Source organism: Peromyscus maniculatus, chromosome 2 (assembly GCF_049852395.1).
Source record: "Peromyscus maniculatus bairdii isolate BWxNUB_F1_BW_parent chromosome 2, HU_Pman_BW_mat_3.1, whole genome shotgun sequence".
In the NCBI taxonomy this organism is placed as follows: Eukaryota; Metazoa; Chordata; class Mammalia; order Rodentia; family Cricetidae; genus Peromyscus; species Peromyscus maniculatus.
This window is the reverse complement of record NC_134853.1, coordinates 70,231,275-70,353,170: the sequence shown is the minus strand read 5'-3', so window position 1 is coordinate 70,353,170 and position 121,896 is coordinate 70,231,275. Positions and strand designations below refer to the sequence as shown.

The 121,896-nt window shown below is 46.6% G+C and overlaps 2 protein-coding genes across 4 annotated transcripts in view; both read right to left on the bottom strand.

Moving 5' to 3' along the window:
• Nucleotides 1-1,363: 1,363 nt before the first annotated feature.
• Nucleotides 1,364-70,521, bottom strand: Tdrd7 (tudor domain containing 7). 3 transcript variants are annotated; one of them, XM_076564152.1, is made up of 17 exons: nucleotides 70,398-70,521; nucleotides 51,867-52,079; nucleotides 48,706-48,847; nucleotides 47,514-47,694; nucleotides 45,352-45,425; nucleotides 42,980-43,197; nucleotides 30,964-31,547; nucleotides 28,417-28,603; nucleotides 25,625-25,736; nucleotides 23,458-23,660; nucleotides 21,130-21,264; nucleotides 19,086-19,172; nucleotides 16,516-16,650; nucleotides 13,903-14,013; nucleotides 11,433-11,935; nucleotides 8,168-8,328; nucleotides 1,364-1,824 (listed from the first exon to the last, which is right to left on the bottom strand). In XM_076564152.1, exons 1-17 carry the CDS (start codon nucleotides 70,488-70,490, stop codon nucleotides 1,604-1,606), a joined length of 3,360 nt encoding a protein of 1,119 aa, XP_076420267.1. In that variant the 5' UTR covers nucleotides 70,491-70,521; the 3' UTR covers nucleotides 1,364-1,603. The 3 variants fall into 3 exon arrangements, with proteins under 3 accessions (XP_076420267.1, XP_076420268.1, XP_006973758.1); XM_076564153.1 differs by lacking the exon at nucleotides 70,398-70,521 and adding an exon at nucleotides 62,478-62,616; XM_006973696.4 differs by lacking the exon at nucleotides 70,398-70,521 and adding an exon at nucleotides 61,979-62,325.
• A 17,439-nt stretch (nucleotides 70,522-87,960) lies between these two features.
• Ccdc180 (coiled-coil domain containing 180) overlaps nucleotides 87,961-121,896 on the bottom strand; it is a 59,767-nt gene continuing 25,831 nt past the window's right edge. Inside the window, 19 exon segments of the mRNA XM_076564151.1 lie at nucleotides 87,961-88,142; nucleotides 89,289-89,424; nucleotides 90,113-90,218; nucleotides 92,971-93,082; nucleotides 94,029-94,166; nucleotides 94,654-94,814; nucleotides 98,148-98,289; nucleotides 99,832-99,898; nucleotides 105,489-105,566; nucleotides 106,492-106,654; nucleotides 106,657-106,739; nucleotides 106,987-107,159; nucleotides 108,334-108,453; nucleotides 110,181-110,279; nucleotides 112,766-112,882; nucleotides 113,037-113,181; nucleotides 117,497-117,643; nucleotides 119,185-119,365; nucleotides 121,781-121,896. The exon segment at nucleotides 121,781-121,896 is cut by the window's right edge and continues 60 nt beyond it. Of these exon segments, the coding sequence (XP_076420266.1) occupies nucleotides 87,987-88,142; nucleotides 89,289-89,424; nucleotides 90,113-90,218; nucleotides 92,971-93,082; nucleotides 94,029-94,166; nucleotides 94,654-94,814; nucleotides 98,148-98,289; nucleotides 99,832-99,898; nucleotides 105,489-105,566; nucleotides 106,492-106,654; nucleotides 106,657-106,739; nucleotides 106,987-107,159; nucleotides 108,334-108,453; nucleotides 110,181-110,279; nucleotides 112,766-112,882; nucleotides 113,037-113,181; nucleotides 117,497-117,643; nucleotides 119,185-119,365; nucleotides 121,781-121,896 (2,440 nt within the window). The 3' untranslated portion in view covers nucleotides 87,961-87,986.

The following is a 121,896-nucleotide window of genomic DNA, read 5'->3' as shown; positions in this document are numbered from 1 at the left end:
CGTCCACGGTGCGCTGCCTGATGTGCTAAGAGATGGCTAGGATCTGTCCCAAGGGACAGTCATACTTGAGATGACTGGGGCGGACAACTGGCTAGCTGTCTACTGTCAGGTGCAGTGAGAGAGGGCATCGGGAGAGGCATGCTCAAACCACACTGGTGTAATCCCACTACCTTGGAAGCAGGAGGATCTCAAGTTTGAAGTTAGCCTGGACTATATAAGCAAGAACTTCCTTTGAGACAAAAACCAAAACCAAACACAAACCAAGAACAAGATATAGTGGAGTAGAGGGGCACCAGGGAAGGTGTCCTGGTCAGCCCGGAGGTGAGAAAGGGCCTAACAGGAAGACAGGAGGGCGGAACGGATCGCAGGCCGAGAGTGGAGCAGGCCGTTTAGAGGGAACCGAATCGTTTGGAATGTCAGCAGTCTTGGATGAAGTGGCCCAGGCTCCAGACAAAGGCCCACAAGGCTGGACACAGGTGTAGAAGGCAGGGCTGGGAGGGAGATTACAGAAAGCCTGAGTCCTGGCTCTGGACTCTGGACAATGAGAAGCCACACAAGACATGGGAGAGGGCTGGCAAGAAGGCCAATCAGGTAAAGGGACTTGTTGCCAAACTAATGACCTGATTTCAGTTCCTGAGCATGATGGAAGGATCACGGACAGCTCCCAGAAGCCTTCCTCTGATTCCATGTGTGCTGAAACACGCATGCAGGCACACACATATGTAAATGTATTTATTTTTTTTAAGATTGGGCAAGGAGCGCACTGCTGTGTTGGCCGCTCCTGTATCACTACTGAACACCAGACACTTGGGGTAGTCTCCTGCTTTAGGGTCACTTGCCTTAGGCCCATCACTACACCAGAGTGGACCAGAGTTAAGCGTTACATTCTCCACTTCCTGAAGAAGACCCAACACTGTAACGCAGACATCAGTGGCAACGGACGCTCCGCCTTAGCATCAGAATATCTAGCAATTGCAGGTAGTCGGCTACGCTGGTTAGTGTGCCACCGTGACACACTAATGTCATCTGAAAAGAAGGGGCCCCGACTGAGAAAATGTCTCCGTCAGCCCGGCCTGTCGGCAGGGCTACAGAGCATTTTCTTGATGACTGACGTGGGAGGGCCCAGCCCCCTGTGGTCAGGGACACCCCTGGGTCTGTGGTCCTGGGAAACTAAGCAAGCCACAGGGCACAAGTCAGGAAGCAGCATTTCTCCATGGCCTCTGCTTCAGTTCCTCTTGAGTTCCTTCCTTGGCCTCCCCTGATGACGGGCTGTAATCTGGGAGCCAAATCAACTCTTTCTCCCTAAATTTCTTTTGGTCATGGTATTTACCACAGCAACAGAAAAGCAAACTAAGACATCGGGTTTCACATTGCTAAACATTTATTCTAATATATTAATAATTCAAGTGCAATTTTCTTTGAAAAGTCAACTGTGTTAAACAAAACTTGTTAAATATCTTTCATCAAACAAAGCATATTCTTTTCGATCCTCCACAACAGTCAGAGCCATGTAGTAAAAATAAGGTGTTTTGAGAACCTACTACACATGTGTTGTTATTGCTGAGGGAACAATCTGCATGAGCTGTCGTGTCTCAAGCAGTGATTAATTCACTTTGGAAAGCTCCACCAGATACTGTGACATAAAGTCGTGAATCCAGGTGTCAGTGTCTGGCAGCGATGTATCTACTAGATAGACCACGACTTTCCGGTCCCAGGGGTTAGTGTGTTCAATAACTGTCTGTACCAATGCCACCAGGGGTTTCTTCTCCACGTGATTTCGGAACACCATCGAGGCCTCCTCCGACCACTGGCTGCACTTGACTCCTAGGAGAGACAGGGAGCGAGGGGGCAGTGAGTGGCCACTCTTGCCTTTCCCTGAGCCAACAGGAGGGAGAACTATTTCATCAGTTCCAAAGCAGTTTACGTATTCCAGGTTAGACCTGCTTATGCCAGAAGAGCTGATCAATGTTCCCTGGCTTACAGCTTTCCTCTCCTGAATGGAGTCACTTCCGTAAGCCTTTACCTGCAGACGGATCCTTTGAGATGCCCACGCTGTTTATCAAGGGACGTAGTGATGACCACTCCTATTTCCTACACCTAAACTGTAAACTGTTAAAACTGAGATAGCCAGAGGGAATGGTACCAGTCCAATACTGATGACATTTTTCTTAATGGTTTCCCCACCACAGTGGGTTAAAAGTAAGTTAACAGAAAAGATTGGCCGGTGACCTGTGTGTGCTTTTTAGCAACATAGAGTCATAAAAAGAGCACAGTGTTTCATCTGAGCCCAGGGATCTCAGAGCTGCTCAGCTCTTACACAGGCCCCCCGTGCCTACAGCCACCCTGCTCCCCTCAAGGGGGATTCAGGAGAGGCAGTAAAGTTTATAGTCCAGGGGCACAGGTTCACCCCAGACTCATGGTGGGACTTGGTTATGGGACTATAGACACCCCCAGTCCCAAACACCTCACACTACACCACTGAGGGCCTGTCCGAGTGCCTTTTACCCAGGTGCCATGTTCACTTCCACCAAAACAGGCGATATTAAAGGCCAAGGCTACGGGCTGAGGAGACTGAACAACCCTCAGAATCGGTCAGTATGGCAGGAATGCTAGAGAGCCCAGAGCAGGAATTTAAAGACGTGTGAGTGACAAGTGAGGGTTTCAGTGGAGGAGACAGGCTACATTTAACAACAGAGGGTGATGCTGAGGTGCCGGGAAGTGGGGAAGTGCTTGTTTAGCGTACCCGGGGCCCGCCCAGGTCTAGCCTCAGCACCAAAAGGGGACAATGCATGATTTAAGCAGAAATATGGAAATTTTAAAAAAGAAGAAAGAATAAAAAGAAAGAAAGAAAGACCAGAACTGCTTCGAACAAGAAAGAAAACAGTGAAAGAGAAAAGAACTCATTGCTGAGCTCAGTGGCAGGCTGGATGGGGCCAAGGAAAGCGGCTCCAATCTCAAGGGCGTGAGAGCAGCAGGAGACCCAGAACCAGAACGGACAGCTACGAACCAGACAACCAGGAAGGTGTGAAGGTGAGTGTGGTGGGAACCAGGGGAAGGGAGATGGGGACAGGAAGTGTGAAGGTGAGTGTGGTGGGAACCAGGGGGAGGGAGACGGGACAGGAGGTGTGAAGGTGAGTGTGGTGGGAACCAGGAGGGAGACAGGACAGGAGGTGTGAAGGTGAGTGTGGTGGGAACCAGGGGGAGGGGACAGGGACAGAAGCAGCTCCTGGGCAGTAGTGACTGACAACCTCCAATCAGGGTCACACCAAACACAACTGCACATCACACCGACTTCAGAAAAGCACAATCGGCAGGACAAAGAGCCGACTTCCACGACACCCGAACCACAGAGGCACCGAGAATGAAGGGCCACCGAGAAGCAGCACCTCTCCAGCCAGCCCTGCACACCCTGCTCAAGCAGCCCTCCAACGCGCATGAGCGGCTCAGAGACGGTGCTTCCCGGGCGCACACAAGGCTCCTGGTCAGTCCAAAGAGTGGGGCAGGGCGTGGAGGGAGAGAAAAGAAAAACAAGAGAGGAGAAGGCCAGGAGACTCTGACAAACAAAACTGGTGAAGTCTGCTGTCAGCAGGCTGCCTCAGAAGAGAGGGAAGAAAGTGAAACGGGTCTAAGCAAAGACAGGAAAGCCTCAGAGAGTGAGTGGACGTAAAACGCATTCTTTTGTCGTCTGCTTTTGAGACTACGTTTCACTATACAGCCCAGGTTGGCTTCAGACTCATCATCCTCCTGCCTCAGCCTCCCTAGTGCTGGAATGACCGGCCCATGTCTGGCTACTTTTCTTATCTGGAGCTGATCTAGTGGTAACAGTGCATCTGAGTTACTAGCACTGAAGTGTTTGATTGTGCCAACTAATATACATAAAACAAACGGCTGCAGTAACCATGGGGAAGAGGAAGAAACCATTCTGCTACAGGATTACTTTGTTTATAAAGTTTATAAGGTATCAGTATTGACTGAAGGAGAATAGCAGGACTTAAAATTAGCCTTGAAGGCTGGGAGACAGCTCAGTTGGTAAGGACCTACCACACAGGAACGAGAACCCGAGCTTGTACTCCCAGCACTGATTCGAACGCCAGGTGTGGTGGTGCGCTTGTATAATCCCAACACCGGGGAGATGGACAGGTGGACAGATCCTTGGAGCCTGCTGATTAGCCAGCCTAGCACCATCGCTCGGCTCCGGTTCTGTGAGAGCTCACGTTAACAAACAAGCTAGAGGGTGACTGAGGAAGACACCTGACACTGTCTTCAGGTTGACACATGCAATCTGCATGTGGGCATATACCTGTAATCCTTGCACTTGGGAGGTAAAGGAAAAAGAATTAAAGAAGTTCAAGGTTATCCTCAGCTACACAGTGAGCTTCTAGGGTAGCCTGAGCTACAAATGAGATCCTATCTCAACACACACACACACACACACACACACACACACACACACACACACACACACACACACCTGATTTAGCTATAAATATGCATGGCAAACCCTAGGGCAACCACTAACAGGGTCCCCCCTTCCATGTGTGCTCAGATGCACAAACATGCACGTGTATATAAACACAGAAGCCAAAGTTCACGTAAGTTGTCTTCCTCTGTCATTCTCCATCCTGTTTACCGAGGCAGAGTCTCTCACTGAACCTAGAGTCCACTGATTGCATTACTCTAGCTTCCCAGGGTTCTGTGTCTCTGTTTCTAAAGTGCTTGGGCCCCCAGGGGACCATCAAGCATACCAGGCTTCCATGTGAGTTCTGGGAACCGAACTCTGGTCCTCAGGCTTGCATGGGTGTGCTTTATCCACTGAGCTATCTTCCCTGACTAAAAGCAGTTTTAAGAAAAGGAAATACAATTGATGTATTAAGGCAAGAATGTGGACTCCTATAAAATGTTTAACTAAAACACAGAAATCAGCTAGGCATGGTGGTATGCACTTGCAATCCCAGCACTGGGTTTTTGAAGACAGAAATATCAGGAGTTCAAGGTCAGCCTGGCCTATGACTTTGAGACCAGCATGGGTTATGGGCAACCCTGTCTCAAAATACAGACAGACAGACAGACAGATGAGTGTGAAACACAAAAATAAGAATGATGAACAAGAACAACAAATAGAAAACTAATAAATGTGGTGGCCATTAATCTAGCTATATTAATAATGACATTGTATGTATGAGTACCCATGGACACGCAGGCGTATCTGCATGTGTGTGAGTGACTGTTATGTGGTCAGAGGATACAACATTGGGTACTGTTCCTCAGAAGCCACCTGGCTCTTGTTTTTGGGGACAAGGTTTCTCACTGGCTTGAAACTTGCTGAGTGTGCTGGGCTGTCTGGCCAGGACCCTCAGGAGCTGCCTGACTCAGCCTCCATGCTGGGTTACGAAGATGAAGCCACCAAGCCCAGAAATTTTGTACATGGGTTTTGGGGATCAAACTTGTGCTAGCATGGCAAATAATTTACCAACTGACCTACCTCCCCAGCCCTTAATAATCACTTTAAACATCACTGGCCTAAACACATGAATTAAAAGAGATTATCAGAGTGGATAAAAAAACAAGGCTTGTTTATATGCATGTAGCAGAAACTCACTTGAAAGACACACATATCACAGGTACTGGAGTGGAGACAGTTATGCCATAACGACAATAATCATGCAGGGACATTCATCTGAGAAAGAACAGGCTTCAATTTGAGAAAGTTACAGGGAGGGAGAACCAGGATACAATGGCAAAGGCTCCTTTTCAAAAAGACTCAATGGTCCTCAATGTGGACAAATCCAACTTTACACCACTGACACACTCCAGGCAAAACGGGCTGGAGCTGCAGGAAGAAACAGATGAGCCCACCATCGCTGCTGAGACTCTACACTCCCCACAGGAACAGATGCCCGGGCTGGGGAGGTGGCTCAGTGGGCAGCACACAAGCATGAGGATTTGAGTTCAGGAAAAATCCCTCGCATGATGATGCATGTCAGCGATTCCAGTGGTGGAGGGAGACAGGAGGACCCTGGGGCTCGCTGACCAGTCAATCTAGCCAGTCAGTGAAAAGACCTTGTCTCCAGACACCAAGTTCAGAGCAAAACAGGAGGAGCGGACATTGACCTCTGTTGTCTATATGAACACCAACAGGTATGGGCACCAGCACCTGTTCTACCTGTAAACACACGACACACATGCATGCATATGCACACATACACCACACACATGGACACAATCCTCCCCACATATGCATATCCACCATATAGTCCCCTCCCCTCATGTACACCACAGGCACAACACACACACACACACACACACACACACACACACACACACACACACACACACACACACCAGGCATATAGCTCCAGTATACACTGAACTCAACACTATAAATCTACTGGATTTAAGTGACATTTACAGACCATGTCATCCAGTAACAGTAGATTATAATTTTTCTCAAGCTTTCATGGAGTCATATTCTGGGACATCAAATACACCAGAACAATTCAAAACAACAGAAATCACAACAGAAACCACAACAGAGTCACACTGGAGATCAACAGAGAGCTAGCAGCAAAATCCCACAACACCAAGAAGAAATAACACAATTCTAATTAACATACAGGCCGAGAAGAAACTCTTAAAGGGATTTAAAAATATTTTGAGCTAAATGAAAATGCAAACTCAAAATAACAATATTTGGAGGTGAATGAAACCAAAGGTGTGGTGCACAGCAAGAGCTGAGCTTCTGGAGGCATCTACAGCACCATGGCTGACTCCGAAAGCCCTCCGAGGCCGCTGGAGGCCCTCCCTGGCGGCAGGGACACTAGGTGCTCATCCCTCAGAGAATCCTCCTGGCAGTGAGGTGACATATTTGACAAAATGTGCTGTCAGCTAAACTTGGGCATTCAAAGTGGAAATGAAGAAATAGCAACATTAAATCTAAAGAAACCAACTACGATGCCCAGTCCAAAGCAGACTGACTAGTGACCATGCCACATACAAAGTGCTGCTTTAGACTTAGAGTCAATCATCACGGGAAGCTGCTTTGAATCCTAGCAGAAAGGCAGAGAGAGAATGGCAAGTGGTCACAACAAGACACTGCCCAGCCCCCCACTAGGATTCATACACGCCCTGGTCTGCACCACTTTCTCTGACTGTCCCATGTGGTTTGGGGTAGGCCAGGCCAAGGCCTCAGGCAGCAGCTAAAGGGTCAAGCGGAACATGGTGGCTGCAGGGCCAAATATCCCAGCACAGAGAGCAGGGAAAGCAGGAGAGGGTGAGCCCAGGGGAGCCCAGGCGAGCCCAGGGGAGCCCAGATGTCTTGCTGGCCTCTACACCCTCTGCTCAAACCAAGGGGTCCCAGCAGCTGATTACGGGGAAGTCACACCTGAACTGCTTCTCAAAAGAGCAAAGGGAGACCTCATTTGATGACACTCCAAGGCAGTGTCACTGCAGAGCTACTAGCTAAGCATGTCAATGTCGACACATGGCGAAGTTACGTGTTCGTACGCTGTGCTGTGACGCACACAGCACACGCACTTGCCCTTACGTTCTGTGACTGTGTAATGTTCCACTGTGTGTACCTGTAGTTTATGTAGTAACTTTGGCATAAAAACAACTACGCTTTCTGCTTATTAGTTATTCAGGTTGAAAGTTTCCATGGCTTTTGCTTGTCTTTATTACTGTTCACAGGGAAATACTGTTTTACTGCTGTTTATAGGGAAATACTGACTCAGTGGAACACTTTACACCCATCAAAATAATTAGCAGAGGCTAGGGGTATAGTTCAGTTATAGACCTGTGCTTAGCATTCACACAAATGAGATCCTGGGTTCATTCTACAACTCTGGGGGGTTGGGGTGACAACTAGCCCATCTAGGACATTACACCCCCCAAATGGGAAAACTGTGAATGAGGAAACCCAGGATGCCACGCTCCATCTGCCCCAGGATTGCAGCTTTAGAAATATGTCAGGCATGCAACCAGAGTCAGAAAGCAGAGGCAAGAACAGACTGCTGATCATTAAGATGATCTCCATCACGGACAGGATGTTATTAGCATTAAGAAGCTGAAACAACGTGCAGTAGGCTACCTAGTGATCCTGCACTTGCTAAGAACCCAGAAGAAAGGAGAGTTAGACCCCACTGCAGCTGAGCCACACTGCAGAAGTTACCTGCAAGTTGAGCGGTGACCGCCTGGAATGGCAGCTTTCGGAACACGTCCACCAGGGGCTGCACTTTCCTTATGTTGACTAGCTCATGCTTGCCATAGTCCAGCTCATACACGGACACCAGCCCATTGGTCAGGATTCCTTTCAAAAGCACCCTGTACCACCTAGAAGCACAGTGGGTTAAAGAGAGAAAACAGCCCAAGTCAACAGCCATTCCAAAGAGAAGCAAGCATTATATGGCACACAGAAAAATCGGTCCTGGGCGTCTGGAAGCATCCGCGGCTGCTCTCTTCAGCGGCCCCCACGGCCTGCTGTGCCCGTGGCTCCTCTCACGCACTCTGCTCATTCTAGAGCTTTAGAGGCCTCAGGGGGAAGGCAGAAACTCTGGCACTGCCAACCATCCTTAGGCTGAAACAGAGCCAAGGGATGGTCAGGACAAGGCAAGGGATCCTTTCATCCTGGGGAGACACAAGATGGCCACGTCTGTACATGGTCCCCGTCTGCAAGATGGAAAGGAAGGTGCAGGTAGGATGTGTGGAAGCCAGAAAGTTGCTTGACTTAAGAACAGAGCAGAGCTGAGAGGACGTGGTGGCTTGGAGAGCAGACAGTCCAGTGGGGCCAGACTAAGGGATGGTGCAGGCACAGAGGACGTGGTGGCGGGTTGGGGAGGGACTGAAAGTTTTGAACAAAGAACATTTTAGGGTATTCCTCCTTGGATCCCTCCCATTCTCAGTTCTCACTTATCCTCAACAAATCTGTTTGCTCTGTTTAAAATGAAAACAATTTGGTGCACTGGGGCTCTCCCAAATGACCTGGGTCCAATTCCCAGCACCCACATGGCAGCTCATGTGTGTCTTTAAGTTCAGTTCCAGGGGACCCAATGTCCTCTCTGGTCTCTGCAGAAACAGATATACATGCAGGTAAAACATGCATACACTTACATTTTAAACATTTAAAAAAGAAATGGAAAGAAAAATAGATGATTTTAATTATTCCACGTGAAAAATGTTAAAAACCAAACAACCCCACAGAACCCAGCTTGTCCCTAAGATAAATAACCTGAGAAGGGTAAAAGGGCATGGGGAAGCACCCCAGTTTTGTCGGTCACCACGGGTGTGTTCTTCTTCAGTGGGTCTTGTCAGCAGTTAAAATGGTTAAAACAAAACAAAACGGACTTCAAGGTGAACCTACGAAGGACCAGTTTAGTCGATGGTCTCCACCGTAGGAGGAGAGCAGCTCACCACAGCTCAAGGTAAACTATCTACAGAAGTCTTAGCAACTGACTGGCCTGCTCGACTTGCCCTCTAGTGGCAGGGCCTGGCATTCTCTACAAGTTTACCAGCCAGAAGCCTACAGCAGCCCAAGGAGAAAACACAGCTGGAAGCCTGCAATGAGGCCACTCCCTCTATGTGAGTGTGGACTGCTCAGGGAAGACAGAAACCTTGAGGCTGACTCAAGGTGCAGAAGGCAAGGATGTGCAAGCCTCACAGACAACGGGAACACAGAAAGGATTCCTAGTAAGTACCTGGGGTTGGGAAACCAAGCGCACCTGAATGGGAATCCCCCTGGCCATTGCCTGTGGTGTCACTCTGGCCTCAGCCTCAGTTAGTCAAGTGTAATATTGTATTTTGTCGTTGTTGTTGTTGTTGTTGGAAGCTCAACTCTTGGCATTACAACAGGCACTTAGCGAGGGACAGCCACCCTCTGAAGATAAGCTAAATGAAAAATGCAGAGCAGACTGGAGGGGATATTTCCTGGGTGGAAATGCCAGGCTGCAGGCTGCCCATTTGTGTACGAGACAAAAAAGGGTGCAATAAACACATGTGGTTTCCACCACCAGCATCATCTTTAAGCTACAGGGGACACGTGATAGTGGGCCGTGTTTCCAGTCCATTGAGGACAGCAGTAAAGGAGCAGGGAGAAAGGGGTGTGTTTCTGCTGAGCTGAACTCGGAAGGCAGCTGCTTACACAAAAGCCTGGTTTGGACTAGACGTCAATTTTAGAGCAACATGACCACAGTGTAGAAACACAGATACTGGACCTTTCCCCGAGGGTTAGACTGGGTGAGAAAGGAGAAGCGGGGCTTTGAATGTGTTTCCAGGTGCTTCTCATGAAGAGATCTGGAGACCATGACAATTTAAAACCCGTGTCAATTCCTGTGTATTAGCGTATCATAGCTGGAATAAGGTTCAATAGCCCCAAGTCTTAAGTAAGATAGAAGCTTTGAACACTTAACACTGATTAACTCACGACACTTAAGGAAATCATTAATATACCCTTATTTATAGACTATCTCTGAACAATTAGCTGGTTAAAACCCCCAAGTCCCAGGGCAGAGCTGAGCCAGCAGGCACAGCTGGAGGGCAGGTGGGGAGGCAATTCCTTCCCTCAGGCAGGTCTTCCCAACTCTACCCATCACCACCCTCCACCTCCCACCCCTACCCGCCCATGACAGCTAACACGAGGGTGGATTTGACTATAAATACATTATCCTGTAACGAGTTCTTACTGAGACAGACTTATACAGTCAACCCCACTCAGGGTTAGCGTTGTAAATTAAAAAGTGACGCAGTAAAAACGGCTCTTACAGATGAAAAGCTTTATGACACAGACTCATGCTCTTCAAAATGAGCGCCATTACTCTTTCACATTTTAGAGTTAAAAAGTTTTTTCTTCCCATAAAAATGACATTTTGTATATGTCTATGTTTAATATCTTAAGAAAAAAGTATTTTGTGTAAAAAATTTAGCAGTTTGATCTTTTAAAGTATGAGAGAGGGGAGAGAGAGAGACAGACAGACAGACAGAGCTATCTGGGCGTTCAGCATTCAGAAGCCTGCCTCCCCGCATTGGCTCTTCACTTCCTAGGACACCGTGGCATGAGTGCCGTGGGGAGCCTGTGCTCCTGCCCGGGGCACACCCGGCAGACCCGATGGTTCAGGGGAAGGGGGTGTGGACCCAATCACGACCCATGAGGGCCCGGGGCGGTGAGACAAACTTCCCATCATCCCTTGAAAAGGTGCGACAACTAGCAGGAATAGGATAAACACTTAAGACTTCCCGTTATGTATAAAACTCTTAACAGGAAAATGGTTAGTAGAGTTTTATATAACGTTAGTATTTTAAACATGAAAAATTCTCACAAGTCCTCAAATCCACGTTTCTCTCAAAATTCGCATTTGTGCAGACCAAGTCTCCCGGACACTAAGGACCCTCATGACCATTCTACAGACTCTTAGCAGAAGAACAAGGGCTCGGCCAGGACCTACTTATTCTCCACTTTGGCAGCATACACTTGGTCTCTCTCCACCGCGATGTGGCGCTCCTCACACACACTGTAGTACAGGATCATCTCTTCCATCAGCACTTCCAGCTTGTGGATCTCCTGCCAAGGCTGGATGACAAAATGGCCTGGGTGACAGGCCACAGGCACATACACATCCATGTGTTCCCCTGACTTTGACAAGTGGACTGGAGGGGGCAGTTCCTCCAAGGAGAACGAGCTGGTGTGGTCCAGCAGGGACTTTCTGAGGACCTCTGGTTGGCTCTTTCTGAGACCCTCTCCAGGGCTGCCGGGTGCAGGTGTGCTGCTGTTCCTGTTGCCAGGTGAGCTGACCGGCCCAGACACGGCACTCAGGAACACATCTTTCTGGTGCTTCCACAGGTCTGCGTTTGTGATCTGCCGGTTAATGCTGCGGTGAGGATCAGGGAAGTTCTTGGGAGTAAATAAGTACACATATGCGACCCCCTTGGTTTCATCCACTTTTGTAACCTTTGGAAAACGTAAAAAAGCAATTCAGAAAATCACATTGACACTAGATTCTGAGAAGCGGTTATAATATTAACCTTAAATATCAAAGCAGAGAATTTTGTAAAACAATTATTTGTGGTAAGATGAATTACCCCTCACAGCCTAATAGGCACTGAGACAAAACATCTATAAAACACCAGCAATTCTTATGGAAATCGCAACTGAAAAATAATCCTGCAATGTAAGACATGGCTGCTGCCCTGAGGGGAAGGAGTGGTGAAGGCAGCATGATTCATCTTTAAATTAATGACATTCCAGAACCCACACAGCACTGGAAACAGTATGCTTCCCTGCACCTGCCCCCACCCTGGGCCAGGGTGACGACAAAGGAGCCAACAAGAGCCCTTTGGGCCAGAGGCCCCCAGGCTGGCAATCCCCTGGGGTCTCATGTCCTAATTCTGTGCTGGTCCCGGTCTCTATCTTCCCTTCCCAGTCACACAGAGCAGCCGGGGGAGAAGATGAGGAGGACAGCGCCACCAAATAAGAGACCTTCCCACTTCCCACCTGCTCCTTATGCCAGGGAGTGTCCATGTGGGAATACCATGCAGTGGTCATGTGACTGCCCCAATGGGTATCTGAAAGTCTGGGTGCTTAGTGATTCTCATCAGCTCCTCCAGTTGTCTTAAGAACAAAAATGGGACACTTCAGACTACGTCTATCATCCATCAAAGAGGACACAAAATGGAAGACGGGGACACAGATAGAAGAGGGTGGCAGCAGCCCACCTAGGACAGTTTCCTTTGAGAGTGTACTCCCTCAGTGAGATGCACCTCTTTAATCCATCCTTTAATGTCTACTGAAATACTGACTAGTTCATTTTGATATCTGTGATACAGGAGTACCATTAAAATTAACCCAAAGTACTTTTAAGCTAAGAGTGAAGACACGAGCTAATAACAGTAGCACTTCAGGGCCTAAGGCAAGAGGATTATTGCAAGTTCCAGTCCAGCCAGGGCTACAGAGCAAGCCACTCTCCCAAAAGGAAAAAGAAGAAGTATTTTTAGTATGTACCCAAAACTCTGTCTTTATGAGTAGGTGAGAAAACAATATTTACTATCTATCATGTAACAAATGAAGCCCATAAAACAGGCATAATTAAACTGTGTGGAGCATGCAATGTGCATGTTCCACAGCAGCAGCAGCAGCAGCCTGGACTCCACACGCACAGAGACAGGAGGGTCAGGGCTTGGGGAAATGATTCAGATCTCTGGGAAGCTATGGCTCAAGGATTTCAGCTTCAGGATTACATACAACAACACTGTCTGCATGGGTTCAGGAGCCGAGAGGGGCGCCTAAGGTTCTTCATCCTAGACATTCCAGCAACAAGCTAAAAAGCTTCAGAAAAAATGGGGAAACACTGAGATTAGCATTGAATTGTTCACAATCACCAGGGTTAGAGCGACTGGCCTGTTCACAATCACCAGGGTTAGCAGTAGATGGCCTGTTAACAATCACCAGGGTTAGCAGTGGATGGGCTGTTCACAATCACCAGGGTTAGCAGTGACTGGCCTGTTCACAATCACCAGGGTTAGCAGTGGATGGGCTGTTCACAATCCACTCTATTTTAGGAAAAGATAGTTATTGTCTTAAAAACATTTATTCAGAGATATGATCACATATCAATTGACTTGATCACAAGTCAATTTAATTATTTTTCCCTTAGCAAGACTGCAGTGGAGAACTAAGTACCTCTTCTACCTTATTAATAATAGGAAAAAGGGAGTTGTAATAATACAGGAGATGGGGGTAACTCTTTAAATAGAAATCAGCCAGGAAATATCTTACAGCTACATGTATAATTCATCTCTTGGAAGTAAAAACATGTCTGGTGTGAAGGTGTCCATTTATGACAGTGAGGTAAAATTCATCCATGTGAACCCCAAGCTCCAGCTCTTCCCAGACATCCCAGAACCAGGAAGGTAACTAACCTTAATGCTACAGTCAGAGCAATTCAAAACAGAATCTCTTAGCCAAAGGACAGCATCTGGTGTCCACATGCCAATGGACTGTGGAAGATCAGCCAAACAGCACTTTATAGCCTGAAAAAACAAACAAACAAACAAAAACCTAAAACACACCATCTTAAAATCGGCAGGACATGTAACGTCTACTTCCTTAAGCCAGACGCTGCAGCAGATGATGGCAGTCAGTCTGTGGTCTGCCTGTCTGCCATGCTGTCTATTTATGTCACTACTGGCTTTTCATTTGACTTTTTTAATCCTCCCAGGGGCCAGGGGGCTTATACCAGACACTGTGTCACCCCACAATCCTTCTGGTCTAACATATTCCGGGCTCCACTGTACGGATGGTAAAATAGTCAAGAGCAGCCTGTGGCAGGTCACAGAGCGGAACAGATGGGACACCTGCAACAACCTGGTTTCACTGCAAGAGTCTCCAAGGAAGCTTATCTACTTCACCCAGAAACTCCCGAGAGACCCATGGGTGCTGAGCACTTGTGCTCACCTCCTGAAGGAGGCAGAGAAAAGAATTAGAGACAAAATGCCTTAAATCTGCAGGTACCCAAATGCATCACTCTCTCAGTGCTCTCTTACTTCCCAAGCTACTTCAGAATGATACAGGAGGGAGACTGACTTCAGGGACTCCCTCAGTCACATGTGGGTCTCGAACTGAGGGAGGAAATCTTGTGACAGACATGAAAGCTACCCCACACTCCTCCTTAGATTCCTCTTGTGCTAAGCACCTGCCATGCCCTGGAAAAGCTACAGGTGATGACCAGGCCATTCAGAGTGGAGAGAGCACTCTGCAGGGCCGGTGGGCAGAGGCGACAGGGAGGAAGACTGCCTAACAGACTGGTGCACAGCTAAGTATAGGCTCGGCTGGCAGGAAAGACCACAGAATGCCCAGCAGCTCTGCCACCAAAAGAGGGCACGTAATATAATCACATTTCCTAAATGATTAAAATAGATGCTAGAAATAAGCTCTTTACTGAGAGAAAAATACTATTTTTTTAAATCCTGGCAATCTCTTCACATTTAAAATATCTTAAAATGAAGAGCTGAATACAACCTTTACGGGTTTGCTCCTGTGACTTAGACCTCTTGGGGAGACAGATGTTAACTAGGGGCTGGGCAAGCTGCCCTTAAAGGACCTGTAATGAGTAGTTATCACACTTATCAAAGAAGGAATCTGAGATAAGCAGGAAGAAAAAAGGTGTTTATTGTCTATTACACACAACATTGCAGCATAAAGAAGGGAGTGGTGTGTGACTTTCAGAGAAGCAGGAGGAAGCCTGAAGCCCTGTCTCCAGCCGGGGAGACCTTGTCAATATGATACAGGCCTTAGGTGGACATGGCCACGAGGAGACAAAAAGGGCAGAGCTGTGTCACAGCAACCGTAGCACCCCCAGGGCAGTGGACTTCCAGTATTAGGGCTGCACATCAACAGGGTAAAAGAGACTCTGAAAACAGGCTCGCACGAGAGCCAAATTCTTCTCTTTTAACTGTCAGGAAAGGCAATGGAGACTTGAGAGAAACACTACAGCCATGCTAGTCACAGCAAACCATGCTTTCCAGGCTGGTCCTGATGGTGAGGGAGACTTCTGGAGAAGTCAAAGGGCATCATGCAGTCCTTTTTTGTTTGTTGTTTCCTGAGACCAGGCCTCAAGGAGTCCAGGTGAACCTTAAACTCACTGTGTAGCCAAGGATGACCATGAACTCCCTTTTGCCTCTACCTCCCTAGGACTGGCATTTTAGAAGCATGCCCACCATGCCTGATGCAAATGAATATTTAATAGAATATAACACTGAATTAATCATATTAATTTACATAGTAAATATTTATATTTTCACATAGATTATGTATCTATAAATATTTAATAGAATATGCAATAGAATATAGTCAGTATATTAATATTTTAATAGAATATTAAATATTTAATTGACTATGACCATTAATATTTAAAAGAACACAGTAATTAATTATATATTATTTATGTGTTATATACTAATTACTTATATAAATATTTAATAGAATATAATATTTAATTAATAGACTATATATTATATTCCTATAAAAAATCCCCTATTTTCTCTCAAGGTAGTCAGTACTTCTTAACAAGACCGACAAGTTAATAATGACTCACAACTGTCAACTGAATGCTCTGTAAGAGGACAGGCTATGGTTAATGTTATCACTCCCATTTCTCACATGGGAGAAAGTCTTACAGGAAAATGAGTATATATAAACACATTTCCAAAAGAATGGCGAGCCAAATAAACAGCAGCCCTGGGGATAAACCCTTACATACACCACCCTAAAGGCTGGCTAGTTAGATGTCAGAACTGGTATGTGATTATTACACTGGTACCTCTACTTGGGTAACAACATAATGACTCAGTGTTCTTGAAAACAGCGTTTACTAAACAGTGGTCTGTAAATGTGACTGGTCAGATTCACGTCTCTAAACATCCACTCTGCTATCTGCTTACAAACTGAGACTGTGCTCATGAGCGTGATCAGGACTGGCACGGCTGATCAACAGGCAGGCAGCTCTCTGCAGACCTCCAGGCCGACAGTCGTACCTGAGGCGGGATGGCAAGCATCTCCTGCAGGAAGCGAGGGGGGATCTCTCTGAGCTCCGATACTTTCACGGATGTTGCATTGCCAGAGTCCAGGAAGTGAACATCAAGTGCCCGGCTGCTGTGAACGTTCGTGATCTGCAATGAGAGGAGCCCTGGCTCACTACTATCGCAGGGGAGGATGACACACTGCCACCCTCACCCCCATACAGCGCTGCAGGGTCAGGAAAACACCCCAACTATCAGTTAATATTCTTAGACTACAGCATGGAGCCTTTCTTCTAAGTCACTCGACAGTCAGCAACAGCACTGACCAGCCAATCACTGTAAGCCACCAGTGTCTACTATGTCTCCAATTCTCGAAATGCTGCTAATTAGATGACGTTATTTTAAAATATTAAAATGTGTTGGAAAATTCTTATATCCTAATAAAGAACATCAATAATTCAAGATGGAATTTTACTTATAGAGGGAGAATGCTTTGAAAATAACATATTTTACTATAAAACTTAGTGATTTTTTTTTTTTTTTTTTTTTTTTTTTTTTTTTTTTTGGTTTTTCGAGACAGGGTTTCTCTGAGTAGGCTGGCCTCAAAGTCACAGAGATCTGCCTGGCTCTGCCTCCCAAGTGCTGGGATTAAAGGCATGCGCCACCACTGCCCGGCCAAACTTAAGTGATTTTTAATCATTTCTGCCAACTGAAAAAAAAATCTGAAGCTCAAAAAGTCAAAGGGATAAAAGAAAGCCCAAATTACTGTACAGCAATGGGGAACTCCACAGAGCCCAGCAATTCTTGGAGAACTGTCAAGAACAAAGACATCATTTAAACAATTGCTATCAAAGTATTTGTACACCACACTAAGAAACACTTTTTTTCCCCAAAATACAAAGCAGAAACTTAGATACAAATCTCAATTTGAAAGAGAATTTACAAAATGGCACTACTCTTTCTTTAGAGTCATTAAAAACGAAGACCAAGCAGTAGCATGTCGGAGGGTTTAGAGGAAACATGAAGGTAAATTCAAGGGGGCATCCAGACTGGATCCCAGGGCAGAAAAGAACACCGTGGAACAATGTGAGAAACGAGGGAAAATCCTGCACATTAGGTACTTCTATTAATGTTGACTTCCTGATTTGGGAATCCAGACCGGTTACACAAGATGTTAACAGGCTAAGTGGGGCCTCTTTATATTACTCTTGTTAACTCTTCAGAGAGTCTTGAATTATTTTTTAAATTAAAAACAGATCTGTACATTTACACATTATCAACTAAACAACAGAGCTTTAAGAGCTCAATAATACCATGCTGAGCACGTGGCACGTAACCTGTGGTCACATACCCTACATCTCAGCCTTCTGGGAACTAAGTCACATCAAAGGCAGTAACCACTCTAGAATTGCTGCTTTCATTTGGCTAGGGATGGCTGAGCCTTACTGAAGGGAAGGTCAGGACAGTCAATCTGTTGAAGCATTAAAATGACGTTTCTTGTCTTCGAGGGCTAGTTTCCTGTGATTCTTAGAAATACTGCACACAGGAAGGTTCACAGTGGCAACAAAACCACCAACACCCATGGGGAGAGTGGTGGGGCTGTGGTGGACTCTTCCGCTTGCTGCATCACACAGCATGGAAACAGACTACTACAGCACCAGAACTGAGTCTCACGGTGAGTGAAAGGCATGCTTCAGAAGATTAATGCATTGATGCTTATTTACGTAAGAGTTAAAGAAGTTTAATTTATCATTCGTGTGTGTGTGTGTGTGTGTGTGTGTGTGTGTGTGTGTGTGTATACACATGTGTGAGAGCACAAATGTGCACATGCATGTAGAGGCCAAAGGTTGGTGAGAATATTCTTCTATTACTCTATACCTTATTTTTTAAATAGGATCTTCCAGTGAATCCACAGCTCACTAATTCAAGTGCATCAACTCAGCAAGGCTGCCCCAGGGTTCCTCTGCCTCCCCTGAGCTGGGATCACAGGTACTTGCTGCGGTGCCTGGCTCTTTATGTAGGGTCCTCATGCTTGTTTAGCAAGCACTTTACTGATGGAGGCATCTCCCTAGTCCTATTTTTTTTTCTCCGAAGACAGGATTTCTCTGTGTAACAGCCTGGCTGTGTCTGTCCTGAAACTCACTCTGGAGACGAGGCTGGCCTCAAACTCACAGAGATCTACCTGCCTCTGCCTCCAGAGTGCTGTGATTAAAGGTATGCATCACCACTACCCGGTCTGCATATTCTAAATACATATTTATCTCTATAGTTCTAATATACACACACACACACACACACACACACACACACACACACACACACACACACATTCTATTGTATATGTAATACACAGCAAAGCCATGTGTAGAGTTATAAATACATACACTAAAAACATTAAGAAATTCAGCTGTTGGCTTCCTTAGAGCAGAGGCAGGAGGATGAGAACAGGGCTCAAACCATATGGCCATCTTGGCTGTCAGAAACTGGTGATAAGTGCAAGCATGGTTACTGTACTATTGAGAAAATCTGTTTGTATATATGAAACACTTCACAATAATCTTTACAAGTCAAGGGGCTGATCTTACCTCTACTCGTAACCATTTTCCTTTGCAATGGAAAAGGCAGATCTTCCCACAGAAGGGTAGCGAGATGAAGTACTCAGAGGTCATGTGCTACGAAACAGAAAATCAAGGAACAGTTCTTAGTCTCGGCAAGTATGGCTGCAGCCCTGGAGCAGCGTGGAGGCATGGACTGTTTACCCACAGGCAGTCAGACGTCTCTCCTCCCAGGAACAGCTGCAGCAGGCACAGCGACCTTACCAGGTGCTGCAGACTCTGCCTTCTGCTGTCCCGCTTGCTAGTGCCAGTTTACTCACGCAGCGGGCACACGCACGGCTCCCAGGCTGACACCTACAGTGTCCACAGTGTTGGCCGGGTCAGTGGGGCTCATGTGGGCTCTGGCTCTACTAGTTACACAGGAAAAGGGCTGCTGGATCCGACCCGACCAGAGAGCAGATGAAGTCAGGAGACTGAGTCAGCCATGAAGGCCGGCAGCTTCGCTCCGCCTTTTAACATTTAACTTCATGTTACTGGTTCATTCTCTTTCATCCAAACTAAGAAGTATTATCACCACAGCCATCGGTGCCTGTGAGATGCTAATAAATGGCAGGGTTCCCCCTAGGCCCTCTTCTGCCCCAGCCTGCACTTAGGGCCTTCCCAGGGTTTGCTGTTCTGGTGACTGTTGAGAGTCTCCATGGACAAGGACTCCCCTTGGGTGGTGTAGCACTAGGAAATGTCAAGTACTCTAGAGCATCCTGGGTTATTAGGACAAATGAATCCTCACAAGTTAGTCTCTCCGGGGGTCTCCTATTTTCCCAAACTCAATCAGCAAATGAAACTTTACCTACATACACACTATACATGTATATATAAACATATATTACATATAATAATGTAATTTATAATATATTTTATGATTTATATTTATATAATTTATAGTTTATGAATTATTTTTAATTATTTCACTTTAAATGTAGATACATGTAATATATTTATAATTATAAAATTAATTAAATGTGTATGCATATAATATGATGTATATATAATAAACATATATGACATCTCTAACATAAAGGAGTAAAGTTATGTATCTGATGCCTCCACTCCAGACAGCGTGAGTAAGAGTTCAAGTTATTCAACACCTATTTCAGACTACACATTCTATGTACAAACTAAATAAGGAATGGAGAAGACTGACAACTGTCTCTACCCCAGCGGTTCTCAACTCATGGGTCATGACCCCCATGGAGACCACAAATCAGATATTTACATTACAATTCAAAACTAGCAAAGTTACAGATATCAAGTAGCAACAAATAATTTTATGGTTGGGGTCACCACAACATGAACTGTATTAAAGGGTCACAGCATCAGGAACATTGAGAGCCACTGCTCTACCATAAGGCAGGGTAGCCATGTAGCCAAAACATAGAGCTGAACAGAGTAGGTTGAGGTGCTAGCCATCCTTTGTGGTAAAAGAAAAGGGTTCCCTTCCAGGGGTGACAGGACAGGGCTGAAGCAAGAGTTTGTTATCTGGAAAGCACAACACATTCTGGAGGTAAGGAAATCCTATTAGTGACTTAAAACCTCTGCATGTCCTGATTCAGGATGAAAGGAAGGAGGGAAGGGAAGAGGGAGAGGAGGAGGAAGGGGCCCACACAACTGACACATAGAGCCACACTGATGGGCTGTCTCTCTTCAGCAGAGAGCTGGAGGGGGATGCATGACAAGCTGGCTCCTGAGGACAGTCACAGGCAGCTGTGCTTAGGACGCATCAGCTGCCTGCAGTAAGTAACTAAGTATTGCATTGCTGAATGCTTCCTACATGCCAGGCACCGTTCTAGGCAGTGTTGCAACTATCTCCGTGGTTTTTTCACTGGAACACACTGCTGCACCTGCATGTTCCAAAGCAGGAGCGGGAGTTTCCCCAAAGCTCTGCAACCTGGGTTTTCTACCCACCGTTTTGAAAGATCAGCCTCTACTTATTAAGCAGTTATTCACCCCAGCGCACCCTGAGCCCCTGCTTGCAGTCTGAGGCTGATCTTAGGAGGTGGTGCTCCACCCACCATACCTTGCAGTGGAAGTAGTCCTCGGTCTTATGCAGAAGGTCATTGAGTTTGTTCAGACCCTTGCAGGGCACCTGACAGTAGAGTGTGCCGTCAGAGCAAATGTTAGTCACTTTGACGTTGGTGTACATGGCATCCACCTGGAACAAGCAAACAGGGAGCCTGTCTGAGGACAAATGCTTCCCTTGACCTCCCCAAGCAGTACCCTGCACAGCCCATCACGTTACATACTTGTGGTGGCTAACAGACACTCTCAACTTGACAACCCTGAGAGCCACGATACCTCTGAAGTATGCATGAGGGTGTTTCTAGAAAGGTTACACTGAGTGAATACCTGGCATCAGTGTGGGTGGCATCATCCCACAGGCTGGACTCCTTCATGTCTGCTTCCTGGCTACAGAAGCAGGTGCCGGGTACCCCACCTGCCCACAGTCACAGCTCCCCGTCACGGTGGACCACATCCCCTACAGCACAGCCTGTAAACCCTTCTTCCTTCCAGCTCTGTCAGGTGTGGTCACAGTGACAAGAAAATGAACTAACGCAACACTTTTAAATTCTGTGAGTTCAAAGACATCTGGGCAGATGAAAATTCACAACTTAAACGATACAGGTGTTAACTGTGTCAGGTACAAAAGAGACATTTTCTACATGGCCCATCATCTGGAAGGCTGAGTGTGTTCTGAACTGGCTTATTGTCTCTCCAAGAATAAAAAGTGTTCCAAAACCATACTTTTACAAGATTAACAGAAGGGGTTTTGTAGGCGGGATTTTCTTTGGGCTGCCAGCTCACAAATAATGACACGGAAACTTACTGTTGTTTTTAAATCTCAAAAAGTCCATTCCATTACCAGTCTTCTGTGTCTGTTAGGTGTCTGTTGGTGTGATAAACACTGACCACAACAACTTGGGGAGAAGAGGGTTTACTTCACCTTGCAAGATTATAGTCTATCACTGAGAGAAGTCAGGGAAGGAACTAAAGATTAGAGTCTACCACTGAGAGAAGTCAGGGAAGGAACTAAAGGCAGGAACTGAAGCAGAGGCCGTGGAGGAGCGCTGCTTACAGGCTTGCTCTTCATGGCTTGCTGTTTTACACACCCCAGGAACACCTGCCTCGGGGTGGTGCCACCCACAGTGAGCAGGGCTCTGCCACAACATCATCAAGCAAGAAAATACCCCTATATGATAATCTGATGGGGGTGTTTTCTCAATTGAGATTCCCTCTTCCCAAAAGGCTCTAGCTTGTGCCATATTGACATAAAACTAGCCTGCACAATGGGCTACATGAATTTTAATGATTCTCAAAAACTATAATCAACATAAAGTTTTAATCTTAGCCATTTTTGGGGTCAAATCACAATATATAAAAAAATTTCATAGTTCTATTTGTTAAAAGCCCCTTTCCCTAAATGTTTTTTATCAAGTTTTTAAAATGGTAAGTCTGGCCGGGCAGCCGTGGAGCAAACCTTTATTCTCAGCACTCAGGAGGCAGAGCCAGGCAGATCTCTATGAGTTCAAGTCCAGCCTGGGCTACAGAGTGAGATCCAGGACAGGTACCAAAACTACATAGAAAAACCCTGCCTCGAAAAAGAAAAAAAAAAAAGGTAAGTCTGTTCTTTAGCACCCACCCTATTCTTTCAGTTGGATATTCTATAATTTATTAGTTCACTCATTTAGAGCACTTACGTCCTACAGATTTAAAATATTCAAGCTAACAAATATTCTCAAGGACAGAATTTTTCCTTGTGTTTTTTAATCTTTACAGGAAAATTTCATATAAAATCATTTCCACCTCAGAAACGGGAAAATAAGAAAGTGAATCCCTGTGAAATAATTACGAGGACTGGCTTGTCATCTCCATCTCCTCCTCCTCCTCCTCCCCGGTTTTCCCCAGTAAGGAGCTGTAGGAAGGAGCTGTCCCTTTCCTTCTACCCCACCCTTGTTTTCCTAGTTACGTGCTATCAGTGATTTCCCTAAAATCTTTAACTTTCTGTTCTGATGATTTTCTTCTCAGCTCCCCCCCTTCACTCTTTTTTTCCTTTTTTCTTTTAAGTGCATGTGTGTGTACACATGTGCCTGCATGTATGTTTTCATATGTAGACCACTTTCCATCTTACCTTTGGAGACAGGGGCTCTTGCTGGATGGATGACATCACCCCGCCTTTGTTCCCAGAGCTAGGGTTACAGACACATGCCCCTGCAGCAGGCTTTGTTACTGCTGTTCTACAGTTGTGCATGCTTGGATGGAACTCCTCAAAAGCTAAGATGGCCACAACGTTTGCAGAGGACCCCACCCCACCCCCACACTTCACTCTGAACAGTGACCACAGTGGTACCTGGAGATGAACTTCTAGAGATTTGTCACATATGGCCTTCAGGCAGGTGGCGTTGATGTTGATATCATCTTCTCCTGAGGTGTCATACAGAACCACCAAGGGGATATCTGACTTGTCCAGTATCTCCACAGCAAAGATCTTCCCACATGTTAATGATTCGACCACCTTCACAAGGTCAGGATCATCGTTCAGAATCTCCAACCCTGGAAAACAGCAACTGCTTTCATTTCTACGTAGACAGAAGCATCGTGGATGGACAACTTCATGTCTATTTGACCAGCCATTAATGGTGCACTTTTAAATGGAGGCTTCATTTCACAATCTTCTTTACCTTGTACAGCTGGAGATAAAGGGCATGAGGTGAACACCTCTTTAAGAGACGATCAGAGCAGGCATTCTTAACATAAGGAGACTGATGACCAGCCAGACCTTTTTGAAGGAGCAGCCTTCAAGACACGTGCAAATGTGTGTGTAAAACAAGAGACTAACATGATCAAGAACCTGTCAATCATGTCACTGTCTTATCTTTCCTACATCTGTTTTGTTCAATTAAACTTGTATAACTACTTTTCTTATAAAATTAATACCTATTATTGAAAATTGAAATCCTCCCTCCCTCCCCCTTTTCCTCCTGATTCATCACCGACTGAGGATACCACAGAACCTCTGAATTTATCTGATTTATCAAAAGAAACTGATGTTGCAGCCAACACAGGCATCAGGTGCAATGTTGCAAACTAATGACTCTTTCAGTTCTTTGACAACTGGAATTCAACATAACACGTAGATGGCAAATCTAAGTTCATCTACTGAACTAAACAAGCACGCCATTTCCTGCAGTCGGACTAGAGGCCTCTTTTTCTGTTTCTCTTTGAATGTGAGTTATAAGGCGGATTCCTCCTGCTCTACCCGTTCTCAAGACTCAGTGTTGGAACTATTCTCATACCTTCGACTCAGCATCGGGACTTTTGTTCTGCACTTGTGATGCATCCTTTCAAAACTAAAACCAATCTCACAACTTTTGATTGGCTCTTAAAAGCTCACTGGGCTTATCTCAGATTCAGGCCCTTCAAAGACATAAGGTCTCATCCTTGCTGATGGGGACATTGCCCAACCCCTTTATTCTGTTTTGAGACAGGGTCTCACTCTGTAAGTCCACACTGGCCTAGAACTGACTACGTAGCCTGGGCTGGCCTCCAATTCATGGTCTTAGACTCTGAAATGCTGGCATCACATGGGTGAGGTACATACTCAGCTTAAGGGGTATTTCTGTAGAGGGTTCCTTTTCATGTAAGAACTACGATCTGAGGGCTGGAGAGGTGGCTCAGTGGTTAGCCGAGCTCCCCACCCTTCCACCTATACTGGGGGGCCCACAACTGCTTGTAACTCCAAGGACACAGGAGCTGATGCCTCTGGCCTCCACAGGCACCTGTATACATGAAGAATGCATACATTGTGTGTGTGTGTGTGTGTGTGTGTGTGTGTGTGTACATACACAGAGAGAGAGAGAGAGAGAGAGACAGAAAATTTAGAAAAAGAATTCTGCCTTTAGAAGTGCAAGCCTCCTTGGTACAGTGCCTAATACCCTTAACCTCACTGTGCCTTCCTTCCATACCTCATTCCTCCTGTCACCCACATGTGCACATTCCTATGCTTCTGTAAAGAGGAAAGGTGCAAGAACCAGCACACCCCACAGTCCCACTCAGCTTGGGTGCACAAGGTTGCTAGCAGAGTGCATCTCCAAAGTCCATCTCCAGGGGAGGCCTGAGGGCCCCTCCTAATACTTGAAGCAACAGGAGTGAGTCCCATGATATAGGGTCGTATGGGCTTTTACTAAGACCAAACAAGACATAAACCCTTTCAAATGGCTAGATGAACTTTTTATACTAAAATACAATGAGCTACGTTCTATATAATAAATATAACAAAAACACTGTCACATTTTCATCATTACTACATCTTAGACAGAACACCTTACATATGAATTCTTCACTGAACCTTTCAAGAAAAACATTAAAGTCACGCGCTGGGTGTGGTAGGCCACCCCTGTAACACCAGCACTGAGGAGGTGAGGAAAGAGGAGTTCGAGGTCAGCCTGGGCTACACAGCGAGCATTCCCAGGTTGAACACTGAACTGGTGACAGGGTTTTCTAAGGAGCCCACTTACCTGCCAGCTTGCACTTGGTGGCCTGGAAGGACAGAGAGCAGAAGCGTGGGTTCAGTCTGTAAGCTTTGCTCTTCTCGACATTCTCACAAAAGCCGTAGTCCACATAGCACACCTAAGGACAAAGCAAAGCCAGTCATGTCTATGCATGGTCTCTATCCTTACCAAAACTGGGACACATTAAGTGGATTCACTTTATTCCATAAGCACCAAGTACCTCAGCTGTCTCCTCAAAGCCAAAGGAAAGGCTCCCTGATGCATCCAGAAGACGACAGCAGGCTGGGTCTCAGGGTCCCCATGTTCCAGGCCCTGGTCTGCTACCTCGCCCCTTAGTCACCAGGAAGAGCAAGGCCAGACTCGGAGGCCTCACCTAGGCCTCCAATGCTGCTGCGTCTCCCCATCTTCATCCAATGCTTGTCCTCCCTCCACCCATCCTCTCCATTCTGAGGGGCAGTAGATGTTTCCAGAGAAGCCATCAGTCCTGTGATACTGGCCACAGGCTGGAATCCCAAAGCAGCACTTGTGACAGCCTGCTCTCAGCCACTGTGCTACTAGGGGCTGACATGATTCTGTCGGGGGCAACAATGACGTCAGGCTGGACAATACAGAACTCTACTTTTAAAAAAAAGAAAGAAAAACCCAGTGTTTTCTTCTAGTGCACAAAGCTAGATTATGTCTTCATGCACCTTAGCAAAGGCCTGGCTCTGAGATAAAGCTGGCACTGGACATTCTTGTCACCTTTATATAACCTGGAATCACCTGGGAAGTGTCTCGGCGAGTCTACATCAGGGTAGCCTGTAGAATGTCTGTGGGGACTATCTCAACTGCCTCAAATGACACAGGAAGACCTAGGCTCCAAGTGGGCAGCACCATGCCCTGGACTGTATAAAAGCAGAGGACTCTGCTGAGCACCAAGCGTGCATGCATTCATTTTCCCTGCTCTTGCCTCAGAGGGACTAACGGCTCTGTTCCTGACTTGGCCCTCTTGCAGGGCAGGACTGCAGCCCAATTAACCCGTTCTCCTGAGTTGTCTCTTGTCAGGATACTTCATTACAGCTATGGAAGTGTGACTGGACACACACCATTAGCACAGAGATGACTTCTACAGCACACACCACTCTGCTGAAAAGTCCTAAAAACCACAAAGTCTCCCCCTCTATTTTCTAAGACAAGGTCTCACTATGTAGCCTGCCTTGCCTGGGACTCATTTAAATAGCCCAGGCTGGAGATCTGCCTGCCTCTGCCTCCCAAGCTATGAAAGCTTTTTTTTTTCCTTAGTAACTAGAAACTAAGTTTTACCATCATGGATTTAGAATAACTAAGCATCTGACACTGTTGAAAACCTACTACACTCCCTTAATGAAAGCACATGATAGTTATTAAACATAAAATTCAAAGCAAACAACAAAGGGCAGGCAGAGAGTCGGCTGGAAATACTCGTCAACAGAGGCATGTCCTCATGTCTTCAGCAGAAAATGAAGATAAATTCCTCCACAGCAGTGTGAGGAAGGAAAGGGGCAAAGAGCCCTCCAACTCCAGAGCACGTGGTGAATGTGCCTGGTTGCTGTGGCAAAGCCTCCCTCTTAGGAAATGATGCTGGACCCAGGTTGCTGGCAGAGTCCAAAGGGACAGCTGTTGGCCACTTCAGTGCACAAGTCCACTTTCCCATACTTCATTTCTTCCTCTCACAGGCCTCAAGATTCTCAGGCAGCTTTCATTTTCATTAACAGCAATCTACAGCTGCAACTTGGACTTGTTCTTCCTGAACCCATGGTATATACTCTGAAGACAGGATGCAGTTTGTGAGAGATCCAGACTCCAGAGAAAGTCAGGCCATATTGTTAGCCTACCAACAGACTACTCTGGAGGGCTCCAGAGTCTTCCAGGGTTTGTCTGCAGCTGCCTTCTTTACTGATCACCACACTGTATTTTTGCTGTGGTGGTAGTAGTGGTGAAATTTTGTTTGTTCTGTGGTACTGGAGACTGAACTCGAGGCCTAATGCATCCCTGGCAGGTACTTTATCACTGAGTTACATCCTGTAACTGAGACAGGTTCTCACAAAGTTGTTGCCCAGGCTGGCCTTGAAACTGTTCTCTCCTGCCTCTGCCTCCCAAGTAGCTGGATTACAGACCTGTACCACCAGGTCCAGCTGGTAACATATATTTATATGGCAACCACAATTCACAAAACACTTGTCCCTGGATAGGCCCATGACTCATCCACCTCACCCTGTGTTCTTTGCTCTAGGAGAGCAGAGCAAGCATTTCAGCTGGGGATTACCACCAGCCAGCAGGCACCCAGGGCTTCCATTTCTGGTTCTCTGGCACCATCAAGTGGCCACAGATCTCATTGTCACCCGAGTATTCTTCATGCCTGCACACACCTCCTAGCTTCCAGAAGTCCTGGAGCCTGGTGATGGGACAGGACAAGGACTCAAGAGGACTGAGGGTGACCCTGGGAGCAGCCCAGCTCAGGCTAAGACACTGAGAGAAGAACAGCAGCTCTCTGCGGGGACTGCTTCCTCGGGGAAAAGCCTGCTTGAAGCGGCTCCCAGAGCTCCTCAGTGCTGAGCGTAGGGAAATGCCCTTCTGATTAGATCTGAGTCCTGCGGCTCCCAGAGGACTTTAGGTTTGCGCTGTGACTTTAGAGATCTCATGACTACCACTGACATAACAGACACCATCTTTGAATTTCTGGTGAAGTCACACAGGATATGGAAGGACAATGAGAAGCCAACAGTCCTACCTGAAAACCGGTAACATATCTACCTCACGCTAGACAAAACTGAGCTTGCCTTTATCTTGTTCTCGTCCGTGGAGATGATCTGTGCGCGTAACCAGGCATCTTCCTCTGCGTTGACGGCCAGCAGCTGCCCCACGTGCACGCTCTGGATTGGTGTGACTTTGGGGTTCTTACTGTAATACTCCTTCATCTCATCCTCCATCAGTTCCTGAGCGGCTGAGTAGTCTTTGCCTACATACCTGGATTGACAGACCCATTAGGCGTCACTGGTGCTCCTACCTCCCCTGCAGCCATCCCTCCGTCCAGTTTCACCCCTGCTCACCAGCAGGGGGAGGGACTGTGCTTAGGGAAGATTAGTCTAAGTGCAGGAAGACAGGAGGCTGGAGATCACTGCCTAAGGTGGCAATGTTTGACAGTCTGAGAATGGGGGCGGGGTGAAAAGCAGGCACTGGAGGCCCCCGGGGAGGGAGGAGGGAAGGTACATGGAGACACCACAGGAGGCCAGATGAGCCCTCCAGGGATTGATTGAGGCTGCTGGGATCTGTATGGACTACTGAAAAAGAGAATCCGGCAGAGTTTGACCCTGGCCTCGGCTGCACCTCAGAATTCTCAAGCTTTGAAAAGCAGGGAAACTACCAAAAAAGAACAAAATGAGGCTGAGGGGTGTGTGTGGCAGAGCAATTCCCTAGCCTGTGCCAGGCCCTGGGCTACATCTCTAGCCCTGCAAGACAGGCAAACACAGCGATGCAATGCCCCCAAAAAACTTTAAAAATTTGAGCAAATCACAACAAAAAGTTGAGCTAATACCTCAGAGGTGACATGCTCTGGCTGGGTGCCTCTACAATGTCTATCCTGAGAAGTATTCTTTTCAAACACACCCCAGTCTTTCCTAAACATTTCTACTGCTGACATGCAGTCCTTTGATCCAGTGTGTTTTCAAAACACATTTCTATCTTGTCTGCCATGAACAGGCTGGTGTTTTGCCTTCCTTAAGGGCCTCATTCCAGGATGCTAGATCTGGAAAAGCAAGTCTGGCTCATAAAATTAGAACATCTCAGCCACACGAGCCCCCAGGCACCCAGTCAAGGAGGTGAGGGAGCCACAAGAACCCTGTTTCTTGTATTGCTCCAGTTTTTACCCAGAGCCTCAGGTGGTTTGAGGAAACTCTAAGGAACTGCTCCATGTGGTCCTCGTAGCTATCAGCAGGACAGAAGATGGCCCAGCCAACCTTCCTGTTACTAGAGACAAGGGGGAAAGCTAGAAAGCAGTTTTACACAAACTGCAAAGAATGCATCTTTGGAGACAATGGCTATTTGTAAGATGGAATTCTACATGTACTCTTTGTCTCTGAACTGTTAGATACTTTGTCAAACTCCGTCACTTACATTTACTGAGTGCAGCAAATGTTAAGGAGAGGCTGGATGTAGTCCTCCACCGGGCTCCAGTCTCCTGGGAGCCTGGGACCTGGTAAGAGTGCCTACTTGAGGGCCTAAACTGAGGTGGTGACGAGTCTGCTCAGTACAAACTCCTGGCAGGGCTCCTGGGAGGAAGAGCCAGTAGAGGAGGGTGGCTGCACTTCTGGGTGAGAACAAGGGAGGGTGCTACAGCTGGGTGAGAGTGGGGGAGCAAGCACAGGTTCGTGCACTGTCTCCAAATTACCTGAGGGAGGGAGGGAGGGAGCAGAGAACGGAGCACGATCAACCTCAGCATGCCACCAGTACAAAGCTGCCCCTGCATCCAGTACCCCATATAAACCACAGCCCTCCAAAGACCCTTCCTGGCGGCAGAGCCAGGAGACTAGCCAGGCGTGGTCGTCTCCCCGGCCTCGGCCTTCTCAAGTCCTGGAGCTTTAATGCTGTCAAGCTCTTCCTTCTGGAAGGACTTTGATTTGGGCGTTCTCTGGGCTTTCCTAACTCAGCTACGGTCCTGGGCAGTCCAAACCAAAGGGCCGTTTGGAGTGGGGAGACTGGGTTCTGTCTGGCTTCCATGTTCTCCCCCTCTACCCAGCCCCAGGTCAACACTGATGGTGACCCAGGGCTTCACTGATACAGGTTCCCACAGCAGGAAGCAGCAAATCGCAATCTTTCTACATTTTCTGTGTGCGTCATAGTTTTCCTAAAAATCTAATACAAGAATTCAGAGTTAAGCTGATGTTTCCAATTCTAGCTATATCATTAGACAGTTAGGTGACCACTACTCGTTCCACACAATGGCATCTAAAGACTCAAGTCAGCAGGGCACCTCTGGGTCAGGCGGCTCATCTGAGATACACGGTGAAGTTAGCTCCCCTGACTTTTTAGGACTGCTGCACAGTCCTAGACCGATGGCATAACCTGGTCTGAAGGGGGCTTGCTGCTTACAGGTTGGATAGAAACGTCATGTTTCTGATACAGTTGCCAATATGTTTAGGACATGATTTTCCTAAGTTCACATCATCATTCCAATTTTAAGAACTAGGAGTCCTACTTAACACATATTGGTCCATTACTGCACTTCACTACACCCCCTAAGGGCGGCATCCATGCAAACCGCATCCACGCAGAGAATGGTCAAGAGACAACACCGCACAGCACCTTAACGACCAGGAATGCCAACTTGCCTGATAACCACGTCATTGGTGTTGCTCAGCTCCACCACCAACACAGACGGGGAGGCCTCGGTGGGAATCACCAGAGGCGGCACGGTGACGTCCTCCACAACGTCATCAGCACTTTCGGCCATGTTTTTTTCTATCTGCAAATACTCTTGTTCAATCATGGACTTGATGTCAAAATCTCCCTGTGCCTGCCCTTCATCCTTTAAGATCTTGTCAGCGGGCAGGGGGAGTTTCGCATACAGAATTGCCTTCTGAGCGTTTCCAGAGATGTAGCTTATGGTGCACACATCAGAGAGTGAGCCAAGATTTTTTAAGGCATCCTCCGGGAACTTGACTTTGTACGTGTCCTCAAATGCTTTGGGGAGTGCACTTGCCCAAAGGCCACTCGAGTATTTCACCAGCAGCTCTGCCACCTTCTGCTTGACATCGGGCATCACTGCTGGGCTCCCTTTCGATGGCACCTCCTGCTTGGGAGCAGGCGGTGGGGTCGGGAGCTCCTTCTCAGGGTCCTGTTCACTTCTCAAGGGCTTCTCTCTCTTGGCAGGATAAAGAAGCAAATCTTGACCACCACCACCAGGTTTTTCCACCTGAAAATTTTAAAGAAAGCAAATGACGGATATTTCAGTGGCTAAGAGAAACCTGAAAACACAGTAATGTATTTCATATTTGAGAAAAGCACTGTTTCAATTTCAAGATGCAAACAAGTGTCCATGTTCTTCTGAATGCATCACCTAACAAATGACATGAGCCACAGTTCAGAAACAATCAGGGAAAGGAAAGGCATCATTTCACTCAGCACCCAGTTAAGACTTAAACCTCCCCAGGGGATCGTGTGGCTTCTGCCCTGGTTGTGTTCCTCTGCCAAACTCAGAGCCAAGCTTGCAAAAACCACTCGATCCAGGGGGAGATGACATTATGTCGGGAATACCCCAATGGGAGGAACGCAAGGACTAATCTCAGCGCAGCACGAGTGCTGCCTTTCTACCTCAGCTCTCCACTCGTGGGCTCTTAGTAAAGATGCCCCAGAGATAAGGTAGTCTGAGCACTCACCACAGCAGAAAGGGAACTGCAAGCACTGCCGTCCTGAGGAACTAGTAGGGAAAGACCATCAGGTGTCACCCAGCCTCTGACTTTACATGCCTGAAGAGACACGCCCCAGGAACTGATGACCTCCAATTCTTAAGCCCTTCCACTGACAGACCAGGGTTGGCAACTGCCAGCCTCCTGCCCAGTGAAGTTCCCAACTCGTGAGCTAAGACTGGCCTTTAAAGTTTAAATGGCTGACAAATCAGAAGAATCGTTTCACGTGTGAATGTCCTATGAGATTCAGTGTTCATGAAGCCTCCCCAGCTTATGTAACCTACGGCTGCTTCGCACTATAATGGCAAAGTCACAACAGGCCAGGTGCCAGTCACGCAGCGCTGCAGCATTTCTGAGCCTCCAAAGCCTAGACACACACTATTTAGCCTTTCATAAAACCAGATTCCTCACCTTACCCTGACTTCAGATTCACGGCCTTCTGGAATGATCCCTGTTATCAGTTGCATCTGGCTATCCCTCAACTACAATTTAGAATCTTTAGAGGAATCCACTACGATGTTAAGTTTATAGGGAACCACCGAAGACAACAGATTGCTTCCTGTGTTACTGTTGTGTTTCTTGCAGTTTGCTTTTAGACGGGGCTACCTGCAGCCCAGGCTGGCCTTGAACTCATTAGATAGCATAAACTGGCTCTAAACTCCTGATTTTTCCTCCCTTCCTCCCTCCATCCACCCCTCACCCCCTTCTCTTTTGAGACAGGGCCTCTCTACATAGATCCAGTTGTCCTAGAACTATGTAGACCAGGTTGGCCTCAAACTCACAGAGATCCACCTGCCTCTGCCTTCCTAGTGCTAGGATTACAGGCATGCATTACCACATATACCAGGCCATCTGATCCTCCATTTCTTAAGAGTTGGGATTACAGAATACTTCTGCTGACTGGCCAGCTTATTAATGAAGAACATGACTCCATTTACCTCACTTTTTACACACAGTTTAGGAAAACAGATCATAGATGTTCATGTATAAAGACACTGCCAGGGAAGGCCTTCAATAAATCAAAAGCCATGGTCAATATGACATTAAAAGATTCCTTTTGGAGCTAGGCATTGGGGCATTCATTTCTAACCTTAGCATTTTGGCAGTGGAGGTAGGAAGAGCTCAAAGTTATCTTCAGCCACATACTAAATTTATGAGGCCAGCCTGGGCTACAGGAGATTGTGTCTCAAAAAACAAAACAAGCAAAACCCCAAAGATTCCTTTTGTCTGATTACAGATTCTTCATGATGCAAAGGAAGTGGGGAACACTGACCTAAGTATAAAGCCTTGGGTTTTCTTCCCTATGCTTCTGCCAATGTGTGCTTAAGTTTCAAGGACTCAAGAAAACGCCCGACTCTGAAAAGCCCAGGAAGTGATGCACTGCACGTGTACCGCTGCAGGCATGTCCCGTGTGGCCACCACTATTCGTGTGCCTGCGGTTAAGTTGCTCCGTGGTCATCAACTTCTTACATCTGAATTCTTATCTTTTTTAATTGTCTTTCCAGTGTTGGGGAATGAATTAGTGCAAACCTTTTAGCATTAAGCAGCGTTCTCAGCCCTTTTCTATTCTGAGACAGGGTCTGCTATGCAGCCTGAGCTGGCCTTGAAATGTCATCTTCCTGCCTCAACCTCTGAAGCAGCAAGGATCACAAGCACCATCATGCCTGGCTTTAAATCTGCAGTTTTAAAATGTCAGTCTGTGCCGTGCCTTAGCATGCTGCATAGCATATCAGAATGTATGCTGAGCATCCAGGGGAGATTGGAAAATATACTTCCTGGACAAATGAAAAAAGAAAAAACAAGGCTGTGAGTGCTTCACGTGTATACGATTCCAGCTGGTGTAATTCGAGACATGGCAGTCTTCCATATCCAAAGCCAGAGGAGGCTGCTGGGCTGCCTGCAAACTCTCTTTAGCCTTCACCCACCAAGCTCTCCTCAATCCCTTCCCTCAAGTGCATGGTGGGCTAGCTAGGTCAGCAGAGAATAGGACAGAAGCCTCAGTCCACAACTGCATGTGTCCGCATATAACCCCTAAAAGGACACAGTTTTCAGTTTTATGATGCTTTTATTTCCAAGGAAGTTACCTGAAAATATAGGACACTTCAACATTTACTTGGTCCCTGTCCCCCACCTGCTCCCATGCCAAGCCTCTACTTCTTCCTGTGTGTTAAGTGTGATGAGAAGTGATGACCTACAGCAATGGTCTATGCACAGTCTTTGCACACAGCCAGTGGAGTGAGCTCTTCCAAGCAGGAACCCCTGTTTTTGACAAAAGTTATGGACAACTTATCCACTTAGTAGAAGTTGGTCTAAGGCAAAAGCACAATCCTATTTTCTCTAGTTTTTATTCAAAAATAATCTGTGGTTTTCAGATAGTTTCATGTAGCCCAGACTGGCATGAAATTTGTTATCCATCTGATGACCCTGAACTCCTGACCCTACCTCTACTTCTCAAGTGCTAAGACTAATTCCAGAATAATCTTAAAAGTCATCCAGAACAGTATACTTGTCTGTAGCATCAAACTTTGCCAGTCGGCATACAAAGTGACTAGTAAGAATGGACCCAAAGTCCAGGCAACAGTCAGGAAATGACCTGGACTAGCAGACGGCTCCTTCAGCCGTCTGTGCTTTTGTCTAAAGTAACCACTCCCCGTTCCATGACTTTCTTTAGTGTAAGCTCCAGCGAAATTGTAGCGGGTTCTTCCTTATTTCAGATAAGCCTGGGTGTGTTCAGGGAGCTATGGCTGTAGACTGCTTCCTTATTTCAAAAGAAGTTGAAGGCCTGAACTCATCTCTTCTTCAACTGTCTGGCCTGTTGACCTAACTTCAGGAACACCCTGACCTAGCTACAGTTAATTCATACAGCATTCAACATTTCAGGCAAATGTATCCCCTGCCAAGTTTGGTGACACGGAAAACATGCGTGGACCAATACTTCATTAACCAACCTTTGGAGAATGGCTTAAGGCAATGGTTCTCAACCTTCCTAATGCTGCGACCCTTTCATCCAGTTCCTCAGGTTGTGGTGACCCCAACCATAAAATCAGTTCATTGCTACTTCATAACTGTAATGTTGCTACTGTAATATATTGTAATGTAAATATCTGTGTTTTCAGATGGTTCTTAGGCGACCCCTGTGGATGGGTCTTTGACCCCCAAAGGGGTTGAGATCTACAGGCTGAGAACCAGTGGTTTAAGGGTTTCTCAGTTCAAAGGGGAACATACATGGAAGACATTATTTAGACTTAAAAAATAAAAACATATAATTTTTAGCTCATTTGTTTTCAAATGTCTTACAGATGAAAACTTGCTTTTCCCGTCACTCTCCTCTGACTGCTGTCTCCCACAAAGCATGGCATCTCTAATTCTCTGGCAATGGGCTTACAAAGGAGACCTAGTTCTCTCCTCCACCCTCCAAGTCTCCCCAAAGCTAAGGAACCATGGTTATAATGGGTGTGGGACGTCTGCTCTTTTCTGTACTCTGGCCCATGTCACAGGGCTTAGAATTTACACATGGGCTCCTATCTCAGCTCCCAACACAGAAACATGTCTTTTTACAATTTCCTGCATGTGACAGCCGGGAAGCCACTTCTAATAAATTTCCCAGGAGAGGACTTTTACAACTTCTGGTTCCTCTGGCCCACCCGATTCAGGCACATCCCTGGGAAGGAATCAAAGGTTCCCCTCCCCCCACTGTGGGCAATGACTCAGCATCTGAACAGTACTTTCGTCACCTTTTTGTCTTGTAGCTTTGACTTTGGATGTCCACCCTTCTTCAGGCTAGTGATGGGACCTGTCATGGCCTGTACCTCCACATAAGATGCCCCTCAACCTCCCTACAGGAGAGATCAGTGATGTAAAGACATTGACACTCTACACCACAGAGATAAGCCACCTTCTGTGGTGACCCGGAAGATTTGATGTCAAATACACCCTAAGTCTGCTGTGCTAACAATTTCATTCTACTCAGCTTCACTTCTGCCTCATTGGAATCACAGCTCGCCAGGTTTCTGTAAGCTTCCAGGGACACATCAGGTTTGGTGGGTGTAGGTCCAAAGGCAAACCATCAACTTCCTTGGACAGCTGTGTGTTCACACAGATGAGGACTCATCCTCTGCACCCTGACTGCTTCCTCCTGAAGCAGGAGAGTCTTCTTTCCTTCTCGTGTGACCTCGGGACTTAGTCTTTAGAAGCTCACCTGCCAAGAGCACAGTAGAGGCCTCTGAGCTTAAGTTTACTGTTTCTATGGAATTAGAATTTTCTTTAGGGTTCTAGAAGAACCTAGAAACAGCCAATTAAACTGAGACTTCCCACACCATCTATATGGGTGTAGCTCTGTTGCCATGGAGTAGCAGTTTCACGCTGATGCTTCATATACCGTTCCAACCTTTATCTTACATGGCTATCCTTCAGTTGAGATTCCAAATGGTGTAATAAATATCTTTATTCATCTATAGATCTACTTCCTAGCCCTCCAAACATTCAGCAATAGTTATGGGTTCAAAATGAAACAACACTAACAAAAAGAAACCAGTTTAAAAATTTAAGTCTGACCTTGGTAGCAAAGACCCTTAAGTGCCTTTCCTCGACAATGGCAATCTGTCACTGGTCACAAGCCTGCCCCCTATGCTCACTTCACAGGAAGCCTGGTCAACTGATTCCCTAACAGACAGCCTCTCTGGGCTAAAGGTGAAGCTGGTGGAAGTCTGAGCTGAGATGAGGAAAGAGCCAGTGGTGTCACTGAGCCGCAATGACGACAGACAGACAGACAATGTGAAGCAGGTGGTTCTGTGAGGGGAGGGAGGTACTGTGTTCAAGGAGAGCCAGAGAGCAGCTGATCCAGCACAGTGCGGCCCACACCGGACAGCCCATACATCTCTGGAGCAGCACCCCACACTAACCACCACAGCCAGGGTGCGGAAAGGAGCGGGTCTTCCCAGTGGGATCTGTTTAAGAAGCATGGCTGGCGGCATGTCCCACAGGAACTTAGCTGCTGAAACCTCTGGCCATCCACAATCCATCTATCCAGAGAACCTTTCTCCACGGCCCTGAAGGTGGCTGTAGAGACAGCCTCCGCCGCTGTCAACTCTCTCACCTGCTTGTCTACCCGATGCCTCTCACTGATGCTCTCTAGACACACACTAACACCATTTCAACAAGGATAAACTCTGTGGAGTCTTGGCCCAAACTCAAGCCACTTGCTCACACATTTAGAAGATAATGGAGTCTTCCAGATACATCTATAAAACTTTCTGGAATGCTTCTGACTAGGAGCTGGGACTCTCACTGTGCACTGGGCTTTCCTCTTGCTCTCATTACCTGTGGCAGGGGTGAGGAAAGGAGAGGAATCCTTTTCAAGGTGGCACCAATGTTCATATTAGAGTTGCGGTCCCTGCTTCCTCATCTGGAACCTTCTCCACTTAACTGAAGTAACTTCCTCTGTAGGACTTGCTTCAGCAATGGCTTTGTCTGCCGTAAGGCTGGACTGCGGCTTCTGATGCTCTGCTAACAGCTGCTCTCTGTAATTTATCTCATTTAATTCTCACAACAACCCTATGACATGCAGAATCAGTTACCTCACTGACCAGATTAGGGCTTTAGAGGGTGGTGTGTAGGCCAGAAGTTATACAGCTAAGAAACAACACCCCTAAGTGTGCAGCAGAGGCCTCAGAGATTGTTCACTGTCTCTATGGAATTAGAATTTTCTCTAAGATTCTGTAAGAATGTAGTATTCAATGAAGTCAAGATACTTTCCAACGCATCAGTATGGGCACAGTTCTGTTTCCATGGAGTAGCAATTTTGTGTTGAGGCTTTAAATCACATTCCAACTCCATTGTGATCTAACCTGTTCTGTATCCTTCAGGCCTGTGGGTAGCTCATGGATAGACACAGATGGCACACCATTGCTCATCTTCTCTGTTCATTCTGCCATGTGCCAGTTCATCTTTCATCTAGCCAAAGGTCCGCTGAGACTTGGAAGTTGTACCAATGTGTTCACCAGGACTTCCTTTAGTGATGAAAAACTGGAAACCAGATTGCATTTCCAAAGATTACGGTGGACACTGCCAAGCCGTCCACTTCCCTCTCACCACTGCCTCTGCTGGCACTGTATATGGGTTGTGCCTGACACCAGAAGGGGGGAGCAGCGACGGTGTTCACTCTGTTCATGGTCCACTTCCCGAGGGGTCCACATTTGTTTATGAACAGACTTTTTTTTTTAAAGGCAACTCATTTTTGCATGGGCTGAAGGGAATTTTAGTCTATCCAGCAATGAATTCTACAATTACGTTAACACAGATTTCTGCACACAGCACAAACCGTGCTGTGCCACATATGATGAGGAAACTGCTGCTGCCTCTACTTTCTCAGACACTGAACAGATTGTAGGAATGCTTCCAGGCCAGAGGTCTTGCAGTGCTAACTAATAGTCAGTGATTTCATGGGTTAGAAAATGATACCCAACAGAAATGCATGGGAACTGTTAATAATTAAAGTCATCAGGCATTTCCAACTACACATGGCATCTTACATTCAGTAATATTACGTTGCCAATCACACCATATCACCTTCTGTAACTAAGGCCGGGTGTGCCGCCGAACATGGCCTACTTCTCTTGGTGGTTCCAAAGCTGTCTTCCAGCAGGTCTGGAGGCTGTGGGTACATCTGCTCTGGCTCAAAGCCTACCCTCTCAGCTCGGCACCCAGGTCTCAGCAGGTTTCAGTCCAATCCTGACTGTTCAACAGTCCCTGCTGCAAGAACTGCAAGTGAGTCAGAGGCCAGGATCCTGGCGACCTCAGAGCAGGGGCACACCACTGCCACTGGTGATGATGACTCTATGAAGCTAGCTGGTTTCTGCTCAGTTCTTCAGCTTCCTCTTGAGCCACTGTCTTCTTAAATTTCCTGAAAACAGTGTTTCCTGGTCTCTGACTTGGTATGAGCTGTTCCTTTGGTCTCTATCACTCAATGTTAGGTTCTCACTTAACAGCAGCCTCCCTCCGAGTCCCTTTCTTCACCTGCCACCCCACACGGAGTCCTTCTATTTACTCCCTTCCTGGATGGCCATCATAACTAGTGCAGGCCTAGCATTGTCTGTCCAAACGAGGAGTTTCCTCATTGGACAGGAAGTTCCATGGGGGCAAAGACGTGTGTGTCCCGTTTTCTATTTTATCCTTAGCACCGAGGTCAGTGGCTGGCAGAGTGCTTGGTAAGTGCCAGTCAGGTCCAACATTTAGAGAGCATCCTGTCTAGAGCAGCCAGGGGACGTTACTGCCCTTCCCCAGGCCCTGATGGGGACTCCCCACAGCTAAGACAAGTACTTCCCCACCATTTCTATCCCCTCCCAACTGTCTAAAACCACAAACTTGTCACCACTGTGACTTTTCAGTCTCTCTAGCCCAGCACACCCTCTGCTACTCAGTCACCCGAAAGGATAATGTTATGCAACCCAGCATCGGAGTCTTACTAGAATCCTAGCACTCAAGGAGCTGAGGCAGGAGGACTGCTGTGAGCTCAAGGCTGGCCTGGGCTACAAAGTGATATCAATCCTGTCTACAAATAAAACATCCATAAGAATGTGTCTTTGGGTGGTAGAACTACAGGATATTTCTATTTTTTTAAATGCAGAGTTGGGGTTTATTAGGAGAAAGATAACACATGCTTAAAATGTGGGTAGACAAGACAAGAGACGCCTAAGTATCTTAGCACTAGCTAAATATGTGACTTAGTGACTTTTGAAGTTATAGTGTTGAAAGTATATAATACATAATCAATTCAAAGCTTAAGCAAAGTTTTAAAATTAAGTAGAATTTAGAAAGCAAAATATGGCCCAGGTACGGCAGCAAGGATATTTGTATTTTTGTAACTTGATTTTTAGTATTTTTCATATAGTGTTTTATACAGTTGGAGAATTTTTTAAAAAAAACTAGGAAATATAATGAACTTAGATTTGTTCTTCAGTCATGGTGAGCCACAGAGCAAGGGCCTGTGTCTAATCCCAGACTTCTTGCGCTGCCTTTGAGTCTGATGTTGGTTGTGCTTCTACAACCCCAGGCATGCTCAGTGTTTCTGCTCTTCATGGAGGTGAGAATAAAGGCGAGAAAGGGACTATAAGCATGGTGCAACTGTTTAAAGCCAGGGAGAAATGACCACGGAATAACTGAAACAGTTTAAAAGTACTCTGAAGTTAAACTAGGTATGAAAAGTATCAACAGACACCCAAAGGACTGGCAGTCTGTGGTATCCAGACCCACTGTCTTCCACCAGCACCTCACACTGGCAGTCCTACTCAGTCTAGACAGTCCAACTCAGTCTAGACAGTCCTACTCAGTCTAGACAGTCCTACTCAGTCTAGACAGTCCTACTCAGTCTAGACAGTCCTACTCAGTCTAGACAGTCCTACTCAGTCTAGACAGTCCTACTCAGTCTAGACAGTCCTACTCAGTCTAGACAGTCCTACTCAGTCTAGACAGACAGTCCTACTCAGTCTAGACAGTCCTACTCAGTCTAGACAGTCCTTCTCAGTCTAGACAGTCCTTCTCAGTCTAGACAGTCCAACTCAGTCTAGACAGTCCTACTCAGTCTAGACAGTCCTTCTCAGTCTAGACAGTCCAACTCAGTCTAGACAGTCCTACTCAGTCTAGACAGACAGTCCTACTCAGTCTAGACAGTCCTACTCAGTCTAGACAGACAGTCCTACTCAGTCTAGACAGTCCTACTCAAAGCCAAGGGAGGTACTGGTAGGGAGTGAATTCTATAGTTCTGCTTCATGCTGACCATTCCTGACAGGGCACGAAATGATCATGAGGTGCGAAATGATCATGAGGTGCAGATGGATCCAAGTGCTGAAAACATAACAAAACAGTTGGTTGCTTCGGTAACCTAAAATTTAAGAGGAAACCATTCATTTTAAGTAACACCCTAACATCAACAGGATAGATACTCTTGCCAGGCAGAATTTGGGTGGAGGGTCTCTGTGGACATGCAGAGCAGCAAAGATGAAAATTTCTCCAGAAGTAATAAACTGAGCTACACAAATGCTAATAATTATCATCAAGTATAAAGCAACCAAAAAGGCAAAACACTATTTATTCTTTCCTTAAACATATGCTGTAAAGAATTCTTTATCCGGCCAGACGGTGGTGGCGCACACCTTTAATCCCAGCACTTGGGAGGCAGAGCCAGGAGGATCTCTGTGAGTTCGAGGCCAGCCTGGGCTACCAAGTGAGTCCCAGGGAAGGAAAGGTGCAAAGCTATACAGAGAAACCCTGTCTCAAAAAACCTAAATAAATAAATAAATAAATAAATAAATAAATAAATAAATAAATAAAAATAAAATTTGCCGGGCGGTGGTGGCACACGCCTTTAATCCCAGCACTTGGGAGGCAGAGGCAGGAGGATCTCTGTGAGTTCGAGGCCAGCCTGGTCTCTAAAGCGAGTTCCAGGAAAGGCGCAAAGCTACACAGAGAAACCCTGTCTCGAAAAACCAAAAAAAAAAAAAAAGAATTCTTTATCCAAATCTAGCAGGCAAGTTGTTTATGTACCTTGACCATAAAAAGCTCTACAGCCATTAAAAATTTACTATAAAGTACGTGATTATCAATGGATTTTTTTTTTAAATCAAGGGATAGTATGCACCTGAGATGGACTGAAACTCAGGCCAACAAACTGCTAACAAGCTCCTCAGGAGTAAGGTGGCTGAGAGGACATCAATACCAACACACGGCATTCAGAAAGACTCTTCCCCAAATGAAGGGAAACAAAATTCCCATCTTAAGAACAAGCTCTGCATTTTAAACACCACAGGCAACGTTCTCCAGAACATTCGTTATTCCTGCACTTCCCAGGAAACGGAGCACAGTCTCCAGAGCTTGACATGTCTCGTTTCCCTACTTCACATGGAGTATTCTAACACTGGCCACTCTGCCCTAATCATGTTTTCCTGTAGCTATTTACCTCACCAGACTTAACCTCCATGCTTCCAGCCCTAGGGAAGTGACTGGCACGGCAGTGTGGTGTGAATGGAGAGGGAGCAAGCAGGATGGAGGGAGGGATGGATGACTTCTGCCTGCAACTGGGCATTAGACTCAGAGGCAACAACAGTCTACAGGGGAAAATAGTGACAAAAACACATGCTTTTCTGGGGTCAGATGCTTCAAGGATGAGGCAACCTGCAGTTTCCCCAATGGGCTTGGGGCCAAAATGTATGTTAAAGAAAGCCCTCTTTCAAAACAAACATACACCTCAAGAAATTGATTCTACAAACAGGGAATCAGGTGTTAATGCTGTTATGTAGGACAGCTGCATTTTGAACAGACTCTATCTTCATAACTAAGAAACATCTAGAAGTACTTGGGTGTTAAGAGTCTAGCTGTCTCTATCTCTGGCTGGACTAAGTTTTCTAACAAACTGTCCTATCCACCATCTTATTATAATCACTAACTCTGAGCAGAGGTGGCTAGAGAGAACTTTCAATCTAAAGCTTCTACCATGAGGGGAGTCTGAATATAGCTCAAATGTGAGTATAGTATCAGTTCCAAACAAAGTCCTATGTAAAAACAATAAGCACAAATAACACAAATTTGTTCCACCTGAAAGTCCTGAAAAATGCTCAAGAATAAGCATGTACAAACTGAGACTAATACAAATTGTTACCAATAAGTGCTAAAATGGCAGAACAGTCAATGTTTATTAGTGGAGGTTCAATCAACACACAGTAGTACACAGACTAGATGATCAACTACTAAAGGCATCTAAAATGATGATAAAGCACTTCCAACCTCGGCATCTTTCTCGAAGGATTAAGCCACGTGCACTAATCTTAGAGACAGACCAGTGCAGTGGCACCCATGAAGCACTCTGCTCCCGTGACTAGGGACTTGGGACCTGCAGGCTGGGCAGGGAGGGGCGGGCATAAGAAGGGAAGAAGAAGGAAACACGTACCGTGCAAATGTGAGGCCAGTGTTCAAACTGCTGTAAAACTCCTTGGTTAAGGTCTTCTTTATAAAACTCTTTGTAAAAATGTGGAAGCTTAGATATCCAAATGCCATTGTTATGCTTGTCTAATATTTCCTTTATGCGGTTTTGAACCTCATCCATCTTATTAGTGTAAGAGGCAGGAGGCGTGACATTTGGTTTCTCAACAGTCTGATTTAAATTATCTTTAAATTAAAAGAATGATAGCATTAATAGATTATTCCCATTACCTAGCATTTGTGTCTCTGACTTTGCTACACTATGGGCTTATGGGGCCATGGATTTTAGAAGACTGTGGGATTAAACTGAGCAGCACTGAGGACCACCTCACCCTATTACCCCTGAGTTTTATCAGCAGAGCCAAGACACCTCCAACAAGGGAACTTACCCCTTCACTTTGCAAGGGTGCTTTATACTTTACTTTGAACATTAGGGCAATCTTGCTGGGTAAATATGTTTTACTATTTAATGCTTTTCTAACTACAACTAAGGGATGCAACATTTTAGATAATATAAATGTGCAGTGCTCAACTGAAAGTTATAGTAAGTTATGATTTTGTTCCATAAGGCACAAAAATGCCTTAGTAGGAAGAGTGAAGGATATTTTATAAAAGATAAAAGGATGTCCAGTTTTTCTGATTATAATGAACTTTCTCTTTTACTAAGGAAAACAATTTAGTAATCCACAGAAGCCCTAAAACTATAAATACAATTCCAGTTAGTTTATGAACATCTACAACAGGTCTGGCACCCAGACACCACCAACACGGACTGGCTTTTACTTCTCCAATATTTATATTTCATGAAGTTTTAGCTAGATTCTTTCACTCCTGTTTATTTTTTATTTAAAACTCAGAGTGTCTGAGTTTACATAATAAGCGAGAGAAAGCTGTGTTTCTGTGACCATTCTGTATTTTAACTGAGGAAATATTGTCAAACCTATTTAGAATTCTACCAGGATATATATCAAAGTATTAAAAATCTAACACCTACATGAAGAATGTATTTACAATTTAATCAGATACCTTTTCAGCTAAGTATAGTGATTTCTATTTTGTTTTTAACTAATTAATAGAGATATAAGTATAGTCTGGGGACAGTGGTCTCTAAGGATGTCAAGTCCCAAAGGGAGTTTTCCTTGAGGATACTTGGAGCTGATGTCTCTCTTCTCACTAGAAGACAGGATGATGTGTCTCTGATACTCTCAGACTGACACAGAGAGCAGATGGGTCCAGGATACCCATATATGTCTCCTACTAAGGAAATAACTTATTCTATTTTAAACTCTTAAAAGGGGTATACAACTTTACTGAGTAGTCATGGTTTAGAAAATGAGTATGTGAAAATAATTCTTATATACAAAAGTCATACTATTCATTTTCATAAGCAATACTGGAAGAACATTCCTATGGAAAAGGAATTTGAACTCAGGAAAAGGCATAGTGCAAGCAGCCAATCCTGTCCAGTCACACTTACACTGAGCACATGGTGAGCAGTCCGCAAACCTGCTCTTGCTGAAAGTTCTCAGTGGACTTGTATACTGCCTGCACAGGACAAGGTCGTGAGTGGTGCATGCTAAGCATCGGCTTCCTTGACTTTATTAACTACCCTATTGTTTTCTTAATGGTCCTTTTGGATTTTATAATCAATAACTACCCATACTTAGCTGTCACCTCACAGTTTAAAAATAATGTTAATCTTTATTTTTATTTTATGTGTATGGCTGTTTTGAGTGCATGTATGTCTGTGCACCACCACATGTGTGTGATGCCTGCACAGTCAGAAGAGGGTGTCAGATACTCTGGGACTGAAATTACAGATGGTTGTAAGCTAACCATGTGGGTGCTGGGAATTGAACTCAGGACCTCTGGAAGAGCAGTCAGTGCTCTTACCTTCTGAGCCATCTCTCCAGCCCCACACCTCACAGTCTACAGTGCCAACTTTTACTAGTAGAGTATCTAAGTCTCTCTTAGGAGTTTAAGCCCCACATTATGACCTTGAAATAGAGCCTGTAGTTTCCTTAGAGTGAGGCTGCTGAGCACCAAGCCTTGAGGGTTTACCTCTAATTAGGGAGAGGATGAGGAAAACATGGGTAACTCTGCAAGGGCCACATGGACATGGAGCAGAATGGGTCTGGTATGATGAGGGCCTCACGTCATGCTGGCAACAGCACTGGAAGCATTATTTTTTTCTAAAGGTCACTTCAATGCATGAGATTAAAGTTAGAAACGGAGGGAGGGAGATAAACTTCATGCAGGAGAAGGTGAATGCAGAGGTCAAAAGGCACCATTAGGAATTTCTCTTGGGGCCCACGACTCCTGACACATCTGGAAACATACCATCCACTTCCTTGGCGCAGGTTCTTGAGAGGTGCGTCTGGAAAGGCGCTGGCAGGGCTGACTTTGGACTAAACCTAAGGTGTGAAAGAACGGCAAGTCTTAGACACTTGACTTTTCATTTAAAGTCCTCAGCAAACTGACTGGCAAACTAACCTATGAAAATATTCCAAACCATTAAAATAAGTCTGGCATCATATTTCATATTTACTCAGAGAAAGTATGTTAAAAGCTAAACTTAAACTTGAAAAGCCTCTTTCAAAACCTGCAAGTCAGAGTTTCAACTAATCATCTTTAAAGGATAAATAACTAACAGCCCACATAGAATGAACACTTGCAATAAAGACTATTACGGACTATAGCCCCCCAAATGAAAGGTTAGCAGTACCACAGGTTGGGTCGTATCCCTAAGTCACCATTTAAAACAGGAGGACAGATGAGTAGAAGAGTACAGATCTTAGAGACCTGACATTTACCCTCTAGTTTGGCTCTAAGCAAAGTCGTGTTTCTAAGTAGCAGAAAGGCTGCTCAAATAACAACATAAGAAAAAGAACGCAGGCACCTGCCTACCTTGTGTCCTTTCCAAAATAATTTACTGTCAACTATTGGAATCACATAGGGAGATGTTTCCAAATATGAGGATGAACAAACCACACCTACCCACCCATATATCTGCATGCATGTGTGCATGCATGCATACACACACACCTACATACATGCACACAAGTATGCACACTCCCACTCCCAAGCATGCACACACACCCACACACATCCACATGCACACACCCCAAGACACACAGACACACAGACACACACACACACACACACACACACACACACACACACACGTCCTTGTATTTTTCCTTTAGTGGTGTCCCAGTTCTTGAGTAATGCTTAGTACTAGCCAAAGAGTGAGTGTTTTAAGAATGGCTGAATGAACCATGATCAAAGGAATTGGTGGCTCCATTTCTTCATTAGGAGAGGCAATCACAATTTTGAGCAGCACAGAAGACTTAAAAACTAAACTGCTTCAACCAAAGCCTATTTCCTAGTGGTACTTTAATTCTAAAAGAAGCAGACTGTCAGGCTTTTAGCACATGCAACTGCCAGAGTTCCATGCCTCTACACTGATCCAAGTGAAGGCTTAACAGACAATTCTGAGGCATACCTTTCTGCCAAACTATTTTTTAAAATTATTTCTTCTTAAATACTCTAGTATCTGGAGGGAAAGCTTCTGAGGAAAAACTGACCTTTACTCCCAAACAGACACTGATTCAAATGGATATGATATCACAAATTTGCAAAAAGGCACAATTTTTCAACTTGGAAGGAAGATGGCATGCTGATTCATCTCTATTAGGGCCAGCATGTGTTTCCTTTCAGGAGGCCAATAGGACAGACCCAGGCTCTGCACAACCACTCAAACCTGCCCCTGCAGTACAGAACAGCACAGGCAACACACGAACAGGCTATGGCCATGTGCCTGTAACACAGTGTTTACAAAAGCAGGCAGGGGCTTTAGACTGTAGCCCATGGACTGTAGTTTGCTGACCTCTGGGTGACTTCATAAAACCTTAGCATTTAAAATAGAAATCTTTCCGAAACCAGCTACTTGTACGTTTTTACTGGACAAGCAAGGAAATCATCCCACAACATAAAATAATGAGCTCAGTGTTAGCTGGCTCAGGCAGGGCCACCCCAAGCTAGGGCTAGGAGCATCTCCTTACCAGTCCAGTTCCGTGGTACAAATGTGCCAGGTGCCACTGCACTATAATTCAACACTACTGCATAACTGTGGGTAATTACTGGAGCAAAGGAGAGTATACAGCTGGATGAGATTTTAGCTGACTCTTACTAATTGTAAGAACAATTTTGTTAAAAAAAAAAAAATCTGTTTAAAATGAAAAAAAAAAAAAAAAAAAATCTGAAAAGTATGTAACATGGCGACTTAGAATGACCTCGAGTGTGCACAGCCAATAGGACAAGGGGAGATCAGTCACAACAGCTGGAGGAACAGGATGGGAGCTCAGGTGATGTCCCTCTGCAGATGAGGACCTAGTGATAATGAAGGGGCCAATGTGCCCTTCTCAATATGAACATACATTTCCAACAGCTGTCACCCCATTTCACCAAGCTTCTGCTTAAGTCAGATAAAGCCCAGGTACCTGCTGTTGGGAGACATGCTCACATGCCTCTGCACTGGAATATCTGGGTAAGGTGGCATGTCCACATCAGCTTTAACTCCGAGGGTGCTTCCTTTGTCTCTTAAAAGTGCTGGATTAGGTTTCTTGCTGATCGAATAGTCTGAGGCAAATCCTGGTTGTCTGAGGGTTGCCTTTGGTTTCCCTGTAAATCAGGCAGACACAACAGAATCAGCTGGCCTCTTCAACTGTAGTCTCACTATGCTGCTCCCCTGACCAGGTATTTCCGTGGGTCACACTTGTCAGAACCAGTTGGAAGAAAACAAAGAGGGGACCCTGGCAGGGTGGTGAGCAGGGGATGAGGCCAGGGGTCAGTTGTGAATGAGGGTCCTGCCTGCCTCACTAGCCAGTGCTTCCCTCTGCTCGTCACTGAGCGCTTCCCAAGCGGTCACCAGTCGGTGTGAAGTCAGCACGGTCCTCTGCCTTCATCAGGAAGCCCACCCTCCTCACTCACAGTGATGGCTGCCTTTTCTAAAATGCTGCTCCTGCCATGTAGTCATCTAATATTTCACGTCACTGTTGAACTACTGCTTGAGAACTTGGTTTTAGAATTTACTATAACCTCCTAGAGATAAGCGTTCAGGAAATACGCCTGTCTACCATGTTTTCAGGCCATGTAATTCATATATCTTTGAAAAATAAATGTCTTAAAAGCCAAGGACATAATCACATCACAGGTTCTTGGTTCATCCAACAACCTATTGATGAGGACTTTAGCTGAATCTTACTAATTGTAAGAACAATTTTGTAAAACAAAACAAAAAAACCCCTGAAAAGTACGTAACATGGCGTCTTAGAACGACCTAGAGTGTGCACAGCCAACAGGACAAGGGGAGATCGGTCACAACAGCTGGAGGAACAGGACGGGTTGATCGGGATGAGGGTTCTTGTTAAATACCCCAGAAGAGTAATACTCTACTCAGCCACCACCACAGTCCCGTCTGCTGCACTCTTCTTCACGGGGACCATTGGATTTTGTGGGTCACATTCATCTGCACTTCATCGTTTCAAAAGAAATCCCAGCTGCAGGATTTTTCTTCTGACATGGGTATCAGCAAATTATTCAATTAGCAGTTATCAGGAACAAAGGTAGTATTTCCATAAGTCCTTATGACAATCAATTCAGGGACAGAAATTTGTATGTGAAAAGCCCTACCTTCTAGAAAGAATGGCATGGTTTTCTTCACTCTCATCTGACAATTAATTTGTCGCCCCATTTTCCTTTTAGAGGTCCTCTGACGAGCCACAAGCTGAGCAATCCTTGCGGTTTCTGTGCAAGCTACAGCATAGCAGATGATCTGTGAGCAGCAGAGCAACAACAAGACATCCTGAGAGCCAGTTTGCAGAGGCTGGGTGCAAGTGAGCCTATACACCCCAAAGCCAGGTGGGTGCAATTCTGAGGGGCTCTCTCCCAATTCTGCAGGACCAAAATTATATTTAACACAAAAGGAATCACAACTGATCTAGAACACTTTCTCCAACTTGAGATTTCCATTTATTCTTTAAATAGGTATTTATTAAGAATCAACAGTAAAGCAGGTATTGTGGGTTGGCAAATAAGCCAAAAGTATCCTCTGCTCTACATGTACCAGCTCAGAGACACAGAGTACATCTTTTCCCCACTCACACTAGGAAAAGCAGTGAGGGCACCGGAAGCTAAGCTCCCAATTCACACAGTGAGGTTATCTCTTTGAGGCCAAAGTATATGAATTTTTAAAATTACGTTTGTTTGTTCATGTGAGACTCTCAGTTGAAATCAAGAACAGGGCTCTATGCCACAGCCAGATCACACTCCTACTCTCTGGGCCAGTGTGTCTATACTTGAGAAACATCACAAGGTAAGTCAAAAGAAAACAAGTTACCTGCCTCAGTAGGTTCAGAAGGGGATATGAAATAGTCAAAACCCTGGAAACATTTTTAAATGCCAAAATAGAGGAGAAAAGAATTAAAAGTAAAACATATTTCAGAAACTGTATGAAGCACTATTAGTTTATTCATTCATTTGGATATTTAATCATTCAAGCATTCAACACGTATTTATGGAGTATTGATTATGAAGAGAGAAAAGGTAAATCTTTCATTTTCAGAAACTCTTTTTTTAAAGAGAGAAAAGAAGTTGAGAACTCTGTGATGAGTGCTTTAAAAACAGCAGATGAAGGCTTAAACCTGGGAGGTTGTGGGATGCCAGCACACACTCACTGTACTACTGATATCATCTGTAATTAACTTGTGTCTCCCCCTTACACAAGTTCCTACAGATGAGCTTCCCCTCTGACCGCTCTCTTCATCCTGGCTCCCTTTTCTTCTCTGCCTAGCCCCACCCCACCTCTACTACCCCCCCAAAACCCCCACAAAGAGAATCAAACATAGTAAGTTTGGTGGAAAACATCCCAGATGTTCAAGTAAGGAAAGGACACCCAGAAAGCTGCACATTTGGGGCAGGGAGCACAGGGGTTAGTCCTGTCTCTCTCTATCATACTGAAAACGGGCAGGTACCGCTAAGGGAGGCTGCTGACACACAGAGTGAGCACCATTGCCTACTGCACCCACACCACACTAATGCCCACCCAGAGAAGCTGGAGAGTTTAGAGTGATCACACTCCTGTGAAGGAGGAGCTGGAGCGTTTAGAGTGATCACACTCCTATGAAGGGGGAACTGGAGGGTTTAGAGTGATCACATTCCTGTGAAGGAGGAGCTGGAGGGTTTACAGTGATCACACTCCTGTGAAGGGGGAGCTGGAGGGTTTACAGTGATCACACTCCTATGAAGGAGGAGCTGGAGGTTAGAGTGATCACACTCCTGTGAAGGGGGAGCTGGAGGGTTTACAGTGATCACACTCCTATGAAGGAGGAGCTGGAGGTTAGAGTGATCACACTCCTGTGAAGGGGGAGCTGGAGGGTTTACAGTGATCACACTCCTATGAAGGAGGAGCTGGAGGTTAGAGTGATCACACTCCTGTGAAGGGGGAGCTGGAGGGTTTACAGTGATCACACTCCTGTGAAGGGGGAGCTGGAGGGTTTACAGTGATCACACTCCTGTGAAGGGGGAGCTGGAGGGTTTAGAGTGATCACACTCCTGTGAAGGAGGAGCTGGAGGTTAGAGTGATCACACTCCTGTGAAGGGGGAGCTGGAGGGTTAGAGTGATCACACTCCTGTGAAGGAGGAGCTGGAGGGTTTACAGTGATCACACTCCTGTGAAGGAGGAGCTGGAGGATTTAGAGTGATCACACTCCTGTGAAGGAGGAGCTGGAGGGTTTACAGTGATCACACTCCTGTGAAGGAGGAGCTGGAGGTTAGAGTGATCACACTCCTATGAAGGAGGAGCTGGAGGGTTTACAGTGTTCACACTCCTGTGAAGGGGGAGCTGGAGGGTTTACAGTGATCACACTCCTGTGAAGGGGGAGCTGGAGGGTTTACAGTTATCACACTCCTGTGAAGGGGGAGCTGGAGGTTAGTGATCACACTCCTTTGAAGGAGGAGCTGGAGGTTAGTGATCACACTCCTGTGAAGGAGGAGCTGGAGGGTTTACAGTGATCACACTCCTGTGAAGGGGGAGCTGGAGGGTTTACAGTGATCACACTCCTGTGAAGGAGGAGCTGGAGGTTAGAGTGATCACACTCCTGTGAAGGAGGAGCTGGAGGGTTTGCAGTGATCACACTCCTGTGAAGGGGGAGCCTGAGCGTTTAGAGTGATCACACTCCTGTGAAGGAGGAGCTGGAGGGTTTGCAGTGATCACACTCCTGTGAAGGGGGAGCCTGAGCATTTAGAGTGATCACACTCCTGTGAAGGAGGAGCTGGCTGCTGAAGGAAGGAAACTGCAGCACAGCTTTGGCAGAGAGGCTCCTGCCATGAGGGACCAACCAACTGACATGGCTCAACAGGTAAAGGCACTCGCTGCCATGTCTGATGACCTGAGTTCAATCCCCAGGGTCCCCAGGGTGGAAAGACAGAACAAACTTCTGACCTCCACATGTGTACTATGGCACATATGAGTGTGTACGTACACACACACACACAAAGTACATGTGTAATAAAAAACTGAAAAGTTGCACAGGTTTGCAGTGAGCGGATATGGCTATTTCAGGCTTCTTGTATAGTCACTCTGTGTAGACACTGGAACTGGCTAACTGTCACCAACACTCTGAGGCATGACATTACATGAGACATGACAGTGTGGGCTGCCCCTTCGGTGTGCTATCACTACGGCTCTAAGCTACTCAGTGCTTTCACTTCGACCCCAAGCATGAGGTCAGAAGCGCCAGGGAGAGGACTTCGACTCTCGTGTGAGAATTCCGACAGGCAAGATGCCCTCTTACCTCTCCAGATCTGCTCGTCTCTATCCTGACCACTGCTGGCACACTTCTCAGGTAGGCCTCTAGAGTGGGGTAACCCAGTTGCTTGAAGGGGATCCAGTCTCCAGTCAAAGATCGGTATTCTCCTTGGAGCCGGGGTAATGCTATCCCGTTCTTGTGAGACTGCAGGACAGCCCTTAGCATCTTGGAAACCAGATCTGCCTCCAGCATCTTTGCCTGTAAGAACACAGAAGAAGGTTACTATGTCATCAGTCTGTGAATGGGAAGAGATTTTGAGAGCTGAAGCTTTTCAGACTGTGCCACAAACGAATGCTGAATGTCTCCTATGGGGGAATAATATAGGGACATATACATAGTGATATGGACTACCATGGGAATGCGGGCTAAGTCAGAAAGGTACAGGAGGAGGGCTGATGGTCAGGACAGAAGGAAACCAAGGCTGCAGGGAGAATGCAGAGGCAGAGGTGTGGGGTGGGAGAGCAGGGCACAGGAGTGCTCTGAGAACTCCAGGGAGCCACGTGACTGACAGGACTGGAGGAGGAGCCAAGCTGGAGAGGGAGCCAAAGGATACTAATGACTACATTTGTTAAAGTAATGCATCACTGAAGGGAGATCGAAGCAATGAGGGAAATAAAGTGGTCAGTTCTGATGGTTGAAAGGTCACTACTCAGCCTTGGGAAAACTAATTGGAAGGATTTTCAGATGGGAGAATGCTTGGAAATGTGGAGAACTTGAAAATAAGGCCTGAGGAATTAAAAAACAAGCTAAAAGTAGTCAGGATGCAGAGCCACAAGTAAGGGTCCAAATATCTGGCTAAGGCATGCTGGGTAGTAACCACTCGCAGAGTCATGGGCTGGAAGCAGGTTTGCAAGAGAGGAAGAGGTGGAGGTTCACTCTGGATGGGTAGACGCTGGGTGTCCAAGGGCAGCCACATAGATATATTTACTAGGAACTCAAGTTAGAGGCCTGAGCTGGTAGATTCCCTGGTCTTCGGCATCCAGAAAACGACAAGGCTAAAAATGGATTTCTGTAGAAGGTGGTCATGTAAGTCCAGAAAAAAGAACTACAAAGACTGACAAAAATGAGGAAGAGGTAAGGAAAGGGGGATGGAAAGAAGAGGTAGAAGGGAGGGGGAGAAGAGGAGGAGACAAGAGCTGCATCCCAGTGTCTCGCAGACCAAAGGAGAATCAACCGAATCAAGTTCAAGTGTCATGACTGGCCCGGACAGTGAAGCAAAACTGAAGGCCCAACGTGAGCACACACAACTACATCCATCTAACATCCAACAAAGATGCCAGCAGCATGCACTGGAGAAAGACGCGCAGCATGCTTACCAAAAGTCCACGTCCGTATGTAGAAGAATGAAATCAGGCCCCTATCTATCATCACGCACAAAAAAGTAACTCCAGATGGATAAAGAACCTCAATGTAAAGCCCCAAACACTAAAACTGCTACAAGAACACACAGGCAGTACCCTACAAGATACAGGTGCAAGGAAGGACTTTGTGAACAGGACCCCAGTTTCCCAGGAATTGAGGCCAACAAGTGAGGAGTGTGACTTCCTAAAGCTGAAGAGCTTCTGCCTGGCTGAAAGCACAGTAGACTGGGTGAGGAGGAAGCCCACAGAAAGGGAGAGAATCTTCGCCAGCTACACACCTAACAGAGGACTCACATCCAGAATATAGAAAGAACTAAAAAAAAGACTAGGCATCTGGAAAACAAATGGGCTTGGGACCTGAACAGCAAGTTCTCAAAAGACAACATAAAAATGGTTAAAAAAAATCTCAAAAAAAAAAAATGTTCACTATCCCTAGCAGTTAGGGAAATGCAAATCAAAACAACTTTGAGATTTCATCTTACCCCCGTCAGAACTGCGGTGATCGACAACATGCTGGAGGGGATGTGGGAAAAGGAGCCCTCGCTTACTGTTGGCGGGACTACAAACTGGCCCAATCCCTCTATAAACCAGTGTGGAAAACTACAGAACTGAAAATAAACCTGTCAGGGCCTCGCTATACTATCCTTGGATATCCCCAGCATGCACATGGCTTAAATGAAGACCAGGCCTCCTTCATTCGCAGGCTCGTGAAAAGTGAGTTCTTTGGCTACCCCACCCAAGCCCGCTTCTCCTTCCTCCTTGGACAGTTTTCCACCCTTGTCCAGGAAAGGTGCTCTTCCTGTCTTCCTTTGTTCTGCTGTGAAAGAGTGGCCAGCAGCAGTTTCCCAGGCAGGGCCGCTGTTTTAGGAAGGTAAGGAGGTGGAGAAAACCACACACCCCACTCAGGGTCTTAACTGTCACTGGAAAGCGGGGTCCAAGGCTTCACTCTCTAATGCCATCCCTTCCAATGTGCTTCCTTCTTTCAGGCCATGGACTTCCCAGACCCAGCAGGTGACATATGACGGGGGCCCTAACTGCCCCACCCTCTACGACAATCCTTAGTCATCATTTGTGCGAACAGGCAGAGGCGTCAGTGACAGAGCTCATCTGTGTGCAACAGTGCACTCGCGTCCTCAGTTTTCACCTCCCACCCTTTCTACCTGCATGTCTGAATTCTGTTCTCTGGCGACTGCTTTAGCTAAGTGAAATCTTCTGAGCTGCTGCCCTGGTAAAGTCTCATGCTGCACATACACCTGCTACTGATGTTCTCTTTCAAACACACAGAGCATAAAATTTTAAAAGTCCATATTTTACTATTTATTTCCACAGCAAAGCTGCTAACAAATAGGTGGTATATTTTGATTTTATTTGGTGGGGAGGACCTGGAGCCTGCAGCACGTTGTGTCAGGGCCTGCTTTGGCTTGTGTGTCCAAATTCAATGCCAATAAGCAAAGAGCACACTTATTGTCCTGGTCCAAGCTCCTTGTCCCAGGCCCCAGCATGGGAAGGTCCCCTCCCAGCAGTCTTATTCCTTCTACCTCAACCCAGGCCACCCCTGAAGATGGACGGCTGACATCCACCACTCCCCACCACCTCCACGAGGTCGCCCTAGACCATGCCAGGAGCATCTTTGCCTCTTAGCTGGTCTCTGCTCCACTTTCTCTTCTAGAATCTCTTCTTCAGACCACATATATCAACCAGAGCAGTCCTTACATACTAAATCCCATCATGCCATTCTTCTGCTCAAAACCTACGTCCACCCTGTCGTATCCAGACAAGAAACCACAATCTGTCTATGCCTATCCCCCTTCTCTGACCTCAAGTCTTCTCTTTTCTCTCCCTCACTCTACTGCCCTCATCCTTACCTTTCCCCGACTGTGCGACTGTGCCGGGAACAGCCCCACCTCGGGACCTTTGTGCTTGCCTGTCCCACACCCGGAAACTCCTTGCCCCGGGGTCAATACTGCTCTCTTCAGGCAAATACCTCAAGTGTCCTGTTCTCAGCAATGCTCTCCCTGGCCACCTGACTCACAGTCAGAGCCATTGTGCCAGCTGCATGGTGGCCTCTATTCCACTACTCTGCATTCCTGTCACCTTAATGTGTCTCGTTACCCAATAGTCATGAGGCTGCTGTCTCCCTCACTGCAGGATTTGTGTCTGTTCCCTGCAGACTCTTTAGTGTCTAGTCCCAGAAGAGCTCAATAAATATTATATTGAATGAATGAGAAATTCTCCATCTAACTATCCATCCCTTCCTCCTTCTACTCACTAAAATACAACACATGTGTGAGCTAGTACATGAATAACCACGAAGCCATTTGTTATTAAAACTACCCTTAAGTTACACTGAGTGTTATAAACTAAAGAAGACTACTACTCTGTCACCAGATGAAAACCAACTGTTAAATTATTTCTGGGGCCGGGCAGTGGTGGCGCACGCCTTTAATCCCAGCACTTGGGAGGCAGAACCAGGCGGATCTCTGTGAGTTCGAGGCCAGCCTGGGCTACCAAGTGAGTTCCAGGAAAGGCTCAAAGCTACACAGAGAAACCCTGCCTCAAAAAACCAAAAAAAAAAATTTAAATTATTTCTGGGCTTCGAGTTCACAATGAGCAGGCAGTGGTCAGGACTATTAACTGTGTTGCTTTAGGTATTCATCAAAAACAGAGGCACAGCTTAAAATAGTATTTTACAATACATGGTGCTTTAGAATGCCACAATTTATGAAATCTTTGATTATCATGACATTTTTGTTTATTTGTTTATAATTTTTACAGATGGCAATTATACACTCCATATACATAGGAATACCTTCATCTAAAAAAAATCAAGTGCTTTAAAAAATTTTTTAAATAAATCTTAGAAATCATTCATTACAAGCACAACAGTAAAGGAATTCAAGGGAATTTCAACTTTTAGAGTCCAAAGGCAAAGTTTTACGTATTCTGCTCCAACCTTCTCCCCTTATTTCTAGTCTCTAAAAATGTTGTGGTAGATGTAAATTTGGTTTTCACTGAATTTAAGTTAAATTTAAGGCTTTTACCTTGTGAGTCTTGAACATCCTCTAAGACCAGGTGACTGCAAGTGAGTCTAGGCAGAGAGAAATACAGAGTGGGCCTTCCATTTCTGTGAGACTGCAGATCCTCAGGCCCACATTCTTGAGGGCTGCCCAGTCAGTGTACAGGTTGCCTGAGCTAAGTGAAACTCCCAAGCAGCAAACCAGAAATGGGCATTAGTCACAAAGCGAGCTTGCAAAGACCTGTCAATGAGGAAGAAATGCTGACAGACCATACTGTGTTTTCACTTCCTCTTGCTCTTCTTCTCCTTACTCATGCAGAACAGAAACATCAAACCAGCGTTGTACACACTTTAGCACGGTCTGTGCACTCGATAGCTACTCAAGAGATTTTTGCAGAAGAATGCTATGTATGGGAAATGACCATGGGTAAATACACAGGCTGGAAATAGAAAACAAGTTGAAAACTAGAAAAACTTCTAGTTTTGTGTTTAATTCAAAATATCGGAAGTTGTCTTGAGTCACTGACTTGCCTTCTAAACACTTGTATCAACTGACAAGTTTGCTGAGCAAGCCAGTGGGTCTCCATGATTTCTCTCCTAACAAGTAGGCAAATACACTTTGGCAAATGGTCTAAGACAGTGTAGGACATGGACCCTACCTCAGAAAGAGGACCTGGGAATAGCAAAGAATGATACAGGCTGTTGTGTAACAGTTTCTCTAGATTGAAGCATTCCACCTGTAGGGAAGCTCCTTAAACAGGAAGGTAAACAACTCAGAATAACTTCAGGAAATCCCTGAAACTGACCAATTTCACTAGGCCCCTCCCGGTCAGAATAAACACTAAAAGCCAAGCGCCCCTCTCAGCCAAGTCAAGATGAAAAGTAGACTCTCAGATAAGCCCAGCTGCCTGGAAGAGGTTTAAAACAACTGAGTCACTTGGAAGTGACACTCTCAACCTGTTAAGCTGCCTATAGGCTGTGCAGTGTGCTCCAGGTTTCCAGCTTCTGTGAGATGTCACCCATGCTGGGGTGGGCTCTGGTGATGCAGCAGTCTCTTGAGTCATTTTTGCTGCTATAAGTAACTCCTCAGCCATATTCCTGTAAGTAACCCCTATAAAAGCTGGACTTTGGTGGCATCTATACTTTGGTTTGCCATGGGCTTCTTTTCTGGCGTGAGCAGGTGTGTGCATAGCATCTCCACAAGAAAAGCTTTGCCACATAACCTAGGCACCTTAACACCACCTCCTTAAAACTAGCAAGCTTAAAAATGAGGAAGCTGGAGCTTGGGAGATGGCTTAGTGCGCCAAGTGTTTGCTGCACATGAATACCTGAGTTCAGAACTCCAGCATCAAGTCAAAAGCGGACACAGTGGCTTGTCTGTGTAATCCCAATGAAGGAGGAAGGTGGAGACACAAAGATCCCTGGGGCTCAGTGAAGTCTACCTAACTCAGGTCCAACTCAACCCATGCTCCAGGCCTAGTGGGAAACTGTCTCAAAAAAAAAAAAGACAGAGGAAGACACTCAATACTGACCTCTGGCCTCGACACCCATGTGCACACAAGTGCAGAAACACCAATGAACACTACATATTTACACACATAAAACATGAAGAAACTAGGGGTGGAGAGATGGCTTGACGTTAGAAGTACTTTCTGCTCTTGCACAGGACCTGGGTTCTGTCCTCAGCCACCACATGGCAGCTCACACCTGCCTGTAGCTCCAGTTTCGGGGGATCCAATGGTCTTCTGACTTCCACAGGCACCAGGAACACCAGGTACGCATACACACATGCAGGTAAAACGCTCATACACATAAAATAAATACATCTTTAAAAAACATAACTCTGAAAAATGAGGAAATGGAGGCCCATGGCTATGTCTTCTGGCTCCTACTTATTTCATGACCAGAATCAACCACCTCTTGTCTCCTGATTTCCAAATAAACCTTTCTTTCTGAGGACACCACCAACCTAGATGTGTGCTTAGTGACAACCCTTCGAAACTGGAAACAGGCCTGGCACAGGCTGATTTAACAGAGATGCATCCTAATCCAATAGAATGTCACAAGTTGCAGAAACTCTGTGAACCTGACTGCTCCTCATTTTCCATCATCCTTTCCCTCTCCTCCATGCTACCCACGCCACTGCAAATGCCCCGGTACTAACGCTGTATAAAAAGTACAGGACATCAAATTTAAATGTACATGGGGGGGTACTGGAGACAGAAATCCAGGGCCTTCTGCATGCTAGGCAAGGGCTCTACCTCTGAGCTACATTCCAACCCTGAATTTAAACAATTTACATGACTTCAAACAATGCTCACTCTATTTTAAAACTATGTTGTGTAAAACTGCCCTTTTTCTTTGATTAAACCTAAAATGATTCAAGGTCTTATTTTGAAGAACCTGTGGACATTTTTGTTGTTTGCCTGAGACAGGGTCTCACTCCCTATGATGCTCACGCTGGTCTCAAACTCCAGATCCTCCTGCCTTTGCCTGTAAGCGCTGGGATTCAGATGTGCACCACCACACACAACTGAGCTCTGACGCATTTCCAACAGAGGATTTCTGATGCTGTCTACCGCTGACTTGGGTACTGCGCAGGCAAGTACCATATGCTCCTGGTGTCCTACGGTTATGGGTGTCACCAACCAACCCCAGCGGCACCAGTCTGGCTCTCATCTGTTTTTTCTGCTGCTAAGTTTCTCTCTCTTTTTTTTTTTTCCCAACTATTTTTAACTGAATAGTTTGTCTTGTCTTTCTCACAACAATTTTCCCATCATAAATTCTAATCACCCAAACAAACCCAAAGAATTACTAGAGTAAACTCTTACCCTCTTAGCTACTTGATCTGTGCTGAAGAATCTGTACATCTCACTAGAGTAGTGGTTCTCAACCGGTGGCTCACAACTCCTGGTTGCATATTAGATATTAATATTACAATTCATAACAGTAGCAAATGAAATAATTTTATGAAGTAGCAATGAAATAATTTTATGGTTGGGGTCACCACAACCTAAGGAACTATATTAAAGGGTTGCAGCATTAGGAAGGTTGAGAACCACTGCTCTAAAGAATATCCTTAAGGTCTTACATGATCTTACCAAGTAGGAACCTAAAAGCCCCAATAAGTGTGTGCTGAAGACTTTAGACATCAATTAGGCTAACTCAAGCCTTTCATCTTAGAAAGCAGTAAACAGCCTCAGAGAGGGGAGGAATGTGTCTACGATACTTATCCAGCAATTTCTCATATTGCAAGGTGTGTGGGTTGTTTTTTCTTTTTAATTTAAAGACAGTCCCCCTATGTAGCTCTCCATCAGCCACTAGAGTGCTGGGATTATAGGTATGCACCACCACACCCAGTGTGCACAAGCTTAAGGGCTATTATTTTCTTTCCAACAAGTCTACTTGTTGAATCTAAGTAAGTCTACCTACAACTGGTTTTTAAAGGAAAGAGTAATTATCTTCCTTAAAGGTTTTTAGGAAGTAATTCTCCTTTTTATTCTTGTTATTTCAAATTATTTACTTTGGCCAGTATATAAATTTATCTAAGTAAGGGGTCTCTGTTAGGCTACACTAGAGAAAAAATCCTGCAACGACTGAGAAAGTGGTCAGGAGTCGTGGTCTCAACACTAGATCTAACTACCGTACCTGGGCCTTTTCGAGCAGTTCATTTCAGTCTCTTTTTTCATGTGGAGGATGATTGTGGGCAAGAGCTATTGGTTCTCTGCTTTCCTCAGGTTCCTTTGAGGAGGAAGTGGGTGTTGAAGAATATTATTTTAAGATCTATTACATTCGTTTATGCCGTGGAATATTTGTTTAATGATGCAAAGATGTGTTCCATTCTTTTGTGTTACATTTGTTTAACTCTGTGAAGCTGTGTTACTTTGCCTGTCTAAAATACCTGATTGGTCTAATAAAGAGAAGAATGGCCAATAGCTATGCAGGAGAAATGAAGGGGTTGGCAGGCAGAGAGAATAAACAGAAGTCTTGAGAGAGAAAAGAACAAGGAGCAAGAAGAGAGAGGACACCGGGGGCCAGTCACCCAGCTACACAGCACGCCACAGAGTAAGAAGTAAAGAAAAATATACAGAAACAGAGAAGGATAAAAGCCCAGAGGCAAAAGATAGACTAGCACATGAGCTAAGTTTAAAAAAAAAAAAGCTGGCTAATAACAAGCCAAGCTAAGGCCAGGCATTCATAAGAATAAGACTCTGTGTGTGATTTAATTGGGAGCTGGGTGGCAAGCCCCCCCAAAAAAGAGCAAAGAGTAAATAAATAAATATAGATAGATAAATAGATAGATAAATAAATAAATAAACAAACAAATAAATAAATAATAAGACAAACAAAAACCACAAATGGGCTCCAAAGTTCCGATGGAAATTACAGGGTTGCTTGCTCATGACAACGTTGCACAGGCTGACTATCAAGTCTGCTTGGAATCTCCTGGGTTGTCTTGCTTCAGAAGCTCTGCCTGGCACACACTTCAACTGAAAATTACAAAACTGACTACTTTTTGTTTGTCTGCAAAGACAGGCTCTGGGCCCTTGGGGAATGTATGAAAACAATGAAGGACAGTGATGGGAACCAAGGGAAGCAAAACCAAGTCTGGCACAAAGAAAGAAAAGCCAATTCATATAAAAATGAAAGTCGAATTCACTCCAAGCAACAACAAACTCCTGATCCATGGAAGCATCCAGACACTTTTTTCCTACATCAAAGCTCAGTTCTTGTTGTCTGTACTTCATCAAACACAAAACAAGCACGCAGAATTTAATTATAAAGTGTATTCTTTACATTTCTAGCAAACATCCAATTATATTAGAAAGAAAAGTTAAAAAAGAAAGCTCCTTCTAGAGTTCCAAACTCTTGATGTAAAAGCACACTAGTTCACTCAGCCATGTTCATGGGGCGCATTTAAAAGGGTATTAGCGGGGATTACGTTTCACTTCCAATCCACAGGGACTAAAATCTGAGGGCACTGCCAGGTGCTGCCTCACTGTCTTAGCAAAGAGGGAATCTACGCAAGAGACGGGAAGGGCTCCTCGAGGAGCTGTGGACTCCGCAACCAGCACAGTACTTTGCATGTAACCGAAGCTCAACTATGTCATCTCGGTGCAACTGCAAAAATCTCCACCATGTGCCAATTTATCCTATAAAAAGATCCGTGTGTTCCTGTCCTCAAAAACCTTGAAGATCCAACCTGTAAAATATGAGCAGTTCGGTGAAAGGCAGAGAGTTCGCCACTTCGGACGAATATTATTATGAGCCGAAGGATTTAGCTTATCTTGAAAACACTTCGAAGGTTAACTATTACCATTTGGCACAGGAAAAAGCAGGCTCAGAGAAAGGGTGCAATTTATTCCCGACCTCACAATTAAGCTTTGAAGCCCAGATGCCAATACATATCAGCAAGGGCCACACTGTAGAATGCCACACTTCATTCACGCCAGGGGGCTCGGGAAGAGACAGGGACTTAGTTCTAAATTTCACTTCTACCACTAAGGCGTTTCCATTCCCAACAACACTTCTCTGCATACGTCCACCTGCAGAGTCGAGTGGTTGGTTACCAACCCGAATAGAGATTTCCTTGGTTGGTCTGTAGTGGCAGTGGCAGAAACCTTTGGGGCTGGGTCTTTACTAACATCTATACACAGCTCCCTTCCTTGCGCCCCAAAATGACAGGGGAGTGGCAGCCCTGGATATTAACAGAAATGTACCCCTCAAGCGGATGGGAGTAGAAAAGCTGTCAGCTCCGACTTCCAAGACAACTTCTCCGTGGATGCTTGTTTCCTCCCCAGCGCTCACGGTTAACAGGAACGGCTACGTGTAGGTCCTGCCTGATGTGCGCGGCCTGCACGGGCCGGTCTCGAGGGCGGAGGCCGCCGCAGTGTGGCCCGCGGGCAGGCACAACTGCGACGAGCTCGGTACCGCTGCCCCGCACGGGCGGCCGCGGCCGGTTGCTCCTGCCCAGGAGGGAGCGCACTCAGATCTGAGCGCCGCCCACGCCCCCCTCTGCATCTCCGGCTGCACCGCGGCCTCCCCGGTGGACGCCGGCCCACGTCCCGGGGCGTCACGCACGACGCTCTGGAACCCCGCCGCGTCGGGGACCAGGCCCGGGCCTGAGTCGCCGCGCCCAGCCGCTGTCCCGCCCGAGCCCTGCCGTCCCGCAGCCTGCCCCGCGTCGCCCGCACCTGTCGCGCCCCGACCTGAGCTCACCTGGGTCCCGGGGGCCGGCGGCCCACGCCCTCACCTCTGGGCCCGGCTCCCTCCGCCGCCGCCGCCAGGGCCCCCGACGCGGCCGCCGCCCACTTTCGGTTTCCCCCGCACTGCTGGAGCCGCGGCTTGGGAATCACCTAAAGCCCCGCCCTCTAGGCCCCGCCCCGCCACACCACGCCCCGCCCCTCGGCCGCCGGGGCTCGGCTGGGCTCTACGCAGGCGCAGGCGCTCAGGTCACCGCCGCCCACTCCGGGGTCCGCGGGTGAGAAGGGAAACCGACGCCGCCTAGCGGTTCCTGCGCGTGCGCACGCCGGGCTGGTGCTCGGGGCAGTGGGCTTCACACTCCTTCCACAAAGTTCATTCTCTTCAGCATCTCAATGGTTTCTTTTCATTGTCGTCGACAGTCCGTCCCTCTTTGGAGGAGGGCGACCACACTAAAATGCCAGCCTCCTTGTTTCCTTCTTTTCTGCTCTGTCACATCTCCTTGCACCTACCTGGATAGCTGCACCGCTTTCATCCACTACCCTAAAACTAAAGCCGTCTGAGGACAGGGATCTTAGGATGCTGCCCAGTATGCAACAAGCATGAAATACATACTTGTCAAATTCGTTCGCTCATTCTAAAAGTGTGGAATATCTGCTGTTTACGCACCCCTTCACAGTAATTCCACTAACATTTAATGCCTGGTTTGCCTTGAACCCACAACAAACACTTCTCACCATTCTGTATGCTCTTGCTGAGCGCTTGCTGCTTACTCAACCAGCGCTTTTGACAGTTTGAAGTGTACTTGCCATACGATAAGCTGCACGATTCAAATGTACATTTGGTATATTTCGAATACATACTACAAAGACACCATCACAGAAATTAACATAACGAGCATAACCACACCTTCAAAAGTTCTCCCTTTCTATACTATTTACCTCATGTCCCATTTCTTAGTCCTGTAACTGCTCTATTACTTTTACTATAGATCTGCTTGCTTCTTCTGGGGTTGTATATAAATGTAATTATTTCATATATGTTGGGGAATATTATTTTAAGATGTGTTACATTTATTTATGCTGTGGAACGTTTGCTTTAATGATGCAGAGATGTGTTGCATTCCTTTATGTTGCATTTGTTTAACTCTGTGAAAACACCTGATGGTCTAATAAAGAACTGAATGTCCAATAGCAAGGCAGGAGAAAGGATAGGTGGGGTTGGCAGGCAGAAAGAATAAATAGGAGGAGAACATTAGAGGAAGGACGAGCAAGAAGAGAGATCAAGGAGCGAGAAAAGAAGGGGCCAGCCACACAGCCACACAGCCAGCCACGGAGTAAGAGTGAGAGTAAGATTACAGATGTAAGAAAAGAAAAAAGCCCAGAGGCAAAAGTTAGACGGATAGTTTAAGTTAAGAAAAGCTGGCAAGAAACAAGTCAAGCTAAGGTCGGGCACTTATAAGTAAGAATAAGCCTCCATGTGTGTATTTATCTTGGAGCTGGGTGGCGGGCCCCCAAAGAACAAAGAGCCAAAAGATTAAGAAAGCAACCAACTATATATATGTATTGTCTTTGGGGGGAAGGGTCTGGCTTTCTTCACTCAGCAGACTTCTATTGAGATTCATCTGTGTTGTTGCATATACTAGAAGTTTATATCCTTTTCTCACTGAGTTTCCATTGTGTGGATGGCATGTCCACCCCCAGGTATTGACCCAAGACAAAGGAAAGAGTTTATCTGTCACAGACCTGTACAAGGCTGTTTAAATCAGCTTTGCTTGCAATACCTAAAATTAGAGATAGCATAAATATTCTTCAGTGGGTGAGTGGATAATTAACTATTATGGACTCAATACCTGCTGTCAAATAGCAAAAGTGTGTGGAGGGCCTATAAGCCTTGTACTTAAGGAGCTTTCCATTCACCGAGAAGCTGCAATAGGCCGTGAATAGCCTGGAAGGAGATCGTGAAAAGCCGGATATCCTGTGCTCGGGAGGTTCTGTCCTAAGGCTTTGACCAGAGATATTCTTTGAACACGGTTCCCTTTCATAGTCTCACATTTGGTCCCTGCCTAACTCTGCCTGCCAAACTGTCTCTCCCTGAAACTGAATTCTCTACACATTGCCTTTGTTCTATTTCAGTCTGTTTCATGCAGCTTTCTCCCTGCCCTCTTCCCTGCTCCCAAGGCTGCCACTCTAGGGATTCAGAGACCTCATGTTTTCTCCCTGATCTATCCCTCAGTCTACTCCAAACATGGCAGTGGCTTTCACAGACCTAGAATATAGCCAGCTCCCTATTTGGACTCTGCAATACTTACGACATGCCCTGGCTCCACATTCAAATGGGGGTGGGGGATAAAAGCAGCATCTATGGACTGAGAGGATGCCGGTGGTGACAGGAAGTAGAGAACACCGAGTTTAATATATAAAATGATGTGCATGGACCCTAAGTCTGAGATCCTTTATGCTTGTAAAGGTGCTCACTGTTTGCAGAATCCTATGTACAAAGAAGTCATGTGATGCCGGGCGGTGGTGGCGCATGCCTTTAATCCCAGCACTCGGGAGGCAGAGGCAGGCAGATCTCTGTGAGTTTGAGGCCAGCCTGGTCTATAAAGCAAGTTCCAGGAAAGGCACAAAGCTACACAGAGAAACCCTATCTCGAATAAACCAAAAAAAAAAAGTCATGTGCTGTAGCTAGTTTTCTGTAACCAGCTTTATTTATAATAGTTGCCACAAGCAAATATTTTCAAGTGTGCAGTTTGATGAGTCTTAACAAATGTATCCAACTATGCAGGCAGCATCACCATCAAGATACAGAACTGGTTTTATCATTCCCCAAAGGTCCCCTGTGCCCTCTACTAACCTTTGTTCCCTCCCTCTACTCCCTGCTCCTGGCGGCTGCAGATGGCATTTGTCACCACAGATCTGCTTTCTCTAGAGTACCATACTCATGGGATCATATGATATGTAGCCTTTTGTGTCTGGTTTTTCACTTAGTGTAACTCTTTTGTGAATTATCCCCGTTGTACTTATCAATAGTCAACATGGTGGCTGTGTATTATGTCACTATATGGATATGTCACAACTAGTTTACTTAGTCACATTTAATGTAAATTTTTGTTGTTTCTAGTCTGGGGCTGTTCTGAATCAAGCTTCTATAAATAACCACTGGGTATTCAAATTTTTTTCACATACATACCTGGGAGTAGAATTAATGTCAGGATGTAGGATAAATGTATACTTAATAACATATATTTACATATATTAATATATATTTATATGCATACTTAATTATATAATGTATAATTATATCATATATATAATTATATATAAATGTCAAAGTGCATTCTTAAGTGGCCACATCCACTCATTTCCAATATTCAGCATCATCAGTTTTTTTTTTGTTGTTGTTGTTGTTTTTTTTTTTTTTTTTTTTTGGTTTTCCGAGACAGGGTTTCTCTTGTGTAGCTTTGCGCCTTTCCTGCATCTCACTTGGTAGCCCAGGCTGGCCTCGAACTCACAGAGATCCTCCTGGCTCTGCCTCCTGAGTGCTGGGATTAAAGGCGTGCGCCACTACCGCCCGGCTTTTTTTTTTTTTTTTTTAAGATTTATTTTGTACAGCGTTCTGCCTGCATGTATGCCTGCATGCCAGAAGAGGGCACCAGATCTCATTGTAGATGTTGTAAGCCACCATGTGGGTGCTGGGAATTGAACTCAGGACCTCTGGAAAAGCAGCCAATCCTCTTAACCTCTGAGCCATCTCTCCAACCCATCCATCATCAGTCTTTTTTATTGGAGCCCTACACTGGATGGATAGAACACTGAGACTATATACTGAGGGATGTAGCACGAGGCTTTAATGACATAGAACATCTTTTCATGTAGACACTGGCCTTTGTATATGTTCTCGGACAAAGTGTCTAGTCTGTAGATTTAACTGAGATGCATCAGAAAGAGTTTAAGTAGCCAAATTTTAGCAAGGAAGTTGTGCGATTTTGTTTTGTTGCTTCTTTTATAGCTGGAATTCAGGATAATTGAAACTATTTTTTGAGACAGGGGCTTGCCATGTGGCTGAGGCTGGCCTAAAGCTGTCTTCTTGCCTCAGACTCCCAAGTGCTGGAATCACAGACATGTGCTACCATGTCCAGCTTAGACTGGGTGCTCTTTAGATTCAGGGTTGTTATCTTTTTGTGGAACAGTATGTCAGAATGTGTGAAAGCAACATACAGACACAAGATTTTTCAGAGTCAAGTCCCACTGTGAATACACATTGAACACTACCTTAGGGGAAATCCAGAGCCAAAGAGTAGTGTTTCAATATAGACAGAATGCCGTTCAAAGGTATTCTCCCCCAGGAAAAAGCCAACCTCATCTTAGGTCACTGTGAGCAGAGGAGGGGAGCAGGTGGGTGGATCTGCCCTTCAGGAGAAGAACACACACATTTCTCGTCTCCGAGGCTGCAGAGAGGTCCTTAGAACCCTGCTCAAGTGGCTTTTGCAAGAGGCAGCCTCCTGGTAGATCATGTGTGCCTTCAGAGGCTTCACCAGAGAGACTTTATAGTGAAAAGGAAGTGCAAAGCAAGACCTAAGCACAAGAGAGGAAGATGACCCCACTGCCACCTTATCCTGAGCTGAGAAAAATGGAGATATAAAACCTCCACCAGGCTGGGCATGGTGGCACACACCTTTAAACCCAGCACTGAGGAGGCAGAGGCAGCCAGAGCTCCGTGAGTTCGTAGGCCAGCATAATCTATATAGTGAGTTCCAGGATAAGCCAGGGGCTACATAGAGATGTCCTGCCTTAAAATAAAATAAAATAGCCGGGCGGTGGTGGCGCACGCCTTTAATCCCAGCACTCGGGAGGCAGAGGCAGGCGGATCTTTGTGAGTTCGAGGCCAGCCTGGGCTACCAAGTGAATTCCAGGAAAGGCGCAAAGCTACACAGAGAAACCCTGTCTTGAAAAAACCAAAAAAAAAAAAAAATAAAATAAAATAAAATAAAATAAAATAAAACAAAACAAAACAAAATAAAATAAAAACACATCTCTCCACCAAAAGTCTTTCATGCATTTTGTTCATCAGGGCAGCCTGCTTTTGTGGATAGAGCCGTAGTGGAGGCACAGGACACCTGTCTGAGGCAGGAGGATCCAGGGCACTCCACGCCCTTCCCTTTATAATAGCTCAGCAAGCCCTGGTTTCCAGCACCCGCTCACCTGTACAACCCAAGAACCACATCCTCTTGATCCTCCCTGTCACAGCCACTGGGGAGCATTGCGAATCCCCCCTTCCAAATCTCAAGTGGCGTTTCGAGAGACCTCAAGTGCTGACATCTCGTCTTCTACCCAGATATATCTGTTGCTTCTTTATATTGTCTCCCAAAAAGAAACTGCAAAGGCAAAGTACTGTAGAACTCTGCTTTCTATCACTTTCTGATCCGTCAGTGAACGGCAGGGACTTGCTTGTGACATGACTGGGTGTCACGGGTGGTAGCCCTCAGAAAACCTCCCTCACAGCCCCCACCTAAAAACAACTGTTCTCTTAGCTGAGCTTCAAGCTGGTGCTTTGTTCCACAGGCACGGTCTCACAGAAAAGCGGCGGAGGACCCAGCATTTCATCTCCCTGCTGCGTGTGCAGCTTCAGCGAACCTTCCTTCTCCTAGCTGCACAGCCGCAAGTGACTTCAGCAACATTCCCTCCTGCCACATGCTGAGTTGTTTCTGCATCCAGGTGGACCCCAGCCTCTTGGCTGTTAGTTCCTTACACAAGGTCAGGAAAACCAGATCCACCACAAAAGGGCCCTCTGGATAGTTCTGCTTTTTGATTAATCATTAATGGCATCATCACTTCCTCTTCAGTTACATGAACAAACAGAAATTTCTAGACACTGTTTTAACTGAGTAAGGGGGAAAAAAAGGGCAAAAACAAAACACAACACAAAAGGGAGGGATTGCCAGAGCCCCGATGAAATTCAGGCCCTGGTGGAGCTCAGGGCATGCTGATCAAGCAAAACCCCCTAAGCTCCCCACAAAGGCTTCCAAGGTGAGTCAGCTGAAAGGCCCTAATCCCCAGCGGGGTGATCAGGGAAGCGTCCGAGGCCCCAGAGCCACCAACAGTGCGACAGGGGGGGGATAACGAAAGCTTTAACACCATATTGTGCGGGAACCGATAGGGCTGAGCCTGTGCTAAGGGACCATCTTCACCCGCTTCCCTGTGAGCAGCGGGTCATTCATACAGCTCAGCCTTAGACATGGCCCGCAATACGGATGGTGACTGGGTGGAGATACCAAGCACTACCAGGTAGCTGAGAGGCCCAGCTGTTTGGTAGGGCATGAAGATGTGGCAACTAGCACTTTAAACAAGGCAATCAGGCACCAAACTGAAATACCGGATAAAGCTATTGGTACAGAAAGTCTGCTGTAACAGTTGCTGGGCGAGAGGAAAGGGAAAGCAGTAATGAGAAACTGCATGGGAGCCCGGGAGGCACTCAGCACCCGCTGGCAGACTCTGAAACGGAAGAGCGGTTAGGATTCACGAAATGTGTCCCCCAGGCATCATCACAGTCCCTGACCCTATCCACCGGCAAAGTCCAAGGTTACGCTGAGCTGAATTCCAAAACCCTTTGGCTCCAGTTCCAGTTGGATCCCTTTCCATGACAGAGCTAATCCAGTAAGTAGCAGAAGAGCTTCTCTTGGGGCCATCCGGTCAATTCCTGTTAATCAATGGTCCACCAGGGGAGAAGTTCCCAACCCCAGGGCGTTCTAGACTCTCAGGAGGGTACTTTTAGTTGTCACAATGACTAGGCAGGTAGTCTGGGCCAGTACCTGGATGCCCCTTGTCTCACTAATCAGAGAACTTTCCCTTGTTCCAAAAGTGTGACTGTTTGGCCAGCTATTGGTGTAGACGACAAACCTCTTTTCTGTATAAACACGAATTACTTTCCCCATAATTTACAATGAATTTTCTAGTGATTTTTTGGGGGGTCAGGGGAGCTGTGAATTACAACATTTGTCATAAAATGGAGGTTGGGAATTGTTTTCTGGTCCCTGTAGATTTAAATCCTACTAGAAATTCTCTAACAATCGGCCCCACCCAGAGACAAGGAGGGAACAGACGTTCCCCCTTTTCAGCAATGGACACGGGATGCACGAACGTGTGGTTATTGGAATTCTCGTCACCCCACGACAGCACAGGATGCTTAATCGCCCTAGCGCTTAACCACTTGAGGACTTTTAAAGAAGTCCTTCCTTTTGAAGGACTCCCTAGAGTTGTTTTAGCCCGATATTTTATCTCTCAATTCTCCCTTCACTACCTCTTTCATTTAAAGTTTAAGCCCTTGCTCTCCGCAGCAGTTTCCTTAAAACAGGACGCTTTGTAATTATAACATTCTAACACCTGGAGCTGGGACAGGGCGTGGCCCAGAGTAATACTCAAGAGGATACTCCTGCCGGAAGCTGGCGGTTACTCAGCACTGACTTGACCGCTCCTCCTCCTACAGCGCATGCTCCAGAACATGGACTCTAAACCTGCTTGTAAACATTAAGCTTGCTCCTTATAGAGCAGTTTGTGTATTCGAGGTGGGTCCAGGATCTCAATGACTACATGCCCCAGCGCCTGGCGCACACGGGCTGACAGCAAATATTTGCAATGAAGGAATGAGCGAAGGGCTCAAGTCCAATACTCTCTGTGGAACTATGCCACCTGTCTGTACTCCCAAGGAGTGAAATAAAAGATTCCCCAGACAAAGGGCAGTACATTAAAAACATAAAAACAGCACACCTTTGTCTGTTATCCAAACCTCCATGAAGAGCTATACACCTGTAAATTAGCAAACTTCTACCAAATCTGAGTACCAGTTGCAGACTGGCGATACCTCAGTCATTTAGGCTGCTATAACAAAGCACCACAGACTGACTGAGTGGCTTACAAACAACAAACATTTATTTCTCACGGTTCTGGAGGCTGAAAGCCCAAGATCCCGGGGCCAGCTTGGTCCGGTTCTGCTGAGGACCCTCCTCTGGGTTGCAGACTGCTGGCTCCTCATTGTATCTTCTGTGGGGTTCCCCTCTCCTCCTCACATACTGACAAGTGTGCAGAGAGCTCACTGAGGTCTCTTTTATAGAGGCACTGGTCCCATCTGGGAAGACTCCACCCTCATGACCTGCATTATCTCCCAAAGGCCCCGCCTCCTACCACCATCACCCTGAGGGTTGGGATTCCAACGTATTGATTCTAGTGAAAGGACACACAGAGTCCATGAAAACGACAGTTGTTCAGACAGAGCCTTGATCTTGATTCTGTCACTAGATATCCACACAGTTTCTCCCTTTAGGTTTCTAAAAGTCTCCAGTGTGTCCTTCCTGCTTCTTCCCCACCTGCTTCCTTCCTGGGAAGCCACCAGGTACTCTGTCCCATCCACACTTAGAGATGGTTAGGTAGAGAACAGACAGTGTGACTTATCAGTGAGGAATGTGACTACTCCAGAAGCTTTTTGTTGTCAACAAGTTCAACCAGAGAGCTGATCTGGCCTGTAGCCAACACCCTGGCCAGTGCACAGGACGCCTCTATAAGCAGCAGCCCCCCCATCCAGACACTCCCCCCCACCACCACCACCGCCATGTGCCCATGCTTATGGGAAAGGCATCTCCAAATGTCATAGTTCCATTATCCAAAATCCCCCTCTCTAGAGTGTGTTCTTTTCATCCTAACTCAGAGGCTGGAGAGGAGGGCTATGACTCTCCCTTCGGGGAGGGAGCTCACCTGGTGTTTGGAGCGTGCTGCCAAGCCTTCCTAATGTTTTCTTTGGGCTCAAGGTCATGCTTTCTTCCTCCCAGCAAACTCAGATTAATCAGTTTGCTCGAGCATGGCACCCAGAGCACATCGTTTCCTTGTTAGGTAACTCTGTTAGGGATCTTTCCTTAGGGCCAAAGTAAAGCACAGGCCTCGTGGTACTCAGTCATCCTCTCTCAATCCTGACCCCTTGTTGAGTCTGAAAAGGCCAAACTGAATTTCTTTGAGACTTTGAGACTTGTGGGTAATGGCTTTGGCATGCCACATGGGCACTGTCACTACCAAGTGACTGATTTTATGATCTGTGTGCCATGTTCACACATCACTTGGCACCAGTCAGGGCTGCAGTCCTGACAATACGAAAGCCAGGCCTCTGGTAGTCAAAGTAATATCCTTGGACTTGGTCTTAGGAGTCCAAGAGTTCTCAGCAGGATGGTAAATGTTTGCATTTTCACTTAGATGAGCGTCTAAGTAAGTAAAAAACATTTTGCATTTTCTCTAAAACCACATAATAAGAAAGTATCAATATACTGCATTTGCTTTTGATGGCAAGACTACAACTATTGCCCTGAAATAATAGCACTGCAGTTTGAGTAGGCTGGGCAGCATGTCTGACTGGTTCCGTTGTATCCTAATGTTAGGATTACAACAGTCTCTCAGCATCAGTGTTTGTGATTATGAATAAAGAGAATATTTCCCCTTCACATTGATAATTACAGCTAAAGGCATATCCACAGAAAAATTCTAAAAAGAATTAACCTAGCCGGGCGGTGGTGGCGCACGCCTTTAATCCCAGCACTCGGGAGGCAGAGCCAGGTGGATCTCTGTGAGTTCGAGGCCAGCCTGGGCTACCAAGTGAGCTCCAGGAAAGGCGCAAAGCTACGCAGAGAAACCCTGTCTCGAAAAACCAAAAAAAAAAAAAAAAAAAAAAAAAAGAATTAACCTATTAAATACCATAGACACTGCAAATGAGCAAATGATACTCTATAAGGGGATGATGCGGTAATTCATTGTAACAAAGATAGAATTTACACACACATACAAGTCACACACACAGAGACACATACACTCATACACACAGACATACATGTATAGGCATATGTTTTGCAGTTTTTGAGACAAGGTCTCTCTACAAAGCCCTGTCTGTCCTGGAATTTCCTATGTAAGCCAGGCTGTCTTAGAACTCACAGAGATCCTCCTACCTCTGCCTCTCAAGTGCTGGGATTAAAGGTTTGAGAAAGCACCACACTGGCAGGATTGCTGTGAATATTGCTCTGTATACTGTGAATGTTTTGCTCTGATTGGTGAATAAATAAAGTGCTGATTGGCCAGTAGCCAGGCAGGAAGTATAGGCGGGACAAAGAGAGGAGAATTCTGGGAACAGGAAGGCTGAATCAGGAGTCGCCAGCCAGACACAGAGGAAGCAAGATGTGGAGGCAGAACTGGGAAAAGGTACCAAGCCATGGGGCTAAACATAAGTAAGAATTATGGGTTAATATAAGATGTAAGATCTAGCTAGCAAGAAGCCTGAGCCATTAGGCCATTCAGTTTTAATTAATATAAGCCTCTGTGTGTTTATTTGTGTTTGAGTGGCTGTGGGCCCAGGCAGGACTGGAGAAAACTCCAGCTACACAGGATTAATATTTTTTTTAATTTAAAAAATTTGATGAAGGGGCTGGAGAGATGGATCAGCAGTTAAGAGCACTGGCTACTCTTCCAAAAGACCTGGGTTCAATTCCCAGCACCCACTTGGCAGCTCACAACTATCTGTAACTTCAAGATCACACAGACATGCATGCGGACAAAACACCATTGCACACAAAATAAAAATAATTTTTTTTTTAATTTATGAAGTTAAGCAGGGTGGCATATGCTTTTAATCTCAGCACTCAGGAGGCAGAGACAGGTAGATCTCTGTGAATTTGAGGCAAGCTGGGTCCTCATAGCAAATTCCAGGATAGTGAGACCCTGTCTCAAAAATTTTTATTACATTTTATTGTGTGTGCATTTATTCTTTGTGTAAGCACACACATGTTTGCCATAACATGCATGTGGAGATCAGAAAACAGCCTGTGGAAGTTGGTCTCTTCTTCCACCACATAGGCCTGGGAATCCAACTTTGGTCTTCAGGCTTGGTGGCAAGTATCTTTTCCTGCTGGATCCTCCCACCAGCTCAAAGTCTGTATATGTTAATTTCCCTGGCTTTTTTTGTTTTGTTTATGTTATGGTTTTGGGTTTTTTTGTTGTCTTTGTTGTTGTTGTTTTTTTTTTTTGTGTGTGTGTGTGTGTGTGTGTGTGTGTGTGTGTGTGTGTGTGTGAGAGAGAGAGAGAGAGAGAGAGAGAGAGAGAGAGAGAGAGAGAGTTTATCTTTTTTTTTCCTCCAAGTGTTGGAAACCAAACCTCTAGGGCCTTGGTGTCACTAGGCAAGTGTTCTATCACTGAGCTAAATCCCAAACTCTGCTTTTTAAGAAGCATTAATTATATTAATGAGGCGATTTCACCAAATGAAGCTCAAATAATAGCCTGGCCTGTGATACAGATGAAAATGTATAGTCTCTGGAATGAAAAAAAAAAGGTGAGAAATTAAGCAATCACGTGGTCTTTTAACAGTGTGGTTCATCTGCCATTCTAGTTCAAATGGCTGTTTTAGATGACGGTAAATCCACGCTCATCTTTGCAAGTGGTTGTATTGTGCAGATCCTGTCCTCCACATGTCCCTGTTAATAAGCAGGTAAGAGCAAAGAATATTTAATGACATCTTGGTGATATATTGGGCGTTGATTAGCCTTTAAAAACAATCATTTGCTAAAAAGGCTTCATTGTTGATGGAGAACAACCAAGTATAACAATAGCAACTCAAGCTGGATCAGTGCACTCCAAGTCAAGTTGGGTAACAAAAAGTGAAACATGGTTGATTTTTCTGGATTTGTAAATCTATTTGTGCTTGGGAAGTATACCAGACTACTCTGTCTCTACTGCTGTAATTCGAGGTCATGGTTCATCCTCAGTCCTCTGAGTATCACCATATCCACACACGTGCCTCAGTGTGTCTTTGCCCCATTTCACTCATTTCTTTCATTGTTATCACCATCTAAAGCTTCCCATTCATTGTTTCTTCCCTGTTCCACACATCGCCCCTCTGAGGCAAGCCACAAAAAACCAGACATCTCATCTGTTTCTTGCATTATAGGAAATCTATGGAACACAGAGCTTGGATTTGATAGCACTTAATGAATAGAATAATATGTTGAATTTATAAATTTATTCTTGAGGCTTGGATATAGACTATTAGCACTAAAATGCAAACAACCAACTGTCCATCAAGTGTCAAGTGGATAAATGAAATGCACTATATCCATACAATGGCCTTGTTATCTGCCATTAAAAGTAACGATTGTGGGGCTGGACAGATGGCTCAGTGGTTAAGAGTTCATGCTGCCCTTGCAGAGGACCTGAGTTCAGTTCCCAATATCCACCTCAGTGGCTTACAGCTCCAGAGGACCTGACATCCTCTTCTGGCCTCTGTTGGACACACACACACACACACACACACACACACACACACACACACACCTAAATGATAAAATAAATCTTAAAAAAAAAACTGTTGGTGGCATCATGAAAGAGGGTACAGTGGGACACCCCAGCAGTATGTCACCTAAACAACTATTGAACTGATAGCAACTTTCCAAAGCAATCACCTTCAACATCTGGAGCCTAATATAACAACATTACAGCATCCTGGGGGGTGGGACTTGATGAAAATGCTGGTAAATTTGTGTGAGTCTAAACCTTTTTCAGGGTATGGCCATAATTTCCTACTTTTATCCCTGGGCAGACAGTTTCAGGGCATGGCTTGTTGAAGGCAGACTAGGAAATAGGACTTTGTCTTCCAGAATGGAGTTATGTGTTTGTTGTGAGTAACATCATACCAAAACATGGACAGATAGATATGCTGTGTCTTTTCGCAGCGCCAGAATTTACTGAATAACAACCATTCACCAGCTGTGTCAGTTTCATTGGCGTCCATTTAGCATGTCACCTTGAAATCCCTCGACAGCAGCTCTGGCAGTCACAGGGGTTTGGTTTGGTTTGGTTCTCCAACCTCAATGATTAAAATTGATTCAGATCACATATTAAACTTCAGACGATTCACAAAGAACTAAAGGAACACCTCAAAATAGTACATGACCAAATAGAGCAGCATGTGAACAGAGGTAGAAATACAGGAACCGGATGGAAATTCCAATCTGAAAACTGCAATTACTCTGGATGAAAATTTCCCTGGGGACATTCAACAGCAGAGAGCAAGTGGAGGAGATCTGGGAAGCCAAAGACAAGAGAATGGAAATCCGGCAGCCATACAGAAACCTGTAACTGGTCAGAGTGCCAAGAATAACCGACCATTGAATATTCAGCCATAAGTGAGATGTCTGTATTGAACCTGCCAAGGCTCAGGGAACATCACAGAAGAAGGAGTGGGAAGGATATAAGAGAGGGGGGTTGGGGGTGGGTGGGTGGAGGGGGGAGGGAAACTGTGAAATACTGGACATGGCACAGCCATTAACACTCCTGAACTTACTGCAGCTATAGTTACCTGCTCAAAACCTGTTCAAGGCACACAGATTGTAAGCCCAGTGCCACTTTGAGATCTTTGGCAGCAGTTAACTCTGCAGCTCACACACGATTGAGCTTGTATGATAATGAGTATTCAGAGACGGGTAATGCCTGGGGGGTGCTCACCAACCTAAGACAGAGCACCTGTGTGGCCTGGGCAGACGTCTCCATGACGGGTAAGGTGACCTGCTGACGTCCCAGGCAACCCAAGTCAGAAGCTCATTTTTTAGTAAAAGGGGGACCGGTAGGGCCCTGGCCCCCGTTTTTTGGGTAACTGTTGCCTTGCTTGCTGACCTTGACCTTGATATCCTCCCTATGCTAATTCCCTGCCAGGCTCCACCCTCCTGAATGCTTAAGGGAAGTTCCTTGTCTGTGTATCCTGCATAATGGGCGTTAACAGCTTAGATGCAAGATTGTAAAACATCGGTAGTGAACTTCTGCCCTCTGGGGTTCTCCCATTGTGCTATAAACCTGTATTTATGACCTCTTTCCTCCTTCAATAAACGGCATTCAGCATTAAATAAATAAATTTAAAAAAAAAAAAAACCTGTTCCAAGTCAAACCAACAAGATCAACCTACATTCTATTTGGTAGCACTGACTGGACTCAAGAAGAAGATGATGATAATGTTGGTGATGATGATGATGAAGAGGAGGAGGAGGAGGAAAGTGGAGGAGGACATGTTGGAGGAGGTAGGTAGAGAGAGCTTCGATGATCAAGATACACCGTTGTGGTGGTCTGAGTGAGAACGGCACCCATAGGCTCGTGTATTTGAATGCCTGGTTTGCTGTGGTGATACATTGTGTGCCCTAATAAAATTTACCTGGAGATCAGAGAACAGAACAAGCGACTGGATTAAACACAGAGGTCAGGCAGTGGTGGCACACACCTTTAATCCCAGCACTTGAGATCTCACGCCTTTGCTGGGGAAGCACACACGCCTTTAATCCCAGGAAGTAATATGGCAGGGCAGAGAAAGGTACATAAGGCGTGAGGAAACAGGAACTCACTTGCTTTAGGCTGAGGATTTCTTAGAGGCAAGAACTAGTAGCTAGCTGTTCTGCTTCTCTGATCTTCAGGTAAATTTTGTTTATTAGGGTACACAATATATCACCACGGGGGGGGGGGGGGCCGGGTGTGCTGGTAGAACTGTTGTTGAAGAAGATATGTTACAGGGGTAACAGGGCTTTGAGCTTTCCAAAGCTCACACCATTCCCAATTGGCATGCTTGCTCTCCTCTCTCCCTCCCCCTGCCACTGCTTTGTGGTTATTTGGTGCCCCATGTGTGGCATGTAAATCCACATAGGGCCTGAGAAGGCTGAAAAAAAAAAAAGTCCCAAGTAGGCTCAGTGCTTGCCGCTTACAGAGGTGAAGATCTTTGAAGAGGTCCTGCTACAGAGCACTTGAATCCTCACTGACCAGAAGGAGACAAAGTCAGTCGCCAGGCCATGTGCTAAGTGGAGCCATGAGACAGAGGGCCGAGTGCTGCTTAGCAGTTTAAGGTTTGGCTCTTGTGGTCAGAGAAGGCTGCAGATGTGCAAAAAGTCAGGTCCAGACCTCGCGCGCGCGCGCGCGCGCGCGCGCGCGCGCGCCCCTCCCCCACTAAAAAGAACTCTGAAAAGATATAGTATGCTTTAAAATGTGCTTAGATGCTGAGGAAAGAAAAGAAAATGGGCATAGAGAGGCACAGAAAAAGTAGTTTAAAAATAATAAAGTTAAGTCTTTAAAGAGAGAGTAAAATAATATAAAAGAAGTCACAGAAGGATGGGAAATACCATAACACAGGGCGTGTGAATCATATATAGTGTTTTGTTAACTTTAAAATTTTTAAATGCTAGTGAACAAAAAACAATAGCTGCTGAGAGACATTAGATTATGGAAACTGCCAAATTAAACCAACCTGTATATTTTAAGGATGTCTTAACTTCAGAATAGAAGTCAAGAAATGTGTTGCATTTGGAGGAGAGGTTATGCCTTTGTTTCCATGGGAAACAAAAAGCTATAGATCTCTTCAAAACTCATAAAGACCAGATGTGATCAAGGGGAGACCTCCTGAAAATCTTGATGAAAGACATAAAGAAAAAGAAGAAAGACTATAAGACAGGTAACATGTATGCTGATCCCTCAACATGGGAACAGCTCTGAGACTGGATGAGACATGATAAATCTTGTTGGCTACAGAGTCCTCATGACTATTGCTACATGCCATCCTTACATGTTACATGGATGGAGATCTATATTACAGTTTGGTTATACAGTCCAAACAAACTTATAAAGTTAACAGATGCCCTTTACCTGCTAAAACATAAAATAACAACAACAACAAAATCATCTTTAACTGACTTGAGCACACTGCACATTCCATACTTGTGTTAATGCAGATATGTATGTTACCTTTAAAAGTTTGTGTGTTTTCAGAAAAAAAAAAAAAAAGGACAGACACTAATAAACACAAGTAGCCCAGATGACCCAGCCTCACAGAATGCCTCTGTTGCAGTTTCCTCAAAAGTCTGCATCCAGAACAACGTCAAAGCAGCTAGCTGAGATGATCCAGCCTCATGCACTTCTCCAGCCAGGATTTCAGATAAGGCCTGCATTTTCCCATCACACAGAAACTAAGCAAAAAATAATACAGCTAGGTCTCCCAAAACTTGATCATTAATCTCAATTTTCTCAGGGTCCCCTAGAGATGCCATCACCCCCAGACAACAGGAAGTGGTCTAGACAACAGGATGCCCATATTCCCAAGAGGTGGGGTGGGTGTTTTTTGGTTATTCAATGGATTATACATGTTTATTCATCATTTAGGGGGGTTGGTTGCAAGTTGTTTTGGGTCATAGTCAGGGAGGAAACTAAGCAAAGGAGATTAGATTCAGAGATCTAATTCTGAAAAGAAAAAGGGGAATATAGGAATGATAGTATAAAAGGGTAGATTACTGAATCTACTTTAAACTAAAAAGTAACTATTAATCTCAAATATTTACAGTGGTGTATATTTTTGTATATTGATACAAGTTTAAGGTTATTTTTGTTATACTTATATATGTTTCTACTCTTGTTTAAGATATTAAACCTATGCAGCTCATTTAAAAATACAATGTAAACTTTTAGTCCTTGAAAGCTATTTAGGATAATAAAGAAAGACAGGTTAGTAGTAGGTCATCTACAACAATCAAACTTATAGAGTCATGTTAGATATGTTTTCAAGGTCAAACAGAACTATATTTTAAATAGATAGATGGTCTCCAAACACTTCAGAGACCTACAGAATAAGGCATTGAAAATGTTTTAAGAATATAAGGCTTTTTATAACAGTGAGACATGTCTGCTCCTGGCAGCACCAATCTACTTCAAAAAAGAATGTTAGGATGCCGGGCGGTGGTGGCGCACGCCTTTAATCCCAGCACTCGGGAGGCAGAGCCAGGCGGATCTCTGTGAGTTCGAGGCCAGCCTGGGCTACCAAGTGAGTTCCAGGAAAGGCACAAAGCTACACAGAGAAACCCTGTCTCGAAAAACCAAAAAAAAAAAAAAGAATGTTAGGCATTGAAGAACCACCATATGGAGTTTACTTTCTTTGTGGCAAAGCTAGCCACAGGGCAAGAAACTGCTCTTGACTTGACTACTGACCAAATTGCTGTCCAAATTGGACAAGCAGGACACAAAAGAAGGTGACTGCTGGACTTTGCCAAGACAAGGTAGGACAGTCCTTCAAAAATTCTTGCTTCATAAAAATGTCTGTCAGATATTCTAGGGCCATAGGCCAAAGAAAGATACCCCAATGTTGCAGAGGAATCTTGGGGTGACTATCTAGGCAGCAAGATGTCTCTGTAATTTCTATAGCTTAGAAATTTGTTTGCTCTGCAACTGTTTACCCAGGTAATACTATGTCCTTCTCAGGTCTCTGATGGAGTTGAAGAAGAGATAGTTATAGCTACAGTTTTCCTTAGTTGTGATAGAAATTACAGTTTTCCTTAGTTATGATAGAAAGTAAATTAGGTACAAAACTTTGGACTCATCAAAAGAAGAATAGATAATGGGGTATTTTCTCTGAATCTGCCAAATACAAATGGACTGACATTGTAAATTTAATTCTTACTTGATAATTATTCTTATTGGATATAGTTTTCATGTATTAGAGTTAAAACCTTTCCTTTTTATTTAGACAAAAGGGGAAAATGTTGCGGGATATTTGTACACTGTGTGAAGATGTATTGCTGTGATTAGTTAGTGTAATAAAAAGCTGAACAGCCAATAGATAGGCAGGAGGTATAGGCAAGAATTCTGGGCAGAGAACTCTGGGGAAAAAAGGGGCAGAGTTGCCAGCCAGACACAGAGGAAACAGAATGGGCAGAACAGAGATGAGGTAACAAAGTATGTACCAGAGTGTAGATTATAAATTATAAGTTAATTTAAATGATAAGAGCTAGTTAGGAACAAGCCTAAACTAAGGCCAAGCATTCAAAATTAATCATAAGTCTCCCTGTCATAATGTGTGAGCCAGAGGTCCCCGTGGGAAAGTACTGCTACAGTGGTTGTCTCAGTCTGTAAGCTCTGCCACTGCTATAGCGCCAACCCTGCCTTCTTCCATGCTCCCCGCCACGGTGGTCATGGATTCTAACCCTCTGGAACCACGAGCCCTCAAATCACACGCTTTCTTCTGTAAGTTGCTTTGGTTGTGCTGTTTTGTCGCAGCAGTAGAAAGGCAACTGTGGCAATTGTATACATGTACGGAATAATCAGAGTAAGTAAAAGCTACTCGGAGGAAAAAAGAAAATCAATATTATCCAGTCTGATGAGCTAAGAGGAAAAGCGATGAAGAGAAGTGGACAGAGATTAAGGAGACTCTGAAATATCAAGTGTACCAACATACACGTTACGAGAATCCCAGAAGGAGGAGAGAAAGAGGAAGAAAGAATATTGGGAGAAATAATAACAGTAATCTTCCCAAATTAATGAAATTAATTTACAGACCCAAGAAACTCAACAGACTCCCACTAAGACAAACTCGTTCTAACCCAACTTTCAAAACAAAGAGAAAATCTTGAAAGCTTGAAGGAAGAAGTGGGTTGTCAAATTAAAAACTGATTTGTCACAGAGAGGAGTAGACGGTGGATTAACATTCATAGGGAGCTGACAGAAAAAGAAAAAAAAAAATCTCAAGCAAGAAACCCCTAATTAACTTTCAAAACTGAAGCTGAGAGTAAGATGGCCCAGACACCAAGGCTGAGGCCCTTCAGTGCTGGAGACCTGCTCTGACAGGAAGTGCTCTGAGCAACCCTCCAGGCTGAAACAGCAGGGTACCAGGCAACCCAGGCCATGTGAAGAAACAGGGATCTGCAGTGAAGGTGCGTGTGTGTAGGTAGATTTTTTAAAAAAGCAGGATTGTGTTTTTGGTTTACAGCTCTCCTTGTTTACTGATTACATGATTCAAGGGATGCTTCTATGGGAAAATTCTAAATCTGCTAATAGGTCTATACCATGCAAGATGCCATTTGCGACAACAGAGGTGTTAGGGGGCATGAGCTACCCAGGGGCAGAGCATTGTGTGTGACTGAAGTGTGCAATTGTGTGCAACTGAAGCTACAGTGGTGTCAATGCAGACTGATGGTTATGAATTTAGGATGCTGCAATAGACGAGTGCTCTCTCCAAATTCCTGGGTCGACAGTCTACCTCCATGGCAACAGTTATCAGAACATGAGTCATTACTTTTTTCACAAATAGTCACTCAAAATGGCTCATAGACCTCAGGGGAAAAAGTAAAACTCTGCAACTCCTGAAAGACAATGGCTGGGATGTGAACATGTAACCCAAACATCACACACTGGAAACAGGACACTCAAATTTGTGTTGATAATACTTGGAAGAAGGTTTTGGAGTGTTAATCAGTTGAGGTCCACAAAGTAGAGCCCTGTGGTGGGTTGAGTGGCTCTATAAGAAGACAGACCTAGGACTAGAGGGATGGCCCAGCGGTTGAGAGTGCTCCTGCTCTTGCAGAGGACCTGTGTTCAGTTCCCAGCACCTACATCAGGTGGTGCATAACCAGCTGTGATTCCAGCTCCAGAGGATCCAGGGCCTTCTTCTGGCTTCCAGATGTGCTCTTTGGGCACCTGCACATGCGTTACACAAAAACTCACACAGGCTCGTACACATAACAAATTTAAAACAGTAATAAAAATGAAAGGAGCTGCCATTCCCTTGCCCCTCTTGCTGTGTGATGTGTGGGAGCCCACAGAGGTTTCCTAGTGAGATCTGAGTTTGCTTTACCCAGCAGGGCTGCATAAGGGGATGGCTGGACCATGTGCGTGGTTATCAGGTGTTTGGAAGGTTCTGCACGTGGCTGTACAGTATGCTTTGATCTAGCAAGGGGGAGATCTTTTGCTGTTGCTGGAGGGCTTCTCTCCAGGTTCCCCAAGCCCCGCAGTCCCACAATCCACTTATAAAATAATCACTCAGACGCTTATATCACTTATAAACTGTATGGCCGTGGCAGGCTTCTTGCTAACTGTTCTTATATCTTAAATTAACCCATTTCTATAAATCTATACCTTGCCACGTGGCTGGTGGCTTCCCAGCGTCTTTACATGCTGCTTCTCCTGGCGGTGGCTGCAGTGTCTCTCCCCTCAGCCTTCTGCTTCCCAGAATTCTCCTCTCTCCTTGTCCCACCTACTTCCTGCCTCGTCACTGGCCACCAGTGTTTTATTTATATAGAACAATATCCACAGCACTTGCCCTTTTTTCTTTTTTTTTTTTTTAAAAAGGAAGGTTTTAACTTTAACATGGTAAAATTATATATAACAAAACAATTACCGAGGAAGAATTATAGTTACAATATTAAAGAAGATGTCCTATCTATCTTATATTTGTGAGTTTAAGGTTTTATATCTAACTTATCTTTTATCATAACTGAGGAAATTACAACTATCTAGTTTTCAACCACATCAAAGACCTGAGAAGGAACATAATGGTACCTGAGAAATGGTAGATGGATGCAAGCAACTTTCGGGAATCTTGCAAGAGTAGACCAAGACAGCTGGCAGCCTGGACAGTCACCTAATGTTTCTCAGCATTGTTGGTGCATTCAGATTGGCTACAGGCCTAGAATATCTGACAGACCATTTTCAGAAGCAGGAATTTTGAGAGACCATCTTACCCTGTCTTGGCAGAGTACAGTGGTCACTTTCCTTGTGTCCCGCTTGTCCAGAAAGGACAGCATTGCATTTGTACTGTCAGCCATCAAGGCAAGGGCAGTTCTTTGCCCAGTAGGCCATTTTGTGCCAAAAAGACAAACTTCCAAATGGAAATGTCTTAGAAGCCCAACATTCTCTTGGGATAATTGGTGCAGCCAGGAGCAATTGTGTCTCACGTCAACAGAATTTTAAGTTATTTAAATGCCATATTCTCTAGGTCTATGAAGTGTTTGAAGATTACCTATCTATCTGAAATATCTCTATGTATACCTAGAAGACTTAACTAACATGGCTACAAATATGATTATCATAGATGACTAATTATTAATCTATTTTAATTATCCATTACAATTTTAAATGAGTTACATAAACAATACCTCAAACAAGAATAGAAATATATATATACAGTATAACAAAATCAACTCCAAGTCTGTATCAATAAACCAAAATTCATACCAATGTAAAACATTTTAAACATAAACTAAAATCTATACCAATGTAAAACATTTTAAACAAGTTGTTCTTTAAAAGTAGGTTTATTAATCTACCCTTTTATCTTATCATCTCTATATATCTATATCATATCCCCTTTTCTTTTTTAGAAAGAGACCACATTTATAATCAACCTGTTTTAAATAAAAATATTGGTTTTTCTCTGTCCCACACCAGAGGGCTCTTCTGATTTGGGACACAAGAATCTCTTAACCATTTTTTTTTTAAAGCAATATGTCTGGGTTTAGAGGGGGAGTGAGCCAATTCCACCTCTAAAGCCAGCTTGGTATATTTGGGAATTTGGGCGTAGCATCTCTTACTACTTCCTGCTGGAGGGGGGCACTGTATCTTATGGGGACGCAAAAGAAAATTTTAGGCCTATGGGGTAGTCCTTGAGGCTGTATTGTGGGAGCCAGTTGCCTTGAAACCGTTCTGGATGTTGGATCATCTGGGCCATGGTGTCATCGGATATCTTTCAGGGGGTCTTGGCTGGTCAAACCTGATGTATCTTAATATGGAACAAATCCATAGCCTCTGGCTTTCTGTGGAAACAAAAGCAGAACCTCTTTTCCAAAGCAACATATCCTTAAATCCAAATTTTGAAGTCAAGTTACCTTTAAAATATACATATTGGTTTAATTCAACATCTTTTTTGATCAAATGTTTTTTTGCAGTTAAAAATCCCAAAGACAACACAATCCAGATTGTCTGTGTAATGTTCATCTTTACGTGGCTTTTTACATTAATTTTTTTGTCTCTTTCAAGCCTACGTATATTTTACACACATTGTAAACGATGTTATCTGAATCAGTCTTTTTGTGAGCCTATTGCTTTAAACTGCAACCTTCTAAGCCTGAAACAGTGCTGTGGCTGCTGGCTCCGCCCACTTCAGCTTCACAACATGGCAGTGGTACGTTTTCCGCCAGCTCTGGGAGTCATCAAGTCTCAGAAATAGTGGGTCTAAGCTTTTATCAAAGCAGCATGTAGCCCAGAAACCTTTTTTTTTTTTTTTTAAATACTAGTAAAGACTAAATCGACTACACAGCATAATGTGCCTCTGGCGTCTTAGACCCCTCATTCCCGCCATACTGCCGGTCAAACGCACACGCCAGGAACCCGCCAGTGTTTAAACCCGCGTTTTGCAGTGTCTAGCTGCTCATATGAGACAAGAAGCAGGAACCTGGTTTTGGCTCTGTTTAGAATTGGTTATTAAATATTCTCAGGTTTAAGGTGGAAACTCGAGCCGTTGGGCGCCATTTGTTGCTGGAGAGCTTCTCTCCAGGTTCCCCAAGCCCCGCAGTCCCACAATCCACTTATAAAATAATCACTCAGACGCTTATATCACTTATAAACTGTATGGCCGTGGCAGGCTTCTTGCTAACTGTTCTTATATCTTAAATTAACCCATTTCTATAAATCTATACCTTGCCACGTGGCTGGTGGCTTCCCAGCGTCTTTACATGCTGCTTCTCCTGGCGGTGGCTGCAGTGTCTCTCCCCTCAGCCTTCTGCTTCCCAGAATTCTCCTCTCTCCTTGTCCCACCTACTTCCTGCCTCGTCACTGGCCACCAGTGTTTTATTTATATAGAACAATATCCACAGCATTTTGCCCTGTCCCTTGGTATTGTTATAAAAAGCCCTTTTGAAGAGATAGAAGGGGATGGTGGATTTTGATCCAGGTCCTCCCTAAGCTATTCCTGTGTTTCTGTCTGTCTCACCTCCACTATTTTTCTATCTATAAATTCCTCATTCCTCTCTCCTCCTCATAGGAACCCCTTAAAAAGCTGAGAGCTGTGTGTCAGCAACAAAACCCTGCTGGGACAGATGCTCAGTCAGAGGTGAGCCAGGCAGGGGAGGTTAGAAACGCAGCCAGGGTGGGGCTGGGAGTGTCTGAGGGGGCTGTAGGACCAGCTCCCATGAGGCCAGGCTATCTGCTTTTCTCACAATTCAACCATGGTTAATGCATTAACAGTTCATCTCTCATGACTTCTGAGGACCAGGAATCTACATATGGCTTCCCTGGGAGTCTCTGTCTCAGGCCCCTCAGGATGCTGGTGATACACTCTCAGGTGAGGCTAGAGCTGGACAGCCTGTTACAAACTCACTAGCGTGGATATCAGAGAACCCTAGCTCCCGTCAGCTGGCCTGAGCTCTCTCTGGCTCTTCCAACACCGGCCTCCCACAGAGAGAAGCCCATCTGAATATGGACTCCTGGCTCGCCAGCTAAAGGAGTCTGACAGAGAGAAGTGAAGGAGAGGCAAGGAAGAGGGCAGATGGGAGAGACAGGAAAGGTGGGGAGACCCACATGGGAGGTGAGAGACAGCAGTGTTTTTGCTAACTATATCTTGCAAGTTGTAGTACAATGAATGTTTATAGTACCCAAAAGGCTTACGTAGACTCCTAGTCCCCACAGTGATGGCATTAAGAGATGGGACCTCAGGGAAGTAACTAAGCTATGAGGGTAGAGTCTTCATGAGAGGAACTAGTTCTTCTTGAAAAGACACTCCAGAAAGCTCGTCCCCTCTTTTTCGGCCTTGTGAGAAATAACAGCAAGAAATTGGCAGTCTACAACCTTGTAGCTAGACCTTATCATAGCTAGTTCATGTTGGCACCCTGATTGCCAGGTACCAGCCCTGTGAGAAACAAAGTCTGTTCTCTAGGGCCCACCCAGCCATGTGTTCCTATAGCTCATGTCCGCAGAGACAGGGGTAGCTCTTGCCATATGATGTTAGTCCTAAGTGAACCAATAACAACTCAGTGGTTACAGAAGAAGCAGTCCACCACGAGTGGGAAGCCACAACATGCTGCTATGTACCACACAGCCTGCAAAGGACACATGGTCTGATTCTGAGCACAGTGGGAAGCCATCAGAAGGCTCTGGGCCCCAGGATATACGAACTTCCTTTTATTCCCACGCTCTCATAGTATAGAATGAAAAATAAGGACCACAGGCTGTGTGACTGGGCACCCAGGCAGATGTTTGTTTGTTTGTTTGGTTGTTGGTTGGTTGGTTGGTCTTTCAAGACAGGGTTTCTCTGTGTAATAGTCCTGGCTATCCTGGAACCTGCTTTGTAGACCAGGCTGGCCTTGAACTCATAGAGTTCTGCCTGCCTTTGCCTCCCAAGTGCTGGAAAGATGTGCGCAACCATCACACAGGTTTTGTATCATCTCACATTCACCTAGTGATATCTTTTAGAAGCAGACCCTAGAACAAGCCCCAACGTGCTGATCTGGAGAAGGGAGATCCTGAGAGGCACAGTGAACCATTAAGAAGATTCCGGAGCACCAGCTCAGTCTCTTCAGCCCTGCAGCCATGGATGCATCCAGATCTTCTCAATGACAGTGGCCACATACAGTCAAGGAAGGGACACAGGGGAGGAAGGTCAGTGGTCACCAGGTCAAAGGAGCTTTGCAGGTTCCATTCAAGGAAGGGGACCAGGTAATGGAACCTTGAAGAAGTGATCTCACTTCCTGGTGAGAGATCTCAGTAGCTCTTCCAACTTTGGAAAACAGACTAGCATGTTCAATAGACAGTGCCCGGCCCATGCATCTCACTTGACCAGAGAGCCTCGGGGGGAGCAAGATACTTGGCTGCTGCAGGCCTGGTTTTTGTCTTATTTGCTTTGACGTGTGTGTGTGTGTGTGTGTGTGTGTGTGTGTGTGTGTGTGTGTGTATTTACTGTGTGTGTGAATGTCAGAGGACTACTTATCAGTTCTCTCCTTCCACTACATGGGTTCCAGGGATCAAACTCGGGTTGTAAGGCAAGCATCCTTACCCACTGGGCCATCTTACTGGCCCTGCATCTGTGTTTTCAAGGCTCTGACACTGAGAAAATCTAGAATAAGAGTCTTTTCTGCAAATACTAGCTCAGAGCTCACCACTGAAGCCTGTGACCATTTGGAAAGGGTATTCCAAGCAACAGTGGGTAACCTCACAGCTTTTCCTATTTATGTGTGCATGCGTGCATGCGTGCGTGCGTGCATGTATGGTGACTTTGGGTGCCCACAGAGGCCAGAAGGAGGCACTGGAACTTCTGAAGCTGGAGTTACAGGTGGCATAAGCTGCCCAGTGTGAGTGCTAGGAACCCAACTTGAGTCCTCTGGAAGAGCAGAAGCTGCTCTTAACCATTGAGCCATCTCTCCATGCCCAGGAACAGTCTTCCTAATGGTGGTGATTCCCCACAATGAAGGCCAGGCAGGCCCCTGACACTCCTGGCATGGATGCCAGACACTGCCTTATCCAATCTCCATTCAGATTTTTGGATGCTATTTCCTTTGACGTCCTGGTATCTATTGTAAGTGGTTGGGTCCTGGTACCCACCAACCACTCCTGCTAACCATGGGAACCCCTTCCACATCTCTCTTCTGTACTGAAAGCATCCTCATCTCTGACGAAACTACAGCGCTTGGGATGTAGAGCTGCAGGCAGATGGGCGGGGGGAGAAAGACAGGCTTTATTTGAGGACCGGAGAAGGATGGGTCACGTACAGGGACTGGATGGTATCGAGGGAACGTTTCCAGCTGTCCTTCCAGCGCTGAGCTTCCAACTCCAGTGTCCTGAAGTTGTTCTGAATAGTCTTCAGTTCTTTGTCAAACAGCACCAAGTATTTCTGAAGGAAAGCAAGGGGAAGGCCTGCGGGGACTCCTGCCCTCATAGACTTGGGAGCCCTGAGCTCTGGGACCCACAGCACGCAGCTCCTGGCCCTCAGGAACCAACACTAGTCCTACAAGTCATTTCTCAGGAATTCACCTCACAAGTTCTCAGGTAGGTGAGGTTATTCTCCTACCTTACAGATGAGAAGGCTGAGACTTGGAACCCTGAAGCCACCCAGCTCCAGAGAAGCTGACCAGGGACAAAGACCCATGGGTCTCTGGCTCTGGGACCTGAGCATTCCTGACCACTGTCCTACATGAAGCTTCCATGGAGGTTCCTGGCTTCTTCAGAAGGCTGAGCCCTGGGTCTCCCCACCCCTCGCTGAATTCAGCAGGTAGAGTCTTTCCCTCTGCCTAGGACTTGGAGTAGCATCTGGGGACCACACCAACACTGGGCATTTCAGGCTTTCTCCAGGACCAGTGGATATGTTGGATAGGACAAGGTTTCCCCATGGGCACCAGGACCAAGGATCTGTGTATCTTCAGATATACGTCAGGTGGCATTTGGGTGAAGCCTCATCGGGTCAGCCCCACAGCCTACCAGTGGGGATCAAACCCTGGCTCTGCTGTTTGGGGGTGATATGGAGAGGCAAGTGTCTTCAGGCATCATTGTCCTTGTCAGTGAAGTGGGGGCGATTCTACATCCCTCAGCATCTGCAGAGGATTTGGCAAGATGCCTCATGTGGAGAATAAGAGGTACTAGTGAGCACCCAGAGGCTTCAGATGTTCCTGCTACTGCACCCCAGTGCGCCCCCACAGCTTCGGGCCCTGCCATGTCTGTCTGCCTCACGCCTGACTCCGCTGCCCTCCACACAGCCTGTCTCCACGACCACTAGGCGAGGTATCTCTGAGCTGGGTTAGAGCACAGGGTCACACCTCAGCCACCGTGCTAGTCCAGGGGGTGGACATGGCCCTTGGCATGTGTCCCCCTGCCTATGGAGAGGTTGAGACCTGCAGCTCTGGGCCACGCTGCCACATGCTGTTTTCCCCTTAGGCCAGGTGTTGAGGTACCCAGTGGAATGACGCTCCCTCCTTCCCAGGGCAGCCAGTCTGAGCTGCCTTGTTCCCCCCTGGGATACACTGCCTGGGATACCCTGACTCACCAGGTACACGGCGTCTCGGGCTTCTATGGCAGCCAAGTGGCCCAGGGTGGTCTTGTGGGTGGTTATTGATTGTGTCTTCCGAGTCAGGATCTTGGTTTGAATGGTGATTTCATTGGGCTTGATTCCTGGCCACTTCCTACAGGCAAATGTGCTTAGCTTCCTCACCCGTCAGCCACCCAGGGCACAGCTTGGAGACTCAGCCGTTAGCATTGATTTAGACGGCTTTGTTAAAGGCCCCCTAAGCTTTTCCTGTTGGATTCTTTAGGTCGTTTCCTTTTTCCCTGATGACCTAACAGTGTGTGCAGTCGTGGGGTCTGCTGCATAAGAAAGGGAAATGCCACACCTACATTTCTTCCTTGTTCTGGGCCCTGCTTTCCTCATCAGCCTGCCGCCCAGGCAGCAGTCTTGAGCTCCTGGCCCCTGTTTTCCTATAGCAATGCTGGGAGAATTGCTGCCCACAGATGGGGGGCAGGGGTGGGGGAGGGGGGACAGGCATTTTGACAGCTGGAGTGGTTCACAGAGCTAGCAGCAGCTTGAGGCTGTACCTCCCCTTGGGACAGGCCGCCTTGTCTTTGCAGGTCACTATGGTGGTTCTCATGTGAACCAGTAGCCATGGGGTTCTCAGTATGGGCTGGGTGACCTCACCTACTTTCTCTTCAAACAGCCTCGGTCATTTCAGAGAAGGAAACTAAAGGCTGGAAATCAAAGTGACTTTCCAGGGCCATCAGGTCTGCCTGAGTTCAGAGCCTGAGTCCCTCCCCACAGGCCTGCCCTACCTGCAGTCGGCACAACCCTTCACACGGCCCTTGTTTCTAGACCCTCACCTGCTCCCGCGTTCAATCAGGGGCCTCTCGCTCTCTTCCTCCAGAGACAGTCTGGCCAGCTTCCTCCGGATGAGGATTGATATTTTCTGCTTTTGGGCCTCCATCCCTGACAGGAAAGAAGTGTGTTACTGACTGTGACCTCAGGGACAGCTTGGGAACCAAGGATGTGACACTCTGGTCATATTTAGAGATAGGAAATAGGAAGGGACGCCCAAGGCTGCTCGCCAGATGTCCAGCCTGGGGCTCCAACTCTGACAGGCTTTCCTGGTGAGGAGGGCAGGGCTCTGAGTGAGACAGAGAGCAACAGAGCATGCGCAGCTATCAAGGCACGGGCCTCCTGCCATCCGCCCACGTGCAGCCTCTGCCCCCAGACTTCTTCACCAAACTGAAGCCAAGAAGCCAGCGGGCTGTGTGTTGTGGAATATTAGTTAAGAATGTTGGGGCTGGAGAGATGGCTCAGTGGTTAAGAGCACTGACTGCTCTTCCAGAGGTCCTGAGTTCAATTCCCAGCAACCACATGGTGGCTCACAACCATCTGTAATGAGATCTGGTACCCTCTTCTGGCCTGCTGTCATACTTGCTGTATACATAATAAATAAATAAAATCTTTAAAAAAAAAAAAGAATGTGTTACATTCTTTTATGCAGTGGAATATTTGTTTAATGGTACAAAGATGTGTTGCATTCTTTGATGTTGCATTTGTTTAACTTTGTAAAGCTGTGTTACTGTGCCTGCCTAAAACACTTCATTGGTCTAATAAAGACCTGACTGGCCAATAGCTAGGCAGAGGAGGGGATAGGCAGGGCTGGCAGGCAGAGAGGATAAATAGGAGAAAAAGAGAAGAGGGAGGAGTGAGAAAAGGAGAAGGAGAGGCGGACACCAGGGACCAGCCACTCAGCCACACATCCAGCCACAGAGTAAGAAGGAAAGAAAGGTATACAGAATAGAGAAAGGGAAAAGCCCAGAGGCAAAACACAGTTAGACAGGATAATTTTAGTTAAGAAAAGCTGGCTAGAAACAAGCCAAGTTAAGGCCGGGCATTCAGAAGTAATAATAAGTCTCCATGTATTATTTGAGATACATGCCTATGATCCCAGGTACCAGGAGGCTGAGGCAGGAGGATCTCGTGTACTAATGGGTATTTCAAGAGTGTCTTGAGACACAGAGGGCCTCTGGCAGGCTCTTAACATGCAGCTCTATCTCAGGCACACTTCCGTCCACGTCCTTCGTTGTGGATGAGGGCTGAGTGTCCTTTGCTGTCATTGCCACAGGAACTGCTTCTCTTGGGGAACACCTGTGTTTGTTTTTCACCTGTTTTCAAGACTGACCTGTGAGAGTTCTTTGCACCCCAGGGATAGCTGGCCTTTCTCTGACTCACAGGTTGTGAGGAGGAATACTCTTCCGATTTGTGGTTTATTTCCATATTGCACTTCTTTTCCCCCCTGTTTTAATCTTGGCCTGGAGAAGTGCCACCACTTCCTTTACGACTTCTGATTCTTATTCTATGGTCAGAAAAAAGTGCCCTAACCCCAAGAGTATGAAGATATTCCCTGCCGGGGCTCTATTTTTATATTGACTCTTTGATTTGGTTGGCATTTACTTTTTCAGTCAAAACATTGCTTTTTGATGAAAATATGTAAAAGTCAGTCCACTTGTGATGTACACTAAATTAGTGAATTACCATGTGTCCTTTTCTCATTGAGAAGCTGGCTCTAGAAGCAACCATTCATGCCCACTTCAGACCCAAGCATGTTTGTCTCACAGTGCCCTCCAAGGACACTTATCTGGGACTAGGCTGCCCTCAGCCCCACAAACTCTGTGACACAGAGAGAAGAGAACAGCAAAAGAGCCCAAGAATAATGTCTGAGAACAGATGGAATGCCTTCCAACAGAGGTGACTACTGTTTGCCCCACGGTATAAAAGCAGCTGCAGTGAGAAAGAGAAGCCAGAGGGAATCCCATCCGTGGGAAAAGCCTCAGTGGGGAATCCCAGGCCTGGGCCTCAAATTCCCTTCTGCTGCGTGTTGTGAGCATCTAATTGGGACTACCAGCCTGTTGAAACAGTGGACTCCAAGAAATGGGAATTTCCCCAGGAATCTCATGCTGGGGAAGGAAATGGCCTCAGCAAGAGGGGTATTTGTCTCCTGGAAAGAGATTTGACCCAGCTCTAAGAACTTGTTAGACCACCTCATAGGACGAGACTGAAGCCGACAAGACAGGTCAGTGGTGGGTGGGAACGTATTTTGACCTGGCTTGCTTAGATGTGCATATACTTGGCCTGCTATTTAAACTCTGGCCTCACTATGGGTCCCAGAAGATAGATTTGGGGGAGGGAGAGGGGTTGCTGGATCTCTTAGTCCCTCTCCTGAATATGACCACATTGAATAAATTTCCTTTTTCTGCTTTCCATTTAGTTTGGCTTATTTAATAAGCTTATTAGGATAGAAGGCCAGATTTGATTTGGGGCACAGGTTGTGACCCCCCAAATTTGATAACAGAAGCCTCAGCTAAGAGGACATCCTGCTCTGTCCAGGATTATCCATCAGTAGCTTCAGATGGGTGCCTCAAAGGGACTTCCCCAACTGGATGTTTTGAGCACTGTGTGATAATGTTTTGCTATCTGTCTATTGATTTATCTGCAGCTTGATAATCATTTTTGTTAATTTGGCTTGCTATATACTCAAACTCACTCATTCAAAGTCATAAGTGTGGCTATCATAGATCATTCTGGGGCCAGAACACCACTCAATGAAGAAAATGTTTCACCCTGACTGAGGGCCAGCAGAAAACCCCAACCCCAACCACCCTGCACCTTATGATCCCTTAGGGCCACAGCATGAGGCTGGTGTACCACTTACGTGGAACCTGGATGTCATCAATGGTGACCACTTCATCCAACTGCATCAGGAACTTCTCTGTGAAGGAGGCCAGACTTGCTATGAAGAAGCGGCTGTACCTCTTGGCAAATTCCTGGAAGAAACAGAGATGAAAATGGACTTCATAAACAAAATCTCCGCTCCCAGGCCGGCAGAGGGAGGGTAGAGTTGGCTCTGTCAGAGAGTCTCCTGGTGAGGCACCCCGACACCACGTTAACAACCGCATTAGGGTTAACTAGCACCTGGTCCTCGGAGCCCAGAGACCTCCCCAACATCTGCTCTGGTTTGAGACTAAGAAAGGATTCAGAGGGGCTGGAGAAATATCTCAGCGGGTAAAGTACTTGCCACAAAAGAATGAGGACCCAAGTTCAATCCCCACACTCACAAAAAAAGCTGGGTGTGAGGGTGTGTGCCACAGTCCTGGCACTGGGGAAGGAGAAAGGGATTCCTGAGGCAGCCCGCCTAGCTGACGTGGTGAGTTCCAGGTTCAGTGAGAGACCTTGTCTCATGAAATGGGTGGACTGTTCCACTGCCCCTAAGGAACAACACCCTACACTGACCTCTGCTTTTCACATGCACGTGCATACGTGTTCACACATACCTCCCCCCAACACACACACACAATCCAGAAATGGCCAAGGCATATACACAGACAATTCACCAAACAGAAAAATAAAAGTAGGTATGGATCCTGAAGAAAATGGTCATCACTAGTTTTTGTAAATAATTTAGGAGTCAAAGTATGGCCAGGCATGGTGGCCCATGCCTTTAATCCCAGCACTTAGGAGACACTTTCTGAGTTTAAGGCCAGCCTGGTCTACATGGCAAATTCTAGGACAGCCAGGACTATAGAGAGAGACCCTGTCTCAAACAAACAGATAAAATCAAAGTAATGCAAACATCCCATAATGACCAGTTAATCTACCAAAAAGACCTGTCATTTTGTGTTCACTGGCTCAGGTACCAACTGTCAGGTCCAACTTTCTGAAGGGGAGTATGGCCCTCAGCACCTGGGATGGAGACTGAAGGGCAGCGCTCACCTCCATCTTCTCCTGGTTTGTGTGGATCACCCGGTCCAGCTCTTGCTGTCTTAGCTCCTCCACAATGTGTAGGGACTCCATTTGATGGGCATATATGGGGTGGCCAAGATTTGGATGGAGCTTCTGGGCATTCTCATCCTTCAAACAAGTCAGAAATGAGCAGAGATTTTGAGCCAGACTTTGAAATCAGGACCAATGTCTTCTGTCATCTAAGGCCAAATCCAGACAGATATGTCCTGTGATCTGAGTGTAGAAAGAGGACTGAGTGGCAGTGAGGACAAGGTGGGAGGGTGGCTGGTACCAACTCTGAGGGTTGGAGAGAAGGTTGAGCTGAGCATCTGCTCCAGCACAATCTGGACCTTTAGTTCAATAAAGCCAGCACCAATCACATGCCACAGCACCAAGGCACATTGTGGAACTGTCATTGATCTCAACGACCAAGGCCCTACCGAAGATTGCCAACACAGCCTAGAGTTTGGTGAATGCCTTCTGCCAATAAGCATTGACTCAGTTACTAATTCACCAGTGTCCCCTGTCCCCAGCAACCCCCAAACCTAGTTCTTCTTCTTGCTCACACCCTGCCTCCGTTCTCAACCCCCTGCACTCCTGGTCCTGCAACCTTCACCTTCTTCTTCTCTAGTTGATTCTGCTGCTGCTCAAACTGCTCCTGAATCTCCTTCATGGATGTGCAGAACTTGTTCCAATGCTGTTCCTTGAAGTTCTCGGTCACCAGCCAACACACCTGGGGCAGCAGCTCCTCAAACCTCCTCACCTGAGCACGTAATTCTGCAGGAATTGGAGGCAGGATATCAGGGAGTTGGCAAAGGAGATGTAAGTTGCTGAGGCCATGTCTCCAAAAATAAAGAAATAAAAATAAAATGGGAAAAGACTGGTCTCCAGTGTGGTAAGAGCTACTCCATCAAAAGGAGACCTGCAGTCGGACCAAGATGGAAAGTGATGGGTAAGCAAATTCAGAGGGATCCTTCTCAGTGTGCTTAAAATGTGTTGTCTTTCATCAGCTTGGACAAGTTCCCATCTATGACCACTTTGGGCATTGCCTCCACTTTTCTCTCCCTTTCCTGTACCTCCAAACAGTCAGAGGCTAAGACCTACTCTGTCATTCCTATATCTCTACCTCTCATGTTTTCATCTCCCTGTCCTGCAGGATATTTCCTCTCCAGCTGCTTTCCAGTTCGCCAATTCCACGTTCAGCTATGTCAAACCGGGCCGCACACCCATTCATCATTTTACAAGGTCAGCTCTTGATGTTTCCTTTTTAGAAGTTCTGTTTCACTCTCTTTGGCATCTAATTGGTCATTCTGTAGTATCTTACTCCTGTGTTTCCAGTTTCCCCTTTTATTTAACTGTAAACACTCCATCTCTATTCTGTGCCTTGTACTCCCCTCCCTCCCTCTCTCCTCCTCTTCCCACTTCTTCCCGTTCTTCCCTTTCCACCTCTTTTTTATTCTCCCCTCATTCTTCCCCTACTCTTACCATGTAGCCCAGGCTACCCTTGACTTTGAAACCCTGCCTCAGCCTCCCTAGTACTGGAATCGAAGGTATGAGCCACCACACGCAGCTGGCTGTGTCTGGGGTTCCTTCAGTGTCTGCAATCTTTGCTGCTCTCATTCTGGGCCTCTGACTCCAGGTGCCTTGCACTCATGGTGAATGCTTTGGGAACTTTATCTGGGGGAGTTGGAGGGTTGAGGCAAAGGCAGGTTTGAGGTTTGAGGATGCCTCAGCATTAAGCAAATTCTGGACACTGTCAGAGAATGGTAGCTTGAAGCTGGAGTATCTGTCTCAGATCCTTTTGAATGATTTCCATAAAATAGAATTTGTGTTTCAGTAAGTATGAACTGGGCTGAGAAAGCACATCAGGGCTACACTTCTGCTCGGGATCCCCAGTGGAGCCTTGTATATCTTGTTTGCGTTATCCATTATCAAGGTTTCTGCTGAGATGTTTGATTCTAGTAGATGGGAGCGGGACTTTGTGTCTCACTGGCCTGAGCTGAGGAGTTTGAGTCTTGATTGCCCTGCTCTGCAGGCAGAGCCTTGTGGTCCTAGCTTTACATGGAGCATCCCACCTTGGGGTGGGCGGGGTGGGGGGTGGGGGTGGGTCTTGGCTTGTGTCTCCTGTTCTTAATGCCCCAATTGAAAGAGGAGGCTCCAGGTCTCATAGATTTAGGGCAGAAGCCAGGATCTCTGGTCCATTTATTAGTTTCTATTCTCACTTATTTTTTGGTTTTTGTGTGTCTCATACTTTATGAGCACTTTAGAAGATTTTATGCCCCAAATACTGTTTCCAGCACTTTCTATGTCCTCAGTAGGAGACAGGGAGGGTGCTGGGCTGCTATTCCAAAGGGGATAGAAGTCTCCACCAATGGATTATGTGATAGAAGATTTTCAGGTGTGTTACTTTTGTTTTTGTTGCATTTGTTTAACTCTGTGAAGCTGTGTTGATGTGCCTGTCTGAAACACCTGATGGTCTGATAAAGAACTGGACATTAACAAGGAGGGAGAAAGGATATCCAGGGCTGACAAGCAGAGAGAATATATAGACGGAGAAATCTGGAAAGAGAGGTCGAAGATCTAGGAGCCAGAGAAGGAGGAGGACTCCAGAGGCCAGCCACCAGCTACACAGCAGGCCACAGAGTAAGTAAGATTTACAGAAGTCAGAGAATGGGAAAAGCCCAGAGGTAAAAGGTAGAAGGGATAATTTAAGATAAGGAAAGCCAGCTAGAAACTAAGTCAAGCTAAGGCCGGGCATTTATAAGTAAGAATAAGCCTCCGTGTGTGATTTATTTGGGAGTTGGATGGCAGGCCCTCCAAAAAAAGCCAAAAGACCAACCAACAACAGGATTAGACATCTACAAGAGAGGAACACTGTCTACAGTACTTCCCAAGACCACCTGACCACAGGGCCTTTGCTTTGAGGACAAACATAGGGATCCCTCTGAGTTCACTAGGAAACGCTGTCTATGGCTTGGCTTTTTCTCATTCTGCAATCACGGGTTCTGGCCAGTCATTCCCTGTGAGGCATTAATCCAAAAAGGAAGCCTTCGTGGTAACTTTGTTACTTCCTCCACCTTACAGATAAGAAAACGGAGGCTCAGAGAGGTAGAATTACTTTGCCAAAGTCACACAACTGGGAGGTCACAGGGCTTGGTTTTGACCCCAGGTCTGGCTACCTCCTAATCCCCCCCACACACACACCTCCCCTGCTAACTCTGAAATCATACAGCAGAGCCCAATAAAGTGTGATAGATCTGCACAGAGGAATATTATTCCGTGTTTTTTTTTAAGTACTATACACTCCACAACATGCATAACCTCAAAAACATTCCATAAAACGAAAGAAGACAGTCTCAAGGGGCCACGTGACTCCATCCCACGAAAGGACAGAGAGAAAAATTACAGATGGGCGTGGATGCTGTTTGCTTGGGTCTGGGAGGGGGTAGGTGGATGAGGCCTAACATCGGCAGTGGTAGCAGTTATACAACTTGGGAAATGAACCAAAAGCCACTGAATGATTGGTCACAGCCCATGACTGTAGAATGAGTGGAATCCAAGCATTAGACAGGTTTCCCAGCGAGCTCAGAGGGATCCCATTCTCTATGGTTGTCCTCAAAGCAAAGGCCCTGTGGTCAGGTTGGCTTGGGAAGGTCAGCTGGGCTGTGAATGGAATGACAAGCTCTGAGATACAGAGTGGAAAACCAATTACATTTCTGAAAAAAAAAAAAACAATGAACCTTTAAAAATTTTTGCCCAATTTGCCGGGCGGTGGTGGCGCACGCCTTTAATCCCAGCACTCGGGAGGCAGAGCCAGGTGGATCTCTGTGAGTTCGAGGCCAGCCTGGGCTACCAAGTGAGTTCCAGGAAAGGCGCAAAGCTACACAGAGAAACCCTGTCTCGAAAAACCAAAAAAAAAAAAAAAAAAAAAAAAAAAAAAAAAAAAAAAAAAATTTTTGCCCAATTAAGTTTAATAGTGCTTTCTCTTAACCCCAAGAGGTTGGCTTTTCACAGGGCTATTCCTCTCCTCAGTGAGTCTAAGGGAGGGCTGAGGTCCACCCCTGGCCATACCTGCTCCTGTGTTCCTTCCGAGGGCTGAATGGCACTTACCCAGGAGGCAGGAGTTGTGATACTCATCCGCCTGATTCTGATATTCCAGGATCTTCTTGACGATGTGCTCGGCACACTGGTCAAAGTTTTCGTACATGCATTCAGGCCTGGTGACTGGGCGTTTCTCTTTGCGGTAAAAATCCTGCCGGAGAGAGGTGATCACGTGTGGCCCCGCCAGCCCATCTTGACTGTCACACTTCTGCCCTGTCACCCTCCCCCCACCCCAAGCCCACCAAGCATGGCTACAAACAGACCATGTCTGCTATTTGAATGCCTGCATGGCAAACTCCTAGTTAGCCCTAGAGACCCAGGTCCATGGCATCTCAACCTGGAACAGGGCTGGGTGTTTACTGGAAAGCATCAGGATGTGGACCACAAAGGTAGACAAGCTGGGGTCCTGCCTGGCAGAACCCAGCCTGCTGAAGGCAGGCAGGGGACCTGGGTATGTCCTGGGACATGCCAGAGCAGCACAGCATGCAGGCTGTGCCCAAGCCCCACAAGGCTACCTGTGTCCCGCTACTGGGAGCCATGTAGCCTAGTTTGGGATCAGTATATGAGTGCTCGTCCAATGGGTCTCCATGAGGCAAAGCCGTGGAGACAGTCTCACTCGGCAAGGACCAGTGGACTTAGGGGTAGGGCGGAACACTGCTGGAACGGCACAGCCTGTGAGCTCTTTTCTCTCTGAGTATTGATGATGCTCCTGGTGGTTTTCAGGGTCACTTCGTCAGTCACTCATGGGACAGAGGTGATCATTCATAGAAACACTTTTTTTTTTTTTTTCTCAAATGTTTTCCCCTAAAATTCTTTGGGAACTGATACTTCTCGGGTTTCCTATCTGGAAATACCAGCTGTCCCTCCAGACCCTGGGAGCTGTTCTGATTCAGTGCTGACTGGATTGGAGGCAACAAAAACTAATGGGCAGCTGAAGAAGAAGTACAAGCTAACTGTATACAGGCAGCTTATGGCAGATCACCCCTATTTCTGTAAATACGCTTTAAGTTTTGAACGATGTTATTGTTCTTGAGAGTGTGTGCCTACGTCAATCACCTTTTGGCATTGTAAAGACAAGATGTACCTGGCTCAATATTTGACCAAGCTAACAAAATGATAAGCGTCGTTTTTGGTTTAAAAGATGTTTTGATGTAAAAACATATTTGTTTTTGCCAGAGGTTGATGCTGGAGGGCGAGAAAAACATGTTTGTTAGTATGGAAAAACATGCTTGTTTTTGAAGTGTAAATAAAGACGGCCCGAGCTATTCAGGGCCGGCCACTTGTGTGAAACTCATCTGGCTGTTGGATACTACTTCATTTCTTCCCACCCATGCCTCTCCCCTGTCTCAGGACTTGAACCTTGGCTGTCGTGGATCATGGCATCCCACCATGTCTGGGTTGCTGGGGCCCTGAGGGACAGAGGATGGGTTTGTTCCTCTTGGCGCACTCATCATCAACTGACACCCAAACTGTGTCCAAGCAGTGTTTGCGGACTGGTTAGAGAGATGAATAAAGACACGCTGGATGGTTTAGTTTCTAGGAGGAAACGTTAAAAAGAAACAACCGGACAACAGACTCAGGGTCCTGAGGTGGTGGGCCCCTCGGGTGCCCCGCTAAGCAGACTGCATGAGGCAGGGGGTGGGGGGCTGGAGGGGCTTCCAGGGCAGGCAGAGGGCCTGCAGGCGGCTCTCACCTCCACCACGAACAGCAGGTGCTCGTTGCTCTCCCAGAGGAGAGTCTGGATGATGTTTTTGAAGTCCCTGCAACCCAAAGAAAGCAGGTCTGTGAGGTGCACCTTCCGGACCACCAACACAGGCAGGAGCGAGCAACTGAGTGTTCTGAGTGTTGTTCTCCAGCCCTGTCACTCCTAGGGATTGATTACTCATTACTGCCAGGACCTTGGCCTTTGAACATCCAATTAAAAATTAATTAATTAATTAAAAAAGCTGAGAAACTTCTTGGTCTCATTCGTCACTTGTTCCTTTTCTTCTGATCCTCGCTCTGTGCCTAGTTCTCAATTGCCTGATTCTGATTCTCTCTTCTCCTCTGAAGTGCCCTAATCTGTGGGTAGGGGGTTGATTGGTTTGACTGGGTAATTAACCTCTGTTTCTCCCAGTAGACTGTAAGTTTACCAAGTATTTAAAATACTGATTGGGAGATTATTAGATGGATGTATCTCTGGTACCTGAATTTCCTGCATGAGCTCAGAATGAACAGATGGTCATAGTCCACAAAAATGAAACTTAAGTTTAATCAGAACTAGCTCATGGGCCTCTAACTAGGGACTTTGCACAGTAACTAATCAAATCTTTTCTTCGTGCTTCTGTGAACATGAACACATTTTCCCCTTGGTGCCTCCTCCACGGAGCTCTCTCGACCACACAGTCCACAGTCCCCATTTATGAATGAATGCCTATATGCACAAATCCCCTCGATGGTTGCATTTTAATGTGCTGGAGTTCTAACTCTGAATGAAGACCGTGGAGGGGAAAAGTTTCTCGGGGACGGGGCACTGGTGGTCTCTGCACCGGTTAGTCCCTTGCACTCTTTGAAAAAGGAAGGAGCCCGCCGTGATAGCCCACACCTATAATTCCAGCAGGAGGTCAAGGCAGGGTGATGAAGAGTTCAAGGTCGTCCTTGGCTACCTTTGAGCTCCAGGTCAGCCTGAACTACTGAAATCTTTGTCTAAAACACTAACAATAAAAACGATTAGTAACGAATAACAAGCCAAAGCTTTGAGATGGCTCAAATTTGATTGCCAAGCAAGCCTGAGACCTGAGTTTGATCCCAAGATCCATGTTTGAAAGAAGCCAGGTGAAGTGTGTCTGTAATCCCAGCACTCCTGTGATGAGAAGGGAGGCAGAGACTGGAGAATCGCCTTGAAATTAGCACATGACACAGCAGAAACAAGAAGAGAGACCTGGACTAACAGGGCAGGAGAGAATCACGTCCTGAAAATTGTTCTCTGACTACACACACACACACACACACACACACACACACACTCACATTCACTCACTCTCATAATAATAATAAAAGTAAATTAAAAGTTTAAAAGTAGTAAGCCAATGAGTAAGCCCTCCTATGAGGCACTGTACTGCAGTTTTATGTCAATCTGACACAAGCTAAAGTCATCTGAGAGGAGAGAGCCTCCCCTGAGAAAACGCCTCTATATGATCCAGCTGCAGGCATGCCTGTAAAGTATTTTCCTAATTAGTGATTGGTGGGGGAGGGCCCAGCCCACTGTGGGTGGGGCCAGCCCTGGGCTGGTGGTCCTGGGTTCTAGAAGAAAGCAGTCTGGGCAAGTCATAAGGAGCAAGCTAGTAAGCAGCACCCCTCCATGGCCTCTGCATCAGCTCCTGCCTCCAGGTTCCTGCCCTGTGTGAGTTCCTTCCCTCACTGATTTTGATGATGAGCTGTTGTTATATGGAACTGTGTGTGAAATAAACCTTTCCTCCCCAAGTTAGTTTTGGTCATGGTGTTTCATCTCAGCAATCATAACCCTGACTAAGACAGGCACTTCCTCCACTCACTCTAAAGAGCCATTAGGGCATGGCTCAGACACCAGAGACTTAAAAGCAAATTTCTGTTGACTGGTGGATTTTCATGCCCCATAAGCTCAACTGTTTTAAAAGCAAAAATGAGATGAAGAACCAATGTCTTCAGAGTGCGTGGAGTCTTGGGACACTGATACTTCACAATGGACTCTGAAGTATCCCAGAGACTGCTGCCCATATGTAGTACTACTACTTGCCAGATTGGTCAATGGTCTATCATTTCAAAACTTACTCATTGTACTTTTAAAAGATGCAATTACTGAAGGCCGGGCAGTGGTGGCGCACGCCTTTAATCCCAGCACTCGGGAGGCAGAGCCAGGCGGATCTCTGTGAGTTCGAGGCCAGCCTGGGCTACCAAGTGAGTTCCAGGAAAGGCGCAAAGCTACACAGAGAAACCCTGTCTCAAAAAAACCAAAAAAAAAAAAAAAAAAAAAAAAAAAAAGATGCAATTACATCGAGGTAAGGAGAAATTAACACCAACATTTTAGTGCATTCCCTCCAGCTAATTTTACTTAAAATCAGACACAATTAGCTTCACATGGATTCCACATATTCTCTGTCCATTTATCAAATTCTTAGTGCCCCTGTATTGGGATATGGTCTTCAGTGGTTGTGGAGCATCATTAAATATAGATGTACCACAGTTTGCAATCCTTTCATTTTTGGAATTTCAGAGTTTTTTCGCCACTTTCAATTGGCATGAAAAGTACTACATGGGTGAGCAGGAGATACAGCTGAAGGGGAGAGAGCTTGCTTTGCATACATGAAACCCTAGGTTCATCAAATTTCTGAAAAATCAGCAACAAGGCATTGCATGGGTTTTTGGTTTGTTTGTTTGTTTGTTTGTTTTTGTTTTTTGTTTGTTTTTTTGCACAGTAGGCAATGTGTTTTGCCAGTCAACGGAATCTTAGCCTTAGGTGACTTCCTTCCTTGAGAGTGACAGAAAGGTCCACCAATCAAGTTCACATATTTCTCAAAGGCTGAGAAACATTCTAGTTCCCAGGGGCATTCCATCAGATTATAGGTGGAGAAAACTCTAACAGAACCCCAAACAACTGAACAATTGGCGAGCATAACCTTGAGTAACTTCCAGAGAGATGACCCCACTCATCCCAGTCACCAGACACACTGGTCCCAGACACACTTGGATGAACCCTAAAAATAGTGGCAACTAGGATCCACTCTGCCAGAAGCTGGCTCTGGATCCCCCTCTAGCATCACATGACCTTGGATCTGATGGTATGAGTCATAACTCCCCACTCTCTAGATCGTGTCCATCCACCACTGCTTTGTCCTAAGCGGTCCCATGACAGTGATCGGATCTGGCCTGAGGCTGTGAGTCATCTCTCCAGCTGAATGAGGGTGTGGCTGCTCACCTCAGTGCTGTGAAGGTATTTGTCCTTATGGCTAAATACACTCTCTTCCAGGCCTTCCTCCACTTAGAACACTTAGACGCGCATTTGTGTCTCCTGTAGGGCTCCTCCCTGCTTCAGAACAGAACAGTTCCAAGCAACTGGCTACACAACACAAACTGCATGGAATAACTTTGAGGAGGTTTTTCCTTCGCGAGGAGGTTGAGCTCTTAGGGAGAAAGGTATGAGACTTGTAGATGGCTGCTTTGATGGCCTCTGCTGATGGCTTCTGGGAATTCTAGAAGGATGATTGTTGATGACCCCTGCCCTCAGTGCAGGGCACCTGCTTTCACTCTCTAAGCTGGCCGCCCTCTTGCAGTCCTCGGTTAGTTGGTGAGTGAGTCGCAGGCGAAGTACGGGATGGGCTTGTCTCCTGCTCATTTCCTGGTGTCCCAGTGAGGCTGAGCATTTCCCTTGGGTGTTTATTTCCAACAGTTTCTTCTTTTTGGTGTGATTTTTTTTTAAACTCAAGGACAATTTTATTAGAGTTTAAGAGAAAAACATAGTACAGGTTAGGAAAAAACTCTGGCAGCCACCAGGAGATGGAGAAAAAAACCATGCCTTTAAGTCAGCCATGGAATAGAAATAGCTGGCTGGAGCGGAAGAGCTGGACTAGTGGTTAAGAGCACTTGCTCTTCCAGAGGCCCTGGGTTTGATTCCCATCACCCACAGGGCAGCTCACAACCACCTGTAACTCCAGTTGCAAGGGATCTGATGCCCTCTTCTGGCCTTGACAGGCACCTGCATACACATAACCCAGGCAAACACACACATAAAATAAAAATAAAGTTCATGTGTTGTGTGGTAGTTTGAATGTATTTGGCCCCCAAAAGCTCATAGAGAGTGGCACTATTAGGAGGCATGGCCTTGTTGGAGGAAGTATGGTCTTGTTGGAGGAGACTGGACAACACAAGCCTTTAATCCAGGCCATGAAGATGGAGGGCACACCTTTAATCTGGGACACACCTTCTGTCAGAGGTGTGTTACCGTGGGGGCGGGCTTTGAAGTCTTTTTCTCAAGCTTCACTTAGTGTGGCGGTTCAGTTGATTTCCTGCAAGATCAGGATTGTCAACTCCAGCACCATATCTGCCTACACACTGCTACGCTCTCCTTCATGATGATAATGGACTGAACCTCTGAAACTATAAGTGAGCCACCCTCAAATTTTTCTTTATAAAAGTTGCCATGGTCTTGGTGTCTCTTCACAGCAATAGTAAACCCTAAGACATGCTGGAAAATCAGGGTGTGGGTTAGTTATCATAGGCATGAGGTCCTGATGAAAAGATCCATTTGGAGACAGGGGCTTGCTATATAGCCCAGGCTGGCTAAACTTGTGATCCTCATGCATTAGCCCCTGGGTTCTAGGATTACAGGCCAGAACCACCATGCCTGGCTCCATGCTGGCAGTTCCTCCCTGACTTCCCAACCTTCCCAACTGTAAGAAATAAATCTCTGACGTTTATACGTTCTGAAGCCTTAGACATTCTGTATGGTAGCAGAGTGAGATTAAGATAGGACTCCGGGGCATTGTGCCGTCACTGAGAAAGTCAAATGCTGCAAGTCCATTAATGTTGATATCTCCAGCTGACAAAATTGCAAGGAAAAACCAAGGACATTCCTGATTGCTCGGTGTTGGGGTGGTGGAAGGATCGTAAGAGGGGGTGTTTGGAGGGGTGGGACAGTTGTGTATCTTGACTGTTGTGGGAGTTCACCTCTTTCTGGAATTAAAAGGACACAGAACTGGAGGGAACAGAGTCAGGGCGGCTGTGGCACAGGACGTCACATGCATAGGATGAGGACGCCTCAGGCCGCCAACCTGAGGTCTCTCCTGAGTCACCTGGTGGGTTGGACAGCCTTCCTCACATAGTTCCCCAGCTCCAGAGGTAAGATCGACATTGGGGGGGGCAGTCAAAGTCTGCCAAGAGGAGTAGGGGTCCCTCAGTGAGAAAGTGGGGCTCCACTTTGGGGCTCGGCGTTCTCCAAGGGCTTCTGATGCCTTCAACTTGAGATTCCCATGATTTGCTCAAAAGGAAGCTAGATTAAGTAAACTGGCTTCGGCTTTAATCACTGAAGTGCTGATAAAGGAAAAGAGGAATGCCGCAGCAGGGGTGGGAAACCGGAAGAACAAGAACAAAAACAAACAAAGAACACAAGCGAAGCCCTCCAACCTCCCGAGCGCCCCCGGGCACCATGAAATGCTGAGCCTGGAAAATGGGAGCTTTTTGGTGGAGATGTCTCTCAACAAACACGTCTAATGTTAAGACACGCTGACCTTGATGTGTAAGTTTACCCCGCCAACACCTCCGCTGCCCTTACAGAGAAAAAGAGTTCTCACAGAGGGACATGATTCCACAAGGGGGAAACAGTGTGCCACTACTTACTCAGCCTGAGGAGGAGGCCTTTCCCCAAGCACCTGGTACTTTCTGTCGATTCTGATGATCTTGGTATGTCGTGTCATGCTGTGAGACAGAAGATGGTCAGTACTTTGTAGTGGTGAGGGGCGGCGGGGGGGGGGGGGGGAGTAGTTCTGTACCCACTGGACCCTGCCTGGGATGCCTGAGAGCCTGCGATGCCTACGAGGCAGGATGACTGGATTTTAGAACAGCTCTACAGGATGCTTCCCCACTTTTCAACTTTTTTTTTCTCTAAAAAACCCCTATAACTTTGGGTTTATTGCTGAGTCCCAGGCAAGGCCAGGTAGATGGCAAGTGGCAGGGGTGGTCAGGTCCAGAAGTTTGCATCCTCTCTTTCCCGTGAAGACTCAAGGAAAGCCGTCAGGGTCATTAGATAATCATACAACGCTTCTAGTTAGGTGTGAATTCATTTACACAAGGAATAATTCACACACACACACACACACACACACACACACACACACACACACACTATCCAGGGCTCAGCAAAGAGCCAAAGTTGGCTCAGCCATTGACTTCTGTCATTTGCTTTCCCTAAAATATATGGGCTAGAGCTAGAGGCCCATGTGTGATGGATGACCTCTCCAGAGCTTAGTAGGTGACCATGGACTTAGACACCATGTCCCGGTCCTCCTCTAACCCACCTGCTCCTGTGCTCAGTCTGTCCCCCTTTCTAATGCTGTCCAGCTTGTGGGGAGATTGCAGGACTGTCATCCCACTGATAGCTACCCAGACACTTCTCTAGGTACAGAGGTGTGGGAGCGATGATCCGCCCCTAAGGAGGAGCTCAGCCCTGAATAAAGCCGCTGTTACAGCGCCCCTCCACCTGCTTCCCACACAGCTCCTGAGCATGAGTACAAGTAAGACCTGAGATCAGAGTCTGAACAAAAGACAGGCTGTCTGGCCTTTGGGGACAAGCGGGCCCACGGTGTCTGGGAAGGGGAAGTTTGGGATGGCCTTGCATCCTTACCTCCCTGCTGAGGTGGCACTGGAGCTGGCCAAGGCCTTCTTCACGGACTTTTCTCCCCGGTACCGATGTTTCTTCAAGGCTTTGGGTGGCAAGTGTCCAGGACAAGAGCAGGGAAGAAGAGGTGACCATAGGCTGCAGCTGCCGCCAACCTCCCTGCCGCTCCCTTCCCCGAGACCCACAGGCCTGTGCTTCTACCTGTGTGGGAGCGGTCCTTGTCACACGGGCATGCTGATTTTGTCTGAGGAATTCTGAAACCGAAGGGAAGGAAGCGAACTTTTCCAGGGTGACCATGACCACAGCCCAGGCCAGGCCCTGGGTAACAAACTCTTGGTCCTCCATACCGCTTGCATACGCCTCACCATGAGCTCAGGCATTTGAGTGAGTAACTGAGGTGTGAGAGGGGAAGCCCCTGGCCTAAGGTCACAGGCTCTGGAGCAGCACTCCTGTGGTTACTACGGTGAGTAGGGCCCCGGAGCCACAGTGGTAGACACTCACTGAAGGATCTTCTTGACCACCTCCACGGCAGGGTCTTCAATCATGGGCCTCCCCATGCGGGTTGGTTGGGCAAAGGACTCAGGGGCAACAAGGCCCACCTTGGCTTCCTCCTCAAGGGCCTCTGAAGACACGTGGATGTCACTCTCCATTTCCATATCCGTCAGGATGGTGTCCTGCAGTCCAGAGAGAAATTCTAAGTCGAGGGACCACGGTTTCAGGAGGCAGCAGATACTGTCCACTGCCCTCTGGTCCGAGTGAAGCTGCCTGGCTGCTCTGTAACGGGGTTGTGCTCCTGTTCCAGGTATGTCCAACTGATGTCTTGACCACATGAATGGAGACAAGACTAAGAGTGGCCACCTGCCTGTGAGAAAGGGCAATAACGATGTCCACAAAGAGTAAGTCTGGCTGTTCCGTCGTTTATTCTGAGTCTCCTCTCCTGTCAGGCCTTTGCAAGGCCACAGGCTGGAACCTGGAGCCTCTGTATGGCCATGAGCAGTGTAGGTAATGGCTGTGGGGGAGGGGGTGACCTGGCCGCACAGTAGGGAAAGCCCCCCATGGAAGAGTATAGCCAAAACCTGTCAGTGAGAGCCGAGGCAGCAGCAGCCTACTCATGCAGCATTGGCTCTTGGGTTCCCTGGGAGTGGCTGAGAACGTCACGGCAAAGCCTGAGGTGGGGATGGGGGAAGGGGGCAGGTCATGCAGGCTCTGCCCATGCCAGTGCTCAGTCTCTGGCAGATAGCTCCTCAACCAGAGACCTTACCTCGTGGTGGGTGGACTCATGGGGAAGTGGGAGGTACTCCAGGGCCAGTAGTCCCACCTAGACCAGAAGGCAAGAGATTCCTTTGCCTGGGAGAAAGGGATGAAGGGCACTGGTGACAGACCGTGGAGGTGCCTGTGTGACTGACTGGCTGAAGGGTTTGGATTCGACACTGAAGGCAGGAGAATGGTGGAGTTATTTGGGCCTTTGCTGCTGGACAGGGACTGGGTATCAAGTTGGGGTGTTGGGGGTCGGGGGGGTGGGACATCGTAGCTAGAGGAAGAGACATTGGGAAGAGCCAACCTCTTGTTGGAGGCTGAGGATGTGACTGTGCGTGGCACACGGGAAGGCAGAGGCTGGGGTGGACGGATTTGATTGAGACCACATGCACGGGCTAACTTGAGAGCCTTTGATGCCAAAGTCAGCTGAGCTCTGACTCCACAGTGTGCCATCCTTCCAGAACATCCCAGCAGGCCTGATGAATCCTGGGCATCCCCTCTCCTCTCATGCTGCTCTAGATCTCATGGGGTCTCCTGGGAGCCCAGACTATAGCTTGCCTGCCCTTTGCCCGATCTCTCCGTGTTCCTTACCGTAAAGACCTCCTGAGTGATGCACACCACATCCAGGCTGCAGTTGAGGTACTTAATCCTCTGGCTCAGTTTTTCCTTCCAGGATCGGACAAAGACAAGGAGGTCATCTGTGGTCACCATCTAATGGGAATACAGAGGGAGAGAGCCCCAGAAAACAGACGGGGTCACCAGAAGTCCAGGGACAGGGGCTTATCCAGGGAAGGTCAACATTTGGTTCTTCCAAGTCCCCTCTCTTATAGGAAATGGTCGTGGAGGAGTTGGGGGGGGAGGGTGACTGGCTGGCTCTCCTGGGCAGCTGTCCTCAGGTGGCAGATCCTTCACTGATGGGGAAGTTCTGTTCCTGGTCTTGTAGGTTCAGCTACAGGCAAGTGATTCAAAACTGCTTGACTTAGTTTCCTCATCTGTAAGATGGGGATATGGAACACCCCCCAGTGTCTCCTCTAGCTCTAAAATTATATGTTTAAAGGACACATTTGGTCCAGCTGGCAAGGGTGTGGGGCGTTGTTGTGCAGGAGGGCTGACTGTCCGTCTCTAGGCGTTCCCCTTAGCAGCACCCTACAGTTTCAGGCATGCACCCTCAACCATCTTTATCCTCACCATGCAAGACTTTAGCATTGTTTCCTAATCATTGCTCTGCAGACTATAAACCAGGCTCCTCCTTCCACACAGGAACGGGTCACCCAGCTCACACTCTCCCCCTCCCCCTCCCCCCCCCACCTAGTAGGAGGCTGGGGAAGTCTCCTGACATCCACCCAACACTCTCCTCCCCACCTAGTGGGAGGCTGGGGAAGTCTCCTGACATCCACCCAGTAGGAAAGAACCGGTGGAGCTTGGGAGGGGAAGAAATGAATCTAAAATGTTGCTATTCTGGACAGTCAGGACTTGCCTAAAGGACCTATTAAAGGTCCTAGCAGGAAACTAGTTTGCCCCTTGATACCAGGAAAGGGAGACCAGGGAAGTGATGGATAAGATGTAGGAACCACCTTCCATCCACACAGCATCTCTTCAGAGTGATTAACTCAATGGATGTGTAGGAAACCATATGAAGAAAAACAGTGGGACCGAGAGTGTCTCTGTCTCCAGAGGGACATCCATTCTGCACATGATGCCCTATGGGAACTTTTCTCAAGAATCATGTGCCATACCATACAAAAATTTGCAATGAAGATAGAAAAATAAATGTCCTCTTGGGGCTCATATCAATGGAAACACAGCCTGGAGCAGACAGGAGAGAAACTGAGCAGGAATTCTTCTCTCTTCTTCTCTGCTCTTGTAGGCCAGGTACCCAGCTCTGGGGGCATCTGAGTGAGCTGCCCAGAAATACCTTGTGAGACCAGGGCACATATGGATTGGGGCAGAGGTAGGCACTCATGGCCAAAAAAACAAGTATGCACACACCGAGAGACCTGCTCTGCTGACTGGGGGATCCAGAGACACTCATAAACACGGTCCTGCTGAACTCCACTACAATTCCAACTTTTCACAGATTAGACAGTGAACACATCAGTTCATGTGCTGTGATGAAAAGGAGTACAGAGCGCCTGCTTCTCTCGTTCACTGCAGAGGGGGAGGCCTGATGGCATTGCAGAGGGAAGTGGAGTCCCCAGATCCAGTCTCAGGCCCCCACCCTCACTAACCTCTGCACGCTCATCTGAGGCTGGTAGTGGGGTGGGGGTGGGGTTGCTTGTTTTTTTCTTTCTGCCTTCCACTGAGTAACACAGAAGTTAGCCATCGAGGCTCAGAGACACCCCACCCCCTCTGCGCTGGAGACATCTGGTACCCAGCTGCAAGTCTACACCACTTTGCCATTCTTGACTGGACACATTCAGAACCTGTGAGGCACTCACGCCCTTATCTCCCCGCTGCTCTCGACACGTTTGTATCTTGCACTGAAGCTGCTCCAGAGAAGAATTTAATCCTTCCGCTTGCAAATTGGACTTGGCCACCTAGAAAACCAGTTTTGAGATTCTGTTTTTTGACTATCCATCAAGAACAGGAAAATGGTCTTCAAGATACACAAGAACTTGACTAAACACTGAAAAAACAACAGTGAGCGTGTACAGCCATTGATATGATATCAGAAAGTAGATCAATACAAGTTTCAAAGGTTTGTTTCCCTATCAAATAGGTATGGTTTAAATGAAACTGGTGCCATGGAGTGTGGTCAAGTATGTAAGACCCACCAGAAGGCATACAGAGCTTTGGAACACCCACACTCGGTTACAACATTCCAGCTTACAGGACACCTGAGGACATAGGCAGTGTCCTGGGTAAGGATGCTTCTTACAGTCCTGGGCAGGCATCATGCTGAAAGAGGATTAAAAAAACAAAACAAAACACACACACACACACACACACACACACACACACACAACGAAAAACAAACAAACAAACAAACAAACAAAAACATGACAGCCCAGCCACAACAGGAAGGCTACTCAAAGGGTATTTATGAAGAATCTTTAAAGAGTATGCAGGGGCAGCCGGGCAGTGGTGGCGCACGCCTTTAATCCCAGCACTCGGGAGGCAGAGGCTGGTGGATCTCTGTGAGTTCGAGGCCAACCTGGGCTACCAAGTGAGTTCCAGGAAAGGCGCAAAGCTACACAGAGAAACCCTGTCTTGGAAAAAAAAAAAAAAAAAGAGTATGCAGGGGCCTGGAGAAATGGCCCAGTGGTAAGAGAGCCTGCTCTGCTGTCTAAAGGAAGCGAGTTCAAATCCTCTGGACGCACACAGAAAGCTGGGCACGGCCATTGGTGCTGGCATTCTCAGAACGGGGAGCCGGCAAAGCAGTGAGCTGGCTCAGTGTTGGACACTATCTCAAGGCTATGGTAAGTAGGAGAATGACAGGAAGGTGCCAACACCCACTCTGGCCTCTGTGCATGTGTGCACACACACTCACATATGTGCGTCCCATGTACACTACCACACACAAAATAAAGAATACACTGCTTATAAAGTCACATAAATCACACGCCAGCTTGAACAGATGCCCATCTTCTCACATGTAGAATCAATCATAAGTCAGCATCTTAAACAGAACTTGTGACTGTGGAGCCTGGGAAGACGGCAAGGGTAATAAAGTACCAGCTAAGGAGTATGACTATGCCACAGAATCACAGCTGGCTGCTGTCACCTTGTGTTTCTCTGCCTTTCCAGGGCTGTCCCCACTTCTGAGTTGTTTGTATGGTTCCCAGTTCACAGATGGGTAAAGCAGTTCCCTCAAGTGACGGAGCAGGTGACCATGGCTGGGTCTAATCTCAACAGGAGCAGGTGACTGAGTCACAGAGCTTGGGAATCTCAGCAAACACTTCTTTTGCCAGAATGTCGCCCAGTCTCAGGAGACAGACAGGTCCTCCTCAGTTTGGCTGGCCCCACCCTAGAAGGTCCTCAGACACTGTTCCTTGAATGCATGCTGGCCTAGAGACGCAGGAGCTAGCTCTCTGGGTAGTGAGGGAGAGGAACCCATGACAGAAGCTGTAAGCCGCTCACAGAGGTTGCAGTGAGAACAGAAGCTGGCGTTATAAGGAAGAGGAAGCACTTCAGTGGTCGAGCCTACAGCACTGAGGAGGATGAATTTGAAGGCTTGTGGTTGTGTATAAGACAACCAAGGGGGGTGGACAAGAAGAGGAGTGGGTTCTGGGCCACTGAATGCCGCCTGGCTGGCCCTGTGATGGGAACGGATAAGTCGCTGCTGTCCTTCAAACATCCCTGCCTCACATAGCTGGTTACATCAGACTAAAGCACAAGTAAGCCGGCTTCTCAGAAGCAGCCTCCAGTAGCGATCCCTCACACGCCCTAGAGACAGGGAGCCCCATGTGAGATAACCAAGAAAGACACAGCTACGTCTTGGTGGCCTGGTGGAGTTAGCTCTGCCATGATAGAGCTACACACTGGTCACGCAAGTGTGAGAACAGAGAGAGGTCAGCATAATAAACAACAGGACACCTTCTTAAGGTCAGGTAGCAACACCAGTTAATGACCAGCAGCTAGCTGATCGTAGAGGTTAATAACTAACACAACCAGCATCAGAGAGGGACAGAGGAGGGCTTCCGTCGCCCCTAACTCAGTGTGCGGCCCAAGAACAGCACGTGTGTGTCTCTCTTGTTAGGCTCAGGAGACATGGGTTCTGGGATTGACCTCAGGACCTGCTGTGGGTCAAGCGCTTTAAGGACTGAGCTTTCTCTCCAGCCCTTGTCTCGGTTTCTTTTATCTCTAAAATGGAGATAAAAGCAGTCCATCTAGTTCTTACATGGACAAACAATGCTACATAAAGTAAGTTAGGGACTGTGGAGTGCAGTCACTCAGTGGCTGAAGTACCCCGGGACAGACGCCACACTGCTGGACAGACACCACACTGCTGGACAGTGAGTACTGGTGTGCAGGTGTGTGTGTGAGACGCGTGTCCACTAGACGGAAGATGGACCTGTCCTACCTGACACTTGATGTTCACTTGCAGATTCGTCATCAGCCGTTGGATTTTCTCTACGAAAATCAGGTCTGAAGATAGGTTATGGAATTTACTCTCAAATTTGTTGATGACGTCATTGGCCTGTTAAGGAAGGGTGAGGAGTAAATTGGAGTGAACTTGATCTGGAGCATTAGACCCTGGAAGGAGGGGGAGCTTAAGTTCCCTTTCTTCAGAAGTGACAGCCCCTGGCAGGCAGTCCTGGAGGCTCTTTGGAGGGAGGAGAAGGAGCTCCCACCTGGTCCAGGTAATCCGTCTCCATTTTTTCCATGTGGATCATGATTAAACTCTCAACAAACTCGATCCGGGTGGCCTCCTTCTCCAGCCGATGGCACAGTGACTCAATCTCTTCAGGGGAAAAGTTGCCCCCCTCTGAAAACAATCTGAGAGCAAGAGGGAGAAGCAAAGGCCACCAGTCAAACTGAGCGGGCCTGCACACCCCAAGGCCGTGGCTTTGGATCTGAGCACAGGTGATGGAAAGATAAACGCAGGTTATGCAAATGCAGGGGCAGCAAAAGGAAATGCTGTGCAAACTCCAGACAAGGAAGCTAAGCATGGAGCTCAGTGGCAGCATGCCTGTCTAACATGCAGGAGGCTCTGGGTTCGATTCCTAATACCAGTGAGTGAGTGAGTGAGTCACTGAGTGAGTGAGTCACTGAGTGAGTGAGTGAACGAATGAAAAACCCACATAAGGAGGAGAAGTCTGCAGTCTCCAGTTGAAGTGAAACTAGAGGGTCCCTTGGGATGTGGGTGGTGCCAAAGCTGATTGACCTGGAGACGTTGATGCTGAGCCTCCATGACTGCACCGGGGAAGAGCCAGCTGGGTCCAGGGGGTGGCACTTTCGGTGTGGGATTGAGTGACACATGAACCCTACCAGGTTCCAGGATCCTGAGATCCCAGGGCAAGGGGGAAGAAAAGCTCTTTCTAATCTGAGATTCTGTTTACCAACTGAACATGTGTTCTCCAGAAGGACAAAATGAAACAAAACCTCAAACAGATTATTGTAATTGGTCCTGAGGAGGTATTGCCCCAAGTGGTCCAGTAAAAACAAACATGGCTCTCTGAAGGAATGCCATGTAAGTCCAGGCCTCAAAGAGGATGCTGCAGATAAAAATCCAAGAGAAACAAGTGACATCTAGTCACAAGGAAGTAAGACACCATAAATAAGAAGCAAAGGACAACAGGGAGCAGAACATAAGAGATGTTACAATGATCTCACAGAAATTACAAAATAACCAAATGTAAGATAAGATGTCTAAAGAAATAAAAGAGACCCCCTGCTTCCTGAAGACAGGCAGCGTGACCAGCCCCCTCACGCTCCATGCCATGCCTTCCTGCTGTGGTGGGCTATCACTCTGTAAGTCTGAGCCAACGTTTACCATTCCTTGAGTTGCTCCTGCCAGGTGTTTTACCATAGCAACAAGTAACTGACATAGAAAATTAGCAGGAAGGGAAGCTTGAAAACACAAGCAGGAAGCAGTCAATTTGGAAAAAAACGATATAACCAGGAAAGGATATTGTAACAGTTAAATTTTAAACCTCAAGGAATAGCCTTTACATTTTTATTTATGAAATTGGGGGGGGGGCATGATGCATGTGTGGTTAGAGGAACTTTTTTTTAAAGATTTATTATGTATACAGTGTTCTGCCTGCATGTACACCTGCCGGCCAGAAGAGGGCACCAGACCAGATCTCACATAGACGGTTTTGGTTGCTCGGAATTGTGGTTGCTCGGAATTGAACTCAGGACCTCTGGAAGAGCAGCCAGTACTCTTACCCTCTGAGCCATCTCTCCAGTCCTAGAGGACTATCTCAGGAGGCAGTTCTCTCCTGCCACCTTGTGGGATCCTGAGACCAAACTCAGGTCAGCAGGCTTGTATACAAGTGCCCCTACCTGCTGAGCCAGCTCACCGCCCCAAGGACCAGATCTCTCAGGTGAGCAGACACCGTTACAGAGGGAGGCTAATGTGAACACATCTGCTAGAATGGAGCTAAGATACAGGAGAGGGATGCAGGCGCCTGCGGGACAGAGGTGCCTGAATAACACGTCAAACAAATGCAAGCCTTGCAGACACTGCCACGGACAGTGCATGCTGTGACTCGTGGGCATGGGCGGAGACTGTCACACAATCCGGTGGTTAGCCTTCACTGTGCGCCTCCCGGGATCTGGAATCGTCAAGGGACACAGCGCTGGGCATGTCTGTGAGGCTTTCCCAGAAGTTTCCCTGAGGAGGGAAGACCCGTCCTAACTGTAGGCGGTACCATCTGGGTCCTAGACCGAAGAAAAAGAAAAGGGAAAAAAGGGGTGGGGTGGGGTGGGGAGGAAGCCAGCTGAGTACCAGCAGCCATTTCTTTCTGTGTTCTGACTATGGAGGCAATGTGTAACCAGCTGCCTCGTGTTCCTGTCACCACGCACAGACCATGTCACCCTCAAATCATGAGCCAAAGCAACCCCTTCTTCCTTAGGTCACTTTTTCAGGTATTTGTCATCATAATGAGTAAAATAATTAACAGGCATTAGTAGGATTCTACTTCAGAACAAACCCAGCAATGTTTGCTCACAGAACGTGTAGAAAACACATTTTTGGGAGGATGTCTATTTTTAACTTTTATGTTTATTTATGCTAAATGAATAAAAGATTTTTCAAATGATCTTCAAAAATTTCAAATTTCAAAACGATATAAGCTTTAAAAAAAAAAAAAAAAAAAGAATCCAGGAGCTAGAGATGGAGAGATGGCTCAGCAGTTAAGAGCACTGGCTGCTCTTGCGGAGGACCTGGTTTAGTTCCCAGCACCCATGTGGTGGCTCACAACAATATGTAACTCCAGTTCTAGGAGATCTGATGCCCTCATCTGGCCTCCAAAGGCATCAGGTATTGTGGGATATTTGCACACTGTGTGAAAATATACTACTGTGATTGGTTTAATAAAGAGCTGAATGGTCAATAACTAGGCAGGAGGTATAGGTGGGACTTTCGGGCAGAGAGAAAGGAAATAGTAGATGAATCTAAGTGTGTACGTGAGAGACACCAACGAGACTTGGAGGGAGTCAGACATACAGAATGAAAGAAAGGTAAAAAGCCACAAGGCAAAAATATAGATTAATATAAATGGGTTAACAAGTTATAAGAGCTAGTGGGACAAACCTAAGCTACGGCCGAGCTTTTATAATTAATAAGAAGTCTCTGTGTCATTATTTGGGAGCTGGAGGCCAACAACAAAACTTGCTACAATAAGACATGCCATATGTGGTGCACATACGTGCACACAGGCAAAACACTCAAACGCTTTGAAAAATGGATCAAGTATAGCTTGTTACAAATGTAAAAAGCTAAATCTGGTATTAGAGTCAGGCAGGAATGAGCAAAGACCGTGGGGAAAGGCAGAGGGGAAGAAGGGCCAGTGAGCATACAGAAAGACACCATCATAGTTACTAGGGGGCTGCAGACCAAAACCATACACTGCCTCACGTCCACTGCAATTTAAAAAGAAATTCACAATAAGTGTTGGTGAGGCTTCAGAGAAACGAGAACTCCTGTGCTGTGCTAGTGGGAATGTAAAATGGAAGTCACTATAGAAAACAGACATGAAAACGACCCCTCAAAAGAAAAGGGATGGGGCCACCACGTGATACAGCTGTTCTCTTTCTGGGAATGGGTCCACCGGACTTGAAAGCAGGACCCAAGCAGATATCTACAGTGTCTCTTGTACCACTATTCACAATCACCCAAAGGTGTAAACAGCCACATACTCATCAATAGGCGGGTGGAAAAATAAACTGTGGCGTGCAACACAACACAACGGAATATCGCTCAGCCTTCGAAAGGAAGAATGCGTTGACACAGGATATAACACAGACGAGCCAACCTCAAAGAGGATACGTGCAATCGAAACACACAGGGAGGGGAGGGCAAACACGGGTCTCCCTCTCCAGGAGGTAGCCGGAGGAGCTGACTTTTCATTTATTCTCTGACAGTTTCATGCCCGTAGCTAACGAATTTCAATCATAGTAACCCCCATGGCCCTCTCTCGTCCCTCCTCACCCTCCTGGTACCCACTTCCGCAGCTCTTGCACATGTGTGACCCACGGAAGTTAATTAGGGTTGCTTGTAGGAACGTGGACGGGGTGGGGGAGGGTCTTGTTTACAAAAACACGGTAACAATTCAGTGGCACCCTACTGAAGAAGGGGACACACAGAAACCATTGACTGTCAGCGGTCCCCCACGGAAGGGGCCTCTTGAGTCCATCCCCCTCCCAGGATGAAATGTCCAATGGGCTCAGTCCTGTGCAGGTCTCCCCCCCACCACCCCCTTGGGTAGCCACAGCTCAGTGAGTTCCCGGGGCAATAGACGTGCCCAGAACACGTCTTTTAATAGCACACTTCCCCATCCTCCAAAGCTCCATCTTCTGTGGAGATCTGGAGGAGGTGATTATAGGGCTGGCATGGAACAGTCGGCTTCATAGAGACGGGAAGTAAAATGGTGGCGGCAGAGACATGGGATGTTTATGGTACAGAGTTTTGGTCTGTGATGATAGGAAATTCTAGTGCCAGTGCTGGTGATAATAGCACTTCGCATAATACCACTGACCAGCACGTCTGAAAATGGTTAAAAAGAAGCTAGGAGAGAAACATGGCCCCCTCCCAAGAGCAAACCCTGGTGGCTCCCAGAGACATAAGATACCCACTGGTCCCCACCTGCAGTGCTTGACAAAGTCAATGTTGGTATAGCGGAGTTTGCCCAGACTCTCCTCCAGGTACTGCCGGAAGCTCCGCAGGGACACCTGGATGACATCCACGTAGCTCAGCAGCTCCCGGTGTAGTGTTTTGGTGAGACTCACCAGCCTGTGGGGACACAGGAGATGTAGGCGGTGGTAAATGACCAGCCTGGGAGGCAGGAAAGGCCTGGTGGGAATCCTGAGCCTCTCGGATTCACCGCCCAACTCCTCTGGCCAGCAAAGAAACACTGGAAAGGAAATTAAAAGACAGGTGTGGTGGTACAAGCCTGTAACCCCAGCACCCATGGGGCTGAGCCAGAAGGATCACAAGTTCTAGGCCAGCCTGTATGACAGTGAGCTCAAGACCTACCTGGACAATTTAGTGAGACCCCCTCCTCAAAATAAAAAGTAAGAAGGCATTGTCAGCAAATTAGTAAAGGAGTCTCAGACTCTACTGAGTCCTCGTCCCACCAGCAGACCACCTGACTCCCCAGCAGACAGACCACCTGACTCCCCAGCAGACAGACCACCTGACTCCCCAGCAGACCACCTGACTCCCCAGCAGACAGACCACCTGACTCCCCAGCAGACCACCTGACTCCCCAGCAGACAGACCACCTGACTCCCCAGCAGATAGACCACCTGACTCCCCAGCAGACCACCTGACTCCCCAGCAGCCCACCTGACTCCCCAGCAGACAGACCACCTGACTCCCCAGCAGACAGACCCCCTGACTCCCCAGCAGACCACCTGACTCCCCAGCAGACCCCCTGACTCCCCAGCAGACAGACCACCTGACTCCCCAGCAGACAGACCCCTGACTCCCCAGCAGACAGACCCCTGACTCCCCAGCAGACAGACCACCTGACTCCCCAGCAGACAGACCACCTGACTCCCCAGCAGACAGACCCCCTGACTCCCCAGCAGACAGACCACCTGACTCCCCAGCAGACCACCTGACTCCCCAGCAGACAGACCCCCTGACTCCCCAGCAGACAGACCCCTGACTCCCCAGCAGACAGACCACCTGACTCCCCAGCAGACCCCCTGACTCCCCAGCAGACAGACCACCTGACTCCCCAGCAGACAGACCCCTTGACTCCCCAGCAGTGTGGCACCCTCACCCTGTGCCCTCCTGAAACAGAAGTTACTTCTCTGCATAAGGGCCCCCCGAATCGGCTGCCCCTGTGACTGACGGCTGCAGAGATACCTGCCATGGTCCTTCCTGTCACTCGAATGAGGCCCCTGCCTTACATCTCTGAGTGGCCTTGCTGGAGCCTCTTGCTCTACCTGCCCTGCAGATGCCCCTTCCCTAAGTTTTGGCAGGCACCTATGGGTTCATCAGCAACGCCCTTCTAGACAGACAGGAAGCCCTTCCAGATGCCCCCAAAGGGAAACAGTCTTTATCAACGTGGACATTTCCGAGCACAGCATCCGCACCTTGCACACGGCCTGTGTGTATGTACTTCTCCCATCCCAGGCTCTGCACCCGCTGCCTCACCCACAGCCAATGCTGCCCATGGAATCTGTTGTTGTTGTTGTTGTTGTTTTCTTTGCTCTGGTGAAAAGGCAGCTCAAAAGCAGGCTCCCCAAAGCTTTCTGCTCCTTTGCCAGAAGGAGCTGGGCTTCTAGAGCCAGGCCTGGGAAGAAGACACCCCAGCCCCTTACTTTTGGCTCTTGCTGGCGTTCAAGAAGATGTGCTCCATGTCGTAGATCTTGCGGCGGAAGTTTTTGCTCCGCACGGCTTGCTCCTCTTGGAACTGACAGAACATCAGTCTCTCTTTCTTCAGGGTCTCGATCACACCTGCACAGTGGTTGTCCAGCCTCTCCCGGTGAAGCAGGAGCTCCGCTGCAAGAGGGCAGGAAGAGCTGCGTCCCTCTGAGGCCACTCCTTCCTCGGAATGGGGCCACCGGCTGCATCTCCTAGGCCAGCCCAACAGGAACCACGCCTGTCAGGCAAGGACCCTTCCCATGCCCCGGCTGCCCTCTCCAGGGTGGGACGGGATCTGGACTGGGACCCCGAGGAGGCCAATGAGCACCCACCTCAAGGTCCCATACTGGAGAGGGGCTGTGAGCCTGCCCTCCCTGCTGGAGGAGCCCTGCTGCTGATCGGGCAAAACTAGGGATAGAGAGAATCCCCGGGAGCGGAGGATGGCTGGAGGTGTTTGGGGGAGCACTGAGATCTCGGTAGGGGTACCTCAACAAGCACAAAGCTGGGAAGTCTTGATCTGTTCCATTACACCAATGAATACTATGCCCAATACCCCAAATTCCAACTGGCTCCAAGGTGAGGTAGAACGTAAAAGGATCAGGTCTCCAGAGCCCCTTCAGAGGCCTTTATGGCAAGCAGAGAGCCCCCACATCTCCCACCTGAGTGTGCTGCTGCCTGGAGTGATTGACAGAAGGGCTGTTCTAACAAAAATACATAGAGTTCTACAAAAACAAATGGCGTCGGCAGACCAGAGACACCCGTACACCCGTGCTTACTTCCTCACTGTTCACAGTAGCTAAGGTGGCCTAGGTGGCCATCAGCACACAAGTGGCCAGCTGCACTGTGGTGTGTAGGCGAAATGGAATTCTACTCAGCCACGGAGGAGAACGAAATCATGTGATTTTCAAGTAAATGGGCAGAACTGGAGATTATGTTAAGCAAAACAAGCCAGTCTCTGAAAGTTCAATAGCACATGTTTTCTCTCATACGTGAAATCTAGATATTATATGAATGAATATATATCTACATCTATCATCTATCTATCTATCATCTATCTATCTATCTATCTATCTATGTATCATCTATCATCTATCAATCAATCAATCAATCAATCAATCATCTATGAATGACATAAAACAAGCAAGGGGACTATTTTGAGGAAGGAAGGGGACCAACAGGAGCATGAATAGGGACAAAAGATGGTAATGGGAGATGAATATGGATAAAACACAATGACATACACATACATGAATGAGAAAAATGCCATCATGAAACCCATTATTCTGTATGACGGTTAACTTTTTTTTTTTTTTTTAGAGGGGGGAGGTTTCGAGACAGGGTTTCTCTGTGTAGCCCTGGCTGTCCTGTAGACCAGGCTGGCCTTAAACTCAGAGATCTACCTCCCGAGTGGGGGATTAAAGGTGTGTGCCCGGCTGATAATTAACTTTTTTTAATTTAAAAGCAGTGTGGAGCTGGGATTCATTGTTGCGGTCTGAGCGTCCAAGCTGAGCATCGGGCTGGGGAGCCAGAGCGGCCAACGGGGCCAGCCTCCGGTGCAGTCCTTCCTTCCATCCCTCCCTGCATTTAGTTCAGTTTTCCAGAACTCGGGGCCAGCCTCCGGTGCAGTCCTTTCATCCCTCCCTGCATTTAGTTCAGTTTTCCAGGACTCGAGACTGCACATCTCAGGGCCTGCCACCACCACTGCTCCGGGCCACGGGAGTTTGGATGGGATCACGTGGAGGCTCCAGGAGAGCCTTAAGTGGCTATGGATTCAAGTGAAGCGTCCACAGAGGGTCACGTAAGAGTCCGACTCTATCTGTGTGCACCTCCCCATTAGTGGAGCTTCCTACCGAAAAAAGAAAAGGTTTGTCTTTCCAAGACCAATGATCGGGTGAAAATAATGACTTCCACCCCGGGGCATCACATCTCAGACCACCCGTGGCTCCTCCCTACCCATGTCAGTACATTCTCCTATAGAGGAGGGGAGGGAGGGAGGGGTAAGGGCGTCAGATGATCTGTTCAGAGTTATACAGCCAGAGAAAGTGAACCTGAGAGTTCTGGATTCTAAGCTGGAGACTTGCTGCTAGAGCATCGCCCAGACAGGTGTGTATCTGACAGGTGTGGGAGGAGACCTGAAACCCAAGAGCAACAACAGGACAACACTCTTCCTTTTGCCCCTGACACTCTACAAAGGAAGGGAGGGAGGAAGAGAGGGAAGGAGAAACACCCATGAGTGTGAGACACGGAGACTCCCACAATTCTGAGGCTAGCTTGGGATACATGATGAATTCTGGCAAACCTAGGCTACCAAGTGGAGATCTTGTTTCAAGAAGAAAGAAAGGAGAGCGGGAAGAGAGAGAGAAGGAGAGGGGGAGGGGAGGGAGGGAGGAAGATTTTAAAATCTCATATGCTGATACTGGGCATGCCTTCCAAGTGTGATGACAGCCTAGCATTACACAGGTAAACTGGGGCATTTAAAAAGGAAAAAAGATGAGCTCACGGGTCAGTAGGGGATGTCTGGGGACAAGTGGACCTCCCCAGGATGGCTCTAACCTGCTCTCACATTGTGAATATCCTTCTCCACGTGCTGGAGTCTTGGCTTGTGCAGGTGCAGACGCAGCTCCAGTTCTGAATCCAGTTCGTCAACCTTGGCAGCCACAATGATGCGA

Excerpts from the sequence above, each read along its gene's own strand:
- Tdrd7 (XM_076564152.1), bottom strand. The coding sequence starts at position 70,490 with ATGAGGAGCCAGCAGTCTGCAACCCAGAGGAGGGTCCTCAGCAGAACC. Across the intron at positions 48,848-51,866 it reads AGACGAGCAGATCTGGAGAG|ATCATCTGCTATGCTGTAGC; the intron begins GTAAGAGGGCAT and ends TGCTGCTCACAG. Across the intron at positions 16,651-19,085 it reads GAAAATGGTTACGAGTAGAG|ATCACGAACGTTCACAGCAG; the intron begins GTAAGATCAGCC and ends CTCTCATTGCAG.